Consider the following 144179-nt stretch of genomic DNA (forward strand, 5'->3'; position numbering starts at 1 on the left):
TAGAGTGCAAAGTAGCGCTACAGTCTCTCCTTCGCAGCGAATTTACGCCAGCGTTAGTCCTTTAGTAAATTTGCCCACATGACTATCTGTGCCCAATGATGAACAAGCTTATAAAAAAAAAGCTTCTACTTAGAGTAGGCAATTGCAAATTCCCATACATTTACACCCCTGGCTTAACAAAATTAAATTTAACATTGATGCATAAAGCAGTCACAATTAAAAAAAAAAAAAAAAAAAAAAATCAACTAAAACATAAACTTGTACAGTAAACAATAATGCATTATTAGATAGAAACCATAAGCTATGCAGTAAAAACAGATTGCATCAGAAGGAGCTTTACTCTAGATTTTTAACTTTTATTTAATAAGATTGACATAAACATTAAGCCTTTCCTTGGGGGACCAACATTCACACATCTGACCAAAAGTCAGTTGATCAGTGGACAACATTCTCAGGCTGAAGAAAAAAAAGGGAAAAGTCTGGAAGATGGATGCCTCAGTCTTCTGTATATAGCGATCTCCCAACCTACAGATGAACAAACTGATCTCTAGCCGAGGACTGCAGACTCAAAAGAAATCAGGGCTAAATAGCACCTATTAAATGTACAAAGAAATGCACCACCTGATGGGGAACAAACAGGTAGTATCATTTAAATGCATCACTGTGTATATAGTAAGAGTTTCTTTAATCATCCAAACAATCACACAATATGTTGTAGAGCAGAGAGTTCATAGAGCTAAGCTCTCCGAGGATACCATCATTTCTCTAGAACTCACAAGCATACATAATTAAATTGGTCCAATAAAATATCGATCCATTTACTTTAGGATAAATACAATGGGTTAAGGAGCTATTGGCTTAATTTCTTGGGCACGAGAGAACCTTGCAGTGTGTTGGGTTATTGGTTTGTAATGCAAGGGTAACTTTCCTCTGAAGAATAAACCTACATGTAACTGCTCGTCGGTTGAAAACACAACTATGCCAAACAGAACCATTAACTCCTTGGGGTTTTTTTTTTGTTTTTAAATCCTCTGTGCCTCTAAAAAATAATCTAACTGGTCTGAAAAGGATGAAAACCTGTAGAAGATACTTAAGAGTTTACTCAAGTCTGTTTTGTATCCTTTTTTTCCCAGGAAAAAGATGAAATAGTATAGGAAAAATTCAAAACTAAAACTGAAAAAAAGTGAAGCCAGCACAACTGTATCCCTGGAAGCAGAGTCAAAAAGACACAAGGTGGGTTTTTTTTCCAATTTCCCCACCAAGGCCCATCTCCTGCAACACAAGGCAGGTTTCATCAGGGATACCGATCTTTCAGCCCCATTTATATCTTCTGAATCTTTTCTCCAACCACAACTGGATTTTCTTTCCTGATCTTCTCAGCTGCATCCGCTTTGTAGTCATAAGAGCAACTGTGCACATCAGAATAACGGTGAGTCCCGCAGAATACGTTTCCACATCGACATTCGAACCCTGCAAAAAAACGACAATACGAGAAAAAAAATTAGACACTGGCCATTCTGGATGTATATTTACTCCTAGAAGCCCATTTATCGAAGGTCGAATTTCGAATTCATGTGACTTTTTTTTTTGTTTTAACGCTAATAAACTTGAATACTGTATACACAAAATTTGATTGGGAGGTTATTAAAAAAAATCTAATATTTAAAACTCAAATCAATATTACCTCCCGGAAAACTCGAATATAGTTTTTTCTCCAAAAAAATAAATAAAATAATAAATACTCGAATGTCAGGAAAGCTATTAACATCTTCAAATCGGTCACTGGACCTCTCCTCATTGACTTATACATGAACTCGGCAGGTTTTAGATGGCGAATAGCCAAATTCAAATTGTTCCAAGGGTCAAGGTTTGATAAATCTAAATTTTTTTTAATTAAAATTCGAATCGAGTTAGGATTATTCACAATTTGAATTTAAAAAATTGAAAATTCAAATTTACAATTCGACCCTTAATAAATCTGCCCCCTAGTGTTGAGGTGTATGTGTAAAGGCATGGCACACCACAACAGTAAACGATTATTTCTGGAGCATAAATAATACCTACGGTACTGGCATGGATATTTATACTTCAAGATGATGTATTCCTGTTCAGATAAATAACTCCACATACAGGCTTTGTGTTTGCATCAGATTGTTTAGTAGAGTTGCATTTTTTTTTTTTCTACAGGGCATAAGTCCAGTGCTAAACCTGTGCAGATCTGACAGTGATGTTTGGTATCACTTTTTAAGAAAAAGGTAATGTCAGATTTAATGCTGCACAATACAAACCAGTGAGTCCAATCTTTTTACGGCACATAAAGCAACGGTTCTTTTTCAGCTTGGCTTTTTCAGGAGAGCGTTCAAGCTCCTCGGAGGAGTTCTGTGAACTGTCTGATGTTGCAGCTGAGAAAGGGTATAGAAGGAAAAGAAAATCACTCTTGGGGTGCAATATATCAAAATCAGACACAAATAAGGTTTTTTTTCCTTAAAGGGATACTGTCATAGGAAAAAAAAAAATTCAAAATGAATCAGTTAATAGTGCTGCTCCAGCCGACAAGCCTTGCAACATCTCTGAATCTTGTTTGTGCAACAGAATGGGGGATCTGATGTCCATCCCCATGCACTGGTTACACAAACGGTGAAGAGAACAGGGGAATGTGGGGAGAGCAGTGAAAATCTAGGAAGTGCTGAATAGAAAGTGAAAGTAAGTGTCTGCCCCGCCTCTATGCCTAAGGCACAGAGGAGGGGTAGGCAATATTTGAGGGCAGCTGAGATTTTTAAATGAGTTTACAACAGCTATGAACACTTTAATAAAAAAAAAAGAATTCTGATTTCATGTTTAATTTGAAAAAGACTTATTATACAGATTTTTATGTCTGGATGACAGGTCCACTTTAATGAGCACATGCCAATACATTAGGCCAGCCTCTCTATTCCATTAAAGGGGTTGTTCACCTTCCAAATACTTTTTTCAGTTGAGTTTTTTTTTGTTAAAAAAACTTTTTTCAGTTGCTTTCCATCTTTTATTTTTTACAGTTTCCCCAAAATGTGAGTTTCAAGTTGAATGTTCCTGTCTCTAGTGTCTCATTCTGGCAGCTCAGTGATAGAGGAGTAGATTCTTAATGGTTACAATTTGCTATATTTATTAGTTGATACAATTCTCAACAATATCTGTGGAATATTAGCAACTATTGTGTCAAACCTAACAGCTTTATCTTAACAAAGATAAGAAACGTATCAACTAAATGTATTTAGTTGCGTAACCAGTAACGTAGTTAGAGGGGGACTGGCCCTGGAAGGGACGTGCAGCCAGGCCCCCGCCCCCTCCGTACGTCATTTTCTGTCGCCGGATTCAGTGGCTGGCTTGCTGCCGGGGGACCCTGAGGGGGTGCGGGCCCTGGCCCAATCGCACCCCCTGCTCCCCTGGTAGTTACGCCACTGCCCCTCCCCCAAAACTTCTTTAGAAGGTGAAAAATTAAACTTTACACTTCAATATTACAAAAATACTCACAAATAATAAATAGAAAGTAATCAGAAAAAGTCTTTATTTCTGGCGATCTATCGGAAACCAACTGCACTGTTTAAAGGTGAACAACCCTTTTAAGCAGTCCTATACAGGAAAACGGTAGCTCGTGATCTCTTCTACATGGCTACCAGTTGGATCACCACAATATGGATAGAAATGTAGTCATTTATTAGGCGACCACCACATTAATTCAATCTCATATTTCAGGACGGGTATCAACAGACTAGCAAATCCCATTACTATCTCACCTTGTATTTCTTTTGTATCTGTAGTTCTGCTATCTGCATTTTCAGCTTGTGAAGATGACGACCCAGTTTCCAAAAGTGGCAACGAGCTAAGTAGATGTAAGGATACACCATTAAGATGGGAAATATATCTTTAACAAAGCTGTTACATATAATTGTAAAAGCCGTAGAAGTGCTTACCTGGCCTGTGTAGTCTGTGGAACCACAGGATCTGCTACATCACCTGCCTGTGAGCTCTCTGCATTCTGTGGGGTTGATGCCTCCACTCCACTTCCTACCGACACAACTGCAACAAATACATGTATTTACACAATAATGCAAAGTGTCCCCTATTACAAAATCAGTCTCAAGTCTGTTCCAGTACAACTTCAGGGAATGGATGACATTCTAAAAAAAGGTCCTCAAAAGCATATTGTTGTCAGCGGCAGAGAGGGAGAATTCTCTTGAGGTTTATCAGGTTATTTGGGAGTGTTGGCACAATTACAAAGTATTATAGGTACCCCCCGGATAAAAAAACAACTCTAAGCTTGGGCAGAAAATAGGCATGATGGCTGATCTGTTCAAGTTAAGTTATATGTTTGACTTAAAACGAAAGATATATTACGAATACAGATATTTTTGATACTAAGGCGTGGAGATTGTAATAGTAACCTTGTTTGATGTACAATACTGTCTAACCACTGCTTCTCACTTTGGTATTGAACAAATAAAACAAAACATAAAACAAGCATATTGTTGTAACATAGCAGTAATATTCTCTCCTTTAACTAGTATAGAGCTTTTCATGCAGATTAAAGGGGTTGTTCATCTTTAAATTAACTTTTAGTATGATGTAGTGAATCCAATTTGCAATTGGCTTTCATTTTTTATTATTTGTGTTTTTTGGGTTATTTAGCTTTTAATGCAGCATTTCTCCAGTTTCCAATTTCAGCTATCTGGTTGCTAGGGTCCAATTTATCCTAGCAACTATGCACTGATTTGAATAAGAGACTGGAATATGAATAGGAGAGGGCCTGAATAGAAAAAGAGTAATAAAAGTAATAATAACAATAAATTTGAAGCCTACGGGTCTGGCCACTCGTTCTGCCTTACGCCGGCTAAAGTGAAAATCGCCTGGGGGCAGGCACACAAAGCGATTCGTTTCCCAAAGTCGCCCATAATTGCCTCACGAGGAAACTTCGGGCGACTTCAAAAAAACGAAGCCCTCGTGTGCTTGCCCCCAGGCGATTTTAATTTTAGCCAACGGAAAGCAGATTGGGGAGATTAGTAAAAAGAAGAGGAGATTTGTCGCCTGGTGAATAATCTCCCCGAATCAGGAAAAAGTCAGAAGAAAAAGAATTCAAATTATTCAAAAACTATAAAAAAAATAAATAATGAAGGCCAATTGAAATGGCTAGGAACTAGCCATTCCACAACATACTAAAAGTTAACTTAAGGGTGAACCACCAATTTAATTTGTCTCAGAGCTAATAAAAAATTATGGGTGCCACAGCCCCTAAAATCACCCTGAGATAAAGGCCAGATCTGCCCATTTGGAGTAGTTGCCAAACAAGCAGATTTGGCCCTGATTTGTCCACCCAAAGCAGGTTGATCCAAATGTTAGCCCTGGAGCCCAAAATCAGATTATACAGTGGGATTTATGGTGATAGAGCATGGCATTACCATGTCAAAGCACTCCTTGTCTGATAGGATTTTCAGAGCTGCCCTGTTTGAAAGGACTGTTATAGCAGATTTAATTTTGACTTGTAGAAAAGGTGCCAGTGTCGGCATTCTAACTTATGAAAGGCTGCACTCTCGTAAAGGCTCCCATTACTTATCGGTAATCAAATCTGAATTTCAAAATATCTTATATCAGTAGTGGCTAGTACCAGACAGAGTTTTATGCTTCAAATAGACGTGTCACCGATTTTTTTCGCTGGGGAACAAGACTAACAACAAAATCCTGCAACTTAAAAATGCAGAAAGACAACATTACCTGGAGGACTATTTCTCCCACCACTGTTGTTTTGCCTCTGTAGATGCTCTTTATAGCACACGGAACAGAGACCGTTCGTTCGAGGATTACCGTAGAAGCCACAACCTGTTGAACATAGTAGTGGTGCTTGGCTGTGGTTTGTCTCCTGCGCCATAATCATCCACCATGCAACTGTAAACACAATAACATTCTATAAAAACTGTAGTGGAAAGACAGGTCAAAAGAAGACTGAATGCAGTAGGTATACATTATATTGCATAGAACTTGGTGTATGTGCTAGCTGCATACATGAGGCTCGGTAGATTAAAGGTGGCCATACAATGGCAGATTAAAGATGCTAATATTCTTAAGACTGATTCAGCATCTTATCTGCAAGTATATGGGGTCTCCCTGATCAATATCTGGCAATATTTGGATCAGGAAGCTTTAATTATTTTTGGCAATTGAGGGCTGCATTGGCTAGTTGATGCGGTCCTCATCCTGTCGGCGCCCATTCTCTTCATTGTAATCAGATTGTTTAGCCCTAGGGCCAAACCAATATCACCCTGCTTTTGGTGGGCATATCGGGGAAAGATCCACTCCTTTGGTGACCGCACCAAACAAGCAGCTCTTATCGTGTATGGCCACCTTTAGCAGACTCTTGAAATACAGGGAAGGGATCTGTTATCCCGAAACCCGTTATCCAGAAAACTCTGTAGGAATGGATGTCTCCCATAGACTCCATTATAACGAAATAATCCAAATTTTTAAAAACAATTTTCTTTTTCTCTGTAATAATAAAACATTACCTTGTACTTGATCCCAACTAAGTTATAATAAATCCTTATTGGAAGCAAAACCAGCCTATTGGGTTTATTTAACGGTTACATGATTTTCTAGCAGATCCGTTATCCGGAAAGCCCAGGTCCCGAGCATTCTGGAGAACAGGTCCCATACCTGTATTGCATTTCCCTAATGTTGTTACTCCTCACAAGTGTGAGGTGTAGATTTCACAATTACAAACATTTAAACAGGATGGCAGTGGATTATACGGTTATCTTAAAGGAGAAGGAAAGGTTAAAGCAAAGTAAGCTTTATCAGAAAGGTCTATATAAATTTATAAGTAAACCCTTAAAGTAATGTTGCTCTGAGTCCTTGGTCAAAAGAAGCACTGGATTCCTTTCCTTCTATTGTGTAAACATGGGCTTCTGTATCAGACTTCCTTCTTTCATCTTAAACTCCCAGGGCTTGGGCTTGAGCATGCTCAGTTTGCTCCTCTCTCCTTCTCCCCTCCCTGCTGTAATCTGAGCTCAGAGCTATGAGTGAGAAGGGAGAGACTCAGACAGGAAGTGATGTCACACCAAGGTAATATGGCAGCTGCTATCCTAAACAAACAGAGAGCTTCTAGAGCATTTTACTAATGTATGGTAAAGCATTCTGCAGAAGTATAGTGTTATATATTGCACTATTGTGGCTAAACTATTGTCAATAATCTGCCTCAGTAGCTTTCTTTCTTCTTTAAATGAATTCTAATGTTGATGTGGGTAAGTTTCTCTTTATTTAGATAGGAGCAGAGGTGTCAGCAACTAGGCACACTGGGTGTGCTATTTGTGGAATGCTTAGGCAGACCAGGAGAGTTCACATGACAGTTGTGTCACTACAATGTTCTAGATGCATCATCACTCACTTGCTTAGCAAGTAAACTCATAAACGCAAAAAAAGCAGCAACCAAAGAGTCTAATGTAGCAGTCACATAACACATTCTGCAGCTGTTGTTTTGCTGGCTAAGATGACTTGTTATCGGTAGCATCAAAAACTAGTCCAGAATTATTTGTTTAAAGGGGAACTACCGCGAAAATGCAAACTTAATATAAGCTTCAGCACACTGAAATAATAATTTTTCTAAATATAGTCAATTTCATATTCTGCATCGTTTCTGAAATAATCAAGTTTATCTTCACTACTCCTCTCTCGGCTTCTGTTTCACTTCATTCAGGAGTTGGGTGTCAGATGAATGATCCAATATATCTTATAGGGGGGGGGGCTCCTTTTGCCTAGACGATGTATTAGAGCTCACTCTATTAAAATCACCAGATGTCATGTCTCTCTACAAACTTAATTATTTCATTAACAGTAAAGAATATTTAATTGATTTAGAAAGTTTCTTATTTCAGTGTGATGAAGCCAATTTTAAATTTTAATTTTCGAAACAGTTCCCCTTTAAAATGTAACCCTATGTGAACAGGCATTCCCAAATTATTAATCTTTCTGGATAATAAATCACAAACCTGTAGTAAACTGAACAGCAGTATTGCTGGGAAAGCTTTTTTTTTTAGATCGAGATTTTAAAATTAATCTAAAAAATATAATTATCTGTAGGAATAAAAAGGAGTTGGACTTCCAAGTCAAACTTAAAGCATAATTACCGTGTCATTCTGTGACAAATTAAAAGGTTAACGCTGGCCATGATGCAGCAGATGAACAACATAATTAACTCCTAGTGTACAAAGGGCACAGCAATGGGTTTAAAAATACAGCCGATATGATTCATCCTGTTATTTTGGTAATGCATATTAAGTGCTGGTGTATTCATTTATGACACACAAAGGCTAAGGGTTAAGCATATAGGATGAATTAATCACATATTTCTGTGTACATTTGTAACAGCCCTAACTCACATTAATGGTTTTCATTACACCCCATTCCTCTCTACCACCTTGAATTCTGATAGCAAACTGGTAAAGCGATTATTAAATACACATACGTTGACCCTATACAATTGTATATTCTAATGATGAGATTTATCCACAAAGCAATGCACAAAGTGTGTGTTGCTTTGAAATATTAAACTGTATGGGTATTTCCTTGTGTACTTTTTTTTACCTGTGACTCAGTGTATTGTATTTATAAAGTACTTATTACACATTCACTTAGAAATGCAGTAATCACTCACACAGGATATAACAGGCCCACACTTTTATTAACTACTATTGTGTGCATTGCTTGTAATTATGTGCCGGTCAACTGTTGTTTTTTTTCCTTTTTAGACTTACCGGTATTTGATGTGTCTTCTGTGTTTACTTCACGGTAATTCATGAACAAGCTGATCTCATGTTTCCCAATTGCTTTGGACCCGCAGAAATAAATAAATAAATAAAACACAAAAAACTGATTTTTTTTTTTTAATGTATTTAGGTTTAATCTCGCTTCTATTGATACAGAACCAGTGGGAAACATGAGATCAGTTAAAGGGGTGGTTCACCTTCAGATTAACTTTTAGTATTTTATAGAATGGTCAATTCTAAGCAACTGTTCAAATGGTCTTCATTATTTATTTTTTATAGTTTCTGCATTATTTGCCTTTTTCATCTCTCCAGCTTTCAAATGGGGATCAGTGAGCCCATTTAAACAACAAATGCTCTCTAAAGCTACACACGTATTGTTATTGCTACTTTTTATTACTTAACTTTCTATCCAGACCCTCTCCTATTCATATTCCAGTCTCTCATTGAAATCAAAGCATGGTTGCTAGGATTATTCGGACCCTAGCAACCAGCTAGCTGAAACTGCAGAGCTACTGAATAAAAAGCTAAATAACTCAAAAGCCACAAATATTAAAACATGAAAACCAATTGCAAATTGTCTCAGAATATCACTCTGTACTTCATACTAAAAGTTAATATAAAGGTGAACACCCCCTTTAACTCATTCACTGCTCTGCCAAGAATGCACAGAACCACAACACTACGTGCTTGGTGTATGTACAACAATCAAGTTCGGATTTGCCATCTTAGTAAGTTTACTTGTTAAACACTATCATCTTCTACAAAATCAATCCAACCAACCTGAATACCATATGGGAAAACCAGTAAAAGGGTTATTCCTTTACAGTGAAAAGGGTAACAGAACAGTTAAAATAACATACCAAGAAGTCCTTTACATCCAAGTGAAGTGCTAACTACTTGCTAGTGTTAGATTCCAATGTGCTGAGCAAGCAACTGGTCACCAGAAAACATCAGAGGAAGAGAGCAACTTGCTTCCTCTCATACAACAGCAGCTGGTAATCTGCATTTATCAATCTAACGTCCACAGTAATTGAAGGAGACCTTCCAGGGATACAAACATTGGTAGCAACAAACCTGCAACAGATTTTGATCATAATCATTACTCACACCAGTCTCTGCTCCAATTACGTTTAAAATCAAAGTACCCAACACATTAACACACAAGAACAATTTGTAAGGAAATCCCCCCACCACACACACTGATTAGAATTGCTTATCTCAGATCTGAGGCCAACACCCTTAATCGCTGAAAAACACACCGGCCTAGGCCTAGAGAGTCCCGCACCACCACCTTCTTTCATTCCCTGGGATCATTGCTGCTGCCCAGAAGAGCAAAAATTCAGTATTTCATGTTTAAGTTCAGCTTCCCTCCATTGTGTATGAAAACAGACACAAGAGATCCCTGAAAGAGTTAAAAAGATGGCTGCACATCGCTCACAATTGTAGTACCCTGGACTGGTTGTCAGTGAAAAAAAAAAAAAAGTACCAGCTTGGAGTCTGAGGTTAGCAATAACAATCACTGTGGGGGTGAATAACAATTGGCACCCCAAGTGATTATAATCTTCCTTTTTACCTGCCAGTATGTTTTTTAAGCACAGATATAACATATAAACTCTATGCAGTCAGTGCCCTGGCTAGAATTGAACTCAATGCAACAAAGCAGCAAGGTCAACTATGAAACCAAGGATAGAAGACTTAAGTAAGTGTTTCTGGGTAGGGTTCACTATATATTACGTATCAGTTGTATGTTCAACGTATACAGGTATGGGACCGGTTATCTAGTATGCTTGGGATCTGTTTTACGGATAATGGATCTTTACGTAATTTGGATCTTCATACCTTAAGTTTACTAGAAAATCATGTGAACATTAAAAAACAAAACAAAAAACCAATAGGCTGGTTTTGCTTCCAATAAGGATTAATTATATCTTATTCCGGATTATTTGAAGTCTATGGAAGCCAGCCTTTCTGTAATTGAGTACTGTGTTATATCTACCGCACTCCTGCAATTCACTCCTACTGCAATGGTGGTGCCAGTACTCTGTTGACTCGGCAAGGTCCCTTAGCAACAGCAATTTTGGTTCACAGATCCACAGAGAATTGCGTGTGTGTGCGGATCTGTGAATCAAAATTGCTGTTCCATTATCCAGAATTCTCTGAGTTACAGAAACAGCAATTTTGGTTCGCAGATCTGCACACACAATTCTCTGCAGTCGGGACTACGGCCCTTCTTTTTATTGTTATATCATCAACAGTATCAGATACTGTTGGTGGTATAACAATAAGGGCTTTGACGCAGGCAACTTTTCATTGTAGCCTATGTGAAAACACGCTGAGGCAGTTCTGGGAGATTGTCGCTCAAAAAACGAGGCGATTAGTCGCCAGGCGACAAATTCTCCCCGAATCTCCTCGTGTGGACTAACTCTCCCCGAATCTGCCCCTCTAAAAAGAGGGGCCACGTCCCTGACTGCAGAGAATTGTGTGTGCGGATCTGTGAACCAAAATTGCTGTTTCTGTATTTCAGAGCATTCTGGATAATGGGTTTCCAGATAACGGATCCCATTCACATACTCCCATTTTTTTGCACAATGGAGTATGTTGGAACTTGATAATTATATAATAAAAAAAGTATAATTTATGGTATACAGGTAGGCCAATCTCATGTTTGTATAAAGAAAAACGCCGATATTTTGTGGCCCCTCCAAACTCTGGGAATAAGATGAATTTGTATTTATAGGTGTTGACAGTACTCAGTTTCAATGTGGGCCCCCTACAACTCCTAGTCTGAAGCAAACAGGGTGTCATTATATTTGTATCAGGGTTTGTGGGAGCTGATATACTGATACTGCTCAGTATATAAAAAAAAACAGATTATTATAAAAAAAAACGCTGGTTGTTAAATAATAAAACATTCAGGAGTGGCAGAAGACGACTGTGCCTTTATAGGAGGGCTATCAGATGCACACATGCGTGGTATACATAGTGAATAAAGTGCCCCCTCTTGTAAAATATCAGGATATTATAAGTTACCGAGAAGTTTCATGACCATATAAAAGCAAGAGGCTGAAGGTCATGGAACTCCAAGGGGATTTCTAATATCCTCATATTTTGCAACAGGGGGTACTTTATTTATTATAACACACAAGTTTCGGTGAGACATGTGACAGAAATGACATCAGAACTCACCGTTTATAACTGATGACATCAGAACTCACCGTTTATAAATGATGACATCAGAACTCAGCGTTTATAAGGCTATAATTTACAAGATATTCATGTTTTTTGTGTATTATATGACAATATCCCCACATTAGATCAGAATAAGTGATAGTTGAAGGTATTATAAATAGAAAACACAATGCTCCCCAAACCCACGCCGCATTCAAACGTGTGAAGTCCCCTTGACTAAATCTTAGGGAAGAGACGAGGGGCCTATCTAGTCGACCCCCAGCAAATCGCCTGGCCTTGCTGTTATTGATGCCTTGTTACAAGTCCCAAGCACCCCCACAGCGTGTCGATCAACAACAGCCCGAGAAGGCCCCAGGTTGGATCTCGTAAAGAGCTGCCACCCATCATGGGACCTTCCGCTGCGGCTTTATTGCTGTGAAACTCCATTGGTGTCCGACACTTCCCCAGGCCAAGGGCAGGGAGGGGTTATGGTACCAGCGCCTGTTACTCACCGGGAACCGTAGCGGAGACCTCTCTTTCCGTCCTATGATTTTGCTTTGTATCGCTTTCCTAGGCCGTCTGTTTCGCTTCGGCTGCCCCCGCTCTGTCACTTACGGGCCGATACCTGCCGGTGTCAATCACCACTTCCTTCTTTTTCACTTACTTCCGGTTTCTCGATCTATCTTCCGCCACCGTGAAGTTTTTTTTTGTCTTTTTTTCCCTTCCACTGCTCAAAGCAGCTTCCTGTTCCGCCCACCTAAATAGCTCAGAGTCATTGGCCGCGAACAGACGGCGATATCGAGCCAATTGGTACGATGAAGTGACGTAACGCACGAATGCCCGCCCACTAGTTGTTTTCGTGTGAAGGTTGGGGGAGGTGTCACCGCCTACAGTCCATGGTGGCAGCCCTCTGCAGAGATGGGCACATAACTTCACACATACTCTTAATTGTGGGTGGACTCGGGGCTAGCACGTGACAGATATACTATGATGGCGTCGGTGCTGGCTGCTAAGAAAGCTCTTGAAGCAGCGACGTCTTGCTTTGCATGACTCCGAAAAATTGAGCCAATCATAGGCTGTGACCAGGAAGGTGCGTGCGCAATTTCTAGCGTGTAAAATAAGAGTGTTTAGCAAGTTTGCTTGTCGCGCATCAGCTCCAGTTATTCCTATACAGATGTAAGATCTACGTGCGCTGTGATACATTCCTTACCATCGGGGGGGGCGCTGTTACTACAATACACTGCGGCTCTGCAAGATTAGTATTGGCTTCAAATGGAAAAGGAACACCGATAAATGGAAAAAGGGGAACTATTGCGAAAATAAGAAATAAGAAACTTTCTAAATATAATCAATTAAAAATTCTGTACCCTTTCTGAGGTAATCAATTTCATCTTCTCTATTCCTCTATCAGCATCTGTTTCTCTTCATTCTGTCTTCATACAGCAGTTGGGTGTCAGATAATAATTGACAGTTAAGGTGGCCATACACGGGCCGATAAAAGCTGCCGACAGACTGTGTCGGCAGCTTATTGGCCCGTGTATGGGGGCCCCCCGACGGGCTTCGGCCAGATCTCGATCGGATGGGACAGAAAATCCCGTCGGATCGCGGCCGCATCTGTTCGTTGATGCGGTCCCGCGATCCGACCGCCCGTTTACCAAATGCTATGATCCGATCGTTGGGCCCTAGGGCCCACGATCGGATCTGCCCGATATTGCCCACCTCAAGGTGGGCATATCGGAGGGAGATTCACTCGTTTGGCGACATCGCCAAACGAGCGGATCTATCCATGTATGGCCACCTTTAGATCCAATATATCTTATAGGGGGGCTCCTTTTGCCTAGAAGATGTATTAGAGCTCACTCTATTAAAATCACCAGACATCATGTCTCTCTACATGCAGGATTTGTGCAAAAGGCAGTTATTTTGTTTGTACTGGAATAAGTTATGTTAGATCTAATACATCTGCTAGGAAAGGAAGCCCCCCATATAGGGTTGACACCTTTTCTGGAAAAAAATACCGGCCTTCCTATATATTTATATTTTTTCCTATTAATAACATTGGGATCAACCATTATTTATACCGGCCAGGCCTGTAAAATACCGGCCAGGTGGGAACCCTACCCCCATAAGATATATTGGATCTAACTGTCAATGAATATCTGACACCCAACTGCTGCATGAAGACAGAATGAAGAGAAACAGATGCCGACAGAGGGATATTGAAGATAAACTTGATTATTTCAGAAACGATGCAGAATATTTAATTGTTTGTATTTACAGGGTTTCTTGTTTCAGTATGATGAAGCTTATATTAAATTTTAATTTTCTTGATAGTTGGTTGTTACTTTTTAAACAATATTGCCGAAGCCTTAGTTCCCCAGCAATGATAGATCAGCTGCCTTCTCTTACATTGTATCAACGTCTGAGCCACCAGGGCAGAGAATAGAAAGGGACAAATGCTGCTTTCAATAACATTACATATACAAATAAGGCTATGTACATACAGGTTGTTGGCTCTGGCTGCATATTTTTGCAGGCTGAGAGAAGCAGATCTGCTCAGTGCCCCTGCTCCATTGATTTCTATCTGATCAGCCTGTGTGCGCTCACACACAGGCTGAGATCAGCCCAAATACTCCACTCCACAGAGGCTGATTGGATTCGAATTAATGGAACAGATTCACTGAGCAGATCTGCTTCTCTCAGCCTGCAAAAATACTCAGACTGACAACAGCCTGTGTTCCTATAGCCTAAGTAAACAAAAAAACATTAAAAATTTGTAATGAATGAAGATTGCAAAGTTGCTTAGGGCAAGGCCAGACATGGCGTTTTTGCTGCGTTTTTACGTTGCGTTTTTAAAAAAGAACAGCTAGGCGTAAGTACGCATAAACTGCACTACCACTGAAACTAATGGAAAACGCACTATGGCAATTCACACAGGGCGCTTGCAAGCTGAAATTCGCCACAGGACGCCAGCATTGTCGCCAATACGTCAAGAAACTACCAAATCAATAGACTCTATGGGATCTGCACGTTTGAAACCACACTTTACGTAAATACGCAGTGTATTTTAAATATGGTGTCCAACTTCAATGAGAACAATGAGAAGTGCATGTTGGGGAAAGAATCCTACGTGCTGAAAAAAGCATGAAAAACGCATGTTGACGGTCGCATGTGGTTTCAGTGGCGTATTTACGCCTGGCTGTTCTTTTTTAAAAATGCAACGCAAAAACGACACGTCTGGCCTTGCCCTAAGAATTATGTTTTTTTTATTAGTTGAATTATTTTTGGGTTGACTTTCTCTTTAAAACACTTAATTTTGGGTGTTAATGTTCCTTTCAACAGTAGGAATCTAACCATAGTCCTGACAGCAGCATTCACTTGGGAGGGGTACCAGTTTGTTAGAACCGACCCTGCCCACCTTGCATACATTATGCCACAGTCTGGCACTCCTCTGGCACACTGGGCGATTCGGGGAGATTTATTCACCTGGCGACTAATCGCCTCGACTTTGCGGTGACCAATCTCCCCGAACGCCTTCCCTCACTCTGCGCTGGCTAAAATGAAAAATCGCAGGCGCTAATCACACGCGGCGATTCATTTTCCGAAGTCACTGAAGTTTCCTGGTGAGGTTTTTTAATTCTAGCCAGCGCAGAGTGAGGGAAGGAGTTCGGGGAGATTGTTCGAGGCGATTAGTCGCCAGGCGACTAAATCTCCCCAAATCACCCAGCGTGCCCTTACCTTTAGGTGATTTGCCCGCGAGCTGCTGCCAAACCATCTTCACTGCTTTCCCAGGGATATTCAGCAGCTGTCCAAGACTGTTCGCATGTGCAATATAGTAAAATTATGAGGTCCTGGAAAACCACAAGGGATCCATGGGAAAGCTGGAAATGGGTGTGCTAGTGGTGATAGTGGCCTGTGGAAAAACAAGTAACAAATTGGCAACTGCTGGAGCATAACAGTTTCCCTGCCCATATCCAGCTCAGATTGCAAATAAAGTCATATGAAAAAGTTTGGGAACCCCTCTTAATTCTTTGGAGTTTTGTTTATCATTGGTTGAGCTTTCAAAGTAGCAACTTCCTTTTAATATATAACATGCCTTATGGAAACAGTAGTATTTCAGCAGTGACATAAAGTTTATTGGTTTAACAGAAAATATGCAATATGCATCATAACAAAATTAGACAGGTGCATACATTTGGGCACCCCAACAGAGATATTACATCAATACTTAGTTGAGCCTCCTTTTGCAAATGTAACAGCCTCTAGGTGCCTCCTATAACCTTTGATGGGTGTCTGGATTCTGGATGGCGGTATATTTGACCATTCGTCCATACAAATTCTCTACAATTCAGTTAAATGTGATAGCTATTGAGCATGGACAGCCTGCTTCAAATCATCCCATAGATTTTCGATGATATTCAAGTCGGTGGACTGTGACGGCCATTCCAGAATATTGTACTTTTCCTTCTGCATAAATGCCTTTGTAGATTTCGAAGTGTGTTTAGGGTAATTATCTTGTTGGAATATCCAACCCCTGTCTAACTTCAACTTTGTGACTGATGCTTGAGCATTATCCTGAAGAATTTGTTGATATTGGCTTGAATTCATCCGACCCTCGACTTTAACAAGAGCCCCAGTCCCTGAACTAGCCACACAGCCCCACAGCATGATGGGACCTCCACCAAATTTGCCAGTAGGTAGCAGGTGTTTTTCCTGGAATGTGGTGTTCTTCTTCCGCCATGCAAAGCGCCTTTTGTCATGACCAAATAACTAAATATTTGTCTCATCAGTCCAAAGCACTTTGTTCCAAAATGACTGTGGCTTGTCTAAATGAGCTTTTACATACAACAAGTGACTCTGTTTGTGGCTTAAGTACAGAAAGGGCTTCCTTCTCATCACCCTGGCATACAGATGTTCTATCTGAATTGTAGAACGATGTACAGATACACCATCTGCAGCAAGATTTTCTTGCAGGTCTTTGGAGGTGATCTTTTGGTTGTCTGTAGCCATTCTCACAATCCTCCGCATATGCCGCTCCTGCATTTCTCTTGGCCTGCCAGACCAGGGTTTTACAGCAACTGTGCCTGTGGCCTTCCATTTCCTGATTACATTCCTTACAGTTGAAACTGACAGTTTAAACCTCTGAGATAGCTTTTTGTAGCCTTCCCCTAAACCATGATACTGAACAAAATTTGTTTTCAGATCGTTTGGGAGTTGCTTTGAGGATCTCATGCTGTCACTCTTCAGAGTAGAGTCAAACAGAAGCACAACTTGAAATTAAGACAAAAAGGAACACCAAGAGCCCCAATAGTGTAATATGTTTTTACAAGGAGTACTGGTAGAGTAAACAAGTTAATACTCACAAACCAGGGTTACTGATAGGCAACCACTGTATAGGCAGGTGGGGAGATTATCCTGACCCCATTTAGGAATAAGACGTCGCTCTCTGTAGAAGAAGAAAAAGGGGATGATACCCCTCCACTGGACTCGATATAGTAGTAAGACAAAACAGAGGCGCCAAAAGGATAAAATTAGCTAAAAACACTTAAAAACCCAATGGGTAATTTAGAGGAGGTAGTAGGGGACTTACCTCCTCCAAGCCGACACCAACGAAAGTGGTAATTTTCAGTAATAGTTTATTCACAAAACAGTATTGCAACGCGTTTCGCAGGCATTTCCTGCTTCATCAGGCAATGTGGAACGGGACCAAAAACAACAGTGTCTTTGTATAAACACGCCAGACGCCTCTGTGCTTGAAAATTTAACTTGAAATTGACCACCTTACTGTAAATACTGTACTGTTTCTCATGATCGGTTACAACTGCCTATGAAGTTCAAGGCTTAATGAGCTAATCCAACCAATTTGGTGTTGCCAGTAATCAGTAGTGAACAGTTTTGCACAGCCAGTTTTTTCACATTTGGTTTAATTTTATACAACTGAATACTGCTTCACTAAAAATCTTTGTTCAGAAAACACCCCAGTACTCAGATGTTCCCAAGAAATGAAAGACATACCACTGTTATCTTTTTTTGTTGAAAGCGGAGTAAATTATTATGCAGGCTGAGAGGGGTTCCCAAACTTTTTCATATGACTGTAACTTGTCAATAGTTATTCATTGGTATATTCCTATTCACTGTAAACAGTTGTGTGAAATAAAGGACTGTAAATTCCCAGAATGTATTATCACCCTTACAACATAGGGTTAGTTAATAATATGTACAACAGGTAGAGGGCCTCTGGTTACACAGCCTTTAGCTGTATTGGTTTTATACCTGTGATTTGGCCCCAGATTCCCTGAAGCACCAGAGCTCTCTTGGCCATGGGTCCTAAAACATTGTAACTACAATTTACTGTTTTATTACTACAGAGAAAAAGGAAAACTTTTTACAAATTTGAATTATTTGGATAAAATGGATTCTATGGGAGACAGTCTTTCTGTAATTCTGAGCTTCCTGGATAATGTTTTTTTTTAGATAACAGATCCCATGCCTGTATAACTGTTTTGTAAGCCACATCAAGCGCACTTGTCCTCCTTTTTCTTATTGGCATCTACTTGTTAATGTGCTGCTGATGTTCTCCAGAAGCCAAATAAGCAGGTCTATTCTGATTTTTAACCAGGGAGTTGCAGTAGCTGTAGATGATCTGAGCAGAGCAGCAAATAACCTCAGGCTTTCAAATACTTGTTTTTTTATTAATATGTGGAAAGGCCTGGACTGGCAATCTGTGGGTTCTGGCAAATGGCAGAGGGGCTGCTGTAAGATGCCTTAGACATTATTTATTGGGCTGGTGGGGGATGTTTGGGTCAATGTACCTGAAATACCAGGGGCTATTTTCCAGGGACTAGTCTGATCTAGCCATCTTGGAGTTAAAATAGAGTTAAAAAGTTGAACTTGATGGACCTGTGTCTTTTTTCATTCTAACTTACTATGTTACTATGTATGACCTGGATGCACAGTAACCACTCCTATAAAACATATTTATACAGGAAATGTCTGGAGAGGCAAGAATGTCAATGGAAGTGAAATTTTGAAATACATTTGAAATACATTTGAAATTTAAATTGACTTATTTCATTTGAATCCATTCATGGTAATATCCACATTCTAAGTTCTATCTGAGACAATTGAACGAGTTTCAACAGCAACTTTCCATTGCTTGCAGTCTTCTAGATGGGCCATAGGTGGCAGTAGATACCATCAACTAGCCTCCTCATAGGTCCTTTAGTCTACCCAACTAGTAGTGATGCGCGGGCCGGCCCGATACCCGCGGGTGGGGTACGGTCGACCTCGCACCGCCATTTATGGGTGGCAGGTGGGTCCGGGTCGAGCTCTTCTTCCTGCTCACCAAATTAGACTGCCGGCTTCCGGTTTTATATCCGCGTGCCTGCTTGCCCCGCACCTTTTGTGATGTCATTGTGGGGTCGGTCGGCGCGCGGGTCTTTAAAAGGAACCAGGAAATCAGGCGCGGGTGTAGGGAGGGCGGGTTTGGTTTTACCCACACATCACTACCAGCTAGTTGATGGACATTCTTGCCAGTACAATTCTCCCAGTCAATAATCTAGGTCACTGCATACAGTTGTGGTGCACACCTAGGTTTGACCAGCATTAGATACCCAGTTAGCATTATAGAACCCTGCACAAGTAGTACACTGGGCCCCACTTTTTATACAGGACAGCTTTAAATATTGCCTTTGAATGCCACTGCTTTTATAGAACCCTGTTCAAAAGTACCACTTGTAGCCCTCCTTTGTTGCTTCTTTGCCAAGGCAGAAACTATGGTGACGCTCATAAGAAACTGGGCGAGAAGAGCACAAAAAAGAAACCACGTGGGTTAGAGAAAAAAAGGGAAAAAGAGGCACAAAAGTAGAGACACCAGTGAAATGAATCAATTAAGGGCTATCAATTAAAAATGCATTGAGGCAGTTAGTTCTCCATTAAGCTCCTCACTACAAACATGGATAGAAGCCTGTGACCACCATGAAATTATTGGCTGATTGTCGTATAGGTGGCTTTCTGGGCAATGCAAGTAAGTATGCCAATTCTTTTATTTTTTCAAGAAGATTTTGTTTCTCTTTAAAGTAACAGTAACACCAAAAAATGTAAAGTAATTAAAATATAATGTACTGCTTCCCTGCAATGGTAAAACTGGTGTATTGCTTCAGAAGCTAACATATAGTCTATATAATACACAAAAGCCATGAATATCTTGTAAATTATATATTATAAATGGTGATTAGTGATGTCATCAGTTATAAATGGTGAGCAATGTTTTTTTGTCACTTGACTCACTGAAACTTGTGTATTATAATAAATAAAGTACCCCTTGTTGGAAAATATGAGGATATTAGAAGTAACCTCGGAGTTTCATGACCTGTAAGCAATTAAAATATAATGTACTTTTGTCCTGCATTGGTAAAAGTGATGTGTTTGCTTTAGAAAGACTACTATAGTTTTTATGATTAAGCTGCTTTGTGGCCACAGGGGCAGCCATTTAAACTAAAAAAGGAGAAAAGGCCCAGGTTATTTAGCAGATAACTGATAAGCTCTGTAAAGAAATACAATGGTATTCTGCAGAGTACATCTGTTATGTGCTACATAACTTGAGCCTTGAATGGCTGCCCCCATGGCTACACAGCAACTTGTTTATATAGCGAATAAAGTACCCCCTATTGTAAAATATAAGGATATTATAAGTCACCGAGGCGTTCTATGACCATATAAAATTAATACATTTTATACAGGTCAATGCCATTGGGTATCCTGTGCTGTTCCAGGTATACTCGAGCACAACAGTGTGCAAGAGACTCCCATAATGCAAATACAAAGCAAGAATTTCTAGCTCAAATTGCTATTGCATGCCATAAGGCAACTACCTGGGAGGCTTTATTAAACTGAAAAGTCAGCATCATGATAGGTCTTTCCAGGGTAAACACTGAATTCACTGACATGGGTTTTCCTTTATCTTCTGTTTGTGCTCTAGCTATTGACCTACAATGGCTTTCTTCATTTAACTCATGCATGATCCATTCATTATTAAAAACCCCTTTGCCTGCCAATGGTTATGACATTTCTTTGCCATGATCTGTCTCTTGCAGTTACTTGCACATAAAAGGTATCAGGCAGCTCAGCGGGTTACTGTCTTTCTAAACATGCCCAATGAGATTCACACAAAAGACATTATAAATGATATATTTTGGCAAGGCAAAGCATGTTTTATTCCACGTTACCGACCACAAAGCAATCACATGGATATGGAGAGAGGCTCAGTTCAGTGCATGAAATCAACCAATTGCCACTAACTACATGGAACATCTGCCAGCCAGCTGAAGGAGACCTCAGGGATGATGCTTTATCTACCGGTGAGCTACTTATAAATGTGTACATTTCAGTTCAGCTGATTACTACCCTACATGCAGATGTCCCTGGGGACCTTCAGTAAACAGAAGTTTCCATTTTAAGAAATAGCAGCTGTAGCAATGGCATTACAATTTGAACAGCAAATTTTGGTTAGCCAGTTTGACAAGGCCGCATTATCCCATGGAGTTTTTTTTCCCTGTAGATAGGAATTGTGGGCAACTGATTAGGCCAGGCAGATTTCCCTTTACTTCTTAACCAACTGTTTAAGGAATCGTTCTGTATAAAAAACTGGGTAAAGAGGATGTGAAAAATAAACAATGTTTTCAATGAAGTTAGCCAAAAATGTAATCTATAGAGGCTTGAGTGACTGGATGTGTACCATAACAGAACACTACTTACTGCTACCAGGCAGTAGTGATGTGTGGGTCGGGTTTTTCCCGACCCTAACCCGCCCACGCTTGCGCTTATCTGACTTCCGGGTTAGTTTTATATCCCTGCCCCACTGATGACGTCACATAAGGAGCGGGAAAGCAGGCGCGCGGATATAAAGTCAGAAGCCAGCAGAGGAGTGCGAGGTCGGCCCGACCCGTGGGTAAACTCGCAGGTATCGGGCCGGCCCTCACATCACTACCAGGCAGTAACCAATCAGTGACTTGAGAGGCCACATGGGTCATAACTGTTTGCTTTTGAATCTGAGCTGAATGCTGAGGATCAGGGCCGGAACTAGGGGTAGGCAGAAAAGAGGCACGTGCCTAGGGCGCAATGAAGTGGGGGTGCCAAGCACATACCTCTTCCTTCAGCCTACCCCTGGTCCGGACCCTTTCTCTTCCATCACCACTGGTTCCCTCCTCCACAAATTTAAATATTGACCGCAGATGCGCATTTCGGGAAGCATGCGCACACCGGGACGTGTATCCTCCGTGACGTGCACACTCCCGGACGCGTGCGCTCATGCACACTCGGGAGCTGTGACGTCAAGGGGGTGAATCGGCCAGCCTGGTTGCCTTGGACGCCCAGGTGGCTTGGCTCGGGCCTGTTGAGGATCAATTGCAAACTCACTGACCAGCTATGTCCCATGTGGCCCCCTTAAAGTCGCTGACTAACTCGGAGTTAGAGAGCTGCAAAGCAGGAAAGTGGGTTCTGTTATATTATGTTAGACATCCAGTCACTCCAGCCTTTATACATTACATTTTTGGCTAACTAACTACATTAGAAACATTTTTCATTTTGCACAGCCTATCTATTTACACAGCTTTTATTTTTATACTGAACTATTACTTTAATCACACAGGCAGATTAGTCATACATTTTTTTGTTAATGTGATGTGGTGGCCATAATTGACACCTCTGTATTTTCACATTGTTTGTGGAGGAATAAAAGAAAGCTAGCTACTGAAGCATTTCTGTTGCTATCCATTTGGGCATTTAGCACAGACCACAGGTATTCGAGGAATAGCATTGTACTGAAGTGACAAAAATGCCTCCACTGTAGGAGAGATTTTTTGCAATATAATTCAACAAGGAGCTTGTTGAGGAAAGAGCAGAAGGCTTGTTATTGAGACAGCTCAATTATACAGTTCTCTTTAACAGACCACACCTTTAATGACATCAGACCACACCTGCATTTTACTAGTTAGTATAGGGTGAAGTTATGGTATAACAGCCAGAGACCATAGCAGTTTGAGCAATATTAAAATTTCATGCTGAGCTTGTTTACAGACATTAAAGAAATAAAGGAAAATAATTACATAGTTAAGTTGGGTTGAAAAAAGACCAAAGTCCATCAAATTCAACCCCTCGCAAACAAACACTAGTGCACATATATATATATATATATATATATATATATATATATATATATATATATATATATATATATATATATATATAAAGGGGTGCTTCAAGTTTGTTATAGAATGGCTAAATCTCAGCACCTTTTCAAGTGGCCTTTCTTTCAAATAGTTTTTCTCTTATTTGCCTTCTACTGACCCTTTCCAGCTTTCAAACGGGGGTCACTGACCCCATCTTAAATAATCAAAATGAGAACCAATTGTAACTTATCTCAGAATATCACTCACTACGTCATACTAAATGTTAATTTAAAGGTGAACAACTCATTTAAAGGGCTTCTGTCATGAAAATGTTTTTTCTTTCCAAAACGTGTTAACAGTGCTGCTTCAGCAGAATTCTGCACTGAAATTCATTTATCAAAAGAGCAAACAGATTTTTTTATATTTAATTTTGAAATCTGACATGGGGCTAGACATATTGTCAGTTTCCCAGCTGCCCCTAGTCATGTGACTTGTGCTCTGATAAATTTCAGTATTTCTTTACTGCTGAAGTTGAAGTGATATCACCCCCTCCCTTTCCCCGCCAGCAGCCTAACAACAGAACAGTGGGAAGGTAACAGAATAACAGAATATCACTTAGTATTAAAAATCCAATTCCCACCGCTATTGAGTAGGAGAAACAATAGCTTATCTGAAAGCTGTTCCATTATGAAGTGCTGGCTTTTTCTGAAAGCACAGGATCAGGCACAATGACTTAAGATGGACATTACAGCTACATCTACATTTGTTGGTTCAAGAATAACATTTTATATAGTAAAATGCATGCTATTACTATTAATTTCATTCTTAGCATATATTACTGTCTTGTAAACTGGTCTTGGTTGTTACTGTGGTGAACCACAAACAATGCAGTACAAGAGACGAGTACAAGACACAAATAGCAGATGTAGTTTATTGGTGCAAGTTTGGGTTTGAGACCACATTTTCATGTTCAGCTCTGGTATAAAATGGGATATACTGTACATTATACAGTAAAGTGTATGTGAGTCTCATCTGTACCTGCGTAATGCTGTCATTTTTACAGGAGGGTTGGACCTTGTGCTGGTTCCTGGCCTTGGATTTGACAAGGAAGGTCACCGTTTAGGAAGAGGAAAAGGCTCTTTCTTGGATCGCTACTTGAAGCATATTGGTGCCAAACCATACACCATTGCAGTGGCATTTCAAGAGCTGCTTTGTGAATGCATCCCTGTAAATAACAACGATATCGAAATTGATGAAATCCTCTGTGCTGGAGACCAAGAAGTGCTTAAAAAGTGACTCAATTATTTAATTCATATAACTGACAATAAACCATCCATGTTTTAATTATTTTAAAACTAGGGATGCACCGAATCCACTATTTTTTTAATATCCTTCGCGAAAGATTCGTTTTGTTTTAAATGATCAAAGTTAAAATAATTACAATTATATAGCCTTTTATTAATAATAAAAACATATTTTTCTACTATTGTCTTTTGTATATGTAGCATGAAAAATGGTTGTACTGAGTTTATGAGGCTGGTTCATTCAGTGGCATCTAAGGATACAATGGAACTGATTTCCCTAATTAAAATAGGGGGGGGGGTTGAGTTATCGGCTACCTGTTTTCAATATATAGGAAAATCAAATTTAGTAGACAAATTTGTTCCCTAATATTTAGCCTAATATTTCGCTTTTCCAAACACTTTTACACTGGGAAAAATCATATCTCATGCCATAGAACCTAGAACAGTTGTTGCGAACTGGGAAATTGCTTTAACTGAACATGCGCCGCCACGCCGGTCTCGTTCTCAGATTACCGAAGACCCGGAAGATTGCTGCCGTGAACTGCGATCCCTGAATCTGCACCGAGAGGTAAAGAGTAGAAAACAGTAAAGAGTAAAAAGTTTGGGGCGTTTGCTCAGGGTAGCAGCTAGCCTGGGGGGGAAGAGGCAGGAGGGTCTATGGGGGTAGGGTTTTTTTTAAATAAGGGGTTTGTTTAAGGGGAACTGTAAAATCAAAGCAAGATCAAAGGCAAAATGAAATGGGAGGACTCCTGGAACAAGACAATGATCATAAGCATACCTGAAAAGCCACCATGAGCTACATGAAGAAAAGCTAAAGGTGTTGGAATGGCTCTCACAGTTCCCTGACTTGATCATCATTTATAGTATGTGGGTACGGTATATCTTAAACATACAAGATGCGCAAGAAGATCTTGAAATTTTAATTAATCTGCATGGGGAATGTGGGAATATATGCCTACAATTAAACTAAAAGACTGGGTAGCTGGATACAAAAGTTGTTTACAAGCTGTGATCTGTTCCAAATGGGGTGTTACTAAGTACTGACTTACTAGGGTGTCCAAATTTTTCTTATGCCACAATGACTCTTTGTTCCTATGTTTAGATGTTCATTAAATAAAATGTAACTGTGTATTAGATTTGCTAATATGTTGTTTTTTTAACATACTGGTTCCTGCAGTAGTTGTTGCCTACTTTTCTCTTACAAAGTTAGCTAAATATGTAATGTGGCAAGAGATGCCCAAACTTTTGCATTCAACCACAAAAGGCAAGACGAGAGAATCAGAACTTGTAATTACTGCAGAGAGAGACTCTCCAGCAATTCTTGCATGTTCTTTGAAATCATGTTGACCAAGGAAGTTAGTTCCCCATAAAGTACATGGTTATACCTGACTAGTTTATATCCAACATTGTGATTGACTAAAGGTGGCCATACAAGTTTTTTTGTATGATTTTCAGTATGTGTGTGGGCTCCCCAACAAATTTCCTACCATGGCAATCGGTCGGACGGCTCAGAACATTTCTGTCAGGAAGCAATAATCTATTTGCATGTATTGCCTATATGACGATATCCATGGGTGACCATCACTACAATTTCCGACAACTTTCATGCCATTGTTGTCTTTTAATGAATGTCCAGAACATCACAGGATTTGTTATTTTTCTGACTTTAATCCTACAATCTGAATCTTAGTTTTAGATTGTTGGATTAAAACGTACAATCGATATCAATGTTCGTGGTATGACGACTAAAATCTGAACGTGTATGGCAAGCTTTAAAGTATTGTGAAATATAATGTATTTTGCTACTTGGGCATCTCTATCACAGATGACTATAAAAAATCCACATCTGACCCATTACGACAGCAAATAAGATATAAAACGTATGATCTAGATAATAATAAGCAGAAGAAAAAGTTACTCAGAGTCAATTTCAAATAGATTTAATTATATAATATTTCTCCTATACATTCATCCTGTCTGGAAATAGTACACAGCTTTATCTTTGTATAAACATGTTCCAAGAGCAGTTCCATTCAGTTACATAGATGAATACAAATAGCATTGAAAATCAGCAGGATCATCTTGTGACATCTTGCAGACAGGGTCCATAGAGTCCATGCCTCACCTAACCCTGAAACTTGGTTTAGAGGAGACCTTGGTTCCTGCTACAGTTTCGCTATAACAAAGAATGCATGCTAATAATATAGAGTACAATGCACATTCATAAACATTCATTTTATATATGAAAGCAAAATTGCTCTGGGCTGTGTGTGTGAACTTTCCTGATTATTCACAGATCTGCAACATATTCATATTCAAGGACAGGAAGGTTAATGTCTGCCAACATTTCCTTTGGGTGACCGTGTTGGTGGATTGGTGCGTGAGTAATCAGCTAATATCAGCCAAAATCTACTCTCAACTGAAAACACTTATTTGCTCACATCAGTTTATACATAACAGGCATAGCTAATTCCCACCCTTGGGACCTCTTACAAATCATATTCTTAAGTAGCCCATTTTTAATCAGTAAATCCAATTTAATTGGCACATTGACATTCAGCTTCAGAACTAGGTTTTCATTACAGTCTGGGATATCATGGATCCTGAGTCACAAAAACCTAAGCAAGGAATCCAATTCCTTCATGTTGATGATTCATGTAAGAGCTTGGTATTGGGTGCTAAGCCTTGGAGAAACTTGATAATCTTGTGCAAAAGATTGCACATATATTAAAGGGGCACTATCATTAAAAATGTGCAATGCTTCTTAGAGGAACATTGTTTTGGAAAGAGGAGGTGTGTTTCAAACATTGAAGTCAGAGAGTTGAGTATATTGGGCCAGATTCAATTCAGTGAGAAAAAGGTTTATCATGTGAAAAGTCATGGACGAAATTCAATTTGAGATGCAATTCAATTCAAAAAAAAAAAAAAACGAAGCTCGTGGTTTATCTTGTGAAAACTCTATTGAAGTCTATGGGGAAAAAACTGGAACCCGAATTTGGAGAAAAGCTTTTTCTCCTCGAATCTCGTCTACGAATTTTCACGTGATAGACCGAGATAACTTTTTCTCACTGAATTGAATTTAGCCCATTGTTGGCTAATGATCTAAACTAAAATGATCTAGAACCTTTATCTTTCCAGCTCTGATCTACCTAAAAATATAGAAAATAAATGGCAAGTGAATATTTGGTGATTTGGATGAATTTTTCATTTTATCCTAGAAAATCGAGATGTCTCATGACTCCTTGGAATTGGATATTGGTATACTGATCTTGGCAGTGAGGTAAGTGAGTATTAAGCTATTGCAACAACATGATTTTTAATGAATGTACCCCTATTGGAAACATTATAGCTACCTTTTCTGCTTGCATATGGGAATGTGTTAAAGGAAAACTATACCCCCAAAATGAACACTTAAGCAACAGATAGCTTTCATCATATAAAGTGCCATATTAAAGAATCTTACCAAACTGGAATATATATTTAAGTAAATCTTGCCCTTTTACATCTCTTGCCTTGAGCCACCATTTTGTGACTCTATCTGTGCTGCCTCAGAGATCACCTGACCAGAAATACTACAACTCTAACTGTTACAGGAAGAAGTGTTGAAGCAAAAGCCAGATCTCGGTCTGTTAATTGGCTCATGTGATCTAAGAAGTATAATTTGTTTGATTTGTTGTGTGTACAGTGAATCCTACAATCCCAGGGGGTGGCCCTTATTTTTAAAATGGCAATTTTCTATTTATAATTACCCAATGGCACATACTACTAGAAAAGTATATTATTATGAAAATGGTTTATTTACATGAAGCAGGGTTTTACATATGAGCTGTTTTATGCAATATCTTTTTATAGAGACCTACATTGTTTGGGGGGTATAGTTTTCCTTTAAAGGAGAAGGAAAGCTCCAACAGATTAGCCACAATAGTGCAAGCTAGAACGCTATATTTATTCTGCAAAATGCTTTAACATACTTAGGGGGTTATTAATCAAAGTCCGAATTTATCTCAATATTTTCTGCTACAAACAGATCAAATCTGCTCTGGGTTTTTATGCTTATTTGTTATTATATTTTCCCAAAAAATTAGCTTTGTGGGAAAAAATCAAGTTTTCACGATTTTTCCAGATTTTTTCATCTTATTCTCACGAATTTCAAGATTTTTTTGGAATTTTGACCCAAAAACTCAGAAAACTTTGGGGTATTGCACAAAAACCCAGCGCACATCAAAAAATCATTGGGACTCCTCCCATTGACTTATTTGCAACCTCGACAGCTCTGAGATGCGGGATTTTCAGATTCAGACTTTTCCATCCTCACGGTTTAATAAATTCCGAAAAATTCGTGATTTTTGCATTCTGAGTTTAGTCAATAACCCCCTAAAAGTTAACTTGAAGGTGAACCACCTCTTTAAGTCTACTTGAAAATCATATTAAACATTAAAAAAAAAAAATAGGTTGGTTTTGCCTCCAATAAGGATTCATTATATATTAGTTTGGACAAAGTACAAGGTACTGTTTTATTATTACAGAGAAAAGGGAAATCATTTTTAAAAAATTTTAATATTTGGATAAAATGGAGTCTATGGGAGCCTTTACGTAACTTTCTGGATAACGGGTTTCCGGATAACGGATCCCATACCTGTAGAAGTTTTTTAAGCTCATTTTAGCTAAACTTTACCATGATGATACTGGTTGCTGTATGGTTAGCCTTGAAGGACTCCTGCGCTTAGGGGATCAGACGGGATTGGAACAATTCTGGTATGCTTTTCTGATTGTGTAGTTGTACCTATGCTATAAGCCTAAGGTTCCACATGGTTATCCAAGGGACATATAAGTGTTATACATCTCTCCACCCATAAACTTAATTAGGGCCTCATTTACTGATTTTTCATATAATTTTACGGATATAGTAGGGGGCATATGAAATGTATGTAAAACAATAGCAACCAGTCCTTTTTATGGGTACTAATAATTTGAAGGACCTCAGGTCAGATGTCCTCCCTGAAATTTTCATGACCCATAGAGTTGCTGAGGTTCTATAAACCTTTTTTATGATATCAGCCCACAAATAATTGCTATATTGGATATTTGATTGATTCTGCATTACTCTTCTCATGTCAAAGATATGGGATTCCTTTACCAAAAGGATGTAGGTGAGCAGCAGAAAATATTTCCTTATGCAAGAAGAAGTAGCTGTTTTATAATTGCAGTAAATCATTAATGCATCACTCTACCCAGATTAATTACTGTTCATTCAGGTACACGGGTTGTTCTGATAATAGTGTCCCTACCACCACTGTACAATACACATTTTCTAATTAGAGCCTCTCCAGTGCAAAGTGAGGTATATGAGCTTGACAATGTACAATATGTCTGTAAAGGGACAATCCAGGTAGACATATTGATGACAGCAGAACCACTTTTTATATAATTAGTAAAAAATAAAATCTATGCTTCATTCTCATTAAAACTTTTTTTAGCATGATAAATGAATAGTCTGTATTTATATTAATAAAAACTAAATATATTTAAAGGTTATCGGGAGCACTAGGATGTTATCTCATCTAGAGCTCCAGAAACTCCTTTATTCTGGCAAAACATCATAAATGTAATGAAAAGTAAGAACTATTTAAAAGTATTGCAAAAAAGAAAAGGCACGGAATATGAGATGATATTGCAAGGATAGGAAACTTTCAGCCCTTTAGTTATTGTAAATCTTCAAAGCCCCCTGCATTCTCTTGCCAGATCTGTTCCCTGAAGGTTGCCTATCCTTGTTATATACAGTAGTATTGCTTAGTGAAAGATGTAGCATCATCTCTTTGGCTGAATATCACTTGTTGCGTCTTGTTTTTGGTCCTACCCATAACAGTTTAATTCATAGTATAACATGAAAATGCTTATATGTGTGTTAGCTTTAATTTAATCCCATTGCATACATTCCAGTGACAATCCTTAAAATGCTCAGTAGAACAAAATTATTTTCTCTAACTAAATAAGTCCATTTATGAGTAAAGCAGATGGAAGAAGAGGTTCCCAGTAGTGATTGAACTCCTCTCCTTTAGCTGCAATATGGAGGAACCCGGGAAACCAAAAGCAGACATCACCATTTTCTTTGCAGAACAATCAAAGCTGTTGACCAGATAAGAAGTTCAACGTGTGGTCTCTAAACTTAAGCAGCGTTTTATACATTACCAAATGCTGTCAATATGTTCACAGTATGTCTTGCACAGGTGCTAAAGAATTGCATTAGAATAATTACTTTTTTCATAGTTTTATAATGGCTTTTATTTTCACGTGTCCCTGGCACCATGGACAGAAACACAGATAAATTGATAGCAGAAAATTAGGACTTCATGGTGCAGATGGGAACCACAATCACCAAGATGACAGTACAGGCGGCCGCAGTGATAAGAGCAGCCATCTTACAGACTTTAGCTCGTCGGAACTCTGCCTCCTTCCTCTTTATGAGAGAGTCATATCCTGGGGTGTAGATATCTTCCATCCAGAACTCGAGATTATTGGGATTCAGAGACTCTTGCCCCTGCAAAAAATAGTTAAAATAAAAAACGGTGGCTGTACAACCAAACATTATCGTTGGGTTGACCTCAAGTCTGAACTGAGATTTAAAATAAGCCTTGGCATTTCATATACACAGAGGCTCAAGCAAAGGCCCAATAAAGAGCGACTGTCTACGGCAGTGGTCCCCAACCAGTAGCTTGTGAGCAACATGTTGCTCCCCAACCCCTTGGATGTTGCTCCCAGTGGCCTCAAAGCAGGTTCTTATTTTTGAATTCCTGGCTTAGATGCAAGTTTTGGTTGCACAAAAACCAGGTTCCCTACTAAACAGAAGCTCCTGTAGGTTGCCAGTCCACATATGGGGCTACCAATAGTCAATCACAACCCTTACTTGGTACTAACCAGGAACATTTTTCTTGCTTGTTTTGTTCCCCATCTCTTTTTACATCTGAATGTTGCTCACGGGTGGAAAAAGGTTGGGGACCCCTGGTCTATGGCATCTTACAGCAGCCCCTTCTGGCATTTTAGAATTTACAGGTTGCCAGTCCTGGCCTGGTTGTTTGGGGTTTATCTGGGTCCATGAGTCAGCCTGTGGTGGCATATTTTCTGAATATAGCAAAGTACATATCTCCTCTGGGAGACCTATTAAAATATTCTCCATTGGGCCTAATTGTAAATATATTAATGACTTTTTGATATTAAAGGGTAAATATGAATAATTTAAGTATTGTTGATTTTTAATATATATAGTCACTTCCCTATTAATCACAACATGTATGTTATGTGTATAGCCATCTACAATAGCCCCTTTATTAGAACTCCATATAGATGTTCTTGGGTCCCTGTCCATGCTTCAAATGAGTGGTGGGTGTGCCCTAAGGATTCCTACCAGAAGCACAGCAAGAGGGGGACAGCCAATCACAGCCCTGCAGTCACACAAGACAGACAGGCTTCGGTTCCCTTTCAGGTCCTGCTAGCCGCTGATTGGTTCCTTCCTACAGTGCAGTGAGCTGAGTGCCACCGGCTCTCCTGCAAAGCCTGGGAATTCAGGGAGCAGTAAGGGAGGGATTATTAGGATTTTTGCAGAAATATTCAATAAATCAGCCTGAAACACTACTTTTTTAAGCACAATTCTTCTATATCTAAATGAGTATAGCGCACTGGTACATTCTTAATTTTTACAAAAAATGTCTCCTTTAAATGTTTGTCCTTCAAAGTCCTTCGTTGTCTTTCATTGATAAAGGACCTCAAGTGCAAACCACTGTAAGCACAAGAGCAGCAGGCACTGGTTACCTAACTTTTGTATTCTGCCATATTTGATTTCCCTATCATTAAGTACAAGTTTTGCAGTTTCTAAACATCACCCTACAGCAAGTTTGGCCCATACCGAGTTAACCACAAATATCTCTTTGCTTTAGTCTCTGCTTACTCCAGAATTCAGTCTAACAGTGTGCATACTTGTTTTTCTATCTTTCAGGCTAATCTGAATAGATAACTTAAAGGGGAACTATCGCGAAAATGAAAATGTAATATAAGCTTCAGTATACTGAATAGAAACTTTCTAACTACAATCAATTAATTATTTTGCATCATTTCTGAAATAATCAACTTTATTTTCACTATCCCTCTCTCAGCATCTGTTTCTCTTCATTCTGTCTTCTTGCAGCAGTTGGGTGTCAGACATTCATTGACATTTAGATCCAATATATATATTAGGGGGGTGTTCCTTTCCTAGCAGATGTATTAGAGCTCACTCAAATAACTAATTCCAGTAAAAACAAAATCTAAAAAAATAACGGCCTTTTGCACAAATTCTGCATGTAGAGAGACATCATGTCTGGTGATTTAAATAGAGTGAGCTCTAATACATCTTCCAGGCAAAAGGAGCCCCCCCCCATAAGATATTTTGGATCTAACTGTCAATGATTATCTGACACCCAACTCCTGAAACAGAAACAGATGCTGAGAGAGGAATAGTGAACATAAACATTATTAAACAGTACAGATTTTAATTGATTGTATTTCAGTATTATGAAGCTTATATAAAATTTTCATTTTCGCTATAGTTCCCCTTTATGAAGGGCTATACATGAAATGGTTTAGTGCATTTCAGTACTTGTATAGCAAGCTGCTGATCATAACTGATGCCCAGTTGGTTTGGGTGGTTTTGAAAACCAAATCTACAAATGCATCATGTCTGCCAGTAGGGTTGCCACCTGGCCGGTATTTTACCGGCCTGGCCGGTAAAAATGCTAGTTGAACCCAATGTTATTAATAGGGATAAAAGATAAATATATAGGACGGCCGGTATTTTTTTCCAGAAAAGGTGCCAACCCTATCTGCCGTGTATTGTGCATTGTCAGGTAAACAAGTGAATGTGAGCCATGGGCCCTTGATCAGAGTGTGTACAGGTTTAGCCATGTAGACCTGCCTTTAAGGACAAAAACAATAGTCAGAAGGTGCTCTAAAATCTCAAGAAATAAATAAATCTGAGGTGCTAATCCCGATAAGGCTGCCCATCCAAAGTCTCCAATATAGTCATGCAAAAATAATGAAGAAGGATTGCACACTCTTAAAGAAAAGGAAAAACTTTATTTGCAAGTTACAACATATGGCATGTTGCCCTACGCGTTTTGACCAACACAGGTCTTCATCAGGGGCAAAAAAGGCAGGCCTTTAAGGTCAGCCAATAAAGTAAATTTTACTACGAAGAATTTATTAAAGGAAGAAGAGAAAATTCTTAAAAATACATCTGTATCATATAGTATTATGTTGATATTTGAAGGGGTTATAACAAGGGTCCTGCTATAAACATAGGAATAACATCAATCTCTGGCATGCAGTGTTAAGCACACCAGATATTTATAAGTAAAAAGGAAACAAAATGAAACAGTATAGGAGAAAGATGAAGCAAATATACAGCTAGTGCTATGGGATTCAGCTGACTGGACGAATACACAATGTACTTAGAAGAGGAATATTGTAGGAATGAAAGTACTTAAATATGTAAGCATCAGACTTCTATAGGCCCAGGTCATGCAAATTAGGTTTGTATGCAAAATATATATTTGTATTCACTGAATTGATTAACTCCTAAGCATCGGCTGTGCTGTATATTATTCTGCTTATAGATGGATAAAGCAACAATCCATATAACCCTGGCTTTGCTGCGCCCACCTAGATTTTATTGCAACTGCTTTTGATGATATAATATTGAGAAAATTACATGTTCATTTCTAAATAAGATGGAATAGCAGCTACATCATTCAAATTTGTAAACTGCAACTACCAGCAGCCCTTAACAACCTCCTTCATTGACAGCTTGATGGATATAGGCAGTGTCGGACTGGCCCGGCGGGACACCGGGAAAATACCCGGTGGGCCCCGACCTTCAAGGTGCCCTGCCGGGCCAGACCCCCCAATCGTAATAATTTAAAAAAAAAATGTAGCAGGCGTGATGCGCTGTCTGCGCATTCTCGCCTGCGCAGGTGCCGTCTGCGCATGCGAGCCGGCGTGGGACAACACCAAGGGGGAGCGCGGCGCTGGGGGAGCGCGGCGCTGGGGGAGCGCGGCGCTGGCACCGCAGCAAGGGGAGGCGGAGCCCGGGGGCCCTGGACAGCAGGCCCCCCAGTTTGACCCTGGATATAGGTAGTCAGTCCTGCGATATAACCTTTATATAGAATGACAGAACTGTGTGTAAATGTTTTGTTTCACAAGTACAGAGTCTGTTATCCAGCATTAGTGGTGGGTGAATAAATTCGGCAGACACTAATTCGTGGGAAATTGCCGCATTTCTAAGCAAATTAATTTGCAAAACTGCGGCGACAATTCGCCGGTAAAAAATCCACTGCGTCTAAAAGAAATTTACAAACGCATTAAAATTGCACGGTGCAAAATTATTCAGACACCCATTGTCTTTAATGCATTTGGACAAGTAGCCATGCGTATAAAAATTGTCGATTGTGTTTAAATTGACTTCATTGCGGTTTGCAAATTTTTTGGCGATTCACAAAAACGGCACCGTTTTGCCCATCACTATCCAGCATGCTTGGGACCTGAGGTTTTCCAGATAAGGGCTCTTTCAATAGTGTGGAACACCATACCATAATGCTACTAACAAACATTTAAAGGAACGGTGACACCAAAAAATAGAAATCTTCTAAAATAATAAACCATTAAGTGCTGTTGTGCTGCACTGGTAATTGGTGTATTTGCTTCAGAAACACAACTATAATTTATATAAACAAGCTGCTGTGTAGCTATGCAAGATTCCATTCAAAGCTGAAAAGGAGAAAAGCCACAGGATATACAGCAGATATCAGATAAACTCTGTAGTATAAAATAAGATTCTTCAGAAAGTAAATGTTATCTATTGTGTATCCTGTGCTTAAACAACTATAGTTCAAAGGAAACACATTGGTTTTACCAGTGCAACACAACAGTACATTATTTTGTCATGCCTTTAAAACACTTTAATTTTTTTGGTGTTATTGTTCCTTTAAGTATTAGAAATTCAATAGGAATGTTTGTCCTTTAATGTGGATTTATGCTCTCTTAGCCTAAAGTACAAGGTACTGTCTTTATGGTTTGTTTAAAGGACAAGGAAAGTCAAATTCACCGGAGAGGGCCAATTTCACCCCTCATTGAATTTAATCACTAACCTGGAACTTCTGGCCTGCAATCCTCTTATGTAAAAGAATTTATCATCCGGGGCTACTGTCCATCGTACCACCATGTGTCTTCATTTTCTGAAGGATGCATTGTGTCAGATATACTGGGGGTAATCTAACAAATTGGCACCCCATCCCCAGTGTATTTGACATTGTGTAGGGCAATGTGTATGAAAGATAGTGTTGATCACTGACCTGCAGATCAAGTGCTGTCAATCTTCCTTTCTCTCCTGAGTTGTGTGCGTATTCCTCTATAGTCCATGATGGCTGGGTGCGCTTTACCTCTGTCATTTCTGTCAGGCGCATATCTGTATAGATTGGGTTACTTTTCATGTGAGACTTGAGCGACGCTGGGTATGGATGTGGGCTGAACACCTGCTCCACCATAAATGACTCCTTATGGGACTTGGGCATCCGATGGAGATGAGGTATTTCATGCTGGCGATCCACCTGTACAATGTGACAACAACATTTGTGGAAAATAAAGTCATTCTGTATTACTATGGCTTATGCTAAGATGGCTGTCAATAACTTGAAGCTAAAAATCTGCAATGTAAAAATCTACAAATGCTTTATTACTATTTGTCAATGAAAACTCTTCATCACTAATTTACATTCTCATACAATAATCCTTGCTCACAAATACACCAAGCTCAGCAACAAAACAGGACACAGATATTTATTCCCACAGGCAAAGAAAAGCCTAGGCAAACATTACATATCTCCCAGGCTAAAGAACAAGAGGGAGGACATGGGTGAAATTAGAATTGGAAAATGCATGATAGCGCAAAGTTAAAGGGACAAAGGCAACAAAAAACAGAAAGCAGTCCGCAGGGACAAGGTGAGGAGAGGAAAATGAAAGACATAAGAAAATGGAACATTTCAAAGAAAGGGCAATAACAGAAAAGTTAATGAGTAAACATATAACAACGGCTGGCAATGAAAAAGCAAGAACAGAGAAAGAAAATGCAAAAGTATCAGTGGAGGGGTTAGAGGACAAGGTAATAGCAACAGATAAAGGCAACAATAGACAAAGAGAAATCTATAGAGAAAGCTAAAGAACACAACACATACAATTTACCAAACACACACACAAAACCAAGGTAATATTTTCTAAACATTTAATATGTGCTGACTTCGGGTGACAAATCTCCCTTAAATGTTTCTCCACGACAATAACTGGTTAAACCAACGCAACCCTTCTTTCTTCCGAAACTTTGGGTGACTTCGCAATGTGTAGCTTATACCACCAGCCATTTTCAGGAGATTTGTGGATTTGCAGGAGTGCATTTTTATTGTGGGTGACAATACTTCCTGCTGGCCATCACCTTAAGGGGCAGATTTATCAAAGGTCAAGGTGAATTTTTGAATGAAAAAAGTTTGAATTTTGAGCTATTTTTTGTGTACTTTGACCAGGGAATAGTCCAAATTAGATTAGAATTTGAAAAAAAATTGAAAATTTTAATAACGAAATGTATTATGTACTGTCTCTTGAAAAGTTCGACTTCGACCATTCGCCATCTAAAACCTGCTGAATTGCTGTTATAGTCTATGGGGGACCTCCTAGAACCTATTTGGAGTCAATTGGTGGACTTTTTTGGGAAAAACTTTGAATCAAATTCGATCGAATGCGCTATTCCTTCGATTCGTATGATTCTAATTTGGTTGGTGTGAATTCGAATTTCGAAGTTTTTTCAGTTTGAAATTCGACCCTTAATAAATATGCCCCTTAGAGCAGATTTTCTACCAGTTACTAAAGTAGTATCACGAGCAGGCCATGATAAGTATGGAGCCTACCCACTAGCTACATACAGCAACAAAGGATCAAGCATAAAGCTGCTTCCACTGTGCATACTCTATCTTGGCAATGAATGTCAGGGAGTGACAAACAGGACAAAGCATGGCCAAAGCTTCCACTTTGCTTCATAATCTACTGCTGCAGCAAGCACTGGGTGACATGGTGCAACAGCAGACTGATGGTGTGAATATCTATGTAAAGCACTGCGTAAAATGTGTCAGCACTATATATATAAAATATTAAGACAAACCAGCCCAATCCTGGGACTGATTCTTTTCCATAGTACTTATATATTGGTCAAGATCAGCAGGCCACCATAAACAGTGAGAATTGTAACTTCATGTTGTTGGTACAGCTATGGCCTGCTCTTCCTCAATTCACTTTATGCCATACCATGCCACCCAGCATTCCTCAGAGCAACCACCTTTTCACACCACCATACATCCAATACCATCTTTCTACTTGAACCTTTTTTTTTCCTTGCTGTTCCTTACCCCTGGTATGCCATCCCTGAACTCCTCCATAATAAAATCTTTCCACAGCCTCATGAAAACCAGACTTATATATAGTATAGTATAGTATATAGTATAAATATATACTGTATATATATATATATATATATATATATATATATATATATATATATATATATATATATATATATATATATATTTGAAATAAAGACTATAATTCAAAGTTACTCCATCATCTTTGAAGCAATAGCAGCAGTAAGCTATAATTTCTCAGAACATGATATCTAGTGATGAGCGAAATGCGAAACTCATTGAAGTCATTACCTGCGTGACAATGTTTCTCACTCCAAATGCATTAAAGTCAATGGGCTTTTTTTCTTATGGCGACTTTTTTTGTCCTAATGCTTTAAAGTCAATGGGTGTTTTTTCTTATGGCGGACTTTTGTCATAATGCATTCAAGTCAAGGGGCATTTTTTTTTATGGTGTTTTTTTTGTCCAAATGCATTAACGTCAATAGGAGTTTTTTCTTGGTGAATTTTTATCGCAGTTTTGTGAAAAAATTTGCACATGCCGATACGCAGCATTTCGCCGCAAATCCATGGCTGGCGAATAAATTCACTCATCACTAGTGATATCTTCTAACTCATGTGTTTAAACATTCTTAGATTAAAGAGCCCAATAAAGTGAGCATATTTGGTCCAGAGGGTTAGCTGTGTTGTGTCTGGGGTATAAAAATACCCCCATATATATAATAAAAGGCACTAACTTTGCCTAATATAATAACATGTGTGCTTCTAAACAGGTCACCAGTAAATGCTACCTGCTGATTGGTTGCTATGGGTTACTGCTCCTGGGCAAGCGTTTTTTTATATAATCCCCCCATAGTCTGCTATGTGATCTACATGGCAATGTTTGAAAAATATCTAAACCGTGGGTATTCCTATGGGTTTTCCACTAATAGCATACTGGTAAACCTAGACCAGAGAACATCTTCTCCCAGAAGCATCTTGCAAAGGAATCACATGAGCATATACAGTGCGAGGAAAGCATTGTTTATAGTGCTTGCTATCTAGACCATCAATGAAAAATTCATGTTTTAACATCATATTTTAATGAAATAGATAAAAATAAGCTTCTAGTTTCATGGGTCTTAGACATTTCTGAGGAACATTTTAGGTAGATTTACACATTGATCTCTGTAAACTAATAATTTGCAACTGCTTGGCCTCCAACTCTTGCTAAACTACCCCTTCCAAGCTATGTAAATGTAGAGGAACTTTTACATATGTATTTGTGACATGGCATTTAGTGAACACCTATAGACTCTGTTGACCAGATCTGACAAAGTTTATAATGGCTTGTATATTGCAATGGGACTACAAATGAAAAAGGCTACCTCTTTTGACTTGCGGTGCCAGTCTCTGCTGTTCTGAGCTCCTTTGTCCTTTTTGTCCTCCTCGGAGATGCTAGTTTGTTTAGGGAATGCCCAAGACCTGCAGTCATGTGAAGCACTGCCTATCTTAGGTTCGCTTGAAGAAATTTCTTCGCTTAAGGAACGTACTGTTCTCTGATTATAGAGATTCTTTTTCAGAGCTTTAACTCGAAGGCTTTCGCTGGTATTATTGATATCAGAGCAACAGCACTCAGGTTTGCTCTCCCCATTTGCATTGTGGGTATTTTGATCATGAAATGAACAGGGAGAGGCTCTTGTGCTATTTATTACATCACTGTTGTGAGACAGACTCTCAGATTCCCCTTTTATTTTGTCTGGTGGAGGCTGTATTCTCTCATCCAGTGTATTGAGTTTGGCCAGCACTTGAGATACTTCATCACGCACACCAGAAAGTGATTCCAATTTCTTTTCAATCTCCCCAATCCTTCGAACAAGTTTTCTGACACTGCTCTTAAGCCCCTCTTCCTCCCCCGTCTCTGTCCGAGGGCCCTTAGTTGGTTTACTGGCTCTGTTAGGACCATGTTCAGGAGAGCTCTCAGGTTCTAATCTGGGAATTTGAACCAAGGAGCCACTGCTATTGTAACAGGAAGACTGAGGAATTCCAGAAGAACCACAAAGACTCATATCATCTAGAAAACGGAATATATCACTGATATCATCACTAATGATTTCAGAATCTGCCTCAGATTGGTTACGAGCCCGTCCTTCTGTATACCGACCACAATTAGCAGGAACAGTCTCCTTTCCTTTTTTGACCTCGGACTGTTCTGTCTGGGTTCCAACACTTTCTGTTTTGTCTACGCTGAACTGACAAGCAGGAAGTTTTGTATTCTTTTCTCTAAATCTCCTCATCGACTCCTGTTTTTCCACATCTGGAGGTTCACAAAATTTTTTCCCATTAGCCTTTAATCCTAGTTCAGGTATGAAAGAATGATGTCGTTCTGGACCTGATACAAAGCTACTGCTTTGTACCAAGGCAGTGCTAGGGTAACAAAAATTTGTCTCTTTTCGGTTAAAAAAGGAACGCTCAAAGTCTGGCACCTCTTCATTGTTTAAGCTCCAGCTCTTAACTGGTTTGGTTGTAACTTGTTTTGGTTTGTTTGAAATTTTTTTCAGGTCTTGTGATCCAGGGCCAGAAGATGGTCCAAAGTAAGTGGAGGCCTGAAGGTCATCTAAACTTTCATGCTTTGCTCTACGAAAATCTTCTGTGGAAGAATAAACAGTGTTCAGATAGTGGGAACTGTACGGCATTTCAAAACTGTGATTAAAGAACACAGTCTTAGGGCTTATTTTACCCTCACTCTTTTTCAAGGTAGGAGAAATTCTCATGTTATGGAAATCGTCTTTAAAAATATTTCTCCTCTTTCCACTAGTAGATGAGAGCCTAAATGGTTCCTCATTTGGTGTGGGTGGAAGGGATTCTGGCTCAGACAATGGTTGACTAGGGAAGTAGGTACTTTGCATTTCACACGATTGGGGAGTAACCATGGGGTAAGAGTCTATGGTCTGCAGTCTGTCCAAGGATCCCGCTCTAACATTGGCATCTTTTTTAACACCAAGTAGGAAATTTGGTTCTGGAAGAAATGTGCGGCGCCCTTCTCTCTCTTCTTTATGGCAGCTGGAGGTTCTAGTTATGGAATAACTCCGACTGGTATTCTGAGTTTCCTTGTGAGGGGCTATATCTGTTCCACTGTAGCCATCAGTGTCTGACTCTATAGTTTCTTTTTGATTCGACTGCTGTTGAATAGGAAGTTTGTCTTTGGCGACTCCTTCATTCATCTGTATCAGATTAAATATAGTAACTATATCAGCAGCTGCAATTATTTTCTTGGACTGCTGATTTTCTGCTGCATTTCGCATCTTGTCTCGAAAGAGGCTTGCTGGAAAGCTTGGATCTTGGCATGCTGTGTAGTACAGAAGGCTGCGCAACTTGGCCAGTTCCGGTAAGTCATACCGAGCGCACAAGGATTTACAGAGGTCTTGGTAGGAAACAGAGTTTTGCTTAGAGTCTAAATCTTCCAAAATTTTTACAAGTAGGAAGGAGGAGTCCTGAGCTTCACCCATGATGACAATGGATTTCACCTCCTATGGAGAAAAGAAACGTAGAATAAATACACCTTTGAATATGTACATTTAAACATGATGTATGCAATGTCTTAATTGTTATGAATATGGAATCAATTCTATAATAGTAAAGATCTATGTCCTTGAAGTTCATGTTAAGCATCAAGTTATGCTCCATAGCACACAGAACCCAGGTACTCAGCATGGTTGAGGAGGTTGATCTTTCCTAAAAGATTGTACAGTCCTCCATATCACTAGGCTAACATCACATGTTGCTTTCTCCAACTTTTTTATATTCCAACTAAAAACTGTGCATGTTGATTTCCAGTGACATTAAGGTGACATTGTCACAAAAGAACTACTCTTCAAAATGCACATAAAGAGGCCTATTTACTAAAACGCAACTTTTTCTCACTATAGTAAAAAAATAATTAGACCAAACGCCAAAAAAGTTTAAACAAATTTGTTTGACTTTTTCGATATAACGCTCAAATCATGAAACATTTTGAGTTGTTGCTTGAAACGAACGAAAACCAGCGCAAACAGCTGGAAAATATTGAGAATCCTGAAGGTAAAAAACATGTTCCAATTGTTAAAGGGACCGCCTGCCATTGACTAATACATAATTTGGGCAGGTTTTAGCTGGAGTATTTTTGGATTCTAATTTTTAGAAGTTCAGAGCATAATAAAGCTAGAAAATTTCGAAGGTTTTTTGTTTCCTCTAAAAATTTGAGTTTTTCATTTATAAACTCTACCAGAAAAATTAGAGGTTTAATAAATAGGCACCAAAAAGCTACCTATGGGTAATGTTGATCGTTTTTCGATGATAGGTCTGCTTTTGTAAGTTTTTAAACCTGACTGTTTTGACAACCTTACCATCCCTTCTGGATTAGCCATGGATGGAAATAAGCTTGGGAAATAACCTCGAAGACACAGATCTTCACAAGCAGTGGACGTCTGTACCTCTAAGTTGGTATAGTAGCTCTAAGCTAAATACCAGGTTGCTTAAATCACTCAATTTCAGTTAATAATTCATAACCACAAATCAACAAGCTTAACCAAGCTTCCTGTAATGCTCTAGCCAAGGGACACATACATTTTACTGTTTCCCTCTCACCCTTCCTCTGTCTTGTCTTCAATTAAATAAATCATTAGAGTCTAAGATTAATCAGTCTTCCTACAGGGTTCCATCTTCACAATGCATGGTTAATTACCAAGGCTGTATGCTACATGTAGACTATTAATTAACATTGGATCCTTAAGAGACTGCGCTGTAATAGGGCTATTTATTGGATTGGATGGAAAACAAGCGCATCTATCAGAAAGACAGGTTGCCTTGTGTATTTAGTTGGTAGAGGGGAGGGATGAGTGGGTATCACCACTACCAAGTTAATAAATCTGAACATCTGTGCATGAGACAACACAATAGGTTTACAATAGGTGAATCACATTACACAGGTTCTTTTACCAAAATGTACTATTCCATCATTGTTGTATTAACTATACAAAATTTGTTTCAACAACAGTCCCTCTCCTTCCAAATGCTAATATCCCCACTTCTGAGATATTGACACCATCTCTCATTAATATACCTGCTAGTCCCTTCCCAGAGGCTATTATCCCACTGCTACTATAGGCACCATGTTACCCTACTATACCTGCTATCCCACAGCCACACTCCCTTCCCAGAGGCTATTATCCCACTGCTACTATATACACCATCTCTCCCTACTATACCTGCTATCCCACAGCCACAGTCCCTTCCCAGAGACTATTATCCCACTGCTACTAAAGACACCATCTCTCCCTACTATACCTGCTATACCACAGTCACACTCCCTTCACAGAGACTGTTATCCCGCTGCTACTATAGGCACCAACTCTCGCTACTATACCTGCTACCCGACAACCACAACCCCCTTCCCAGGGACTATTATCCCACTTCTACTATAGGCACCATCTCTCCCTACTATACCTGCTATCCCACAGCCCCTTCCGAGAGACTATTATTTCACTGCTACTATAGGCACCATCTCTCTCTACTATACCTGCTATCCCACAGTCGCAGTCCCTTACCTGAGGCTATTATCCCCACTGCTACTATAGACACCATCTCTCCCTACTATACCTGCTATCCCACAGTCACAGTCCCTTCCCAGAGTCTATTATCCCCACTGCTACTAAAGGCACCATCTCTCCCTACTATACCTGCTATCCCACAGTCCCTTCCCAGAGGCTATTATCCCCACTGTTACTATAGGCACCATCTCTCCCTACTATACCTGCTATCCCACAGCCACACTCCCTTCCCAGAGGCTATTATCCCACTGCACCATCTCTCTCTACTATTTCTGCTATTCCATAGTCACACATCCTTTCCAGGCTCTTCAATACTGGCACAATGTCACCCAACTATACTATAGAGGCTAAGATACCCGTTTCTACTATAATATATAATGGTCTATTTTCTTAATAGTTTTTTTAATTATTTGTGTTTTTCTTCTTTCTGTTGGGGTTCATGCTAATCATACAACTGCACTGTTTTACCTGTAATTAGAGGTGGTTGGGACCAGTGAGTGACATTGATGATTACCAAGGAACATTTTGTTTTTGCCTGTTTTTTTTTTTTGTAGACACACATCGTGCCATTCCTTTAATAGAATAGTTCCCTTAACAATGAATGTGCAGTGTGCTTGAAGGGTTTGTTCACCTTTAAATTAACTTCAAAAAATGAAGACCAGTTGAAAAGTTCCTTAAAATAAGCCATTCTTTAATATACTAAAAGTTAACCTAAAGGTAAACCACCAGACAGTAGTTGTCTATACTGTGATTGTGATTGGATTAGTGGAAGAGTTTAAATGCCGAGAACTTCCCACACCAGTCAGTTGAAGTGAAGAAGCTGCTCGGATGAGTAGTGAAACGTCTTCATTGATTTTAGATTTACCTATACTAGATATACCATGACCTGGATGAATGAAAATCTTCATAGTCGTGTTGTCTATACTGGTTCATAGTTTTTTTTAACAGAATATTTTTATTTGATTTAATAGATATGTGACATTGACACTCAGTGATAAAGTAAACAAGGCCTTCTAAAGTATTTAACTGTAAGTATTGGGTCAGTTGTGGTTAGGAGAAACAAGACCCAATACATGTACAGTATGTAAGTGTACTTCCATAGTAAAAACCTTGGCTGGCGGAAGCTGCTCAATCCCTGCAAAACAAATACTGGACAGCAAAGAAATGCTAATAAAGTGTCCCAAATGTTTCCCCTTATGTACATATACATGAAAACAAGTTGTTTGTCAGAACTCTGACACAAATCAAGTCCTACTTTTATGCATAAGAATCTTTCAAGCATTTGAGTAGTGTCCCCAGGTTTATATACATATAGACAACATATGACTCTTTCCTACCCTATCTGTGACCAGTCTTTGATGATAGATTTTCAGATTTTAAAAAGAAACATTTCTAACATGGTAAAATTTTGCTTAAATCTAAATTGTATCAGTTATTAAAATGATGTTTAAACTATATCATATAAAATATCATATATAAATAGAATAATGTATATTATTGACCTTTGTATACTGACTCATGATTATTTCATCTGACAAGCTTTTTCATCTTTTATTTATTGTAATTCACAAGCCTCATTTAATTCCTTCCTCCACTCCAGAAAGCCAATTATCAATGTCTATCTGAATTTTCTTTGCATTCATGATTCAATTTTATTGCATATACATGTAATGTGACTTGGGGAGAATCACTTATATACAGAGTGTGTGTGTGTACAGTATGTGTATACAGTATGTGTGTGTATATATATATATATATATATATATATATATATATATATATATATATATATAGAAACGTAGTAACGGACAGCACTCGCTTGTAATGCTCAAAGGTATCTTTATATCAAATGTTAAAAAATGACATCACCATATGTATGCACATATAAAAAGCGACGTTTCGAGCCTACATAGGCTCTTTATCAAGCCATGTGTAGCAATGGTATCAAGAACAAACATAAACATGTGAGTATTTAAGGATCATCAAAGGAAGTGACATCGCAACATATTCATTATCTTCTATACAGGGTTGATACAATGTATACTGAACACTGGTTGAATTAGATACATAACACTTGTAGAAACAGATATAGCTACAAAAATAAATACAAATTGTAATCCTTATTAAGGCCTGCTGGATGAAGTGAATGTAACCTTTTAATCCACCATACTGCCCGTTGTTTAAGCCTAAATTCACGGTCTCCTCCCCTAACTAAGGGGGGCACATGCTCTAATACCATGAACCGTAATTGATCCACAGTATGTCCCTTTTCTTTGAAATGACGTGACAATGGTAAAGCAGTGTTTCCCAATTTGGTGGTGGACTTGTGTTGTGATATCCGTGATTTGGCCTTTTGGATAGTTTCCCCGACGTAAATCATGCCACATGGGCAAACTATCGCATACACCACAAATTGTGATAAGCAGGTGTGGTATCCCCTAATTTGAATAGACTCTCCAGTACCTGGATGTAAGAAAAATTTGCCTTTAATCACATGTCGGCACTGTTTGCAGTCAAGGCAAGGATACATACCACTGTTATGTTGCCCCAAAAATGTGCTCGCGACTGGTTTATATGTTGGCACTGAAGTTAATTTAGACCCTATAGTTTTTCCTCTTTTGTATGAGATCAGTGGAGGGGAAATAAATTCCCTCACCGTAGGATAGGCTCTCATGGTTTGGCTTGAAGAACTATTCATATATCGCGATGCTCTCTACCAGGAACATTGTGTGGCCTGGTGGAGATATATAGACGATATTTTTGTTGTATGGCGGGGTGACACTGGTTCCCTATCTCGGTTCCACGATCATCTCAATTGTTTCCATCCCTCCATCAAATTTACGCTAACTCATGATGTTAAAGAAATTTCTTTCTTGGATGTATTAGTTTATAGAGAAGGAGGGCTACAGACTAAACTATACTCTAAACCTACTGACCGAAATCAGATTTTACATTTTGATAGCAACCACCCTAGGCACACCAAACATTCGATACCAATCAGCCAGTTAACACGGGTTCACAGGTTGGTTAGTGACCCAGTGATTAGGGATGTCCAAATCAAACAAATGAGGCATAAATTTAAAAAGAGGGGGTATCCATCACAAGTATTGGACAAAGCCGAAAAGGCTATAGGACAGTCAAAATCTAGAAAAGTGAAGGGCCCTAGAATTACCTTTGTTACACAACACGGTGGACTTTCTAGACAAATAAATGGCATCCTACAGAAACATTGGCCAATTCTATGTAGAGCCTATCCTATGGTGAGGGAATTTATTTCCCCTCCACTGATCTCATACAAAAGAGGAAAAACTATAGGGTCTAAATTAACCAAGACTTCAGTGCCAACATATAAACCAGTCGCGAGCACATTTTTGGGGCAACGTAACAGTGGTATGTATCCTTGCCTTGACTGCAAACAGTGCCGACATGTGATTAAAGGCAAATTTTTCTTACATCCAGGTACTGGAGAGTCTATTCAAATTAGGGGATACCACACCTGCTTATCACAATTTGTGGTGTATGCGATAGTTTGCCCATGTGGCATGATTTACGTCGGGGAAACTATCCAAAAGGCCAAATCACGGATATCACAACACAAGTCCACCACCAAATTGGGAAACACTGCTTTACCATTGTCACGTCATTTCAAAGAAAAGGGACATACTGTGGATCAATTACGGTTCATGGTATTAGAGCATGTGCCCCCCTTAGTTAGGGGAGGAGACCGTGAATTTAGGCTTAAACAACGGGAAGTATGGTGGATTAAAAGGTTACATTCACTTCATCCAGCAGGCCTTAATAAGGATTACAATTTGTATTTATTTTTGTAGCTATATCTGTTTCTACAAGTGTTATGTATCTAATTCAACCAGTGTTCAGTATACATTGTATCAACCCTGTATAGAGGATAATGAATATGTTGCGATGTCACTTCCTTTGATGATCCTTAAATACTCACATGTTTATGTTTGTTCTTGATACCATTGCTACACATGGCTTGATAAAGAGCCTATGTAGGCTCGAAACGTCGCTTTTTATATGTGCATACATATGGTGATGTCATTTTTTAACATTTGATATAAAGATACCTTTGAGCATTACAAGCGAGTGCTGTCCGTTACTACGTTTCTAGATTGTGGAGGACTGACCGGAATCCCCAAGGGACGTGCACCGCTGAACTTGCTGTAAAGCGTGAGTGCTGTTGCAACTTCTTTTTGTATATATATATATATATATATATATATATATATATATATATATATATATATATATATATATATATATATATATATATATATATATATAGCATGCTTCTCTCCAAGAGCTGTTTTAAGGGAAATATAAAACATTGGCATCTTTAAGAATGTAGGTCGTATAGGTTCATTCAGAGTACCAAGAGTTCTACTGCCGATGTAAAAGGACATTAAGCTTTATTATGTAATATAAAATACAGATAAAGTGCTGTGTCAACACAATCACAACATTGTAGCATAATTTTCGTAGCATAAGCAGTTATATCATTCAGTTAGAGTATTTTACTCATTTTATTTGGAATGATACAATGAACTTCTTTAACTAAAGCAAAAAATAGTATCCTTCCTTCTAAATCAAATGTATGATAGTCTTGAATGTCCCTCTCCTTTTCATACAGCTGACCTACCTTATCCTTATCAGTAGTCTCAGGTTATAGCCTCTGGAAAGTGACTGTGGCTGTGAAACTGCAGGTATAGTAGAGAGAGATTGTGCCTATAGTAGCAGTGGGGATAATAGTCTCTAGAAAGTGACTAGGGCTGTGGGATAACAAGCATAGTAGAGAGAGATGGTGCCTATAGTAGCAGTGGGATAATAGTCTCTGGGAAGGGACTGTGACTGTGGGATAGCAGGTATAGTAGGGAGAGATGGTGCCTATAGTAGCAGTGGGGATACTAGTCTCTTGGAAGGGACTATGGCTGTGGGATAGCAGGTATAGTAGGGAGAGATGGTGTCTATAGTAGCAGTGGGGATAATAGTCTCTGGGAAGGGATTGTGGCTGTGGGATAGCAGGTATAGTAGTGAGAGATGGTGCCTATAGTAGCAGTGGGATAATAGTCTCTGGGAAGGGAGTGTGACTGTGGGATAGCAGGTATAGTAGGGAGAGATGGTGCCTATAGTAGCAGTGGGGATAATAGTCTTTTGGAAGGGCTGTGGAGGGATAGCAGCGTTTACTTCATTACCATTTTCCAGAAGATCTAGGACTCATTTAAGAATGCAATATGTAGTGCAAACAGCATCCAAATGTCATTGCATCAATGTATGTCCCTCTCGGAGTAAAACACCAGTTTTGCAGCAAGGTGCTAAGCACAATCATAAGGAAGGTTTTAAGTTAACATTTGCCTCCAGCAGGTGTTCCATCCAGCTTTGTGTTACCCCTGCTCACGCAACTAACTTAGGAATGACATGTCAGAGCCATTTTCAGTGTCTGGCCAAGCACAAGCAAAAACAGGCTTCAGCTCCCTGTCAGCCTGGCTGCTTATTGGTTAGGGTTGCTACCTATCTGGATTTCAGCCGGACAGCCCGGTATTTGGAAGAGCTGTCCTGGTAAAACCTCCCTGTCTGGACTTCCAAATTAGGAAATCCGGACAAGACATTGAAAATAATGACATGGCAATCAGCCAATTGCTGATCACTATATGTAGAAAGGAACCAGCAGCACACTGTGTTCAAGTTGCAAAAGTGCACCAAAATTTATTAAGCCCACATCATACAATTAGGCTAATTGTATGATGTGGGCTTAATAAATTTTGGTGCACTTTTGCAACTTGAACACAGTGTGCTGCTGGTTCCTTTCTACATGTTATTATGACCCAGTGACAGGAGTGGGTCCTCCAGTTACAGCACCTGACACTACAAGAAGTGTGTATCTGTAAGGTGAGCGCTCCACGCTTACAATTGCTGATCACTATGTCATCAGTCTCTCCCCAACATCACCAGCGCTCCCCTGTCAGTTGCCCCGCCCCCAACATTACCGGTACTGCCCTCACCTCCAACGTCATCTACCCCACCCCCTGCCTGTTTTCAGGCCCAGAAAAGGTGGCAACTCTACCCCTCCTGTCAGCATCAGACTGGGGGCCCAGGGCCAACCATGCCTGCAGGCTCAGGGCCTCCGCACCATCCCCCGGGCCGCCTAGCCGAGAAGTCTTCTCTTCCCTTGACCCTCCCTCCCTGCACACACGTGTGCACGCATACCTGTATCTGTCGAGTTAGGCGCGTGACCATGTTCAGGGAGGGAGGTAAAGGAGAAGGAGTCCAGGGACCGGCAGGGCCCAAAAGAGCTGGGGCCCATCAGGTTTTTTCCCGGTGTCCCGCCGGCTCAGTCTGTCCCTGCCTCCTGTGCGCATGCAAGCGCAATTGGCAAACTGGCACCATTTGCAATTTTGCAGAATCTCAACTAGGGGAGTGCAGGCAGAAGAGGTATGGGCACAGCGCCCCCCCCCCCCCACATTATTGCGCCCTAGGCACGTGCCTCTTCTCCCTACCCCTAGTTCCGGCCCTGGCCATTTCCAAAACCACAAGTACTATTACAAATGCGACAATTCTCATCCTCATTAATGGCAGACTCATAAACAAGCCCTTTTTGTGTATGAAGTACTAGGATAGTAAGAATAACATTTTCTATATTTAGATAAGGGCAGATTAAGAATACAGTGATCACAAAATGCCTGTGTTTTGAAATGTGTTAGTATAAACAACATCCCATGCTTGCTCCTGAGGCAGTTTTAGTAAAAAGCTAATTTTATGCATTATGAAAGCCCGCTGATTGGGAAGAAAATCTTCAAAGCGAACACCACAAAAGAGAAAATGGGTTAGAATCAAGATCTTCAGAAATGCGCAGCACTGGGGGGGGGGGGAGTCTGGTAAAACAAGTTACAGCTGATTAGACTGAAAGCAGAAACTGTGATTTAAATCTCTGTTTTAGGTGGAAATGTGAAAGTGCTGTAAAATCTGCAAAAGGCAAGCACACGGTCCTAAAATAGAAAATGTAACACTTGTGTGTGTATGAAACATCTCACACAGAAGTGCGACTCCTTTTCTCTAATTGACCCCCCCTTCCCCTCGCGTGACTGATAGAGTTTTATGAGTTTATACACAAAAATGTTTTTTTTGTAGGGACTCTACAAACAAATGCACCGCAATGCCATTGCCAACTCTTGACAGTCAGCACAGTAGTGTCTAATATAGTAATGATAATAGTTCAAGGGAAAGAACTGGAGGGTACTGGATTAGGATCCAGAACTGGAGGACTTGCCAGTGATGTTCACAGGTGCAACTCAAGATGGACAAGGAAGGAGAGGCAGCTTTGGTGCCCCCTATTGGCTTATTTTAAAGCAATGAAATACAAAAGGATTATGTGGGGGGTAATAAGGAATTTTTTCGCAATGGTAGCTTAGGCTAGAGTCCTGCATCGGGTCGGGTACTTGCGGAATACCCACAAAATGATTGAGAATTGGGAGGATTATTCTTCACTTACCCAGTGTGCTGGTGGCCCACGAGTACCCAATCTGCAGTGGGAAGCTACAGCTGGCCAATCTAGGGGAAACAGATGAAAATTGAGTCCAAATGGTAAAAAAGGCCAGTGTGACATCACTTATGGTCAATGTGACGTCACTTCTGGACAGCGCAGTAAACACACAGGGTCGGACTGGACATGGGGGCGCCCACTGGGTTACTAACCTCTGGCCTCGGGTCTGGGGAAAAGCCATATGATTTCAGGGGTATCTAGGACAGCAAACAACCATTATTGTCAGTTTTCAAACACTCCAAGGGAACCCAGCCCCAGACTCTGGAAACTACTGCCTTAAGGTGGCATAGAAGCGGTGACTAGATGGCTTAGAATGCATCAAAATTTCAATATAAGGATTATCATTGATGTGAGAGTTTTCTCTCACCCACACATCCTATTGACTTGCTTACTGGGCAGCATTTTTATGTTACTATAAGTTTTTGAAAGAGTCATTTTCCCACCTCTGATATTTGCTTCCTCTCATCCTACACCAGGCTCCCACAAACCCAGCAGCAAAACTGCCTCAGAAAACTCTACTTTATATTCTGCCTTTACAGGTATATGATAATATAAATGATTTCTTTGTGCCCATGTAACTTCATCGAGTCTGATTCATACAGTAAGCCCTTTGGGAATTCTCCTTGTGCTTGCTTCAATAATGCACATAACATCTACTTTACTTTCCTAATAAATATCTGTAGAGTGGTATTGATTTGTCACTTGTACAATGTCATCCTGTCATATGTTCATCGAATACTTTTAATATTCTGTGTGCATTGTGAATGCTAAAATAAACATGTATACGTGTGGGATATATGATAATGCTAGTATGACAAAAACCTATGGATTTATAATGAATATATTGAAGTAAAGCTGCTTTTGTGTCTCTGTATGATATAAGCATGTTCCTCTCTTGCAGGTAAATAGTGCCCATGGAACACACTAATTTGTGCACTCATTTTTTATTGTCGGCTTAGGGAAAAATAAATTGAAGATGGGCCGCATGTATTCTTCTGTGTACATGGCATAATGCATCAGTATCAGAAGTAGGGCTTCTACTGGAAATGAAGTACTGGAACTACTTTTGCTAGGGCTGTTTGTTTTTTCAGCATTTTGTTGTGCACCAAGCATTATAGCTCAAAAAAAGGATTTAAGAACTATCTACTCAGTCTTTGGAATTCTAAGATAATTCTCCATGTTTTTGTTCAGCAGATGCACACAAAGCTTTGGCTTACTGCAAAAATGTGTTGCACCGGACAGTGGAAAGGTTAATGAGCTCCAGGAAACTTTATATTCATATTGTGTGCTGGTCAAGAAAAACTCAACCCGAACCCGACCCAACCCGTTGTGCTTCCCCCTTTATATACCTGTGCCCGCCCTGCTGTGACATCATGAAAGAGGCAGGGCTACTGCATGGTTTAGGGCCTGATAGCAGGCACAAGGCAGCCCCATCCTTACTGCCTGCAGTGAGTACATGGTTTTTTAAACACCCTGTGCCAGTTAGAGTTACCTAACCTGTATGTCTGTGTGCCACCCAAACCTGTTCCTTATCAATTAAGTTGAGCTTAATGTTTTTTTGCACTCTGCACCATCTCAGGGGCAGTGCGGCAATAAGGCGAGTTGAGCCCACTGCTTACCAGGGTGGGCAAAAATTAATACTGGAAATTTGGCATGTGTCCCCCTCCCACTCCAAAAAAGGTGAGTGGGGGGAGGGGGTGTCAGCAGAACAGGGGCTAGGATCATCCCTGAGCACTCTTCATGATAAGTTCCCCATTGTTTAAAGTAAATATACCTTAAAAATATGGAATATTTGATGTCAGCTCACAGACTCAGCCCATGTCCCAGAATCATTATAGATTCTGGTTTTTGGCAAGTACAAACCCCTACCGAATCCCTATTCATTTGCCACATCTGCCTTTAAATTTACCACTTGGTTTTTCCCAGTAACGGAACTTGGTGGGGCGGGCCCTGGTGCGGGGCGTGCAGCCGGGCCCGCCCCCATCCTTGTCTATGTGATTTTCCTCTGCGGCTGCAGCCGACTCCAGCCGGCTGCAGCGTGCGCGATCTTCCGGGGGGGGGCCCTGTGGGGGTGCGGGCCCTGGCCCAGTTGCACCCCCTGCTCCCCCGGTAGTTACGCCCCTGGTTTTTCCAATGAATGCACAAAAAAATAAACCAGAGAATGAAATTTAGATAAGGAAACATTGTATGCAAAATAAACCTAGACATATAGACCATAAAACACAACTTAGTCAAATAACAAATGACCATAAGACCCTTCTTCCAGCAATAAAGTCAAACTCCATCATAATCTCCATCTTCACATTAAAAAAAACTTAAAGAAAGACAAAATGATTGCTGGTTGACTCTAGACAACAAAACATCTAATCTCCTTAATCTCACTGTAATATTTGATAGCACAACTCATGCCGGTAGACAAGTGGTTTTCACACTTTGGGGCTTCTGGTACAACTTTCAGTGGAATTATAGCATCCTACTATGATTGAACAGCATCTAGGATAGTAAATAAGCATTCACCCTAAGCATCATCCTAATTGGCCATCAGGCTGTTTTATAGGAATATGAGGGAGAATGGAAATGCATTATGTACAATTCATCCTAATATCAAATAAACACTAATTAGTCTTTAGACTGGAGCCCACATACATTGATTTTTAACCGCCTAGGAGGGCAAACTCTCCTAACCATTATGTTCCATTCTTAGTTCAATGTGGTGTTCATTGTGTCCAGGAGGGGCTACACAACAAACCTACTTTTTCCCAATTTCATAGATCTTCATAGTTCCGTGTTGCAGTTTCAGTATCTGAAGTTATAAGAGAAAAATGAATTCCCTAAAACCCTACTGAATTGCTATCTTCAATTTAAGAAAATATTTTGTATGTATTGATAGCTTATGAAGTGAGAAATATTACCCAATAGATAACTAAAGACTTTATTAATCTAGATCTTATTGTGATGATGTAGACTTGACTGTTTCATACCCTATGAATATGAATAGTTAATGAACTATATTTTGTAAATCGTTTTCTTCCTTATCCATTTACTAGTAAATGACAATTATAATAAATACATTTTGAAAAAAAACCCTGTTACAGTCCCCTTGTAGGTGCACCATTTCACCACTCATCCAAGTAGCTTCTTCAGTTTAACTAAGTGGTAATTAATACTTCAGTAGTTCTAGAAATCATCACTGCCTGCCTTATATTGATGTTCATGTAGGAACCCATAGGGTTAATATGCCTCTATGGCTTTAATTCCATACCCTGCCTCCCTTTCCCTAGTTGCTGGGCAAAAGCCCATGTATCTAGTTTACATTTCACCTATCCAGTTATTGGCCAAGAAGTGTAATGACCACTTCATACCATACTTCAATATAGTGCTTGGAAAGGGGTGGATCTTCCTCTTTGGCTACTGGTGTCCTGAACGACTGGTTGTTCCCATTGAGCCTGGGTACACCAAGGCCCAGTCGGGGACCAGGGAACCCCGTGAACGAAGTTAGCTAGAGACAGGGTTATATTTGTTATAGACTCTATAGGAGAGTAAGATAGAGAGTACAGATAGTAACAGCAGCTTTCTGCTCCATCGAGGATCTGTAGCAGGGAGTAACTTCCCAAGGCTCCTAGATTGCCTTTAATGAAGGGACCACAGTAGATAGGGTGTCAGGCTTAGACTCCTTCTCCTTGACCACTCCGCTGGGTGGGATCCGGACCACTTCAAGGTACATCTGCCTGGGATTCCTATTACTACTTGACTACAATGCCTATGATAGTCACATTCCTCAGCTGTATCATCCTTTGCCTGTCTCAGCACTGCTAATACTACTTGCATATACCTCATCATTGTAAGTAAACCTGTGGGATATTTGTCTAGAACAAATAAACTGTTACTTCTTTTGTTTCACCATAAGAACCTTCTGGCGTCCATTATTCCTTTTTTTATTACACAGTAGCTATACTACACCTTTCCTTAAATCTTCCATTTCTCAAATGTACTAGCCCGAAGTGTTTGAGTCACTCTTATCACTAGCTGGACATTAACTACTTTTTGTCTGCCAAGCCCAAGTAAGCATTACATTCATTTGCTTGACAGTTGTTCTGTTAAAAATTTCTTGGGGCACTGGGGTCCTACCAAAGAAATCTTTGCCCTGCGTCAGTTGGTACCTTTAAGCAAACCTGGTCAGGGTAAGGATGTTTGAACATTTTCAAGGGAACAACACCAAGTCATTGGTTCGGATATGTAGATGACTCCTGGTTCAAAATTAAAACAGAATTGGTCAGTAGGGATGTCGCGGACTGTTCGCCGGCGAACTTGTTCGCGCGAACATCGGCTGTTCGCGTCCGCCGCAAGTTCGCGAACGTCGCGCGACGTTCGCCAATAGGCGTTCGCGTCAAAATCGTTCGACCATTCGATCGCTAAAATCGAACGATTTTCGTTCGATTCGAACGAAAATCGTTCGATCGAACGATTAAAATCCTTCGATCGTTCGAATCGAACGATTTTCGGATGTTCGAAGTTCGCGAACTGTTCGCGAACTGTTTGCAATTTTTGCCGGTGTTCGCGAACAGCGTTCGCGAACACATTATCGGCGGTTCGCTACATCCCTATTGGTCAGTCCACAATGAATGATGGTTTAGCCCTTTTACATAAAAAATTGGCAAGTGTATAAATGTGTTAGATATGCGTTGAAATCACGATATTGAGATTCGGCTGAATTCGAGAAAGATTTGCCCCAATTAATCCTAATTTGCATATTCAAAATAAATGTTTTACAAAGCACAACGATTCGTCCAGATCTGAATCCTGCTGATAAAGGCTGAATACCAAACCGAATCCTGGACTCTGTGCATCCCTAATAAATATCATAATTAATACATTGAAAACATATTTCTGCTGGAATAAAATACTGTACAATGATTTCAGGGAGTTCATCACAATGGTCTTTATAATAATCAGTTATTATTTGTGGAAATGTTTGAAAATGGGTCAATAATACAATTTCAAAGCTATGTCAATATGTGTTAAGAGTTTTTCACTGGAGCAGTCATGTTGAGTCTTGATAAGGAAATGTATCACAACTTATAGTAATTAATGCTACTACTTATTAGCAGCAGTTAATTACAATTAGCAAGGGAGCTTTGAAACTCCTTCTATTTGAAAAGGTTGGCTGTTCCACTTACAGAAAAATATGTTAATTCAACTGACTATAACTCTAGTTAATACAATGAAGTCACTGGATAATGTGAATGCATATTGCAGTATTCTGACCTTTCCATGCTTCAGAATATGATAACATTGCTCTCCAAGATATGTCAATTCTGGAGCCACTGATGAAGCTGAACTCAGCATCTCCCCAAGCCTAAAGAGGAGCCATTAACTCGCCATACTGTATGAGCCATTATACATCGAAGCACTGTATCAATGGGATGAATACAAATGAGTCCTAATTTGAGCATCCTAGGAGTAGAAAAAAATATATTTCCTGCATCCTTTTCTCTGCACTAAAAGTGTAAACTTGATATTTTGTTCCCAGGACATTTTGGGGGCAAATACGCAAATGCATATTATTTCTTTATTCGTTTTATTCGTCCTGCCATAATTTTTGCAGCTCCATTTAGACCCATACATATATTATATATTTTGTACATATCCAAAATAGTTCATAAGACACATTTGTTACCAGCACAATTGTACTATGATTAAAATTGAAAGGGCTTGTACTAATTTGATATGGTTTAGCGTTGTTGCCTCAAACCTATTATTTACAATGGGTCCTAGGCAAACCTGGTGGGAGGGAACCACACCCTTGCCTGGTGACATTTTTAAACCAGCCAATGGATACCTAGTTTATAATAGGCAAGAATATAGACCAGTTATCTATGGGGGCAGCTTTAAAAATGACATGCATTTCGTTTGGCTACATACGGTACATGGTCCAATAAGCTACCGACTAGGTCTGTAGGGGTGAGATGAAATTTAATATCTTTGAATGGTCAGCATAAGTGTCATGGTATACTATACACTATGTCTACAAAATCGGTGGAAAAATGTAAACAAGATATTTGCTATGCTATTAACAGTTTACTGTCCTGAATTCTGGATCCCTAAAAAGCATGGTTATTCTGGGACAAAATAACCCTAGATGCAGAACCGATGGGGTTTCTCCATGGTGCCCCATTTCCTTTCTTGTCAGGCAGATATATAAATCTATCAATAAAGAACATTTACAAGCGGATACAATCTCCTAACCCTAGCAGAGAAATCAGTGGTGCCATTCTGTTACCCATACTGCAGTTGCACTCCATTCTCACTATATCAGTGACCCAACTACTGTGGGGTTCAGCTCTGGTGTCAAATTAAAGTATGCAGAAAAGACTTCCATTCTAAAGGACACGCACCTGCCTTCTTTGATATAGTTCTGCACATACACACACTGCTGAATATGGCAAATACATGAAAGCAGAACATGCAGCTCTCTTAAAACAAATATTTCCATCAAAGCTTATCACGGATGGATTCATAAGCAGTTTTACATCCAAAACAGGCATAATTAAAACCGACACAAACAGAGCTGACTGTGCCTGTAAAGCATTGAGGTTGTTCCCCATAGTTCTGTGGCTCAGAAGATCTAGAAAGGTTATGTTTAAATACCTGATCAGTCACATTTCAGGGAGTGGATATCTCCATTATCTCTCTAGCAAATACAGCAGATAGATATATATCTCTAGCAAATAGAACCAATGTTCAAATCTCCAGATCTCCACTGTAAAGCACCTGTATATAATCCAACCATTAAACAGAATAAAGCAAAATCTAAGATAAGTCATGGTCAAGTGTAAACTGAAAGTAAACATCAGACCGCATAGGGCTACTTTAATAATTCCTGTTTACAGTAATTGGGTCGCAGAGTGTGCTCATAAATATTCGCAATTTGTGAATGGTGACGTATTTAAAAAGCTCTTATAGACATTCGCATTGTGAAAAAAAATCGCAATTCTGTTTGCATCCTCTCATTCAGTTTATAAATAAAACCATGTTCAGGGCAAATATATTCACTTTGCGAACCAATCTGCCCTGCGTGAAGTTTATAAATAACCGCCACTGAGTTCTATCTTATGCTTCCACACTTCTTCCTGTTACAGTTAGAGCTGCAGATCTCTGCAGCACACAGACCATCACAACATGGTGGTGCAAGGCAACATACGTAAAAGTGCGCCCAATGCAGTTTAAAGAAGAGGTGGTCTAACGTTGAGCTTTTATACATCTTGTAAAGCCTATGGCACATAGGGGCATACTTGTCAAGGGTCGAATTTTGAATTATAAAAACTTCACAATTCGAATTCAAAAAGACCAACCAAAATTAAGTTGAAGCTTTTTTTTGCCCGAATAGATCCGTTTTCGATCAAATAGGTCCGTATTCAGCTGAATTCTAATCATTTGAATCTAAGTAATAGCGCATTTGATTGAATTTTATTCTAAGTAGGGATGTAGCGAACGTCGGAAAAAAAGTTCGCGAACATATTCGCGAACTTGCGCAAAAATGCGAGCGGTTCGCGAACGGTTCGCGAACCCCATAGACTTCAATGGGAAGGCGAACTTTAACATCTAGAAAAGACATTTCTGGCCAGAAAAATGATTTTAAAGTTGTTTAAAGGGTGCAACGACCTGGACAGTGGCATGCCAGAGGGGGATCAAGGGCAAAAATGTATCTGAAAAATCTGCCTGTGTGTGCTTGGAAGAGATAGTGTAGGGGGAGAGCTGTTAGTGATTTCAGGGACAGATGATAGTAAGTTTGCTGGCTAGTAATCTGCTTGATACTGCTCTGTATTGGAGGGACAGAAGTCTGCAGGGATTTGAGGGACATTTTAGCTTAGGTAGCTTTGCTGGCTAGTAATCTACTGTTCTCTTTAAACAACTGCCATACGTTGACCTTGTAGGCATTGTTTGCCCAGTTTTTTTGGACGCAGCCACTGAAGCACAGTTGCCAGAAAAAATATGCCATATAAATGCTGAAAATAGTCATTTTTCGCCATACGTTGACCTTGTAGACATTGTTTGCCCAGTTTTTTTGGACGCAGCCACTGAAGCACAGTTGCCAGAAAAAATATGCCATATAAATGCTGAAAATAGTAATTTTTCGCCATACGTTGACCTTGTAGACATTGTTTGCCCAGTTTTTTTGGTTGCAGCCACTGAAGCACAGTTGCCAGAAAAAATATGCCACATAAATGCTGAAAATAGTCATTTTTTGCCATATACGTTGAGTCAACGTATGGCAAAAAATGACTATTTTCAGCATTTATATGGCATATTTTTTCTGGCCTCTGTGCTTCAGTGGCTGTGGCCAAAAAAACTGGGCAAACAATGCCTACAAGGCCAACGTATACACTACTACAGCGGTGGATACGGATTACGTAAAATATATGAATGCTGCTTGAAAAAAGTGACTCCGGTGTTTTTTCTGGAGACGGTAATATTATGGATATTTAGACAGAATGGGAACAAGGTCACACAGCTCGATGGCGGGTTGAAGAAAACAGTGTGCAAATAATGCCTACAAGGCCAACGTATACACTACTACAGCGGTGGATACGGATTACGTAAAATATATGAATGCTGCTTGAAAAAAGTGACTCCGGTGTTTTTTCTGGAGACGGTAATATTATGGATATTTAGACCGAATGGGAACAAGGTCACACAGCTCGATGGCGGGTTGAAGAAAACAGTGTGCAAATAATGCCTACAAGGCCAACGTATACACTACTACAGCGGTGGATACGGATTACGTAAAATATATGAATGCTGCTTGAAAAAAGTGACTCCGGTGTTTTTTCTGGAGACGGTAATATTATGGATATTTAGACAGAATGGGAACAAGGTCACACAGCTCGATGGCGGGTTGAAGAAAACAGTGTGCAAATAATGCCTACAAGGCCAACGTATACACTACTACAGCGGTGGATACGGATTACGTAAAATATATTATGGCTGCTTGAAAAAAGTGACTCCGGTGTTTTTTCTGGAGACGGTAATATTATGGATATTTAGACAGAATGTGAACAAGGTCACACAGCTCGATGGCGGGTTGAAGAAAACAGTGTGCAAATAATGCCTACAGGGCAAATAATGCCTAAAAGGTCAACTTATACACTACTACAGCGGTAGTAAAATAAAAAAAGTAAAATAAAAAAAAATGAATATTAAAAAAAAAAATTAAAGTTGGTGCTGCTGAACTACTAGGAGCAGCAGATTAGCACACCAGTCCCACTCCCCAACACTGCTAGACTAATAGCACTGGGCTCTTATAGTAGTAGTAGTAGTAGTAGTAGTAAAACAACAAAAAAATAAATAAAAGCAGTCCTTACAAGGACTACTGTTATTGCAGCAGTCAGCAGATGAGATCAGAAGCAGGACAGCTGCCCACTGCAGCTACATACAGAGCACTGCAGTAGAAGGTAGATTACTAGCCAGCAAAGCTACCTAAGCTAAAATGTCCCTCAAACCCCTGCAGACTTCTGTCCCTCCAATAACAGAGCAGTATCAAAACGATTACTAGCCAGCAAACTTTCAACTGTCCCTGAAATCACTAACAGGCAGCAGCTCTCTCCCTACACTATCTCTTCAGCACACACAGGCAGAGTGAAAAAACGCTGCAGGGCTTCGGTTTTTATAGGGAAGGGGAGTGGTCCAGGGGAGAGCTTCCTGATTGGCTGCCATGTACCTGCTGGTCTGGGGTGAGAGGGCAAAAAAAAGCGCCAACAATGGCGAACCCAAAATGGCGAACGTCGCGCGACGTTCGCGAACTTCCGGCGAGCGCGAACACCCGATGTTCGCGCGAACAAGTTCGCCGGCGAACAGTTCGCGACATCTCTAATTCTAAGTTTTTCCAAAAAAACTTTGATTTTTCAAAGCCCACCAATTGACTCCAAGTGGGTTCTAGGAGGTCCCCCATAGGCTAAAACAGCAATTCGGCAGGTTTTAGATGGTGAATGGTCAATGGTACATGATAAATTTTGATATTCTAATTTTCAAACTTTTTTCAAATTTGAATCGAATTTGGACTATTCCCTAGTCGAGGTACACAAAAATAGCTTGAAATTCGAATTTTTTTAATTCTAAAATTCACCTCGACCTTTGATAAATCTGCCCCATATTGTATATACCTATAACAATAGGTAGTATAATAGGTCTAATAGGTAAAGTAGGGCAAATTACATTTCAGGACTGAAATGGGAAGAAACCCAATTAGTCTACCACTAGCAATTACTGGTTGGAAGGCATGCCATATATTTGTGCCATAATTTACTGATTTTACTTGTATTTTATCAGTGTCAGTCATTGTGAGATACAGACCTGATAGGAGATCTCAGGCCTTTGTATGAAGACCACTGATTTATACAGCATGCTAAATTGGCTATTTAATATTCTTTGGACATGTTGCCATTGAAAAGATTTAAAATTCTATGAAAGAACCAAGAATCTCTGTCTAAACATGTGTTAATAAAACACAAAGAATGCATATCAGGCAATTACAAATTAGGCATGTATGTTACAGTGCATTGAGCAGTGACATGGTCCAACAGTAAATATTTATTTTAGATAAGCCTTTTTCTTAGGGTAAGGCCAGACGAGGAGATTCGGAGAGGTTTTGTTTCGAGGCAACTTTGGGCTATTGAAAACGCATTGCCGCGTGTGCATTAGCGCAGACGGCTTTGCGCTGTAGCCTATGGGGAAAAACGCTGAGGCAGTTTGGGGAGATAGTCACGCAAAAGACATGGCGATTAGTCGCCAGGAGACAAAACCTCCCCGAATCTCCTCATCTGGCCTTACCCTAAGGGGCAGATGTATTAAGGGTCGAATATCGAGGGTTAATTAACCCTCGATATTCGACTGGGGAATTAAAATAAAATATCGAAGTCGAAGGATTTTGCGCAATTCGTTTGATCGAACGATCCAAGGAATAATCGTTCGATCGAATGATTAAATCCTTTGAATCGAACGATTCGAAGGATTTTAATCCATCGATCGAAGGATTATCCTTCGACCAATAAAAGATAGCCAAGCCTATGGGGACCTTCCCCATAGGCTAACATTGACTTTCCAAACATGTTTTTCAGTTGAGTTGTTTTCAGATTGTTCACCATACATGCATTCTATCTCTTTTTTTCAACTAATGCCGGCTTGTGTGTTATCAGTATCTATGGATTCCAACTTTGTATGATTGACATAGAAATCCCCATTCAAATGAATAAATAAATTATATAGATGTTGGCTCTTTCACTGAATGCATACAGAAAACCAAAGTTAATGTAACCCCTCTTTATTCCAGTCTGATGACTGGTGGGAAATGCTGGTCTTTTACTGGTGCACATTATCGTTTATTCTGAAAACAGATTTTGAGAGCCTCACTAAAGCATCTGTGCAGCTGCAATTCATTGCTGAGCATCAACATTAATTTAGATTTTATCATTTTTATTATTATGTTTTCAGTGCCAGTACGAGGCAGACGCTATTAGACTGAGAGTGCTGCTCTGCTGGGCAGAGTATCGTTAGTTAGGCTTCAATCTGAGCATGTCAGATACAGTACATATACTATATATGTTTTTTTTAGTTAGTAAAAATATAGTCAAAAGGGATCTTTGGAAAGATAATGGGAAAGGGAAGACAACTCTACCTGAGGCTCATTAACAACACTAACATATTAAAAGGCTTATGTTTTATTAGTATTTATGGATTCCAACTTTGTATGATTGACATAGAAATCCCCGTTCAAATGAATAAATAAAAGATAGGGATCTTGGCTCTTTCGCTGAATGCATACAGAAAACCAAAGTTAATGTAACCCCTCTTTATTCCAGTCTGGTGACTGGTGGTAAATGCTGGTCTTTTACTGGTGCACATTATCTTTTATTCTGAAAACAGATTTTGAGAGCATCACTGAAGCATCTCTGCAGCTGCAATTCATTGCTGAGCATCAACATTAATTTAGATTTTATCATTTTTATTATTATGTTTTCAGTGCCAGTACGAGGCAGACGCTATTAGACTGAGAGTGCTGCTCTTCTGGGCAGAGTATAGTTAGTTAGGCTTCAATCTGGGCATGTCAGATATATAGTAAATATGTTTTTTTTAGTTAGTAAAAATAAAGTCAAAAGGGATCTTTGGAAAGATAATGGGAAAGGGAAGAGCCTTGGCAAAAACACTTTGCAGGATCCTCATGTAGGTTCCATTTATCTTTCAATTATTTTTTAGTACCGTATATACTCGAGTATAAGCCGAGTTTTTCAGCTCCCAAAATATGCTGAAAAACTCAACCTCGGCTTATACTCGGGTCAAGCGCAAAAACGGTCACCGGCGTCTAAGAATAGTCGCAGGCTTCTAAGAATAGTCGCAGGCTTCTAAGAATAGTCGCCGGCATCCAAGAATACTCTCCAAGAATATTCGCTGGCATCCAAAAACGAGACGCCGGCACCTCCAATGGGAGCAGAAACCCTCAATTTTTTGATTGAAACTTACCAGAAGCTGCTGCATTTCTCACTCTAGGCTTATACTCGAGTCAATAATCTTTACCAGTTTTTGGAGGTAAAATTAGGTACCTCGGCTTATACTCGGGACGGCTTCTACTCGAGTATATACGGTATGTTATAGAATGGCCAATTCTAAGAAATGTTTCAATTGGCCTTCATTTTTTCTTTTTTATAGTTTTTGAATTATGTGCCTTCTTCTTCTGACTTCTTCTAGCTTTCGAATAGGGGATCACCGACCCCATCTAAAAACAAATGCTCTGTAAGGCTACGAATGTATTGTTATTGCTACTTTTTATTACTCCTCTTTCTATTCAGGCCTTCTCCTATTCATATTCCAGTGTCTTATTAGAATCAGTGCATGGTTGCTAGGGTAATTTGGACCCTAGCAACCAGATTGCTGAAATTGCAAACTGAAGAGCTGGTGAGCAAAAAGCGAAATAACTCAAAAACCACAAATCATAAAAAATTAAAACCAATTGCAAATTGTCTCAGAATATCACTCTCTACTTCATACTCAAAGTCAATTTAAAGGTGAACAACCCCTTTAACAGAATAATTACATAGCTACAAAGTACCTGACTCTACTTGAGGCTTATGTCACAGTAGACAAGAGTTTTTCAGACTTTTTGCAGTGTACTCTTTTGTATTGCAAAATATGGTAAAGCCCTCCCTTATAAAGTTAAAGATTTATGGGAACACAGCCCAGCAATATTCAACCCAAAATCCACTCTATGTTTCCTCCATCTTTGTCAGCAAAATCTAGAAAGTAAACATTCACCCCAAATATAATCCTAATTTGCCTTGTTACTGGCCATTACCCAAAGCTTGAGTTTTGCCCAGAGATAATGAAGTTAGCATTCATGCTCTTACGCACTGTCCTATAACCCATATGTTGAGGACATTAAGGCATTTTATGCAATAAGCTACCCCTTTAAACAAACCAGGATTGTTTATCTGTATATTGCAATTTATTTGAGAGGGCCAACTACATCAAGTGTTTTTAGTTTAGTGTTGAGCACAACTTCTTTGAGTTTCTTTAAGAGATAAACTTATATAGAGCATATTTTAAACATACTATTCTGAGGTCTAAAGCATTAAGATTTAAGTTAATGATTAGGTTAAAGCTATCCACATTGTATTGTGTTTACACAGTCAAAATCCTTGCCACGCTCAATAAACATAAGTAAATGCTTTTTTGAAACTCGCTTGTTTTTTTCCATTATCTATTGAATGTCAATGATTTCATCCCTAGTGCCGTTGTCTTGTCTTAATTCAACTTTCACGCCTGCCTATTCCCATCTCTCTTGTAGTCTGGCTTGAAGAATATTGACCATTATGTGGCTAACATGGGAAATGAGTGCAGTTGTTCTATAACGTGAACATTTATTTGTCCTTTTTTCATTCTGTATTGAAATGAAGATTGATCTTTTCCAAACCACTGGCATCTTCTGAATTTCCTTAGACTTTAAAATCATCTCGCAGGAGTTTAAAATCTCCATCTGGTCCTTCACCAGTCCCCACACCTTTATACTAGCATAAACGACCCGGCCCTTGATTATTTCATTTTATATATCAATGATTTCAAAGACTGTTAGTTCAGTTATTTTACACATTCCCATCATTGTCTTTTCTTATGTTCTTTTTCCATTATGCCCCCACCTTACTTTCTCTATGTCCATCTCTGAATAGAAGGTTCTCTTTATTTCTGCAAAGAGATCTCTCTACCCTTTTAGTTTTTGCTATGATGTATTTGAATTATAAATATGTGCCTACTCTTGCTTTCCATTTTCCTTTCCCTGTCATCCCTTCTTTATCTACAGCATTTCTACTATACTTTCTTGTAGAGCTGCTTGAGCTTCTATGTGTACTGTTGGTTGAACATACTTTTATTCATTGATGTTATCAGCTACTAAGTCCAAGCTAAATTCACAAGATTATTATAGGGTTATTCATTTACAACAATCAAGTGGAATTCTGCTGAGATTGATTCTAATTTGTATTATTTTTTGTCTGTATTTCTTTAGAGATACAACCTATTATTATCACGAGTTTGTGGAAATTGAAAACAACCACTATATAAAAAGTGATGGACCATTCACTGCTATGCATTGTGGAAATGATACCCCCTATACAAGCAATACAATACAGAGCATACTATCCAATATAAATAAATGTATTGAACTTGTTTTAAAAAGTGGCTGGGCAGCCTCCTATGAATACAAACATTTATGGACCACTTCTACATTAGGTTGCCAGTTTTTAGATTCTTAATTTTTACTTTAAATTTTTTAGAGGTTTTTTTTACTCTTTCTAAATCTCAAACTACATTTGTAGTAGTAACAACTGGGTTTTGTAAAATATTCTCAAATTATTGCCAGCTTTTAGATTCTGAATTTTTACTTTCAATTTTTTAGAATTTTCTTTGCTCTTACTAAATCTCTAACTACATTTGTAGTAGTAGACACTGGGTTTTGTAAAATATCCTTAAATTATTGTGATCTACTCTTTCCTAATTTGAAAATAAGATGATTTTTAAGCATATCTGGCTGCCATTTATCAGGGTTCCAAGACTATGGAGTTATAAGGTGGATATCTTGGTAACAAGCTCCCAGTTGATCCGGCATATCATAGCCATAAAATTATGCATAGCAAACAAATGAAGATCGTTGCAATTATCTCTTTCCACAGGTCGTAAGACAGGTTTCATTCATCATGATCAATGGGAAACAGAAACATGTGGGGATTAACAAAACATCTGGGATCTACAGCCATGTTCCGCATTTGGAGGCCATATACAAGAGAAAATGCAGAACTGAGCAAAATGGACACAGGGGATTATTTATGAAAATCCGAAAATTTCTGATAATTTTCAAAAAAATACCATATCATCAGATATGCTGGAAAAGCTTCTATACAATCGTGAAAAAATTCTAATCGTACAAATTTTATACTGGAAAACTCAGATTTTTTCATATTATTGCCCAAAAACTACGAAATCTTCGGATTATTACACAAAACCCAGCGTAGATTAGGATATCTTCTGGGCTGCTTCCCATTGACTTCTACATGAACTTGGCAGGTCTGAGTTACAATAGTTTTAACACCCTCCGGGTTTAATAAATTCCAAAACATTTTAGGCTGTTTTTCCACTAAAATTTCGAAATTATATGAAAAAAAAATAGAATCTTTTGAGTTTTTGTATTGTGACGATTGTGATTCACATTACACTTTGCTCGCTGTACTTTCAGACATACTTGTGCCCTATCATCTCCTGAACAATGCAGAACATTATTTTTAGTGGATTCCTTTCGGGATAACCTTGAATATTTGTGCCAAATTCTGATTGGGCACTGCTGAGGTATAGAAAGGAATTTCACAATAGTGTTGATAAAAATGTGAAATCACTGATTAATGCAATACGATGGAAATAACTACAAAAACGTGTTTGGCCTTATAGTTGCCCCAAAAAGAGACCAATATGCCTTTCACTTTCCTGCCATATCTACTTCAACAAGCAGAAATTCTCTGGACAAATTCTGTTCACAAATCCCAATCCTGGGCCCTTAATAAACATATAGGTATAAGCAAACCCTATAACACACCAGTATGAGAATGAGTTATTGATACTTTATAAACAAAGGTCTGTTTGTTCTTGTGAATACCATAAATACATGGATAGCAAATAGGAATTGTGTGTAGTGAGTATTCACATAAAGGGGATGAAAACTCAAAAATGGCACTAAATGGCAAAACATGAGATGACAAACTCATAGAGATCAGTGCTGACCAGTTAGCTTTGGTCTTGGTCAGTGTTTACAATGTATAGTATTTTTCCTATTGGTACTGAGACCAATGAACTCATATAATCTAGCATAGCATTCTTATGTTTACCTTCCTAAGTGCTCCAAATGTATATTGTCTCCTCACTCCCATCATCACTTTTCCCTTCCACAGAGCCCCTGTTTAAAGGGGTCGCTTCACCTTTAAATTAACCTTTAGTATGATGTAGCGAGTTCTTGAAATTTAGCTTTTTATTCAGAAGCTCTCAATTTCAGCAATCCGGTTGCTAGGGTCCAAATTATCATCATTATATATCATCCATGCACTGATGCGAATAAGAGGCTGAGATATGAATAGGAGAGAAATAGAAATATATAGCAAGAAATAGTAGCAATACCTACACATTTGCAGTCTTATAGAGTATTTGTTTTAGATGGGGTCAGTAACCCCTATTTGAAAGCTGGACAAAGAAGGCAAATAATTCAAAAACTATGTAAAATCAATAATGAAGACCAATTGAAAAGTTGCTTAGAATTAGACATTCTATAACATACTAAGGGGCTTATTTATCAAAGTCCGAATTTATCTTTATATTTTCTGCTACAAACTCCAATCAAATCCGCTCTGGTTTTTTACACTTATTTATTATTACATTTTCCCGAAAATTTGCTTTGCAGGAAAAAATCCAATTTTCACAAATTTTTCATTATTTTCACCCGAAAACTCAGAAAAAGTCGGGGTATTCCCCGAAACCCAGCACACAACAAAGAATCATTGGGACTTCTCCCATAGACTTATATGCAACCTCGACCGGTCTGAGATGCTGGATTTTCAGATTCGGACTTTTCCTTCTTTGGGGTTTAATAAATTCCAAAACAGTAGTGATTCTTTAAAAGTCAGATTTTATAAAAAAATTAGCGATGCACCGAATCCACTTTTTTGGATTCGGCTGAACCCCCGAATCCTTGGTGAAAGATTGGCCGGATAGAGAACCGAATCCTAATTTGCATATGCAATTAGAGGTGGGAAGGGGAAAACATTTTTTACTTCCTTCTTTTGTGACAAAAAGTCATGCGATTTACCTCCCTGCCCCTAATTTGCATATGCAAATTAGGATTCGGTTTCAGTTTGGCCTGCTGAAAAAGGCAGAATCCTGGCCGAATTCCGAACCAAATCTTGGATTCGGTGCATCCCTAAAAAAAATCACAATTTTTTTTGTAATTTTTGCATTCAGAGTTTAGTAAATAAGCACAGGTCTCAAGATCTCATTACCCTCCTTCCAGCACCATTTCCTCCATTTTCTCAAGATCCTATTCTGTGGCATTTACTTGAAGATTAGAATCTATAAAAAATACTACGTTGGACGTCATGCCTTGAAGTTATTCCATCACAATCAGCAAACAAAAGTGCTGCTTAACTTTGGTGTACACTGTATGTATGTACAGTCCAAACACCGAGATTCCCTTGCAGCAATCTTGCCGTCCCGCAGTGCAGTGAGCAAGTCGCTGCATTTGGCTGGGTACCCACAGATATTTCAGGGCACATGGAATGCGCTGCAGTTGATAGCTCTGCATGCCCTTTTGATATAATGGGGGTGCAAACCAATAAGAGGGGCCTGCATCTAACTGACCTGAATATAATTCAGGTCCAACAGCTGCAGGCCCCCTGTACAACATGCAACCAAAATTTTACACTCTGCTAAAACCTGTTGTACTTATGTTCATACATTCTCTATATAAGCCCCCCCCCCCCGAGTGGCCTCATTCGAAGTCTGACTCAGAAAATGACCCCAATCTGCTCAGCGTTGATTCAGTTAATGAATGGAGGACAAGTGTAGATCTACAGCAGGGGTCCCCAACCTTTTTTACCCGTGAGCCACATTCAAATGTAAAAAGAGTTGGGGAGCAACATAAGCATGAAAAAGTTCCTTGGGTGCCAAATAAGGTCTGTGATTGGATATTTGGTAGCCCCTATGTGGACTGACAGTCTACAGAAGGCTCTACTTGGCACTATACTTCGTTTTTATGCAATTAAAACTTGCTTCCAAGCCTGGAATGCAAAAAAAAAGCACCTGCTTTGAGGTCACTGGGAGCAACATCCAAGGGATTGGAGTGCAACATGTTGCTAACAAGCTACTGGTTGGGGATCACTGATCTACACTATATAGTGAGTTGTGAATTAGTAATTTGGGGGTGTAGCCAAGGCTGCATACTAATCACTATGTCTAATTCACTGTGAAGCAGAGCAGATTTTTTTTGATGGGTGACAGTATTATTTTGAGTCTGACACCATATTCTCTAAATTATGTTTACTTACTACTGTATGTCTTTGGTATCACATTATAGCAAGGCTGTTAAGTCATTACTAACTCCATAACTCAAACTTTCGTACGACTGAGCTGATTTTTAATAGCTCCGTCAATATTAGCTGATCCCAATATTAAATTCATCTTCATAATGTGCATTCATAAATCCATTTGTCAGTACAACAGGTGACATAAAATGTAGCCCATTACTTCTACTCTGTTTTCCCATAATCCTTTATGGCATTGTTGTAGACAACGTGGATACATTCCGACTTTAAACATGATGGTGAAAGGGACAATTTTCTGCATTTTTGGAACATGACTAGGATAATGCTCAGCAAATGGGGTACAACATGACGGTATAACAGGTTCGAACATGCATTTATACAGAGTCAATATATACCGAGTATCTTCCTCTCTGTAGCAGTTAATACAAGGAATAGGCAACCTGTGGCTCTCCAGGTGTTGTGAAACTACAAATCTCACATCTCACTGACAGACAAAGGCTACAGGTTGCCTATAATATGGTAAATGCAATTTGATATCATATCTATAACCAGTTCACATAGGAGCCAAAGTGAACACATCACACTGTGCCAACCAACTGATATTTAAACCAATTCCCTGTATACACATCCCCATAAATACAAACAATATCCCATGTTCTCAGATTTTGCTGATATCAGTGTTTTTCAGTGGGATCCTCCCTCTGTCTATTCTTCTGGCATTGCCATTCTTTCATTCACTCTGACTTGCCAATCACTTACCTGTACTACACAACCGGCAGGGTTTCAAGGTGCACAAGGAAATAGTTGATAGGGGGGGCGACCTGTAATTTGGAGGGTCTTCCTTTGTTCAGCCTGTGTTTATGCAAAATTGTGGGTCTGCTACATGTAACCCTGTGAGCTGTGGTCTCTGCAGGGTAAGAGAAGATGAGACATAGGTATCTTTATAATTTAAGTGTCAGGTTTGCAGGTAGCAATTCAGATGCAGAACCTCCTCTTGTGGTTATATTTAGTGGCAAAGGTGCTTGTTCTACTTATCCAGCAAAGTGAGTGTAATTCAGTGCTGGGTTTCTGTGCTAGCATGGATCTATGCCCACTGTGTGCTGGAATGTATTGATACATACACACAACCCAATGTGTGCTGGTATTTGTTTATACTTACAATGACCTCACAGTGTGAGGATATGTATGTGCACATATGTGGAGCCCACTGGGTGCCCTGTGCAAGTGTGTTAATGTTCTGTACATGTACTGTATGTTGATTGCAGTGGATGCATTGTATATTTACATGCAAGGTGTGTGCAGGGATCTAGCCATGCTATGGAGTGGGACCCACTGTATACATTCCAAGCGTCTGTGTGTTTCTGTGCGTGTATCAGTAAGCCTTTGCTCTACTTCTGCATGGTGTCCTGTCAATGAAATATCCTTGCTGTGTCTGGCAGTGAAGTGTGTTTATGCTGTGCTGCTACTGCTGCTGCTCCTCCAGCCCCCACTCTCCTCTCTGCTCCTTTTGTCAGTCAGAGGCATCCTCAGGTCTGGGTGCAATGTCTTCCTCTTGTGTCTCTGGGTGCTGCAGAAGGGAAGAGCCCAACAGTCCCCAGCAGGCGCAGATAGCAAGCTCAGCTCAGGCAGATTGTGCACAAGTCACCTCTGCAGCACTGCTTCATTCTCCCTCTCACAGGCACTCTGCTCTTCCAGGCTCTACCACTCTTCTCTGTAATATCCCCCCACCCTTCCCTACTGCTCCAGCTTTGCATTACTTTGATCTGTATCCTGATTTGTTACTGTATTGTTTTCACACCTTCCCCTGCCTTCTGCTCCAAAGCCGCCTGCCCCGATCTTTCTCCCTCCTCTTATTTATTGGCCTGGAATGGATTAGCAAATAAGTCCATATTGCATCCAGGGGCACAGGGCCAGAAGCTGCCTGCCTGTCCCTCCAGCGGGGGGAGTTCTGCTTAGCCCTTGTGAGATGGATTGCTGGTGCCATGCTCCTGTGCCATGTGTCTGGCTGGAGCACACAGTGTGACAGTTATTGCAACCTGCCGGTATATGCCATAAATAATCTGAATGGGAAAGGAGGGGAGAGCAGGCAATTTCCACCCTGCTGTCGGTGTGTGTGTGTGTGTGTATATATATATATATATATATATATATATATACATTTACATATATATATATATATATATATATATATATATATATATATATATATATATATATATATATAGCGATTTGTAAGTAAGGATCCGCACACCAAAGTTTTCATTTAACCAAAGTGTTTTATTTCGTACAGGAGCTATGTACGAAATAAAACACTTTGGTTAAATGAAAACTTTGGTGTGCGGATCCTTACTTACAAATCGCTATATGAATCCTTTTTTGGACCCTGCACCCACCAAGAGAGAACTAAGTCCGGTCTTCAGAGTGCGGTCGTTTATCACAGACTATATATATATATATATATATATATATATATATATATATATATATATATATATATATATATATATATATATATATATATATATATATATATATATATATATATATACAGGTATGGGACCTATTATCCAGAGTGTTGGGGACCTGGGACTTTCCGGATAATGGATCTTTCCATAATTCGGATCTTCGTACCTTCGTGAGCCCTAGGTCATTATGGAGGACTACAGGCGGTCGGAGTGTGGGACCGAATCAACCAACAGATGTGGTCCTTGCTTCGACAGGATTTTTAGCCCTGCCCAATCTACATCTGGCCAACTTTCAGCCAGATATCGATCATGGAAGCCTGTCAGAGGGCCCCTTACACAAGCCAATAAACTGCCGACTAGGTCTGTCGCCAGCTTTTATCGGCCAATGTATGGCCACCTTAAGCCCTACAGTTATTGCAACCTGGGCTATGCCATAAATAATCTGAATTGAAAAGGAGAGGAGAGCAGGCAATTTCCACCCTGCAGTCAATGTGTGTGTGTATATAGTGAATAAAGTACCCCTTATTGTAAAATATAAGGATATTATAAGTCACAGAGGAGTTCAATGACTATTCGGCCACGTACATTTATACAGGTCATGGAACTCAGGGTTATAGCCTCATATTTTCCAACAAGGGGTACTTTTTTTATTATAATACACAAGTTTAAGTGAGTCATGCAGGGCCGGAACTAGGGGTAGGCAAAGTAGGCACATGCCTAGGGCACAAAGCTGGGGGGCAACAGGCACTTACCTCCTCTGTCGTTTACCCCAAGTCCAGTTCTATTCTCTGCCCGACTCTCAGTGCTTTCTACCCTGCCTGCGTTTCTGCGCATGCGTGCGCACTCCAAGGCGTGCATGTGAGCGCCAATTCATGAATACGCGAGTGCCAATTGGCGCATGTGCACGCTAAGCCGGCGCTGCGACTGGCCAGCTTGCCTAGGGCGCCTGCCTGGCTCTGGAGTCATGTGACAAAAATGACATCCCTACTCACTGTTTATAACTGATTACATCATTAGTTACCATTTATAAGGATATAATTTACAAAATATTCAAGGTTTTTGTGTATTATATATAAAAATATATATATATATATATATTACAGTGGCATTCTAACCTACAGCACTTTAATACCCCTCCGAATTGTGTCTGTAAGTTACCCTCCCATTTAGACTGTTAGCCCTACAAGGAAGGGGTCCTCCATCCTTTTGTCTCCTTGACACCGAGCATTTAATCTGTAGTGTAATTATATTTTATATTTATGGAAAATGTATTTCTAATAATGAATTTATTGTTACTTATTATTGTAGTGACCCCTTGTTGGTTACTACTAATTTATTGTTTTGCTGTACAGTACTTTGCCCTCAAGGAGCGCAAAGTATACAGATATAAATATACATACATAAACATATATACAAGAAATAATTTCTTTTTGGGTTCACAAATAAAAAGATCATCAGCCTCCTACTAATTATTAAACTACTATTCCCGTCATCCCCTGACACATAGCCAGGTTGGAGATGCCTAAGCAGATACAAGAATTCAGATGGAGATGAACCATAAACTCTTCTGTGAGTTCCAATCAATTATTAAGTACAAGACCAGGGAAAGTAGGTCAGATAGTATATGCCTTCATGATCTAATACAGACTGTTAATTGTGGACTTTAAAACCCCACTGGTGGAATAACAGTTTCTAAAACACTGCCTCCAGTTGTGGGATTGTGAGAGTATATTTGGGTTTTTTTTCCATTTGATCCCATTGGACTCTTTAGATGTGACTTGACTTGTATATTACATTAAGCCTAATGTGCAACAGGCCAGCTGCCAGCCATACCAATGTAGAACAAGGAGTAAATTAATCAAATTTAGCCTACAAGCTTGCACTGTTTCATTGGGACTGCAGCAGAAACCGAGCTGGACTGGTCTACAAAGCCCAGTTTATAAGGGCTGAAATAATAAAAGAGAATCTGCCATTTGCTTTATATTTCTGCATGTTGAAACATACTGTAGGCTAGGATGAGAGGTAACTATGAACAAATAAATATATATATATATATATACGTTTCGATATACGTTTCGATCTCACACAGAGACCTTCATCATAAAATATATATATTGAATGTGTATACAGCAGGGATCCCCAACCTTTGTCACCCATGAGCAACATTCAGATTTAAAAAGAGTTGAGGAGCAACACAAGCAGGGAAACCGTTCCTGGGCGGTGCCAAATAAGGGCTGTGATTGGCTATTGGTAGCCCCTATGTGGACTCTTTATCTACAGGAGGCTCTATTTGACAGTACACCTGTTTTTTATGCAACCAAAACTTGCCTCCAAGTCTGGAATTAAAAAATAATCACCTGCTTTGAGGCCACTGAGAGCAACATCCAAGGGGTTGGTGTCAAGACCGCCGGGAGCGCGAGGAGTCGCGTCCGCTCCCGGCGGCGAAGAATCCAAGATGGCGGCGCCCAGTCAACCCACGTGGGTTCCGACGCCGGCGCAGTGACGTCAGCGCGGCGCGACGGTCGCAGGCGCGCTGACGCTGGCGCAAGGGCGACAAATTCAAACATAAAAGGACGCCTGAGACGCCAAGATGGCGCCCGAAAATAGGATTCTGTTCCCTGAGAGTTTCCTGGGTTCCCTTGCTGTTTTCCCTGCTTATATCTGCCTGATTCCTTGTTGTGACCCCTTGCCTGGACCTGGACTTCGCTGATACTCTGCCTGCCATTGACCCCCAGCCTGGACTTTGGACTTTGATTATATTCTGCCTGCCTTGTGACCTGTTGTCTGAACTCGATTACCCTTTCTGTTTTATCCCTGGATACCACGATCCTGATCCCTCCTGAGGGGCTTCCTCCTAGATCCGGCAAGCACTCGATGTCCTGCTAGCTCAAGTGCCTTCTGAGCCTTCCACTGCTCCACCTACGGGAGATCCCCCCATGGCGGCAGCCCCTACGAATGCAAGCTACCCGACAGGTGAGCCTCGCATTCCACCTCCCCCTCGCTTCAGTGGGGACCCACAAGCCTGCAGGGGGTTTGCCACGCAATGCCAAATTCAATTTGAGTTCCAACCCACACAGTTTCCAAGTGAGCGTTCCAAGGTGGGGTATGTGATGTCTCGATTGGAAGGCAAGCCACTGGAGTGGGCAACATCTCTTTGGGAGAAGAATTCCCCGCTGACTTTTGATGTTAAAGACTTTCTCCAAGCTTTTCGTATAGTCTTTGATGCTCCAGGTCGGGTTACGAACGCCCCTGCCCGTCTCCTGCAGCTCCGGCAGGGAAGCCGCAGTGTCAATGAGTATGCTATAGACTTCCGAACACTGATGGCGGAGACTTCCTGGTGTGATGACGCTTACAAGGCTGTATACTACCAAGGCCTATCCATCCGCATCAAAGATGATCTCGTCTCCAGAGAGACTCCTGACACCCTGGAAGGGCTGATCGCTCTATCCATTAAAGTGGACACTCGTCTCAGAGAGCACCAGGTGGAGAGAGAGCGCAGCAGACGATTTTCTCCCTTGTTGGCCCCTCGTTTTCAAAGGCCGATTCTGCAAACACCCGCTGTTCCTGTGACTCATGTGTCGACGTCTCCCTTGGAGGAACTTATGCAAGTAGGAAAGACTCGCCTCTCCGAGCAGGAAAGACTCCGAAGACGTATGGCAGGTCTCTGTTTATACTGTGGTGGGCATTCCCATTTTGCCAACACCTGTCCTGCCAAAGCCAAGAGTTTTGTACCCCGAGGTATGTCTCAGGTTTCTCATGTAGGGGGCATCACTCGAGGTCCTCAGGAGAAGTATCAAGAAAATTCACGCAGACTTCTCCTTCCTTTGCAGATTCACCTGGCAAGTAAGTCTATCTTCGAAAGGGCCTTCCTCGACTCCGGAGCGGATGGCAATTTCATGGATGCCTTTTTTGCCGAACGCATGAAGATTCCCCTGCTTCCATTGTCTTCACCCCTGCGAATTACCGCCATAGATGACAAACCCCTGGAGTTTGAATTCGTCACAAAGTTCACGGCGGAACTATCTGTACAAGTTGGGGCGCTGCATCAAGAAAAACTTTCATTCTTCATCATCCCCTGTCCTTCTACTCCAGTAATATTGGGTCTTCCGTGGTTACGTCTGCATAACCCCACCATAGACTGGTCCACTGGGCAGATCTCTCGTTGGAGTTTATATTGCCTGCAACATTGCCTTCCGCCAAAACCCCTCGAGAAGGTGAATGTCTCCTCTGCGGAATTAAAGACTTTGCCCTCCACTTACAAGGGATTTTCCGATGTGTTTTGTAAAAAGTCGGCAGAGTTCCTTCCCCCACATCGCTCCTACGATTGTCCGGTTGAACTCCTGCCAGGAGCTATGCCCCCCAGAGGGCGCACCTACCCTCTCTCTCCTGCAGAGACTACCGCTATGAAGGAGTACATCCAAGAAAATCTCCAGCGGGGGTTTATCCGCCCTTCTACCTCTCCTGCAGGGGCTGGGTTCTTCTTTGTGGAGAAGAAGGACGGAGGCCTTCGGCCTTGTATAGACTATCGGGGTCTGAATAAGATCACCGTGAAGAACAGGTACCCCCTGCCCCTGATTGCCGAGCTCTTTGACCAGCTGAAAGGGGCAAAGATTTTCTCCAAGTTGGATCTCCGAGGGGCCTACAACCTCATTCGCATCCGGGAGGGTGACGAATGGAAGACGGCATTCAACACTCGGGATGGGCACTATGAATATCTCGTTATGCCCTTCGGCCTATGCAATGCCCCTGCCGTCTTCCAGGAGTTTGTTAATGATGTGTTCCGAGATCTCCTAGGAAGGTTCGTAGTCGTATACTTGGACGACATCCTGATCTTTTCCAAGGACCTTGAAAGTCATCGCTCCCAGGTGAAGGAGGTACTCTCTCGTCTGAGGAAGAACTCTCTCTTCGCCAAGTTGGAGAAGTGTGTCTTCGAGGTATCCAAGATCCCCTTCCTAGGATACATTATCTCTCCAGAGGGATTTGAGATGGACCCCGTGAAAGTGTCGGCCATCCAGGAGTGGCCTCTCCCACTGAGTACCAAGGCAATCCAGAGGTTCATCGGATTTGCTAATTATTATCGACAGTTCATCCGGGGGTTCTCTTCCCGCATTGCACCTATCCTGGCCCTCATCCGGAAAGGGGGTAAACCCAGCCTGTGGCCTCAATCCGCCATAGAAGCCTTTCAGTCCTTGAAAGAGGCCTTCACGTCCGCTCCTGTTCTCCGACATCCCAATCCTGCACTACCCTTCTGCATCGAAGTTGATGCTTCTGAAGTCGGAGCCGGAGCTATCCTGTCTCAGAGACACTCCACTGATGGAAAATTGCACCCCTGTGCGTTTTTCTCCAAGAAGTTCTCATCCGCAGAGCAGAACTATGATGTCGGAAATCGAGAACTCTTAGCAGTCAAGCTTGCCCTTGAAGAATGGCGTCACCTCCTGGAGGGCTCTGAAATTCCTGTCCAGATTTTCACAGATCACAAGAATCTGGAGTTTATACAGTCCCTCAAGAGGCTAAATCCCAGACAAGCCAGGTGGGCCCTTTTCTTTTCCCGTTTTAACTTTGTTTTGACTTATCGCCCAGGTTCCAAGAATCTGAAAGCCGATGCCTTGTCTCGTAGCTTCACTCCGGTGGACCGTGACCCTGAGAGGCAGGAACCAATCATTCCACCAGTCAAGATCATTGCCTCTCTGTATCCCCAATTTGCCGACCAGATTCTGGCTGGGCAGTCCTCGGCTCCTCAAGATACTCCGATTGGCATGGCCTTCGTCCCTCCAGAACTTCGCCTGGCCATCCTGCAACAAACCCACTGCTCCAGACAAGCTGGACATCCTGGTCCGGCCAAGACCCTTGAACTCTTGAGGCGCCTAGTCTGGTGGCCTGATATCCGCAAGGATGTAAAGGACTTTGTGGCTGCTTGTAATGTCTGTGCCACTTCTAAGCCTAGCCATTCCCGCCCCAGCGGGTTGTTACAGCCTTTGCCGGTTCCCTCTCGTCCGTGGACGCACCTCTCTATGGACTTTATTGTCGAACTTCCTCCCTCCGGTGGGAATACTGTGATCTGGGTTGTCATTGACCGCTTCAGCAAAATGGCCCATTTCATCCCTTTGAAGAAGTTACCCTCTGCGGTGGAATTATCCCAACTCTTTATTAAGTACATCTTCCGCCTGCATGGTTTCCCGGTGGAGATCGTCTCCGACAGAGGCACCCAGTTTACCGCCAAGTTCTGGCGTTCTCTATGTAAAGACTTGGGAATAACACTTAAATTTTCATCTGCCTACCACCCGCAGACGAATGGGGCAGCTGAACGTGTGAACCAAGCCTTAGAACAGTTCCTGAGGAACCACGTGTCTCTTTGCCAGGACGATTGGTCTGACCTCCTCCCGTGGGCGGAGTTTGCTCATAATAATGCATGTCATTCTTCCACAGGAAGGTCTCCATTTATGGTGGTGTATGGACAGCACCCTCAAGCCTTTCCTCAGGACTTCGTGTTGTCGGACGTCCCGGCTGCAGATGATCTGACAGCCCATATGCTTGCTATTTGGGCTGCAACCAAGTCTAATCTGGAGAAGTGTGCTCTAGTCCACAAGACTTTCGCGGATCGCCGTAGAAGGCCCTCTCCTCCCTACAAGGTGGGTGATAATGTCTGGCTCTCTTCCAGGAATATTCGCTTGAAGGTGCCATCTCCCAAGTTGGGTCCGAAGTTCCTGGGTCCGTTCCCCATCTTGGAGATAATTAACCCTGTAGCCATCAGACTTCAACTCCCACCAGAGATGAGAATCCCCAACGTGTTCCACGTCTCCCTGGTGAAGCCCACCGTCTCCAACCGTTTCTCTGGTGTCCAATCTCCTCCTCCTGCTGTCTCTGTGAAGGGTCAACAAGAATTCGAGGTGGAGAGAATCCTTGATTCCAGAATCTCCAGAGGGTCCCTTCAGTACCTCATCCATTGGAAGGGCTTTGGCCCCGAAGAATGCTCTTGGGAGGGACATCGTGATGTGCATGCTCCTCGTTTGGTAAGAGACTTCCACTCCAAGTTTCCCCAGAAACCAAGTCCCGGTGGTCCTGGGGCCCCCCGTGAGGGGGGGGGTACTGTCAAGACCGCCGGGAGCGCGAGGAGTCGCGTCCGCTCCCGGCGGCGAAGAATCCAAGATGGCGGCGCCCAGTCAACCCACGTGGGTTCCGACGCCGGCGCCGTGACGTCAGCGCGGCGCGACGGTCGCAGGCGCGCTGGCGCAAGGGCGCCAAATTCAAACATAAAAGGACGCCTGAGACGCCAAGATTGCGCCCGAAAATAGGATTCTGTTCCCTGAGAGTTTCCTGGGTTCCCTTGCTGTTTTCCCTGCTTATATCTGCCTGATTCCTTGTTGTGACCCCTTGCCTGGACCTGGACTTCGCTGATACTCTGCCTGCCATTGACCCCCAGCCTGGACTTTGGACTTTGATTATATTCTGCCTGCCTTGTGACCTGTTGCCTGAACTCGATTACCCTTTCTGTTTTATCCCTGGATACCACGATCCTGATCCCTCCTGAGGGGCTTCCTCCTAGATCCGGACTACTCCCCAGAGGGGGCTCCCGGCTCCCTGACAGTTGGAGAGCAACATGTTGCTCACGAGCTACTGGTTGGGGATCACTGGTATACAGTATATTCAATTTATTGTTTCAGCACACCAGCATACCTGAACCAGTGAACAATCTCACGCCAGGTTCAATAGCCTGCCATCTTGGACCTTTATGAAAGATCCCTGACCCTAATTATCTCATTAACCCATAACAGGCATTGGGAGTTTTCACCTGTTGACGATTGTATAGCTTCATAAAATCTCTCAGACCCAATGTCCTGCTTCCCTGTATCTCCTCCCTCCTAGAAACAACATAAGAAGAGACATAGCCCAAAGCACAGAATGTAGGGTCTTTTGTCATAGAGAGAGAGAGAAGGATTAGGATGCAAACAGCTGAGATATTTATGACACAACATAAATACTATTTTTCACCCAAAAGGCAAATATCAGCATACTAAGCAGCACCATCTTTATTATGACTGCATTACTGTCAGCAAATATCCTGATTCATAGAAAATACAAAAGCTCACACTGTTAAATGGTAAAATAACATTTTTGTCCTTCTGTATGGTGATATGTATAGGATTTACAGAATTGAATCAAGCTGGCAGAGAAGGGCATCTGCCAGAAGAACATCTGTAGTACTTGGCAACAAAATCTTTCAACCAGGAACCATTAGAAAGGGGCATTTCTTGAGGTTCAATATCCTGCCCCAAGCATCCAACAAACATTCACTTGTAGAACTGGAGCATACAGTATATCCTGTTGAGGGCTGGTAGGGTGGCATAGCTGTGAAACTGGTGCTTTACTGCTACATGAGGCTGACAACTTTCAGAGCAGAGATCCACATACCTATAAAATGTTGGACCCAGCCATTCTAAATGCAGAGTTACTATTCCTAAGCTGCCTTTTTTAGATTGCAAAAGTCAAAAGAAGTAAGATCATGATAACAATAGCCCTAAGACCCCAACCCTTTTCACCCATGAGCAACATTCAGATGTAAAAAGAATTGGGGAGCAACACAAGCATGAAAAATGTTCCTGGGGTACCAAATGAGGGTTGTGATTGGCTATTGGTAGCCCCTATGTGGACTGACAGACTACAGGAGGCTCTGTTTGGCAGTACATGTGGTTTTTATACAACCAAAACTTGCCTACAAGCCTGGAATTCAAAAATAAGCACCTTCTTTGAGGCTGTTGAGAGCAACATCCAAGAGGTTGGAGAGCAACATGTTGTTCAAGAGCTACTGGTTAGGGATCACTGGTCTAAGGGATACCAGGAGGTTTCCCACTATGCCCAGGCTCCAGTAGCCCTTTAGTTTACTCATTTGAACTGAATTTCCTTGGCTAACTCTAGTCTACAGTAGTAGTTTCAGAGCTGGAGCTCTATTTAACCCAGGTAACCCAGGACCTGAACAAGTAGGAAATCTGGTGGCCCCATGACATATTAGTCAGCTCTAAATCTTGCTTTAAAGGACCTTAACAATCATTGGACCTCTTTAACCCTGTTCTGTACACAAGCATACTGGGGGGGAGACAAGTGAGTGCAGACAGAGAGAAAGAAAAGGCAAGCAAAAGGAAGGAAAATGAAGAAGGTGTAGTTAAAGACAGAATGAAAAGGGGTGTGGGGAAGTAGAGCAACTAACGGGGAGGAGAAATATAGAAGCAGTGAGAATAACACTAGCTGGAGAGATAAGCAAAGGGAGACAAGGAAAAGGGGCATTAAAAAAGTTAAAGCTGGCCACCAGAAAGAAATACAGAAGAAAGCTTCCCATTATAGAGAAGAATAAAAATGAGAAGGTGGCAGATTAGTATAAAATGGGTAGAAGGAGATAAATTCAACAAGCATGATCAAACAAGAAGCTAAAACAAAAGGAGAAACGAACAAAGTAGTCTGAATGTGGGTAAAAGCTGGAAGGGGAAGAGAAAGCAAGATGAATGAAAAATGTACATTGGGTACAGGGAGACACTGACAAAAAAGAGGAAAATAGAGTAAAAAGAGCAAAGTAGGAATTAGAATGGTAGAGAGAAGGAGAATAAAGGGAGTGGGCAGTATCACTGAGAATTGCTGGGAAACATTAGCTGCAAAGCCAAAGGCTGTAGATTTTCTATACTTCATACAAATCTTGTTACCGGTATTAATAGATATGGGAGCAAACACAAATAAACACACATAAAGCTCTGTTTCTTTTGATGAGTGTTGAGACGCATAGCAATGCTGAAATACAGGGCACATTCCTCCCTGGGGAGCAATACACAGATCCTTGTTTGTCAAGGAGCTCAGGAAAATAGAACAAGCAGCGTTAACCTGTATTTTAAGACTTATGAGCTTGTTTGTGCCTTCAAAGGGAAAAGGAGTCCCTTTTATTGAGCACTAAGGTAGAACTGAAAGCAGTAAAGCCTGATGTAAGGATACACTCTTATGTGTGCAACCTTTACACTTAAAGGGAAATTATAGATCCCATTTACACTGTTCACTTGTATTCTTTCTGGCTAATGCCATTGTAAATGCTCAGTAAAGATATTGACGTAAGTTATTGATCTGAATATTTATTCTTATTGATCTGAATATTTATGCTTATAAGCTGCCGTTATAGAGAAGGTTCTTCTGGTTGTACTGGTTTATAGGCAGCACACTCCTGCCACTCTGTATGCTTGTATAGGTATGGGATCTGTTATATGGAAACCCATTATCCAGAAAGCTCCAAATTAAGGAAAGGCCATCTCCCATAGACTAGATTTTATCCAAATAATATGAATTTTAAAAAAAACGATTTTCCTTTTGTCTGTAATATCAGGAGAAAACTACTCCAGCACTGGGTTATTCCAGCGAGCACCACAAAGCGATCTTCTTCTGTTTTCTTCTTTTTTCTCGCTGCGATTGTGCAGAAACACGAAAACTTTTTAGTTCTACTGCGCATGTGTCTGCCTTGGGAAATTTGAAGACAGAAGAAGCCTGAATGAAGATGATAGCTCCGTGGTGCACGCTGGAATAACCCCTGACGGAGCAGTTTTCTTCTGGTAGGAGCACCGGCCCAAGTAAAAAAAAACCTTTCCTTCTCCTTTAACATACTATTAAAGCTTAATAATATTTAACTTTAATCAAAAAGATGGTTGTTATTACTGTAAATGCAGGTTACAACTATGTGAGCCACATTTTTTTAATAAGCCAGGAGGAGCACAGTGCAATGTCAAGAGGCACAGGCAAACACTGTCCTTACCACCTACCGTAGGGCACTGTTTCAGTCTGTGCCCCCTGCTGCTTAGGCTCCTTCATTTTTTACTGCTTTAGAATTATTTGCCTTCCTTTTTTGGCTCCTTTCAGCTTTCAAATTGGGTCAATGACACGGTAGCCAAAAACTAGAGCTCTGTGTAATTTTTTTTGTTACTTTTTATTATTTATCTTTTTATTCAGACCCTCTCCTATTCATAGTCCAGTCTCACATTGAAACCCCTGCCTGGTTGCTAGGGTAAACATTCATAGTCACAAGGAGATTGTAAAAGGCAGAATAAAAATTCCATGCTTTGAATGCAAATGTATGAAAAGGCAGGCCCTGTATTGCGTCAATGCTCTATGTGTTAAGTGTATTGCAAGTGTCAGTGTATTGCAAGTTAGCAAATCCTGCCAAAATGGTTGAGATTTGAGAAGCTTAATACAGTTGTGACCTGGGGGATGGGGGTCACATCCCAGTATAGTATAGGTGACACTCCAGTGTAGATTTGTATTCTGTGTGTTTTTGAAGATGTCACAATTCTCATCTCTCCCTGACACCTTACAACTCCTAATTAATTAAAATATCCCCTTGTGTCACAACTTGATTCTGCAAAGTCTGCATCACATCTGCTGTTTTAGCATTAACCCCTCCACTCATCCTCCCTGACCTCATTCCTCTCCCTTTTCTTCTTCCTATTGCAGTCTGGAGCTGATATGTGGTCTGGATATGGTCTGGATGTGGTCTGTTCTTCCTGCTTTATTCATAAATCATCTACCTTAGTGTCCTGAATGATAAAATTGTCAGTTAGAAATTCCCTTTAAAGCTTGTGATTCGTTTTGCTCTACTCTTGCTCTTGTTGTCATATTTTTCATGTGTAAGAACAAAAGGGAGCCACAGGGAGGGGAGCCACCAAGCTTTGCCGAAAATTCTCCAGTGTCAAAAATTTTTTGGACGTGCATTTCATATCTTAAAAAGGGATTGTATTTAAAAGTTATAACTGTTAGAAAATGTTGTTCTAACATTTTTTTAACCATTTGAGGGGCATGCCACATTTGTTTTACAGTGGGCTCATGTCTAGGGCATTAGAGGATTTCTTTTGTCTTTATTTTGCTTCCATGAACATTTTTAATAAGTGGCCACTTTAAGAAATTTCCCCAACATCACTAATAAAGACTTATAGATGACCTATATGTACTCGCCCTATTCAAATTGACCCTAAGTGTACTAACAAAGTTTCGCTAGGCAGAAATGACCGAAAGCAAAAGTCTGATATGAAATGCTCGCACTGACGAATTTACTCTGGCGAAACTTCACCAGCATTCGGTTGCCGAGACATATCTTCACATTTTAGTGAATTAGCGTAGTGGTGTCGAATTAGGGCCTGACGGAGTGGCGCGAAATGTGGCAAAGTCTTCGTAGGCGAAAATTCGCCCTTTATTGAATTTGCCCCCTTGTGTCTCAACTTCTCTCCCTTTTAAATGATAAGCTCTTATGCACTGGGCCTTCTTCACCTTTTGTATCAATAATTGGTGATCACTGTAATGCATGTAATACTGTAAGTTCTTATTATAAACACAGTTATTTTACAGCGCTTCTAAATATTTTGCCTCTCTAAAAATACATGTTAATAATAAAACACTGCTCCAGGGAAGAAGGCATTGGGGAGGAATTGCTTCTCAGCAACCACTGGAGGGATTTGATTAACCCACTTAGATAAGCAGGAACACATTTAAAAAGCTTCAAAAAAAGGAGGGGGCAACAATTAAACATGCTTTAAACACTTCCTTTCCCTTTATATTTCAAATGTTTTATTTTATTGCAGAGGCCAAGTTTGCAATCTTCCACGCTCTAATGGAACCAAAATTTCAGCAAAGCTACTGATTAATCACTGTCACTGTGGGTGCTATGTGCTTTTGCATGAAGCTTTGCAAGATAATATCCCATAAATTACAACAGCACATGATATAACAGACAGGGATTAATACAATAATATACATCTGCTGATATAAGCTGCGTTTTCCATTGTATGGAGGCAAAACTGTCATGAGATGTTCTTTGGTTCGTGCCACCATAATATTGGGAGACGTGATTACGAGCATTGCAGAGTGCAGGTCCAAGGTGAGAACCTTGCTTCAGGTGGCAATGAGAGGTTAGTTACCAGGGTCCTGTAACTTTAAGAGCCAAATTTCTGTTTTCTAAAATGGAAATTCACCTCCGCTAGTGCAAAGAGCATTAAATCACTCATTGCACTAGCAATGCGCGGCTGCGCCCCCCTTTGACCTGCTCCGATGCGGAAGTTTTAAGCACAGAGTGGGAGCGGCTGCTGTCCCAGGCAGCCAATAATTTGCCAGTTCTGTCTGGTTGGGACAAGCTTCACAAGACATAACCAAATATGGGCCAATAATTTGCCAGTTCTGTCTGGTTGGGACAAGCTTTACAAGACATAACCAAATAATCTTGAGAAGATTAGTTATGAGCTAGAGGTTAGTATACAGTACATACAGTTAGTACACAGTACTGATAGCTAAAAAGCTTAAAAGCAGCCCAAGATCACTTTAATCCCACAAACCATTTATGTTTATTAAAGTGTGGGTGAAGGGAGTAGGGAGCAATTGTCTTCAGGCTACCATGTTAATGATGTCCATTTGATACTGGATCCTAGACTTGATGCATCCCTAAAATGCACACAGTTACTTTGGACAGTGGCGGAACTACCAGGGGTTTGAAGGGTGCGACTGCACCACGGTCCGCACCCCCTCGGGGCCCACCGGCAGTTCACGCAATTGGGAATTACAGAGCATTCGTTTTTTAGATGGGGTCAGTGACGACAATTTGAAAGCTGAAAAGAGTCAGAAGAAAAAAGGCAAATAATTTTAAAAAAAACTATAAAAAAAAATGTATGGCCAATTGAAAATTTGCTTAGAATTAGCCTTTCTATAACTTAAAGTGAACTTAAAGGTGAACCGCCCCTTTAAACAAAAACTTCAATCACTTGCATTTTTAATATCAGGTGTTTCCTTGTGATACCAATCATATACCTTGTCGCTGTTCTGTTGCAGGTTGTTAAACAATCTTGTCTCCCAGTGAAGCTGGCAACAAGTAGTAGTACATCATGTAAGCGCAAGTGACAAAGGCATTCATACAATATTGTACCTGCTACAACTTCTAAATATGGATGGGCGAATTTTTTTGCCTTGTTTCCCCATGGAAATGACGCCCATAGACTTGCATGGCAGCGTGCGTCAGAAAAAAAAGACGCTTATCGCTGGCGGCAAATTTATGGTGAAACTAAATGGCTCAAATTTGCCCATTCCAGCTTCTAAAAGCATCCCAGAAATAGCATAGCCCTTATTTTAATCAGCTGAAAGAGGCTTACAACATATTCACTTGAAGATATATGTGATAAGAATCAATACCTCACCTTTTTATAACTGTATAGAGGTGAAAGTTCAGAGCCATAATTCTGCTCAGTCAATACAAGCAATGGAGTTGACCTCAGGAGTATCGCTGAAGATTCTGCAATTTAGAAACACAAATGGGGTTATTTATTAAAGACCGAATGGCAAAAACTTGAAAGATGCAAGTTTTTTTCGCATTTTTCAGGATTTATTAAATTCGAAAGTCCGACATCTCAAACCTGGAGAGGTTGTATATAAGGCATTGGGAGAGGTCCTTATCCTATTTGGAAGTCTCTGTGGTCTGCATGGTCAGACTGGGCCGGCGGGATACTGGGAAAAACCCGGTGGGCCTGGCTCTTTTCAGCTCCGCCAGCCCAGACCTGCTCCTGCACTCAATAGTTTGCGGCTGGAGGCCCCGGACCCACTCCAGCTTCTGCCGACTTCAGAAAAAACTCACCAGCATGAATATATGCCTCTCTAGCTGGCACGGGGTATAGGAGGCATTGGCGACGCTCAATAATTTGCGGCTGGGGCCCCGGACCCGCTCCTGCACTCCCGCTTCTGCTTACCAGGGCGCAAGAGGAGATACCAGTGGCAAAGAATAGTTTGTGGCTGGGGGGCCGGGGGGACTGTGTGGGGGGCCCCTGAAGATGCACTGGTGGTCCATGCTGGAATTAGCCCAAAAATCCGGCTATTTAGGGCTAGGGATGTCGCGGACTGTTCGCGCGAACATCGGCTGTTCGCGCTCGCCGAATGTTCGCGAACGTCGCGCGACGTTCGCCATTTTGGGTTCGCCTTACCTGGCGCTTTTTTTTGACCTCTCACCCCAGACCAGCAGATACATGGCAGCCAATCAGGAAGCTCTCCCTCCTGGACCACCCCCACACCCCCTGGACCACTCCCCTTCCATATATAAACTGAAGCCCTGCAGCGTTTTTTCATTCTGCCTGTGTGTGCTTGCAAGAGCTAGTGTAGGGAGAGAGCTGCTACTGATTTCACTGATTTCTTTGAGGGACAGTTGATAGTAAGTTTGCTGGCTAGTAATCTACTTGATACTGCTCTGTATTGGAGGGACAGAAGTCTGCAGGGATTTGAGGGACATTTTAGGGTAGCTTTGCTGGCTAGTAATCTACCTTCTACTGCAGTGCTCTGTATGTAGCTGCTGTGGGCACTGATCTCTTCTGATCTCATCTGCTGACTGCTGTAATAACCCAATAGTCCTTGTAAGGACTGCTTTTATTTTCTTTTTTGTTGTTTTACTTTGCTACTTTAACAGCCAAGTGCTATTAGTCTAGCAGTGTTGGGGAGTGGGACTGGTGTGCTACTGTGCTGCTCCTAGTAGTTCAGCAGCACCAACCCGAGAATATTTTTTTTTTTAATATACATATAATTTTTTTTTTATTTTACTTATCTTACTGTTCTTTAAGGTGTCCAGTGCTGTTTGCTGTTCTTCATAGTAGTGCACCAATAGTAGTGCACTTGCAGGCATTATTTGCCCAGTGGCCATCTAGCTGTGTGAGCTTTTTCACATTCTGTCTAAATATCAATAATAATACCGTCTCCAGAAACACCACCTGAGTGACGTTTTTCAAGCAGCAATAATATATTCCGTATCCACCACTGCTGTAGTGTATACGTTGACCTTGTAGGCATTATTTGCCCAGTGTGTTCTTCATTTTCAAACCACTGCCATCTAGCTGTGTGAGCTTGTTCACATTCTGTCTAAATATCAATAATAATACCGTCTCCAGAAACACCACCTGAGTGACGTTTTTCAAGCAGCAATAATATATTCCGTATCCACCACTGCTGTAGTGTATACGTTGACCTTGCAGGCATTATTTGCCCAGTGTGTTCTTCATTTTCAAACCACTGCCACTTAGCTGTGTGAGCTTTTTCACATTCTGTCTAAATATCAATAATAATACCGTCTCCAGAAACACCACCTGAGTGACGTAGTGTGATTTATGCCCTTTACAGCACAAAACGCAGCGCTGTGTCAACAATGGATTTTTTAGAAACATTTTTGCCCTTGATCCCCCTCTGGCATGGCACTGTCCAGGTCGTTGCACCCTTTAAACAACTTTAAAATCATTTTTCTGGCCAGAAATGTCTTTTCTAGCTTTTAAAATTCGCCTTCCCATTGAAGGTTCGCGAACCGTTCGAATTTTTGACGCAAGTTCGCGAATATGTTCGCGAACTTTTTTTCCGACGTTCGCTACATCCCTATTTAGGGCTTTTCAGGCAAAAATCCGAAACATTTTGACTTTTTGGGAAAAAGCCCAAACAAATTGAGTGACTCAGGAAAAAAATCTGAAAAAAATCATATGATTCAGATTTTCCCTCTATTTTATCAAGTTTTCCCCCGATTTGATTAAATAGTGCTTTTTTAATAATACATAAAGTCAAATCATGGATACTTTTTTTAATAGAATAATCGGATTTTGATAAAAAAGGCCCCCCATATACTGTACCTGTCTCAGACAAAAAGCCTCTTCTGTGGTGCTTGTAGAACCTGGTGGCTGCTCCCACTTGTTCGGATTTCACCCAGAGAGCCTGGTAGTTGGAAGGGCTGTCCGGGTGAAACCTTCCTGTTGGGATTTCCAAATTATGAAACCTGGACAGATTGAAAATAATGGCATGGCGATGAGCCAATCGCTAATTGTGACATCATCAGTCCGGCCCCTGAAGTCACCAGTCACAATCCTCTACATCACCACCCCCCCTCGATATCACCGGTCCTGCCCTGCCTCCGACGTCATCCGCTCAGATCCCCTGCCCGTTTTCTGGCCCCAGAAAAGGTGGCAAAACCCTATTATTGGTTCATATCCTACAACGCAGTTTGTGCTGCCGGCTCCCCTGCACGGCCTGTGAAAGGAGGCAGAAGGAAGTGGAACAGATGTACTGGACTAGTAAAGCTTTTGCTAAAATTAATTAATAATAAAACCTGAGTAATTTATTTCTCTAAAATGTTTTAGAGAAAACATTTGATTCGTCAAATGAAAATTTGAGTAAATAGGCCCCTCCGTTAGGCATTCTACCACCCAACAAATAGGGGGTTATTTATCAAGGTCTGAATATCCGAACGTCAAATAATTTGTCGTTTTCTGAGAAAAAAAACGAAGAATTTTCGAGATTTAATATAGTCCGATGGTCTAAAAACTCCGAATCTGAAACCCCAGCATCTAAAAGTTCTTGAGGTCCTGTAGAAGTCAATGGGGAAGGTCCCAGTGTCTGCGCTGATGTCCGTACCGATATCCGATGAGTTTGTGGTTTATGTGCAAAAAACTCAGAAAACTATGATTTTTTTGCAGATTTCAGAGTTTTTCGTGCAGAAACCACGGACAGGTTTGATTTTGTCCCGATCAATCCTGCCAGAGCCCATTGTGCTCTCATCATAATCCGAACGTTCGGCCATAGGGCCGAACGTTCAGATTACCCCCAATATAGCCATGCCCATTAGTGGCACATCGGGGAAAGATCGTCTCGTTTGGCGATGTCGCCAAACGAGCGGATCTTTTCATCTATGGCCACCTTAAGTTTTGCTTCCATTGCTTCTGAATGAGATAAAGAGCAGGCATTTTTATGGGATGTATGCGACAAACAATACAAACAAGCGCAATATTTGAAAGCAGAGCAGACTTGTGGCCACTGTATCTATCATCATGAAAGTGCAGCTACAGCATTAGGCTTTAAAGGATATTGCATGGGAATAACTAATGGTCTCTGGAAGACCGTTGTAGTCTCTGGTCTCTGATCCCTTGAGCCAAATATACACACGTTTAGTGGAAAACTCATACAGTTTTTATTGTCAAATTATGTCATTCCCTCAGTACACTGTCACAGGCATGCCTTATCTTTTATTGCTAGATGTGCATTTCTTATGATTATACAGTTATTCTTGGCTCTTTCACAGGATATATAATCCCTTCAAGGGCAGCATGTTATAAGAATATTAAATAGCCAATTTAACACACTAAACTAATCAGTGGTGTCCACACAGAGGTTTATATGCTCCCAGGCCTATGTGTTTGAATGAATGAAGGGCAAGCTGCAATCCCTAAAGCCTTCTACTGTATATTATATCTGGTATTCTGGGAGCTGTACAATCAAAGAGGTGCGTTTTTAAGGATGTTTATATTCTGTGTATATTTTCTTTATGTCTAAGTAAAAAGAAATAAAACAGATGCCCTGAATAGTAATAAATACATGGCTATGTTAAATGCCTGTTGTTCCAGATCTCCAAGAAGGTTCTTAAATTTTAAAACAAACCTTTTTCAAGCAAAGAGAAAATCCCAACTCTCCTCTTTCTCATCCAGCTTTTCAAAAAGCCCGTAATGGCAAAGACTATGGGAATGCTCCTACATTATGCCTGCATTTAATGGCGCTATTTATCTTAAGTAACTAAGAGTGATTATTCATGCTAAAAGCATTATAGTAACAGGAGTCATAAGACACCCATCTTCATTTCTTTGATTTATTATAATCAGCTTAAATGGTGTATGTTAATCATTGTAACTAAACATATGGGGGAATTCTAAATTTTCCTACAGTGCAGTAAATAAAGGTGAAAATGCTCACCTACCTGTGCAGGTATGGAACCTGTTATTCAGAATTTCCAGGACCTGGGTTTTCCAGATAAGGAATTTTTCCTTAATTTGGATCTGTATATCTTATTAAATGAGAGTCCATAGACTCCATTTTAATCAAATAATCCACAATTTTTAAAATGATTTTAAAATGTAATACAAGTATGGGATCCATTATCATGAAACCCTGTTATCCAGAAAGCTCTGAATTATCGTAGATCCCATACCTGTATTACATTTTTTGCTTATCTCAGCAAAAATGTTAGGGTAAGACTTAGTAGGCTGTTTACATACAAATGTATTTAGCATGTAAATGCTGCAGAGAAGGGGCCCAATCAAACTTCCATTAGGTGAGACTTTAGGGTGATTTGAATCAACTGCATTTCAAGCTCTCCATAGAGACAATGATCATATTGGCCCTTTAGATCTTGTCATTTGCCCTAGTTCGTAAGTAGTGAAGTTCTGTACTGTACTGTAGATCTGCAGCCAAAACAATTGATTTTATCTCATTACACCTTCTCATTTTGGGTTTACATGTGATCAATGCAAGTTGGGTATAGAGGTAAAAGGAAAAAATGACCAGCAATATAATTCTGAGAGCATCTAGATTTTGACTTGCTTGGTTACATCCAATATCCATATATTTCAAGTGCTATATATATATATATATATATATATATATATATATATATATATATATCGAATGAAACGGCACTCACCAATCCCAATCTTCCAGTTGTTCGCCAGGTGCTAACCAAAATTAGTCCACAAAAGTCCACTTTTGTGCACTCACGGCCATGACCATCAGCTGTGTATCAAAATATATTTATTCGTGCATGGTGTATCAACGCGTTTCGGCTCACATGGAGCCGTCGTCGTATATATATATGTCACATACTTACACACATACTTTCATATATGGCAGCAGTGTCCTTTTAATATGTAATACATGCTGCAGTGTGCGATTAAAGGAGTTCTGAGTTAATTATGTTCAGCCAGTATTTTATTTTAGGAGCTTCAGGGGAACTTTATTAACTGTAATTAGTTTTCTAGCACAGAGAGAGGGTAAAGGCTAAAAGTCTGGATCTAGCGCTTGCTAATGCCTGATCTTTATTTTCTAACATTCTGATTGAAGAATATCTTTGCTTCTGGAAATTCTTTCACCCGAAAACACAATTTAAGAGTGGCCATCTCAGATCTGATTCATAAGACTAGATCCATACAATAATGTTGGGAATCAAAAGCAGCATTAAAACCATTTATTTTCTAGTTATGTTTCTAAGTACACATTTTAGTTAATGAATGTTTTTTCTGTGTCCCAAAGGGTGCGTCCAAAATGGCATCCTTAATTCCAGTCTGTAATCAGTGGGAATGCTTTATGAATGGTTTAGTATGGATAAAGCAAGTTAAGTAGTATTGTTCAGGATTCTTATTCAGAATGCTTGGGACTTGGGGTTTTTCAGATTAGTGGTCTTTCCATAATTTGGATCAATGAATATGGTAGGTCCTATTTATCAAAATTCTAATATTTGAAGATTGGAATAAATAAGCTGGAATTTTTACCTAACTCATGCCTATGTAGTATAAAAATGCAAATGTAAAAAACTTGATAGAATACAACCACGGGGGGACTCAAATGCACTGAATTGGCATGTTAGTCATAATTTTCAAAGGATCTACATGCTCTCAATAAAATTTGAAAAACTTAGAAAAACCTGATAAAATTGCTTAAATTCTTCCTAGGACAACCCCCTGCTAATGTTTTGATGATTTCCAATGTCCCCTAATGCTTTGCTTCTTAAAGGGATACTGACATCAGAAAATAACCTTTTTTATTATCCATCAAAACATTGTCTTTGAATGTGATTTATAATTTTGACATAAAAGTATTCGCCTGGTGCTTTTACATTAACTTTCTTACTACCCTGTTCCTCTATGAGGGGGCTGCCATATTTGTGCAGGGGTCCGTTAGCATTAGAAACTCTAACTGACAAGTTAAGAAGGGACAGTCAGGTTGGCAAAACATTCAGGTTTTTGTAATTACTTACAAAAGCAGAACAATCAGCGAAAACCATCAACATGACCTATAAGTAAATTTTAATGTAGATTAATTACAGCATTTCTAGCCATATTCTTTTATAGGCTTTTCTGTTGATATAATTAACACCATAATATATGTATATTCTGAGATGAGTCACTTATTGTATTTTATTTTGCATATTGTAAACTGCAAGATTTAACCCTCCCAGGGGTGCAGGCACAGGTGCGATTGCACCCCCTGTAGCTACGTTACTGTTACCCAAAAAAAAGAAAGTGGCTTCCACATGCAACTCCTTCTTATCCACTTGCTACACAGTCTCTTAAAAACCCCTTGGACATCCAGCCCATACAGCCTGATAACCCTGCAGTTGCTCTTAAAGAGCTCATAACCCAAAAAAGGGAATATATGCCTGCCATCCAGGATATATCTTCACCCTGTACATTATTGTGCTGTATATTGTCAGCCCTTAAGCTCAGGTAACTGATACATGCGCTGAGCATGTGCATGGGGAGCTAAAGGGGCATCTTTATTAGTTTGTTACTGCTAAGGGGCAGTGGTTGTCTTGGGATGGTAAAAAAATCCAAAATATAATATGCCGCATTTCTACCCTACTTTTTTGTTAAGCTTTAGTTCTCCATTATCCCCCATCCTATATATTTCCTTTAGGGCGACCATAGTGTCCAACTATTTGGGTAATAAGCAAACAACCAGCCCCAGTTCTTTATTTCATGTCATCCGCAAATATGGGGAGATCATTTTCTGCAATATCTGCAACATCATTTAGTGTGGATACTCAACAACAAGCATAGGGGGGAAAAGTCCCCAAATAAAGTTAATTATAATAATAAAGATTCTCACCAGTAGACCTGTGTGGTCTGGGTGCCATGGGGTCTGGGTGCATGAGAATCTTCCACTAAAGGTTGGCTCATCATGTATAGCAACTTTAGTAGGCACTCCCATGAAATACTCACTGATAGGAAAACCATGCAAAGTATAGATTTGTGTCTTTCATGACTATGCCTATGAGCTCAAAAAATCACAATTCATTCAGGAAAAAAATATATAGCTTTACATGTCCCATTGGCACTAAATCTTTGCATCTTATTCAACTAAGTCCAATATAGACTTAACGTGTTTTGTATCCAAAAGTAAGAAAAGAATTGGATCTTATTAAGGAAAACATTTAGTAGATTATTTATCAAAATCCAATTTTTTCTGGTGTTTTAATTAAAAAAAGTCCAGCCAAACTAGAACCCATGATTTACCCATATTTATCATAAAAAAACAACCAAAAAATCAAGAAAACCATGATTTTTCGGATTATCACACAAAAAATACAACTTTTCCGAATTGTCACACAAAAAATACCCCCTAATTTTTCGTGAAAACTGCGGAAAAGCCTGAAATGTACAGATTATCATACGAAACCCAGTGTAGACCATAATAGCTTCAAATTGTAAATAGGACCTCTGGCATTGACTTCTACAGGACCTCAACAGTTTGAAGATGGAGTATTTTCAGATTCTGACTGTTTGTATCCTCTGGGTATAATAAACCACTAAAAATTCTGATTTTATACAAAAAAAACTCCAAATTTTTAACATTCACACTTTAATTAATAACCCCCTTAATATAGCTTTACTCGTTTCGTGCCCATAGGCATGAAATAATCACAGTTTGTTCAGGAAAACATACCCAGTATAGACTTATGTGTTTCATAACTATGCCTATAGGCACAAAAAAAATCTCAGTTCATTCAGGAAAACATGCCCGATATAACTTAAAATGGTTGCTGCCTTTGGCACTAAATATTTGCAGCTTATTCAGGAAAGTTCAATATATCCTTAACATGTTTTGTACCCATGGGCAGAAAAGAATTGGAGTTTATTAAGGAAAACCTCTAATATAGCGTTACACGTTTCCTGCTCATGGGCATAAAATAATCACAGTTTATGCAGGAAAACATCCAGTACAGACTTTACGGGTTTTGTGCCCATCACTTATCCAGTTTTCTATCCGAAGTCAGTCCCTTTCCTTTAGTTACAATGCCCTACTTTCATGCAGCAGTGAGGTTTTACTAATATCTAAATATGTTCCATCAGCTGCAGTGCCCCTATCCAGCTGACAACTTGTATCTTCAAAATAATGACTGCTCCCTCATAAAAATATACTGTAAAGAATTCCTCGTCAAAATAATGTGATGGTAGCATTGCTGGATTACTCTGCTGATTTAACAAAAGGCAGTGTAGAGATCATTATATACATACACTGTGCCATATTTATCCTAATGATGAAAAACCTGTTCTGCTCACTCGGTCTGAATGCTGTTATAGCTACCATATCTCCTTATTAGCCCAGGGCAGGATACTAGCTCAGGTAAAGCTCATGCTGTCATAGTATATCTAAATTGGGAGCACACTAAATCCCTTAGATTTACTCAGCTCAAATGCACTGCGTTAGCTAGATTTATATAAGCTAATTATTAATAATCTATGCTATATACTGTATGTTTTATATACACTGTATACAGGTATGTAACCTGTTATCCAGAATGCCTAAGACCTGGAGTTTACCGGAGAAGGGGTCTTTCCGTAATTTGGATCTGTACACCTCAAGTCAACTAAAAATCATTTAAACATTAAAAACCCGGTTGGATTCTTGCCGCAAATAAGGATTAAATATATCTTGGTTGGGATCAAGTACAAGGTACGGTTTTATTATTACAGAGAAAAAGGACATTTAAAAAAAAAAAGAAAACATGAATTATTTGATTAAAGTAGAGTCTATGGAAGATAGCCTTTCTGTAATTCTGAGCTTTTTAGGTAACAGATTTCTGGATAATAATGAAAAGGAAAAAGGAAATCTTGATAATGGACCCCATTGAGGAAAAAGGAAATATTTTTTTAAATCTACAGAAGATAGCCTTCCTGTAATTTTGAGCATTCTGAATAACAGGTTTCTGGATAATAAATCCCATAGCGTATATACAGAGTACAGATAGATAGATGATAGATAGATAGATAGATAGATACATCCTTTATCCAAAGGGGATTATTAATTACTAGAGTACAATGGCCCTGCAGTTTTCACATACAAGTTATCACATACATTATTCATTCAGATGGGGAATCCAACAACCAACAGGAGGTCAACAATTACTTTTTGTAGATGAATGTTTGGTCACCCATCTCTAAAGAGTAAGTTCAAATGAAACAAATGTTTCAGGGTCTATTGCCTTATCCAGAAATAGGACATTTACTGTTATTCTTCAAAAAAGTAGATCACCCTCCTGTAATAGACCTGTCTGGCTATCTGACCAATGATATTGTGCCATTCCATTTATATGTGAGAACAGCTCAGCATTGCATTCTGGTAGAGGACAAAACATGTACCTAAGGATTTTTAAGGGAGCTGAACTTGCTTATGCATTTTGCATTTTTGTATGCATTAATGCATATTTGTATTTGCCCAGTGATGCAGGGTACCGGCATGCCTATGTATCTGACCAACATCATTGTAACATTCCTCAGTACTGGAGAACTACTCAATTATTTATTGTGGGCAAATATAAACCATGGTTTATACAATTGGGGTTGAAAATAAAAAAATAAGGTGACCAGGTTGTAAGTGGTGAGCCTTTTAATTTAGTTAAAAACCCAATCATGGTAAAAAAAATTGTAAGGAAAAAAAAGGAATTGATACAAGAAACCACGATCAAGATTAATCTATCTCATTAAAACACCAGCCCCTTAGTGTGTCTGGAATAATAGAGCACACCTTCATTATAAATACAATTATATAGCATTCTATAGTGCAGCCAGGCCTCTTGTTATTGAAGCAACAATCTTGACAGGAGGCTAAGCCAACGTAGAAGATGTTGTCATACTGAGGATATAGATGATTCCTACAGATATGTCTTTCTGCTCAAACATTTCCAGCTTCTAGTATATCTTGCTCTTGTAAAGTCCATGTACAAAGCTTAAGGGCACTTTCATAAGGTCACTGCCATTAACTTAGAGACTGACTTTTCCCATGGTCAATGGCAGTTTCAAGAATTGAAACTAGATATAAATTGAATATGGGAGGGAGATAGATGATGGATAGATAGATAGATACATCCTTTCATCCAAAGGGGATTATTAATTACTAGAGTACAATGGCCCTGCAGTTTTCACATACAAGTTATCACATACATTATTCATTCAGATGGGGAATCCAACAACCAACAGGAGGTCAAAGATTACTTTTTGTAGATGAATGTTTGGTCACCCATCTCTAAAGGGTAAGTTCAAATGCAACAAATGTTTCAGGGTCTATTTAAAGGTGTAACAGCTCTATTTAAAGGTTGATAGCGAATAGTCTGGGAAGGCGACCACTTGCATGGATGCTGATACACTAACACCCCAGGATCTGGATAAATCTACAGCTCCATTTGTAATGAATATCCCTTTCCCCCATGATAATGGAGACTTTGGGGATGTGAACGTTGTTTGGGAGCAAAGTTTTGTGCTGGGTTCCTATGGGAGGAAAACGAATAAGACTAAGAATAGCGATGTGGTAATGACGGAGCTCATCCCATGCACGCCATCTCCTGCTCGACCGCAGCTCTCGCGATGTGTCGGTCACTTCTAACCGGCTACTACATCAATCACATTTACCGCTGCAGAGCGCTGTTCATGGCATTCAGGAGTCTGGTATATTTAATAGCAATTTTTTGACTTTATTCTTGCGCATTAAAAGTTACAGAGGAGGGGGTTTATATCTAACGCGTTTCGTGTCAAAAGACTTGACACTCTGTCACTCTGATGAAGTTTCAAATCTTTTGACACAAAACTCGTTAGATGTAAACCCCCTCCTCTGCAGTGGCGGAACTACCGGGGGTGCAGGGGGTGCGGCGGTACCAGGGCTCTGGCCTCTGCACCCCCGATGGGGCCCGCAACCCAACAGAGGGATAAAATTGTTTCCAGATTTTCAAATGCACGCTCCTCCAGTGGCGCACTATGTGTGACGTCACCGGCGGCGCAGGGTTGCGGCGCCAATATTCATCTTGGTTTTGGCAGCCCCTGCCCTTCCCCCTCGGCTCTCTGGCAGCTCTGGCCTGGCTCTTATCGCAGAGCTTTTGAACTGCATCGTAGAGAGGAAGGGGGGGCCAGGGGCCGGGCCTTAAATAGTATCTAATAATCTAACTGCCCCAACACGATGCGGCTTTGCGTGCGTGCATGCGTCAATGACGTCATTTACATGGCTGCAAGGCAGAGAGAGGCAGAGTTCTGGCGCGTTAGTGTGCCTCGCACCAAAGACATTTGAACAGGGCTTGTTCTATAATGCTTCCTGCTGGCACAGGTACAGATCTGGCTGGGGGATACTGTATATTTTATGCTGCTACTGAAGGCAAATGTACATATTGGGGGCAATATGATCTGATGTATTTTGGGCTGCTGCTGGCACAGGTAAAGATTAGGGTCAATATGGGCTTGTTGGCACAAGTACAGGGGGCAATATTATAGCTGTTGGGCTTGCTGGCACAGGTACATTGGGGCAATATAATGGCTGCTGGCACAGGTACATTGGGGCAATATGGTGGCTGCTGGCACAGGTACATTGGGGTAATATGGTGGCTGCTGGCACAGGTATATTGGGGCAATATAATGACTGCTGGCACAGGTATATTGGGGCAATATGGTGGCTGCTGGCACAGGCACATTGGGGCAATATGGTGGCTGCTGGCACAGGTACATTGGGGCAATATAATGACTGCTGGCACAGGCACATTGGGGCAATATGGTGGCTGCTGGCACAGGTATATTGGGGCAATATGGTGGCTGCAGGCACAGGTACATTGGGGCAATATAATGGCTGCTGGCACAGGCGCATTGGGGCAATATGGTGGCTGCTGGCACAGGTACATTGGGGCAATATAATGGCTGCTGGCACAGGTACATTGGGGCAATATGGTGGCTGCTGGCACAGGTATATTGGGGCAATATGGTGGCTGCTGGCACAGGCACATTGGGGCAATATGGTGGCTGCTGGCACAGGTACATTGGGGCAATATAATGGCTGCTGGCACAGGCACATTCGGCCAATATGGTGGCTGCTGGCACAGGTATATTGGGTCAATATGGTGGCTGCTGGCACAGGCACTTTGGGACAATATGGTGGCTGCTGGCACAGGTATATTGGGTCAATATGGTGGCTGCTGGCACAGGCACTTTGGGACAATATGGTGGCTGCTGGCACAGGCACATTGGGGCAATATGGTGGCTGCTGGCACAGGCACATTGGGGCAATATGGTGGCTGCTGGCACAGGTACAGATTTGGGGCAATATGGATTGGTTGTTGCTGGTGCAGGTACAGATTTTGGGGCAATACCTTGGCTGCTGCTGCTGGCACAGGTACACAGATTACTGGGGCCAATATGAGGGATTTTTGACCCCATCTGAACAACAATGACTTGTAAGACTATACATTTATTGTTATTGGTACTTGTTTTTTTTTTTTATTCTGGCTCTCTGCAATTCATATTGTAATATTTCATTCAAATCAATTCATAGTTGCTAGGGTAATTTGGTCCCTAGCAACCAGACTGCTGAAATTGCAAACTGGACAGCTGCTGAATAAAAAGCTAGATAATGCAAACCGAAAATAAAAAACATTAAAAAACCAATTGCAAACAGAAAAAAATGTATTTCAGACTCCTTTGCTTATATCCTTTGAGTACAGGTATGGGACCTGCTATCCAGAATACTCAGGACCTGGGGGTTTCCAGATAATGGATTTCCGTAATTTCAATCTTCATACCTTAAGTCTACTAGAAAATCACATATACATTAAATAAATTCAATAGGCTGGTTTTGCTTCCAATAAGGATTAATTATATCTTAGTTGGGATCAAGTACAATCTACTGTTTTATTATTACACAGAAAAAGGAAATTGTTTTTAAAAAGCTGAATTATTTGATTATAATGGAGTCTATGGGAGACTGTGTTCCAATCCAATGCACGGGGGGGCGGGTCGTGCGGGGTCGCGCAGGGGGGCCTAGTTGTACATTTACATACCAGGGCCCTTAGGAGTCTAGTTACGCCACTGCTCCTCTGTAACTTTTAATGCTCAAGAATACAGCCGAAAAATTGATATTAAATATACCAGACTCCTGAATGCCTTGATCAGCGCTCCGCAGCGGTAAATGTGATTGAAAACTAATGACTGCCTGTGCAATATAGGGTGTCTTACCCATCTACCAGAAAAAGAGACTAATTTGAAAGACCATCACAGGGATCCTCATAATGTTATAGAATCAATCGGTGGCCACTGCACACGCAGATATACCGTTTTCAAGTGTGTCTTGGGGAACGCTATTTTAAACTGCAGTAATAAATATATGCTTTATTAATATTTTGGGAGGGCGGGTTTGTACATTGTCTTGTATCCTGGGCTAGGGGCAGTGGCGTAACTAGACTCCTAAGGGCCCTGGTATGTAAATGTACAACTAGGCCCCCCTGCGCGACCCCGCGCGACCCCGCCCCCCCCCGTGCATTGGATTGGAACACAGTCTCCCATAGACTCCATTATAATCAAATAATTCAGCTTTTTAAAAACAATTTCCTTTTTCTGTGTAATAATAAAACAGTAGATTGTACTTGATCCCAACTAAGATATAATTAATCCTTATTGGAAGCAAAACCAGCCTATTGAATTTATTTAATGTATATGTGATTTTCTAGTAGACTTAAGGTATGAAGATTGAAATTACGGAAATCCATTATCTGGAAACCCCCAGGTCCTGAGTATTCTGGATAGCAGGTCCCATACCTGTACTCAAAGGATATAAGCAAAGGAGTCTGAAATACATTTTTTTCTGTGTTAATGACAAGGGTTAATCAGTGCAGCATTAAAGGGGTTGTTCACCTTTACATTAACTTTAATATGGTGCACAGAGGGATTTTCTTAGAAAATTTGCAATTGGTTTTTTAATGTTTTTTATTTGCGGTTTGCATTATCTAGCTTTTTATTCAGCAGCTGTCCAGTTTGCAATTTCAGCAGTCTGGTTGCTAGGGACCAAATTACCCTAGCAACTATGAATTGATTTGAATGAAATATTACAATATGAATTGCAGAGAGCCAGAATAAAAAAAAAAAACAAGTACCAATAACAATAAATGTATAGCCTTACAAGTCATTGTTGTTCAGATGGGGTCAAAAATCCCTCATATTGGCCCCAGTAATCTGTGTACCTGTGCCAGCAGCAGCAGCCAAGGTATTGCCCCAAAATCTGTACCTGCACCAGCAACAACCAATCCATATTGCCCCAAATCTGTACCTGTGCCAGCAGCCACCATATTGCCCCAATGTGCCTGTGCCAGCAGCCACCATATTGCCCCAATGTGCCTGTGCCAGCAGCCACCATATTGTCCCAAAGTGCCTGTGCCAGCAGCCACCATATTGACCCAATATACCTGTGCCAGCAGCCACCATATTGTCCCAAAGTGCCTGTGCCAGCAGCCACCATATTGACCCAATATACCTGTGCCAGCAGCCACCATATTGCCCCAATGTGCCTGTGCCAGCAGCCATTATATTGCCCCAATGTACCTGTGCCAGCAGCCACCATATTGCCCCAATGTGCCTGTGCCAGCAGCCACCATATTGCCCCAATATACCTGTGCCAGCAGCCACCATATTGCCCCAATGTACCTGTGCCAGCAGCCATTATATTGCCCCAATGTACCTGTGCCAGCAGCCACCATATTGCCCCAATGCGCCTGTGCCAGCAGCCATTATATTGCCCCAATGTACCTGTGCCTGCAGCCACCATATTGCCCCAATATACCTGTGCCAGCAGCCACCATATTGCCCCAATGTGCCTGTGCCAGCAGTCATTATATTGCCCCAATGTACCTGTGCCAGCAGCCACCATATTGCCCCAATGTGCCTGTGCCAGCAGCCACCATATTGCCCCAATATACCTGTGCCAGCAGTCATTATATTGCCCCAATATACCTGTGCCAGCAGCCACCATATTACCCCAATGTACCTGTGCCAGCAGCCACCATATTGCCCCAATGTACCTGTGCCAGCAGCCATTATATTGCCCCAATGTACCTGTGCCAGCAAGCCCAACAGCTATAATATTGCCCCCTGTACTTGTGCCAACAAGCCCATATTGACCCTAATCTTTACCTGTGCCAGCAGCAGCCCAAAATACATCAGATCATATTGCCCCCAATATGTACATTTGCCTTCAGTAGCAGCATAAAATATACAGTATCCCCCAGCCAGATCTGTACCTGTGCCAGCAGGAAGCATCATAGAACAAGCCCTGTTCAAATGTCTTTGGTGCGAGGCACACTAACGCGCCAGAACTCTGCCTCTCTCTGCCTTGCAGCCATGTAAATGACGTCATTGACGCATGCACGCACGCAAAGCCGCATCGTGTTGGGGCAGTTAGATTATTAGATACTATTTAAGGCCCGGCCCCTGGCCCCCCCTTCCTCTCTACGATGCAGTTCAAAAGCTCTGCGATAAGAGCCAGGCCAGAGCTGCCAGAGAGCCGAGGGGGAAGGGCAGGGGCTGCCAAAACCAAGATGAATATTGGCGCCGCAACCCTGCGCCGCCGGTGACGTCACACATAGTGCGCCACTGGAGGAGCGTGCATTTGAAAATCTGGAAACAATTTTATCCCTGTTGGGTTGCGGGCCCCATCGGGGGTGCAGGGGCCAGGGCCCTGGTACCGCCGCACCCCCTGCACCCCCGGTAGTTCCGCCACTGGCTAGGGGCTATCAATTTTTTTTATTTCCTATTGAGAGGTCCTATTATTGACCTGAGTGCCGGTAGTTGGACTGAACTTTTTCTTTCTTTCGTTTTTTTTTGTATTGATTGTATTGATTGATTGAAAAATTCGCTCATCCCTAGTTTAGATATCTGGTAGGCGACTTGGGGCGACTTCGGAAAACGAATCACCGCGTGTATTTTTGCGCAGGCGGCTTTTCATTATAGCAGATGGGAAGAAACGTGGAAGGCAGTTCAGGGAGATTGTCACCCAGAAGAAGAGGCGATTAGTCACCAGGCGACTAAATCTCCCGAATCTCCTCGTATGGACTAACCCTGAGAACCAAACATCTGCCAGATATGCTTGATATATAGACAATGCATGGGGCCATGTGCTTCATATTATCCCCCTAAGCCTCCAAACTAGTTCAAAGAGAATGAAATCTAAATTGTCAATTTTGTTCTAATTACCAAAAGGTTTTAGTGCAGTGACTCACCAGACTGAAATAAATCACTTTACCCTTCTCTATGCCTAGTAAATAATTTACAAGAAAACCACTGGGAAAGAACAAACGGTGGATATAATTTTTTCGCTTTAGGTTCTTGAATTATGGATGAATTTGCAAATCTTCATGGACAGGTGATCTCATAAATGGTATCTTCTATATTTCTCCCCAGTAATCCTTGCACTGATATATGTGCCAACAAGTGAATTTTCTTTCTATTATACTCATACTAGATCATCAAGGGCTACTCTAACCTTCAGTTCAAGATAATGCAGCAGTTGAGGAACAAGCTTTTTTGCCCTTATCTGAATTCCTCTTTGTAGCTTCTTCATTTTCTTAAAATGCAACCACTTCTTCACCTAAAGGGCACTCATGATGGGACTTCCTTTGATGAATTATACTGCTATTGTAAAATCCCATCTAGTAGTGGGCAACATACATATCATATCAGCTTCTGGTGCCATTTTGATATGAAAGAGGGGTCGTAGAAGCTATGGGGGCAAATTCACTAAGATTCGTAGTTGCGCCAGGCGTAACTTTGCCGCACTTCGCCAGGCATAGTTTCGCCAGCGCTCCGCAAATTCACTAAAATCCGAAGTTGCACTCAGGGGTAGCGTAAGGTTGCGAAGTTGCGCTAGCTTTGATTCGCTAAGCGAAGCTAAGTTACGCTAGCGATGGTTAATTTGCATACGACGCCAAATTCAAATTTCAATGGAGGAATACGTATCAGCACTACAAATGCCTGGGAAACCTTCAAAACATCAAATAAAATTTTTATTTTGCCCTACACATGTGCCCACTGTATAGGTAAGTTGCCATGAGTCAGGAAATGTAGGGGGGAGGAAGGGGAGCCCCAAAAAAAATTTCGATCTTTTTCAGCCTATCACCCATAATGTAGAAAACACGCCAGCGTTTTTTGGGACTTAGAAAAAATTTTAACTTTTTTTTGAAGCAATCCCTATCTACTCTATTGCTCTTCGCCTGGTCTGAGATGGCGAAGGAAGTCTAGCGTAAAAGGTAGCGTTCAGTACACTGCGCGCGTTAGTGAATTTGCGTAGTTATGTCCGTTGCGAAAATTCGTCAGGCGTAAGGGTGCGAAGTAACACTAGCGAAACTACGCCAGCGTTCGTTAGTGAATTTGCAAAGTAACGAAAATGCCCAATGCTAGCGAATTGACGCTAGCGTTAGGCGCTTCAGCGCTTAGTGAATTTGCCCCTATGTATCAAAGCATTAATGATTTCCTCTGATTTTAATTACGCATTTTGTTCTTTGCTCTAATCCCCTCATCATGATTCCACCATGTGATGCACTCTGGGCAATTTCAGAGACTTGTAACCCACATAACATAATCAGGTTATTCTTTTTACTGGGCACCTAAATATTTATATGACACCAGTATGGTGCTCCTCTTCTTCCTATCATTAACTCTTGGTGTATGTCTTCCTTTTGCTAGACATACAAAACAGATAAAATAATTAAGGTTACTTTATAGTATTGATACTCAACCAGCCGCTCGTGAGCTACAGTCAAAGTCACATAACCAGGGGCAGCTGGGAAATTGACAATATGTCTAGCCCCATGTCAGATTTCAAAATTGAATATAAAAAAATCTGTTTGCTCTTTTGAGATATGGATTTCAGTGCAGAATTCTGCTGGAGCAGCACTATTAACTGATTCATTTTGGAAGAAAACATTTTCCCATGAGAGTATCCCTTAAGCTCCAGTGAAGGATTCGAAAGATAAAGAATTCGAATTTCAAAGTATTTTTTTGGGTACTTCGACCATCGAATGGGTCAAATTCGATCGAATCGAATTATTCGAACGATTCAAAGTAAAAATCGTTTGACTATTCGAACATTCGATAGTCAAAGTACTGTCTCTTTAAAAAATACTTAGACTACATACTTCGACACTTTAAACCTACCGAGGTGTAATGTTAGCCTACGGGAACCTTCCCCAGCACTCTTCTAAAACATTTTTGATCGAATAAAAATCCTTTGACTGATCAATTAAAATTGTTCGAATCGCTCTTTTTTTTCTTATTTTTACTTCGAAGCATTTTACTTTGAAGCATTTGTGCTAAATCCTTCGAATTCGATATTCGAATTTGAAGGATTTAACTTTGAGGGTCAAATTCAAGGGTTTATTAACCCTCGAAATTCAACCCTTGATAAATGTGCCTCTAACAGTTAAGCTATTCTCAGGGCAGGATTTTTATAGCGGGTGCCCCTAGGCCCACTGCCGTTTGTCGCCCCTGTCCCCTCCCTATCATCGGGACCGGAGCAATCGGGATTGGTGGACAGGAAATTTAAAAAATGATTGTATCTCCAGCATATCCCCAGTGATTTTGAACCAATGTGGGTGTGGGTGGGCAGCATGCCGTCCCCTGAAATTCTGCCGCCCTAGGCCTGGGCCAAGGTGGCCTTTCCAAAAATCCAGGCCTGGCTATTCTGATGTCCACACAAGATGCTTAATTGTGAATGCCTTGTTGCTGGAGATTGAAGGACTATTACTTCTCTGCAACTAACAATCCTTTGAGGTCAGTAGGGCAACTCTAGTGTCCCAGAAGTACTAATATATCTGTTAATCTTCTTTCTAGCTAAGACAGCAGCAGTGAATCACTGAGGATGACAATGGACTTTAATGGGCTAATATGACACTAGGAAAATATTTAACTGATATTTTGAAAAATGTGCAGGTTGGGATGGTTGTGCCTCCAGGTGAATTGGGAAAACACAAGGAAGGACTGGTGGCAGGTACCATGTAGTGAGACAGGCTGATGGGAACCAGGACACACTAGGATTGGGGACCACCAGGATTTTCAGACCAGTAAACAATAGAGGGCATTCACTAACGATGATCGGTATATTACAGGTTATAGAAAGGCAACGATCTGATTGATTGTTTTGGGTAAGAGCCTGGTGCAATTTAGCACCCATGATAGTAAATTAGCTCCAATGTGTTTCAATCAATAAAACAGTAAAGTGTTCATAAAGAAAAGCAATGGATCCTAATGACATGTCTCAATTGCTAAAAGTAGTTATAGTTAATGGAGTATGTTAAAGTAAAGAAAACATTTGCTCCACATGGAAGAACTGTAGGGTTATGCATTAGGCAGATGGTAGATAAGGCATCTATGGCACAGTTTAATTTGTAAGTCATTTCCCTGCTGATCATTGTTTACACATTAGTAACAAGGGTTGAAAAAATACACTTTTTCCATCAAGTTCAACCTTTTATATCTAAATGAAACCTGCCTAACTGCTAGTTAATTTAGAGCCGGGGTCCCCAGCCTTTTTTGTTTAGTCATGAGCAACATTCAGATCAGATGTAAAAAGAGTTGGGGAATTCATGCATGAAAAAATGTTCCTGGCTCCTGGGTGGCTCAAAATAAGGGCTGTAATTGGCCATTTGGACTGGCAGCTTGCAGGAGGCTCCGTTTGACAGTACACCTGATTTGATTAAACCAAAACCTGCTTCCAAGCCAGTATTTTAAAAAAAAAAGCACCCACCTTGAGGCCACTGGGAGCAACATGCAAGGAGCTGGCGAGCCTCTGGTTGGGGATAACTGATTTAGAGGAAGGCAAAAAAAACCCTTCTGAAGCCTCTGCAATTTGCCTCAAAGGGGAAAAATGACTTCTTTACTCCAAGTTGGCAATTGGACCAGTCCCTGTATCAATTTTGTACTAAGAGCTATTTTCAGTTGCCCTGTATTTACTCGGTTAACAAAGTAGCGTCTAACCCACATATCACAGTTATGTGCCACACCTATGTGGTACCTTCAAAAGTCCTCTGTTTTGCCAATTCTGTTAACAGACCTACGGTGTTGTCTATAACACCAATGCATGTGATAAAACAGACCTAGCTACTGTGCTTAGAATTCTGCTAAAATTTTAATAAATCAAAGTAGCTCTGCCTTTTCTGCAATCTGGGCCTTACCCATTATGTACACAATAGTCTTTTACAGTATAATGTATGAATACCTGTGTGAGTCCTGCGGCCTTATTTAACTTTGTTTTTAACAGAATAGAAGCCAAATCACTGCTTTGTCTGAGATCCAATTATTTAGTCAGGCCAGCCACCTCCCTGGTATTTTGGGCACTGGTGTTTTCTTTACAACATAACCTTTGAGGACTTTTCCTTTGTGAAACAAAAAGACTATATCTTTTGTGCATAGACATAATATCGAACACTTTAGTTCTATTTTAAAAAGAAGCTGTTCCAGCTTGTGTGTGATCTTTATTGCACAAAATGAAATTAATGGCTACCCCCTCAGGAGTTTGCCTTGCTAACATTACCCCTGAAGCCATTGAAAGCTTTGATAAAAGACTTTGCAAAAAGTGATGATGTCAACAGATTTTTCAGTTAAATTACAGTATCTTGCTTCAGTCCAGCTAAATTGTGTGGAATCTTTTATACCAATTATTAGAGTTTGTGCGGTTTTCTGTTGTTTATTTTTCAGTCATTTGGTGCACAAAGCTTAAATGTTTTATAGCACAAATTAAAAAAGCACAATAAGGATGTTTTTGGCCATTGGATTTATTATCATTATTGGGTTAGGTAACATCCATTTGAATTCATGGTCTTATTGCAGAGGTAATCCAGTCAAGAATTATATTTTTAAATAGATTCCAGTTTTCAGAACATTTGGGATAGCAGGTTTGTGTTTTTATAGATTCTGTATATGTATCATCTGTCTGTTTGCTGACCCTAGAATTAGTCCCATTCACTCTACATACACTTCGAGGCCCATTTATCAAAGGTCGAATTTCAAATCCATGTGAATTTTTTTTAATTCGAATATATTCACAATTCGACCGGGAGGTTATTTAAGAAAAAATGTGAATGTCTAATTTTCGATCAAATGGTTCCAACCCAAAAGTTTGAATCATATTCGATTGTATTTGATTCGTATTCGATTAGATTCTCCCGAAAAAACCTAGAGTGCCAGAAATGCTATTAACATCTCCAAATGGCTCAACAGACCTCTGACATTGATTTGTAAATTAAGTCGGCAGGTTTTAAGTGGTAAATATTCGAATTAGGACTGTTTCCATTGTTGAGGAGTGATACATCTCACATCCTAATTTACATTTGAATAGGGGGATTAAAATTAGAATGTGTGAATTTTGACACTCGAAATTTTGAATTTGAATTTACTATTTGACCCTTGTTAAATCTGCCCCTTTATCTTTGTGAGTTGGATGCCACTGTCATTCTGTTATGATGAATATCTATTCCAGCATGGTTTGGCAACTGGTCACTCTGGTACATAGAGACACCAATGCTTTGCTATGCCACCAGTTTCTACAGATTATCTCTATTTACCTTCTTATACACATCTTACAAGTTTCCCATGATGCAGAAGTACCCATCTCTTCTCCCACCATAACATCATGTAGAAGAGACTTGATCTTAAGTTTGACCATATGTGAACAGATCTACTAATGTGTTGGGGTCACCGAATGAGGAAAACTCTGGTCTACTTGTTTACTTCTGTTGGGGGCCCATATCTTGCTGACTTGATATTATTGCCCTGAAGCCAATGATTAGAGTACTCTGCAGGCCTGTATATTTTAGATACCTGGTAACCCTTGACAAAGTCAAAAGCTGGTCCCAATTGTCATGATTATCTGCCTTGCCTGGACAACTACTGAGCTAAAATCATTTTGGAAATGTGACGGATTTGGTCCTATACATCGTCCTATGGTCTGCCAGTTCAATCAACAAATACAAAAATAACAGCTTTCATAAATCAGACATACATGGGTCTATGGTCTACCAGTCCAGCCAATGGCAATTAATTGGGTAATACATTGAATTGGGTATTTGCCCTGTGCCTACAAGGGACAAAGGGAACCATCACCAGATCCTTCAACTACAATAATTTTTGAATTACTTCCCTAAAATAGTCTGCCACGGGCATATAGAGCTCCTTTAATCGCACTGCAGAGCATTTCATCCTTACACGGGCACAGCTGTCTGAATACCAGACTGGATTTACTAGAAGAAAAGCTTGATTTTTACAACTTTTCACAGTAAAATTACCAAGGAGAGTACTTTAAATTAAAGCAGGGGCAGATCTAAAATTCATTATCTGAAGGTCCACCAATGGGATCTTTGAACTGTGCCCAACAATGTGTAAAACTGGCTTTTTTTTCACCCGGGAATTTTCCTGTCTACAGGCACCTTTAATAACCTTCCCTTCACAGACTGATCCATGGCTCCTCAGGGGCTGCTGACCTTCACAATATTCCCAACCAACCATTAAACTCAGCTTCAGCTTTGCATAAATAGTAATAGAACATTCATAATCCATTTATAAGTAAGGCATTTTAAAACATTGATGTATGAAGCTTATTAGTCTGTGGACCAGACAGAAGACATATCTGTTGAGAGACTGCAAAAAGGTCATGGGTAATTTTCTCATCTTTAACAGTCTGATTATTAAACTGAAGCTCTAGATGCAGCATGGTTGCCATTTATAAATCAGATACAGAAGACATTTCTTTCTTAGCAGGGCAGGAAGAATACCTGCCTGTGCGAGGAACTCCCAGAGTGGCTGGGGTTGCTGCCTGCAACTGCAAGGAGCAATGGATGCCATGACCAAGTGACTGTCTAAGTGAGATATTAAAGGGATACTATCATGAGAAAATATGTTGTTTTTTTTTAAATGCATCAGTTAATAGTGGTCCTCCAGCAGACTTCTGCACTGAAATATGTTTTTCAAAAGAGCAAATTAATTTTCTTATATTTATTTTTAAAATCTGACGTGGGGCTAGACATATTGTCAGTTTCCCAGGTGCCCCCAGTCATGTGACTTGTGCTCGGATAAACTTCAGTCACTCTTTACTGCTGCACTTCAAGTTGGAGTGATATCACCCTCCCCCCAGCAGCCCATCAGCAGAACAATGGAAAGGTAACCAGATAACATCTCCATGGTAGATATAAGAACAGCACTCAGTAGTAAAAAGCCAGGTCTCACTGCAACACTTTCAGTTACATTGAGTAGAAAAAACAACAGCCTGCCAGAAAACAGTTCCATAGTGCAGCACTGGCTTTTTCTGAAAGCACATGACCAGACAAAATGATCAGAGATGACTGCATACACACCAATATTACAACTAAAAAAAATAAACTTGTTGGAATTACATTTTACATGGTAAAGTGAATTATTTGCAATGCAAACAGTGTAATTTAGAAATAAAAACTACATCATAAAATTCATGTCAGAATTGCTTTAAGGAAAGCCAGTAGTATAAGCAATCCCCCCAAAGGAGTATTGTAAGTACAGGGGTGACCCCAAAACTTGTTTTCTTACTGGTAGTCCACAAGGGGTCCAGTTTAGTAAGGGAACTCATCAAATGTGTGAAGGTAGAGCCCAGTGGACAGGATTTATCTCCCTTGTGTGTAAATAAACCACCTAAAAGTGAAGAAAGTGTCTGTTGTGGATCCTGAGAAGCAATGATTAGGGTTGCCACCCGGCAGGTATTTTACCGGCCTAGCTGGTAAAATACCTGCCAAGGCCGGGGCCGGTATTACAAATTTACTGGCAATGTAGCTGCCGGTAAATTTGTAATACAATTAAAAGGAGCCCTCGGCCTGCCCCCAATCCCCTGGAAATCCCCTGGAACTTACCTTTTCTTTATTTCTTCAAGCGTCTGTGGCGTGGCCCCGCCCCTTTGACATCACAGCCCGCCCCTTTTGAAGTCACGGCCCGCTCCTTTGTGTCCCCGCCCCCCAGCAGCCGGTAAAAAAAATTAAAAAAGGTGGCAACCCTAGCAATGATGCACTCCGTAGACTCAGATACTACCTGGGTGCCAGTATAATCTGTATACTGCTCCTGACGAAGATCCCTGTGGGGGATCGAAACGTTGAGGCTAAATAAACCTTTTTTGTTTTTTGCAACATAATATGTATATGTGTATAATTGTCCATGTTTAATGAAATAAGGTCTATGTAATAATGAACTATTGTTTTTTGCAAATACTTTGTAGCTAAGGAATACCACTAGCAACTGAGAGGTGGGGGATGTGTCCGCTGACCTGCAGACCTGTCTCCAATATGAGGACACGTCATCAATGTGATCGGCCACGTCACTTCCGCCCTGCATGGAGACGAATTGTATGCAACTATGGAGTCCTAGACGCTACTGCACTCTGCAAACGCTTGAGAAAGGGAAGGAGGTTTTCTCGAAACGTTGCGTGGGTGCATAATTATGTGGCGTTATCGCTGGACTATGTACTGCTGGACTATGTACAGATAAGTTTAAACAATGTTGCAAATGAAAGTACGCTTTGGAATGTTTTAACTTAACCAAATAAATGCTACGTTTTATCAAGGTGTTGCAATCTGGTTGGACACTATATATTTATTGAGAGCGGAATTACTCACCGTTATTCAGATCAGCACCCTATTAATGTTGCAATACGTTCTACTTGATTGGTGCATCATAATTGTTGGAATATATATATATATATATATATATATATTGTGAGAGAAATGCTGGATTAGAGGTGGAAGGTGTTTATATTTCTCCCAGATTTCTCTCTTATATATACTAAGCTCCAGGGAAAGTATGTCAGCAGTGAAAGAGTGTTCTTTCACTGCATTTGGCTTTTGGAAAAGCCGGTAAAAAGGGCCCTGGAGTGAATGGAAGTGAGCGGGTGGGACTTCCATTCACCAGGCTATCCAGGTTTTGGTGAAGCCTGGCTAATTAGTGGCCTCGTTAGACTTCAGGGGAAACCCCTTTAAACAGTGTGTCTCAGAGTTACTCTCTCTCTCTCTTCCTGGGGAACTGCCTGCATGCAGTAAGGGGAGAGCCGGACACAGTGAGTAACCAAACAAACAACTGTTTTTTGTAGAGTTGGATGCTAGATCCTCTCTATTGTATAGAGAGGGAGCGACTGTATGTTACTTAGAGCCGGACAGCCTAGGATTTCTTTTTATGTTTTGTTTTCCAATATGCTCCTGTGTGCCGGTTATATGTGAATAAAGCTGATTGCGGTCAGCCTAAAACTCAATGCTGAGTGTGAACTGTGGTTTTCTGAGACCAATCCGATCCCTGCAATCTACCTAAACCCCCGAGACGGCACTGTTTGGACGAGTGACGTTACAATATATATATATATATATATATATATATATATATATATATATATATATATTCAAAAGGGACCCGTACTCTGGTTTCTTCAAAAATATCAAGTTGTTTATTTAAACATCACAGTTCTTCCAACATTTCGACCCCCCTCGGGGTCTTTATCAAGGATAAAGTGCTGTGTGACAATTTTCAATTTAAATACCCATACAACCCTTCAAAAAAGGCTCCAAAATGACGTCATTGCCATGAGAATTGTGCAATCAATCAAAGTAATTAAAAACCATTATAAAAAACCATTATAAAAACTTGTATACATAAAAAATGTGTTTGTATATTACACCTCTGGGTGTCACCAATATCAGTGTACAATTATTATTTATGTTAAATCCATTCAGAATAAAAGATTTTTTAAAAGTTCAATTGTTGCTTACTAAATCTCCAGGGACAGCAGTTAAAAAGTAACATCACCTGTAAATAAACAAAGATTTCCTCATATAAATGCAACAATATTTCAACAACTGCTACAGATAAAATTACAATGTATCATAAATCTTGAAGTACTGTCCCCTGGAGCTAAGAAAATCACTTTTTAGTTAGGAAACAGCTAAGAACTTGTTGTCCATTTAGTCCCTTAGGTGCTACGCAATCTAACTCATGGATCCAGAAAGCTTCCCTTCTTAAAAGTATATTATCATAATCACTCCCTCTCACTCTTTTGGGGATATGCTCAATTGGCATGCATCTAAATGATGCAGGGCTGTGCTTAGCATCAGCCCAATGTTTCGCTACCAATTGTTGGGAGATGTCCTGTTTCCTATTTTTAACTTTTTCTTTTCTTTCTGGATCCAATGACGCCCGTATGCTTGACCAGTGCATTGCCATCCTCTCTTTTAGTTGACTAGTAGTCTTTCCACAATAAATAAATCCACAAGGGCACTTAATGATGTACACCACCATCATGGTGTCACATGTCATCCTTTGTTTAATTGGATACCTTTTCCCTGTATGTGGATGTGTGAAGTAAGGACCCAATATCAGGGCACTACATAATATACAGCCTGTACATTTAAATACTCCTGGACGCTGTACTAAGAAGAGGGTTTCTGATATTTATCCACCGGGTCCGAAGGGCTCAAGATTTCCTTTAAGTTGCTTCCCCTTCTGAAAGCTAAACTTAGGTTTTTCTGGCAATTTTTTAGAAATGGATTCATCAGAGGTTAAAATTGGCCAATGCTTCAGCACACTGTCTGGCTTTCGTACTGCCTACTCCTTATTGGCTAACATAGTAGAGATCACTCCCGATGGATTTCTTCTCATGCCCATCTACCATATCTTGTTCCCTCATTACTTCCTCACGATTAAGTGAAAGGGCCCATTCTTTGGTGTCCTTTAGCAATTTTTGTGGATTACCCCTATTCAGAAATGTGAAGCATATTTCAATCAAATCTTTTTCCCTTTTATTTATATCACTGTCTATACGTACCACCCTCAGCATCTGTGACTTCGGCAATGAATTCAACAGGTGCTTTGGGTGGTTACTGTGATAATGCACCAATGTATTTCTATCTGTTGGTTTTATATATATGCACGTCTGTAGACCCTCATTCTCTTTATACACTTTAACGTCCAAGAAGTCGATGCTTTGCCCATCATGTTTAACCGTGAACTTTATAGGACTGTCCAAATCATTCAAGTATCCCACAAATTTATCCAGGTCACTAACAGGGCCCAACCACAAAAAGAAGACATCATCGATATATCTTCTATAAAATGCTCCATTCTGCCTGAATAATAGATTGCTTAATATATAGTCATTTTCAGATTTATTCATATAAGCATTGGCATAAGCTGGGGCTACCTTAGAGCCCATGGCAGTCCCTGTGCGCTGTATATAATACGATGTCTCAAACTTGAAATTATTTTTATCCAAAATGAAAGTTAGCAAGCTCAACATAAATTCAATCGGGGGCCCCACATACAATGCATTGCCTGTCACTAATCCGCGCACTGCCTCCACACCGGCCCCATGCGGAATGCAGGTGTAGAGGCTCTGCACGTCCATCGTAACAAGAATCATATTTGTTGTGGGCAAGTCAATACTGGCAATAATTTTTAAAAAATCATTAGTGTCCTTCAAGTAACTGTACATGTTTTGTATACATGGTTGTAGCAAAGAGTCCACAAACTCAGCAATGCCATCAATAAGCAAGCCATTTGAAGAAATAATAGGGCGTCCTGGTGGCCTTTGTAAATTTTTGTTAACTTTGGGCAATGTATAGATCACTGGCCTCACGGGATGTAGTGGCAAAAAATAATCATACAAATCCTTAGTGATCCAATTATTTGTCACAGCAGTTTTTAGTATAATATCAAGCTCAGTATAGAACTGCTCTGTGGGATTAGTTAACAATTTTTCATACTTAGTTACATCAGATAATTGGGACAGAATCTCCTGTTTGTAGTAAGTATAATCCAAAATCACAATGCCTCCTCCTTTATCCGCAGTTTTTACAATGATTTCCTTGTTTTGTTTCAAGGATTTCATTGCATTGCATCCGCTTGCGTAAGATTGCCTCTCCATTTATATTTATTATAATGGCAAGCGGACATATCAAAATTCAACATGCGGTTGAAAGTTCTAATTGATGCATTCGTGCTAACCGGATCATAAGTGCTTTTGGATTTAAATTTGCTTACATCAGAAACTGTTCCTCCAACCTCTGTTTGTAAAGTAGACGGACCCATGTCTGTCTCCATATTAACATTTGTATCCTCATTAGTCCCATCTGTTAGCATATCAGTGTCAATTATGCCTGATTTATGTCCAAAGCGTTCCTTTAATCGTATTTGCCTAGTGAACCTATAATTGTCTATCACATGTAAAAAAAGAATTATCACTCACCACTGGAACATATCCCATGCCTTTTTCCAGTAGCGATGCTTCTGCTGTGGTTAGTTGATGCGGGGATATGTTGAATATCAGGTCTTCCTTCTGATCGTCCCCTGTTGCCTCTGTGATCTTGTGCTTACCGGCATTACACCAGTAGCCTTCCGGGATCGTGGTTGTTGTCCTGACACTCCCCTAAAAAAGGAACCTGAGGGCGCGATGATTCTGAGGCACTGGTTTCCCCTCACTCTCCGATGCGCCACTGGTTGCCGGTCTCTAGTAATGAAGTGAAACGTCCCAAATTTGCCCATCACTACAAAGCAGCTGTTTTAAGACCAATAAAAAGTCCATAATATTTATGATTATAAATGATGTATTAGCCATGGGAGGGCACAGTATATTAACATGTTGCTTTCAACATGACTAGTACTCTGTAAATTATACATACGTAATCAACAAGTTACAAATACAAAATATTCCACTTTGGGGTTCACTTAAATCAAATCACTTAAATCAAGTCAAGACCGAAAAGCACAAATCGAACAGATGCAACAAATAGGAATGGGTCTTATTAATTATAAGAAGAAACTAGAGAGGTACATTTCCTGAAGAAAATGTGAGTGGTGCTTGCCGTGGCAAAACTCAGGCCCCCTATATATGTTGGGTGTCTTGCCCAGTCGCCCCTGGTGCCTAGAGAGTACACAAAGTCGGTAGAATCCGGATTAAACCGGTGAAATTTAAAGCCAACCAAATTTTACCATTGAAATCAATCCAAACAAACTGGCTATTTTTGGCTCCGCCCACTTTTAAAAATTTGCAACCCAGTCACCAAATGGACCAAGTTTGAGCACTCTTACATTAACAGTGTAAGAATGACAGGAATTTAAATATTCCCATTGAATAGCGTTAGGTAAAATTTGATTGGCTGTCTTAAGCTCCGCCCATTTTTCTGAATTTTAACCCCAGTTACCTAGTCATGGTCAGTGCCAAGTTTGGGGCCTCCGGTTTTAAAACTGTGAAAACGGCGGTAATCAAAAATTTTACATTGAAGTCAAAAGGTGAAAACGGATTGGCTGTTTATGGCTCCACCCACTTTTCCTAAATTTTGACCGCAGTCACCCAGTGAGTAATTGAGCCAAGTTTGGTACACCTAGCATTTAAACCGTGATAATAGCAGCAGTTTATCATTTTTCATTAAGGTCAAAGGCTGAAATCTGATTGGCTGTTGTTGCCCCGCCCCTTTTTTTCCTAATTGTGAACCACAGTCACTCAGTGACTAACATACCAAAGTTTGGGAATGCTGTCATTTAATGTGTAAAAATGGCAGCATTTCTATTTTTTTCTATTGAAAATCAATGAATGAAATTTGATTGGTTGTTGGTGGCTCCGCCCACTTTTTCTAAACTTGAAGTGGAAACCCCCAGCGACCACATTGTGATATTCAAGGTCCCTGACATCAATACTGAGAGAATGGCAGCCTTCTTAATTTTTCCCATTAAAACCAATCAAAGAAATCTGATTGGTTGGTTTTGGCTCCACCCACTTTTCTTAATTTTAATCCCAGTCCCCCAGTGACCAACTGTGCCAACTTTGAGGACCCTGCCATTAACGTCTAAGAGCGGCAGCAGTTAAAAAAAATCCTATTTAATTGAATGGCTGAAATTTGATTGGCTGTTGTAGACTCCACCCACTTTTTGTAAATTTTAGCCGCAGTCACCCAGTGACCCACGGTGCCAAGTTTGGGAGCTCTGGCTTTGATACTGTGAGAACAGCAGTAATCAAAAATTTTACATAAACTGATTGGCTGTTTATGGCTCCACCCACTTTTCCTAAATTTTGACCGTAGTCACCCAGTGAGTAATTGAGCCAAGTTTGGTACACCTAGCATTTAAACCGTGATAATAGCAGCAGTTTATCATTTTTCATTAAGGTCAAAGGCTGAAATCTGATTGGCTGTTGTTGCCCCGCCCCTTTTTTTCCTAATTGTGAACCACAGTCACTCAGTGACTAACATACCAAAGTTTGGGAATGCTGTCATTTAATGTGTAAAAATGGCAGCATTTCTATTTTTTTCTATTGGAAATCAATGAATGAAATTTGATTGGTTGTTGGTGGCTCCGCCCACTTTTTCTAAACTTGAAGTGGAAACCCCAGCGACCACATTTGTGATATTCAAGGTCCCTGACATCAATACTGAGAGAATGGCAGCCTTCTTAATTTTTCCCATTAAAACCAATCAAAGAAATCTGATTGGTTGGTTTTGGCTCCACCCACTTTTCTTAATTTTAAACCCAGTCCCCCAGTGACCAACTGTGCCAACTTTGAGGACCCTGCCATTAACCGTCTAAGAGCGGCAGCAGTTTAAAATTTTCCTATTTAATTGAATGGCTGAAATTTGATTGGCTGTTGTAGACTCCGCCCACTTTTTGTAAATTTTGGCTGCAGTCACCCAGTGACCCACGGTGCCAAGTTTGGGAGCTCTGGCTTTATTACTGTGAGAATTACAGCTGTTTACATTTTCTCATTGAAGTCAATAGGGAAAATCTGATTGGTTGTTTGCGGCTCCGCTCACTTTTTTGGGTCCCCAAAATAGGACAGAAAAGTCACAACACCCCATTCCCGAATAAGCTGAACGGTTTGACACCTCATTCATGGGTCTGCGACAAACTAATTATTCGATAAATTCCCCATTATAAGTCAATGGGGCAAATTTGGGGACCTCTCCTGCCCCGGGGGTAAAACTTATACCCTCGTGTGGGGTATCATCTGACACAGGTCGCAAACCTCTTCAAATGTGGTAAATTTAACGTTTCTACAAGATTCCCTCTCTGCGCTAGAATCCGTCAAAAGTTGGCCTCAATGTTAATCTATGGGACTTTTCGGGGTGGTTAATTGCCCCCGCAAGGGGCAATTAACCACCCACCCCTTAGAAAAGTCATACCACCCCATTCCCGATTAAGCCGCACGATTTGACACCTCATTCATGGGTCTAGGACAAACGGTGCGGGACTAGTTACGCGCCAAACTTTCATACGGAAGAAGAATAAAAATAAGTTTGCAAGATAACAGTAGTGATGCTTTGCTTCGCAAGCACCACTAACTATAACTAAAGTATAAAAGAATACATTTAAATGAATGAACTTTTGTGCAAGCTGCAATTCTCTGAACTTGAGAACATTACCATTATTCCGTACAATTTCCATTACAGTATGAATATACAAAGAACTCAATCTTCCCTTTTATCTTGGCAAAAAAACAATTGAATGAATTCTTAAATCTGAAGGTACTGAGCGGTGAATATTATCATTATTCTATACAAGTTGGAATGCTTTGTGTTCTTCTGGAATTTCACTGTGTATTAAAGCGGCTCATTTTATTGTTTAGGAATCATAAAAATAAAGGTCTGTAGAAAAAAACACGAATCTTGCAAGTGAAATATTGATTTCCACTGAAACCACTGACATGTCTGGATTTCTTAGCAGTCTAAACCATAGACATGTTTAACCACAGTCCAGACTGATATGGAGACTGAATGGGGTCAGGCCAAGGGAGATTCCACTACTTAGAATTTAGATAAAAATATAGACTTTAGGAAATTCATACCATAACTTCATGGAACTATATTCTTTTCTCTGTGAAAATCCTCCTTGTATTGAACAACAATAATTGTAAAATGTGGGACATATATCAACTGATATATTAACCTTTGGGATTACATTTTTGCCATGAATCACATAAATTGCGCAAAATTTCATGTTTAAAATTTTACAATTGCAGGAATTTTTGTGTAAGTTTTAAGCAAGGAAGGATTTTTATGGTTTTCTTTTGAAAAATATAATTTTGCAGTTATTTTCAACATTTTACGTGAATCATAGAAAAAAGTGATCCCAAACATTAATAAATTTGTCCCTTAATTTCAAGTATTTCCCATTCCCCCAGATTTTTAATTTGTGTGCCCCTAGGCCAGCCACTTTATGTCACACTGCTCTCATTCCCAGCACTCCCTCACTTGCCCTGTTGCTTGTGCAAACCTCCTATTCACTCGCTCTTCTCCTCAGGTCCTGAATTGGCGTGCAGAAGAGTTAAAAAAAGGCATCCCTCCCCTAAAATGGTACTGCCCTGGACCTTTATGGCCTCCCCACAAATCCTGGCCTGTCTCCTCCCACCGCTCCCTGCCACAGAATGGCAGCAGTGTGACCATATATTTATTATTTTCAGGAGTGACCATGACTCCAATACATTTGACATCATTCTACAAATTCTTCCAGGGTTTTGCCATTTTTTTTCAGCAAAAAAGGGCTAATTTCATTCGTCACAAGTCAAATTCTTAAACCTGTAATCTGTAAACCAGTTTGTGCAATAAAGTTGTGACCTTATTTACATCCATTGTTGATTTAGAATGTTTCTTCTTGGGTATACTGATGGGTCAAGTTAAAGGGAAGCTGGATGAGATTCGTTGGTGAGGCATGATTGGCCATCTTGGTGTTGCCCTAGTCAAGAGTTAGAAAAAAACAGAAAGAAAAGATATCATAATGTAAAGTTCTTCCTGTTGAATAAAATGAGGGATCCAGCATTTCTGGGGCTTTAGTCAAGTATAGCTAATAAAGGATGGTGACAGTCCTCTGTCTTGTATAGCTCTTGACCCTTTTGCCCATTTAGTAAAAAGACTAGGGATGCACCGAATCCACTGTTTTGGATTCGGCCAAATCATTTACGAAAGATTCGGCCGAATTCGAATCCCTATTTGCATATGCAAATTCGGGATGGGAAAGGCAAAAAAAATCATTTTTGTGACAAAAAGTCACACGATTTCCCTCCCCGCCCCTAATTTGCATATAAAAAGGCCGAATCCTGGCCGAATCCCGAACCAAATCCTGGATTCAGTGCATCCCTAAAAAAGACTCTGTAATAAAGGTTATTTTATTAATAATACTTTTAGCCCAAATTAAAAGCAGGAGCCATAAATTCAGTGGCAGATTTATATAAAATCAATTCAGGCTCTTAATTCAAAGGGAGGGCAATGCTGTGGGATTGGGGTGAATTTTAGGGGGTTAGGGTGAAGATTACGGTTCAATACATTTTTGTGATGGAGGTAGCAAACAGGGTTAACTTACCAATATTTTTGGGGGGTCCAGGTGCTCATGCCCCAGACCTTCAGCTTTGGGAGGTAATAGACAGACTTTTCATTAGATTTCAGGCTGGCACAAACTGGATTTCACTCCAATAGCTGATGCCGTTAAAAAAGTGATTTATTTTTCTCTTAAATAAATCACTTATTTAATTGCATCAACTGTTGGAGTGAAGTCCAGTTTGTGCCAGCCTGCAATCTAATGAAAACGTGTAAACCTTACTGATGCCACCTTTACTGAGACTTTGTACTGGCCCTTAGGGTTGGTGAGATGGGGTGATTTCACAGGTTGGGGGTTATGAGGTTGCAGGGAAAAGAATGAACATGATCCAGTGGGCAACTGTGTGGATCAAGATATTTAAATTTCAGTTGGAGACAAAGGGCTAGATTCAATTCAGTAAGAAAAAGGTTTATCACATGAAAACTTATGGATAAGATTCAATTCGAGATGCATCTCATTTCAGAAAAACTCATTTAACGTTTTATGGGGAAAAACTAGAACTGAATTTGGAGAAAATCTTTTTCTCCTCAAATTGAATTTGTCCGTAAATCTTCAAGTGATAAACCGTGAGATAACTTTTTTCTCACTGAACTGAATCTGGCCCAATGTGAGAAAAAGCTGTTGTTCAATGTAGGGTAAATCAAGGAGAATTTAAGGAAATTACAAATTGGCAAAAATAGAGGATACCAGGATACAGCCCAATGTCAAAGGGAAAATGTAATCTGCAGACAATATTATTTCTTACACAATGAGTATTTTTTTAAGATGTATATGCCCCCTACAACTATTTAAATTTTTTTCTTCATTCGCCATAAACAAAACATATATTTGTATATTTGTAAAAATGTTGTCACATTCTGCTTTGGACTGGACCTTAAGAAGACAATATTTAGAATGCAGAGAGCTGTGCTTTCATGGTTGTCATTTCGATTCCTCAATCTTAAACCAACAATTCAAATTTAAATTGTAGATTTAAAGTAGGATAAATAACAAATTCGATGTTGTGGCCATTAATTGACAGACAGCAATCGTACGAATGTCATGTCCTGGATATAGTAGTGACAGTCACCCATTGATATTGACAGATGGGCAATACATGCATTAGCCAACAGAAATTTTCTAAGTCGTCCGATTGACTAAACAAATGATCACCATGGTACAAAAAATGTCCGTGGCGTAAATCCTCACTACAGTTGTATGACGGAAAATACACTGTAAATTCACTCAAAGAGAAATTGTCTCTCACAATGGCGATTTTTGTAAATTAGAGATGTCTTGTGAAAATACAGCTGATGTTTTAATCTCAATTTGAAGCACAAACCAATAAGTAGAAAGTGCTTTTATGTTTTGAAAATTTACTATTTGTCAAACTGAAGAGACAAATTCAATATCCAACCTATACACATCATTTTGATTTGGTTAAGAAATCAGCTTGCCAGTACTGGTTGGAACAGCAGTGATTAGAACTGGTAATCACATTTGGGGGCAGATGGTAAATTTTGAATGGTAAATTTGAATTTTTGATATTTTTTTTTGGTCAAAACTCACAATTTCGAATTTAAAAGCACCAACTCCAATTTAAATTCGAATGTGAGATTGATCACACCTGGAACCCTGGATACAGTTCTAATTCGAATATTCGCCACCTAAAACCTGCCGAGTACATGTAGAAGTCGATGGCAGAGGTCCCTTGAACTATTTGAAGATGTTAAAAGTAGGGATGAGCCAAATTTTTGCCAAGTTTTGCTGCGAAAATTACACCCCATAGACTCTAAGAAGAGAAAAAAAATTTGACCAGCAAAAGTTGCGTATTTTTTTCGATTCGAATTCGAGTTTTCGTGTTGGGTCAAATTTTTTCATAAATAACATACCATTCGAATTGTGAATAAAATCGAATTTATTAGAGTTTCAAAAAATTCACAATAATCTAAAATTCGTCCTATGATAAATAACCCGGTAGATATATATATTTTATTTAAACTAGTACCCAATCCATTTGACATTACCTATTCCTTCCAAAAATATTAGCCAGACATTAAGCCAAATCCCAACCTTAATCTGCATATTCAAATTTGTGCCAAGCCATCAATCTGTAGCCAGGGCCGCCATCAGGGGGGCACGGGGGGTACAAGTTTACTGGCCCCGGGCCTAAAGGGAGGCCCAGCTGTGCTGCAGTTTTTGAAATAGCTGGTCACCCCTTGGCAGTGCCGAAAATGTGCTGCCTCTACGAAAGTCCTGAACCATCTAAAAGCCAAAGTCCTAAACTGCAGAAGTCACGAAAAGAGCTGAACTGCTTAAGTCCCGAGGCTGCAAAAAGACCAGAAAGAGCAAACTTGAAGTCCTCAAGCCGCGAAAAGACCCAAAGTCACGAAAAGACCCAAACTTGAAGTCCTGAATCCACGAGTTCAGTTCTACTGAACACCAATGTGTGTTTTTTTTTTATTTTTTTAAAGCCCTAGCTTTATTTTAATACTCAACAGGCCCCTGCCACCCATGTTTTTTTTAAAAAATATTCTCTGGGGCCCCAAATTGTTTTTAACTTGTAAGAGGGGCCCTAGGGCCAACATTTTTTTTAATTTATAGTGGGCCCTGACCACCAATGATTTTTTAAAAAAAAACTTTTATCGGGGTCCCTGGCGGCCCCCGTGATTTCTAATGGCCACTTATAGTGCAAATTACTGCTGCACACTGACAAATTGGATTTTATTGGCTCAAACAAAGTAGACAAAGGCAACATTTCAGACCTCACAGGGCCCTTTATCAAGCCATTATCAATGTTTGTTAAAGGGCCTTTTGAGGTCCGAAAAAATGGTACTGATGAATGACTGGACTGGTAAGTACCTTAAAGGAAACTGCTGTCTGCTTATAGGCCACAGAATGTCCTGAAAGTTCTTTAAAAACTGGAAGTGCAGGCGGATGGATGGAGACAGTTCCTGGATGATGAGACCTCTGCTATCCTACAGTTCATCTGTGCCTATTTTTTACTGTGGCTTTTCATGGTTTGGATATATTTTCAACAGTGGAGTGCTGACATTCTCACTTTTACTCTTGCTTTTTATTGTAAAAATGGGAGGAGTCCTACTACCATGCTGGACTTTACATGCAGAATAACCGCAGGCTCTAATTAAAGGGGTGGTTAGCCTTTAAGTTAACTGTTAGGGGCACATTTACAAAGCTCGAGTGAAGGATTCGAATTAAAAAAACTTCGAATTTCGAAGTGTTTTTTGGGCTACTTCGACCATCGAATGGGCTACTTCGACCTTCGACTTCGACTACGAATCGAACGATTCGAACTAAAAATCGTTCGACTATTCGACCATTCGATAGTCGAAGTACTGTCTCTTTAAGAAAAACTTTGACCCCCTACTTCGGCAGCTAAAAGCTACCGAAGTCAATGTTAGCCTATGGGGAAGGTCCCCATAGGCTTGCCTGAGATTTTTTGATCGAAGGATATTCGATCGTTGTATTAAAATCCTTCGAATCGTTCGATTCGAAGGATTTAATCGTTCGATCGAACGAATAATCCTTCGATCGTTCGATCGCAGGATTTGCGCTAAATCGCTCGACTTCGATATTCGAAGTCAAACGATTTTAGTTCCTAGTCAAATATCGAGGGTTAGTTAACCCTCGATATTCGACCCTTCATACATCTGCCCCTTAGTATGTTATAGAATGGCTAATTCTAAGCACATTTCAATTGGCCTTCTTTTTTTATATTTTATTTTATTTGTTTGCCTTCTCCCTCTTCTGACACTTTCCAACTGGGGGTCACTTACCCATTTAAAAACAAATGCTATTCAAGGCTACACATCTAGGGGCACATTTACTAAGGGTCGAATATCGAGGGTTAATTAACCTTCAATATTTGACCATCGAAGTAAAATCCTTCGACTTCGAATATCGAAGTCAAAGGATTTACCGCAAATACTTTGATTGAACGATCGAAGAAAAAATCGTTAGATCGAACTATTAAATCCTTCGAAACGAACGATTCGAAGGATTTTAATCCATCGATCGAAGGATTTTCCTTTGATCAAATAAAGCTTAGAAAACCTATGGGGAAGGTCCTCATAGGCTAACATTGATGCTCTGTAGGTTTAAAGTGCCGAAGTAGGTAGTCAAAGTTTTTTTTAAAGAGACAGTACTTCGACTATCGAATGGTCGAACAGTTGAACGATTTTTAGTTCGAATCATTTGAGTCATAGTCGAAGGTCGAAGTAGCCTATTCGATGGTCGAAGTACCCAAAAATTAAATAAAGTAAATGTGCCGCCTACTGTTATTGCTATTGCTATTACCCACTTTTTCCGGGCCCTCTCCTATTCATATTCCAGTCTCTTATTCAGATCAATGCTTGGTTGCTAGGGCAGTGGTCCTAGGGGTGCCTGCTATGTAAATCTGGCCCTGCTTGTATCTGTGTGGGTCTGTTAGGGCGCGCGCGCGTCTCTTCCTTGGTTTTATGCGCATGCGCGCTGACGTGATGACGTCAGCGCGCAGTGGCGCGAAATTCAAATACTATTTAAAGGGATCCCTGGTTTTGTTCAGTGCCCGTGATAGGATTCCCTGTGCTTTGAGCTATATTCTGAATCTGTTTGATCCCTGTTTTGACCCCTGCCTGGCTATTTTGACTATTCTGAATTCTGGATCCTGACTTGCCTGCTTACGACTACTCTACTGTTTAACCCTTCGATTGATCACCCGGTTTTGACCCTTTTGCCTGTTTGACGATTCTTGTTATCTGCCTGCCTCGACCCAGCCTGTTTGACGATTCTTGTTATCTGCCTGCCTCGACCCAGCCTGTCTGACGATTCTGTTGCCTGTTCCATTTGTACCTTGACCTTCGGCCCAAAAGACTCTGCTACCTGCCGTGCCCCTCTGCTAGCCAGAACATCTTGCCTTGTACCCCTCGTTAAGTCCAGGTGGCACCCAAGTAAGCTGAGGGCTCCTCCCGAAGCCCAACGGTGGTCACACTACTGGTGAAGCTGAGACCAGGGTACTTGGCACCTGTTCTGGTATTGGGTGCCGGCCGTGACATTATCACGGGCCATGGAGGACGAAAGTCACGACGAAGCTGCTGCCGCTGCTGCTCCTCCAACTACCACCGAAGTGCTTCTTACTACACTGTTACAGCGCTTGGAGGATCATGAACAGAAGCAAAATTACCTCCTACAGGGTTTTCACAACCTAACCCGACAGCTGGAGGGTACGCAAGCTTCGCAGCAGCAATCTGTTCCTGTTCCAACACCTTCTGAGGGTTCCTCTGCCAATTGGGGTAACTCATCAAAACCCCATGAACCAAAAATTGTGTTCCCCGAAAGGTTCAGTGGGGATCGCACCAAATTTTTTGTTTTCAAAGAGGCATGTAAGCTGTACCTTAGTTTTTTCCCTCATTCTTTCCAATCGGATGAGGAGAAAGTAAGGTTCATAATGACCCTGCTTTTAGGTGACCCTCAAATTTGGGCCCTCAGGCTGCCTTCCTCCGACCCTGCTCGTTTTTCCCTAGATACTTTCTTTAACAGCATGGCCATTCTCTACGATGACCCGGATCGTGCATCGTCTGCCGATACCGCGATTCGTAAGTTGCACCAAGGGAAAAGGGATGCGGAGGTGTATTGCACCGAATTCCGCCGGTGGGCAGTGGAGACTGGGTGGAATGATTTGGCTCTAAGGAGTCAATTCCGGTTGGGGTTATCTGATTCTGTAAAAGATAGTTTGGTTAATTTTCCCCTACCTTCTAATCTGGACGACCTCATGTCCTTCGCCATCCAGGTAGATAGAAGGCAAAGGGAGAGAAGGGGTGAGAGGAGTACAAGCTTCTCGGCGGTATATGGCCCCCTGAGGCCGTTCAAGCGTTTGAATTCCTCAAAAAGGAATTCAGCTCTGCCCCAATTCTCGTCACCCCGACACTGCGCTTCCTTTTATTGTGGAGGTTGACGCCTCTGAGGTGGGAGCTGGGGCAGTCCTTTCTCAAAGGCACCCGACTACCAACAAGTTACATCCCTGTGCTTTCTTCTCCAGGAAGTTTTCACCCGCACAGGTGAATTATGATATAGGTAACAGGGAATTGCTGGCAGTCAAATGGGCCTTTGAGGAATGGTGGCACCTCCTGGAGGGTGCAAAACATCTGGTGACGGTCTATACTGACCACAAAAATCTGTTGTATATAGAGTCTGCTAAACGCCTTAATCCAAGGCAGGCTAGGTGGGCTCTATTTTTCACAAGGTTTAATTTTTCTTTGACTTTCAGGCCCGGGACTAAAAATACCAAGGCGGATGCACTCTCTAGGAGTTTTGAAGCAATTTCCCCTGATTCTAGTGAGTGTACTCCCATCATTCCCAGGGAAATAATTGTTGCGACCTTGGAGTCTGACCTCTCTTCCTTGTTGTCCCCTTTACAATCATCTGCTCCTGCTGGAACCCCATCTGGGAGATGGTTCGTTCCTGAGGAGCTTAGGGAACAAGTGTTAAGAGAGGTTCATGATTCTAAAGTGGCAGGTCATCCGGGTATTACAAAGACCATTTCTCTTTTATCCCGTCATGTCTGGTGGCCTTCCTTCAAACAGGATACTAAAACATATGTCATTTCCTGTCCAGTCTGTCAGAGGTCTAAGTCATCTCATCTTCTGTCCCAGGGTCTATTAAACCCCTTACCCGTTCCAGAGAAACCATGGTCTCACATTTCCATGGATTTTATTGTGGAGTTGCCTCCTTCTCAGGGTAAGACAGTGATTTGGGTGGTGGTCGATAGGTTCAGTAAAATGGCTCATTTTATTCCTCTTTCACATCTCCCTTCTGCTAAAACCCTGGCTGACTTATTCATTACTCATATTTTTAAGTTTCATGGTTTTCCTGAGAATATTGTTTCTGACAGGGGGGTTCAGTTTGTTTCAATATTTTGGCGTGCTTTCTGTTCCTTGGTGGGTACTGAATTGTCTTTTTCCTCTGCCTATCACCCTCAAACTAACGGTCAAACCGAAAGAGTGAACCAGTCCCTTGAGCAGTATCTCAGATGCTATGTGTCCGATAACCAGTCCACATGGTCTGAACTGCTACCCTGGGCAGAATTTGCATACAATAATGCTACCCATTCCTCCTCAGGAGAGTCTCCTTTTTTTGTTGTCTATGGTTTGCACCCCAAAGCGTTTTCTTTTTCTGACTTTAATTCCCCTGTACCCTCTGCCAATTCATCTGTCCTGAAATTTTCCGAAATTTGGTCTCAAGTTCATAATTCTTTATCCGCAGCTTCCCTAGCTCAGAAAAGGGCTGCTGACAAATCCCGTAGGGAAGCACCCCAGTACAAGGTGGGAGATTTAGTATGGTTGTCAACAAAGAATATCAAGTTGAAGGTTCCCTCTCCTAAACTGGGTCCTAGATTCATTGGTCCATACCCCATCATTGCAATAATTAATCCATCCTCTGTCCGTCTTCAATTACCTCCTAATTTCAGAATTTCTAATTCCTTCCATGTCTCTCTTTTGAAGCCTGCCAATAATTCTCGTCATCTGTCTGTTCCTCCCCCAGTGCTGGTTGAAGGTCAGCCTGAGTATGAAATCCAGGAGTTCCTCGACTCCCGCCTCGTGAGGGGTAAGTTACAATATCTTACCAGGTGGAAGGGCTTCGGTCCTGAGGAGAACTCTTGGGTCTCAGTTGATGACATCAGGGCTGATCGCCTCAGGAGACAATACCATGCTAGGTTTCCCGGTAAGCCTGGGGGTCCAGTGGCCCCCCCTAGAGAGGGGGGTAATGTAACGAACTTACCTGGTGGTCTAGTGGGGGGACGGCAGGGACGCCTGCCGCCCCCTCGGCGAGGACGCTCGCCGCACTGAGCCGCGCCGGTCTGTTAGGGCCTCTTCCTTGGTTTTATGCGCATGAGCGCTGACATGATGATGTCAGCGCGCAGTGGCGCAAAATTCAAATACTATTTAAAGGGATCCCTGGTTTTGTTCAGTGCCCGTGATAGGATTTCGTTTCCTGGTGCTTTGAGCTATATTCTGAATCTGTTTGATCCCTGTTTTGACCCCTGCCTGGCTATTTTGAATATTCTGAATTCTGGATCCTGACCTTGCCTGCTTACGACTACTCTACTGTTTAACCCTTCGATTGATCACCCGGTTTTGACCCTTTTGCCTGTTTGACGATTCTTTTTATCTGCCTGCCTCAACCCAGCCTGTTTGACGATTCTTGTTATCTGCCTGCCTCGACCCAGCCTGTCTGACGATTCTGTTGCCTGTTCCATTTGTACCGTGACCTTCGGCCCAAAAGACTCTGCTACCTGCCGTGCCCCTCTGCTAGCCAGAACATCTTGCCTTGTACCCCTCGTTAAGTCCAGGTGGCACCCAAGTAAGCTGAGGGCTCCTCCCGAAGCCCAACGGTGGTCACACTACTGGTGAAGCCGAGCCGAGACCAGGGTACTTGGCACCTGTTCTGGTATTGGGTGCCGGCCGTGACACCACCATATGGGTTGTATTTTCTTTGGGACCCATACATGCAATGGTACAAGCCAACAAAAAGTCAAAGTAAGTCAATAGAAAGAAAGTTGTCAAAAACACACAAGTGTCATCATTCAATCAGAACCACATCCCACAGTCACCCTGGAGCCAAGAGATTCTGTTCAAGAGATTGTGGAGCCAATAAAGACTGTTGAGGAGATTATGGAGCCAGAAGACTCTGCCCATGAGAAAATGGCCCCATCGTATCCTGCAGTCATGAACTAAAATCCTGCACCCTAGGCCCTGGCATTGGTAGCCTTTCCACAAATCTGGGCCTGGTCATAGATGTTAAGGAAGATGTTGCTTATAGATAATTAAAATCAAGTGAATGGTGAAGTTGGCCATGAACATATTCTCAGGGCAAAAACTTGTATGCGTAATGGTTGTATCTATAATAAGAATTTAGATATCACTGTTCTGACTACATGACCCACTGAGGTGTCCCTTATTAAGAGAAGAAAAAGAAAATAAGCCCCTTCTTCCAATTCATTGAAACTCTCAAGGACAAAAGAAAGAAGAAGCCGAGTGGGAAAACTCAGAAACCAAAAATTTTTACAAACCTAACATCATGTTTCCGGATTCTTATGATCCCAAGGCCGGAGGTGCCAGACATTACAGCTGTGGGATCTACTTAAGCCAAAGTTATTCAAGTCTCCCAGTGCTGTACAAGGACACTGTTAAAGTCCATTACTAGATAAATTATATTGAGCAGAGAGCTATGTATGAAGCTCTACAAGACTGCTACTGGTGACCAAAAAAAGACCAGTGGATACATAACCAGCTTCCATTTTGTTAAACCCTACCCTGTTCCTTAATATTCCTTCCCCCCAACAATCTCTTTCAATATATTTGTTTATGTTTGTTTATTAGTTGTCAATAAAGTTGCTATGAAAATGAATGAGATGGAATCAGAAACATTGAAATTATGGGAATGAATAACAGTGTCCTCTGCTAGTGACTGGGTTTCTCCTAATAGAGAATAGATCAGTTCTAGTCAACATGAAACTTTTTGTGGGGTTCACATATGGCCCCTAAATATTTATAAAGGGGCTGTCATGTAAGTGCTTTATCAGCAGATTAGAGGGACTAATAGCTATTGTAATTTAATTCTATTGGACTGCTTTAAACAATAAAAAATAATTTGTTACATTTGGTCTCCCAAACCCAGAGTAAACCCCAAGATCCCGGTTACGGCTCACTGTTCTGTCTATAACAGCCGCCTTTCACTTCGGGAGGAGCCCTCCACTACTCAGATGCTGCCAGGTGATGTGAGAGGACCAAGGAAAGAAATCTGGGCTAGCACGTGAACTGTATGTACTACTGGAACGGAGAATAGGAGGGTGGTCAAAGGACAAGCCGAGTCAATACCAAGCTGGGCAATGCAGTACACAATAGTGAGGTAGAAGCACAGTCGGGTCACAGGCTGAGTCAGAATATAAAAGCAGTGGTACAAATCAGGATCCAGTGGAATAGTTTAAATACAGGCAGGAGTCGGGACAGGCAGCAATCTGGACAAGAATCAGGGTCAGGAAAGGTCAAACACGGAACAACTAGAAATAGCACCCAGGAACTATCAAAATAGAACTACGTTGGGCAATGACACATAGTGCATCGGAGTTTTAAATATTTGAATTTTCGTGCCATGCGCAATGACGTCAGACGCACACAGCATCATAACCCGAAAGCAGCAGAAGCGCCTAGAGAAGACGCGCATTGGTGCATGAAGACTGCGGCAGGCGTCCCTGAAATCCCCCCCCCCCACTAGACCACCAGGGGTGAGTTTACTTACATAATTATTACAAAAAATTAGGTGTTAGTACCACACTTTGGCCAAAATATGTAAGCTTAAGTGCCATGTCAAGGCCCCTCATTGTACGTGAGTCCTACACTATTTGTGAGCATATACATAAAGTACATATAGGTAATTTAGGTAATATATATGTCTTTATAAGGGAGTATTGGTGAAATTGCTGGAAGTGGCCACTTGTTTCTAAAAATGTCCATGGAATGAAAATAAATACAAAAGAGATCCTCTATTGTCTTAGACATGAGCCCACGTTTAAATAAATGTGGAATGAGGTTCAAATGGTAAAAAAAACAATTTACCAAAAAATATATTAAACAGTTACAACTTTTAAATATAATCCCACATTAAAATTTGAAAAACGCCACTGTTTTATCTTTTTTTTTATGACTTTTCAGGCATACAGGCCAGGATATAATGTCACTGACATAAGATTGTTGAGGATGTAACTTCATCTTATCAATATATTTCACAGCATTGTGGGACATGTTGGCGCTCTAAAAATACCTGTTATTATTAATAATAATGATATTATAAGTGCATTCCTAAAGTGCCCACGAGGGGGCAGGATTTCCCTTTTGATCAACCTTGAATGTTATAAAAATATAACGCTGACAAGATGTCGTCTATGACACTATCCACATGATGAAAACAAAAAGGCATAATTCTCATTGTAAAAAACATTCCGTTATACCCTCACCCATTCGTATTGTTATGACAGCCAGACACCACTGTGTCCATCCCGTCTCCTCTGATTAATCTTATGAAAGTTAATGAAGGACCCCAAAATACTGAAACTTGTTTCTACTACAATGTATTAAAATTGCTCATTAATTAGAGCCTCACTTGGTCATTTACACTCGTGTGCTTCCCCTGCAGCCCCAGGGTCTGCTTTCTCTGTAGTTATGCCCCTAAATGCTGAGTCACCCTGGAACTACTGCTGCTCCGAACATAACGCTATTTCCACTGCAGATTGTATATATACAGCCCCGTCTGGTGCCTCATCTGGTATCAGATATATTGATGATGCCAGTTAGTAATTCTAATGTAAGTTTGTGGGTGCACATGTTCTTTCTTCAGTGTTATGCAACTCCTACCGTAATAAATGCTACATCTTCTATATGCAACTTACTGTATATAGTTGCTTTCACTAACTAACTGTAACCAGTTTCATCTGAAAAACATAAATCTTAATTTTTTTAATTGGAGTTGCACAGATATTATAGCCAGGCCCCCTGGTGGGGAATCATAGTAAAAATCTGAAAGAGTCACAAGCTTGGGTGTTGCTGTGGCATGGGTCTTCTGCCAGTAATGATCTGGAATAGACTGCTGGTCAAGGGGCTGAAGAAGATTAAATGGCAGGTCAAAGATCAGGGCAGAGCTTGGCATAGGTCGGGGGCAGGGGGGAGTCATCCAGGAAAATCACTAATAAGCAGGGCTCAAAACAACAACTGACATAAAATAACACTCTTTTAAACTAGTGTAAAACATAAAGGCAACAGCATTGTGGGCGCAGCAATAAGTAAAATATGCAAGCTTATTAAGATCCAAAACAGCAGCAAGCCCATGAAAATACAGTGTTGGCATAAGTTGGGCCATTGTGTAGGTATTATCTAATTCATAGGTAAATGTGACATATCCTGCTTATAGTACATACAGTATGTCTCAGTAGCAGTGGATTAAAGGAGCCTTGTACCAGCCCTAAGCAACAATTGCCCTTTAGCAGTTAAGATCTGTGCCTCTGAATGTACCCCCAGTAGCCCCCCATCTTCTTTTCTACTGATTCACTGCACATGCTCCGGCTGCTGCCAGTTTCCTGATCTTAGATGCCAACTGACAATAGACAGTAGGGGTCATTTATAAAGTTCACGCAGCGCATATATTTCGCAAATGGTTGTATTGCGCATGTTTTTTCCTGAACGCTAATATATTGCACTGCTCTGCCCGTCTTTCCAGTTTTTGCGAATTCACAGTGTGAATAAATTTTCACAAATGGCTCGAAAATGAGACGGGAGTTTGCGCGAGCACACCCAATGTGCGAGATTGTTGTGCGCAAAAATAGTGTTGACAGTAACAAATTCACAGTTTGCGAAACTGTTTTGCGAATATTTTATCTGCCACCAAAGTTGTGGCGTAATTGAGTGTGCACATAAATATTCGCAATAGACATTTGCATTGTGAAAAAAATTTGCAATTCTGTTTGCACCGTCTTATTCAGCTTTATAAATATAACCATGTGCAGGACAAATATATTCACTTTGCGAACCAAACTGCCCTGCGCGAAGTTTATAAATGACCCCCACTGTGAGTTAAAGATATGAAAGTCACAATGCAAGAGATATTAGTTGTCAGGTGAGTTCTGCTCTGTGCTGTCTGGTCCCCTGTCCTCCTCAGCACCGCAGAGCTGCAGCACATCTAGCACACGCATACAGTATATTTTCAAACATATTTTCCTTTAAAAGATGCCAGAAACACTGCTGATTTTAACCAGCCCTGTGGAATAGACCGATCAGACCCCCCTGAAAAAAAATCTTCGGAGGGGCCCAGAGCACAGTTCAACCATTACTGGCCACCAACATGGAACAAATTGCTTTTTTGTCTGGCTTCTTTATCTTTCCCTATAGATGACTACAATTACAGCAAAGCTATCAAGGATGTCAGACAGTTGTGTGAACATTTGCTCAAAGGTAAAGGAAAGGTGAAATCACTAGGGGGCACCTCCAGTAATTTAAAGGACAAGGATAGTCCCAAATAGAATAAGGCTAGAAATGCTGTATTTTGTATACTAAACATAAGCATGAACTTACTGCACCAGAAAGCCTAATCAAACAAATGATTTATGCTTTCAAAGTTGGCCACAGGGGGCTGTCATCTTGTAACTTTGTTAAACATCTTTGCCTGACCCTGCACATGCTCAGTGTGGTCTGGGCTGCTTAGGGATCGTCATAAACAAAGCTGCTTGAGTTCTGCATGGCTGGGAAGTAAGGCGGGGGCTCCCCCTGCTGTTCATAAGTATGATTGTTTCCCTGCTCAGCAGTTAGGGACCATCTGACAATTCCTATCCACAGCAGTAAATGAAGGGAGAATTTCACTGCATACAGTCAGGTTTCTTATAAAAATGGTACATATTTTTTAATTAAAGTATATTGGAGATAGGTTTCTTTTTCATTAAAGAAAGTAAAAATGGGATTTTATTTGTTTGCCTTTCCTTGTCCTTTAACCGTTCCTTCTCCTCTAAGTTGTGCATAAGGCATTCCTCCACCCAACCCCTCTGGCCACCCACTTCCCAACTAACATCCTTGTTTTCTATCTGCTGAAATGTCGATTCCCCCTGAATTTTGGCAGTGACTATTCTAAATAAACCAAAATAAATAAACCAAAACCTTCACATGGTCACCCACAGTAATAACTGTGTGTGTCAGCAATTTACACCTTTGCTCACCCCCACCATTGGAAAAGAAGCTACATCTAACATCTTTCAACGAAGCTTGAACATGGAGTGTGATTGGTGGATTGGGGGGATTCATATCTGGATCCTTTTAAATACAGGTTGGCACCTCTTCATGTGCAGGATAGTTTTAAGTACTCATTTCCAGTGTTCAGCATGAGAGTCATATTTGAACGATCCTTATCTGTCGCTGACAGAACCCTGGAGCTGCCACCCTGTAGCACCAGGGTTCCTCTGCATCAGTAGGTACAAAATTCACAACGGGAGACAAGAAGGACTGCGAGACGCTGAGCACAACTTTTGAGCAGTGCAAAGAAATTTTGATGCAATTTGCCTTTAATGCATGGGGTTTATTGTGCACTGAATGAGTGGCAACTTGCGCCGGATTTGCTGGGAAGGCGCCCCTAGGCCATGTGCTCCTCGCAGTCCTAGCACCCGCCTGCACTACCACACGCTGGCGCAAAAGCGCCAACGTGCGAGCGCCGAAGCACTGGGGAGCACAGGCGGCTGGGCGGCATGCCGCCCCCAAAAATGTGCCGCCCTAGGCCCGGGCCTATGTGGCCTCGCCACAAATCCGGGCCTGGCAATTTGTGCAAATACAACTGCCATTGCAGACAAAACTCACAGGGTTTCTGGTGGCACCTAGGGGCTATAAAATACAGTTTCAATCAGATTAGGGGCTTTGCTTTAAGACAGATGTTTACTGTAGATATGCAAGTATTAAGGAGTTTAAATGACAAAACATAGCATCTCTGTTTTATTGAGACAATGCACAGATTTATGCCAATGGGATCCAGGATACAATGTAGGAAAAATCACCTAAAACTAAATCATTATATTAGGAACTAAAATGAAATCATTTGTTCCACCAGAATATGACCAACTGAAAGCATCATTTGACCATAATACTTATACGGTGCTATGACTATTCCCATATGATATGTACTTCTCCCCAATTGTTTGTTTGAGTGTCTGGTGCATTTTAACAACCGTCTGTCCTTTCAGTGATAAATTGTAATTATTTTTTTACCAGCAAGTGGTCACATGAAAATTAATTTGTTCAATGGTCTTTTAATGATGGGAAAAGATCAGACATTCTGCATTAAAGCCCAAATTTTGCACACTATAGTTGCCAAGCAACAACACAGAAGCCAGAGAAAAAAAGGGAAGAATGCGACTGGGCACGGTAATAAAAGAGATATCACATAACAGTTTTTTTAAAGGGTTAAATGTACCTGGCAATAATATTTAAATGCAGGCATTCAAATGATGTTGGTGCTCTTTAGCAAAATGCATTTCAATAAAAAAATGGAATTAGACCTTCCTACAGAGAGCCAAACGCACAAGAGCTCATTTACGAAAACAGACACAACTGGGGGTCATTTATCAACACTGGGCAAATTTGCCCGAGGGCAGTTACCTACAGCAATCAATCAGTGATTAGCTTTTTAAAGCCAGCTGCAAGTAGAACTATGAATGCAGCAATTTGATTGGTTGCCATGGGTTACTGCCCATGGGATAAATGACCCCCATTGTGTAAAGTTTGGACACAGTTTTCCAAGTTCTGTACCCATATTATAGCATTTTTTATTTTAAGTGTGTCATTTCCAGTGCTTGGGGTCAAAATCATGGCTGCACATGACTCTTTAGGCTCAAGTCTGCTGCACCAATTGAGGGGCCTGCAGTGGAATCCCGGAAATTGACAGTAACTCCAAGGTTTCCTGCACTAATAAGATTCATAATACACACTGAGCATGTGCAATGGTGATAGGTACAAATATGCACAAAATGATCATCCATTGCTTGTGATCTCCCACCAGGGCTAAAACTTATACCTTATACTGAGAGCACTTCCCCTATCTAAAAATGAGTCAAAACACATTTTTATTGGTTCTATGCTTTGACCAGTATTAAAAAGTTAATATTGGACACATCATAATAGTTATATCTCTTGCTGGAAGAACACTTTAAGGCAACATTTGGAGGCAGTTCATACAGTATATCTCAGCTTTCATCTGAAAATAAATTCTTTATAGGGTGGTTCACCTTTAAAGGATAACTAAAACTTAACTACAGAGGTAGCTAGAAATGTTGTACATTATGTTTTGTCCTTCTGTACCAGCCCAAATCAACCATGGACCTTTAGCAGGGAAGATCTGTGCCTCCAAAGATGCCCCAGTAGCTCCCCATCTTCTTTTCTGCTGATTCACTTCACATGCTCTGTGCTGCTGTCACTTACTGAGCTTAGGGACCTACTCACAATGTACAGTACACATAGAATATAAATGTCACAATATAAGACTGATTAGTAATTAATACAGATAATTACTACATGGCAGCTCAGAAACTAGTGCAACTAGCATCAGAATTTAATAATCAGTCTTGTAGCATCAGTTTATATTACAGACAAACCTCGTTTTCTGCTTGATAATTTGTGACGACCCCTAAGCTTAGCTTCTCAACAGCTGCTCAGAGCCCACTGAGCATGTGAGTGTCACAGACACTTTCCAAGATGGTGACCCCCTGTGACAAGTTTGAAGTCCTGGATCATTGCTGCTATTGACAAGCTGAAACTTTTGACTGGTGCAATATGTTCAGTATTTATAATATGGCATTTTTTAAGCAATATTTTTGTTCTCCTTTAAGTTAACTTTTATTATTCTATAGGTAAGTTAATGCTAAGCAACCTTTTAATTGGCCTTCATTTTTAATTTTTTATTGTTTTCTGACTTAATGTAATATTCAGTCTTTGTAGATCACAGTTAAAAACAAAGCAGGGGGATACAATGATGGCTCACTTTTGTTATTTCAAGTAAAGTTTATGGTAACTAGCATGCTGATATCTACCTATTCTTGATATTTTAATGGCCTCAAAATGAATTACAGGGCTCTAGCTGAAATGTTTATGTGGTCCTTCAGTTTCTGTGGCAACAGTGTTCATTGGTCTCTCATAACCAGGTCATAGGGGCTGATTTATTTTCCATACCTTTAATATAACTACATGGCTGTAGTGTACAATGCCAATAATCATTCCTTTGCTTCTTTTCCTAAAATTTCTTTTCTGTTTGGAGTTTTCGATAAAAATAAGAATTCTATGGTACTGGTTATTATACCATAAACTTTGCATATACCAATAAAGCAAAATGTAGGAACAAAAGGAAGACAAAAACAATAAAATAAGATAACTGGACATAAATAGATGCTAGGGGTCCTTTAAAATACCCCATGTCATGCTCCTAAGACATGTCCCTTGTGCTGCACACTCATCTAATGGGTAGAGGTGGCTTCTAAGCCCCCAGCCCATTTATCATCTCCATTCCCATTCGTTATCTCCCCCATCTCCCCCATCCAACCTTCCTCACTGTTCATTGTGTTGATGGACGTACAGACCTAAAGGTAGTCAGACAGAAGAGGTATGTGCCAAGCACCCCTCTGCTGCTAACCCCTAGTCCCAGCCTTGGGATAGGGCCCAGTGCAGGCTGTACCTCCACATGCATCTCTTGTATGATGTGCAGGGAACTGGTGGGTGGAATGCCTACGTGCCTTCCCCAACTTGCCCCTCTTTGATCAAGCACTGCCTGCATCGAGCACACTCCATTCAAGGGGCATGCTATATACATAAAGCACCACACTGTTCAAAGTACAAAAAAAATGGCCGATTGCAGCCCATTTTTGCTTTGCAAATGAGGCCTATTATTTCACAATTATTATTCCCTCTGGTTCCCTAGTATAATTAGATTGTAGACTAATGGCCAGATTTATCAGCATCTCCCAGGACAGCAACAAGACCACCACATACAGCAAGGGGACTGGTTGAGTCTGTGTAAGGGGCCCGAAGGCTCAGCTAGGAATAGCGGACCAAGGAGGAAACACCAATCCAACACAGTTCAAGGTAACCGACAAGGATTAGGCAGAAGAATAGTCAAGTCCAGGCAGATGGGTCAATGCAGGCAGAGAAGGTTCAAAGATGATTAAACAGGCAGAGGTCAAACACAGGAATCAGTAGTAATAATCAGTAAAGATCACCCAGGAACACACAAGGTAGATATAAGAGCAATGACTGTAGTGTTCTGGCGCCTAAACTAGGCCTCATTTGTCACGAAGCTGTGTCCATTCTGACGCTGGTGTTCGATCAAGCCGCGTGGACTCCCTGGGCGCCGCCATATTGGAAAGGCAGGAGGAAGTGGCAGTAGCAGGGATGGAGCAGCGATGGAGGTAAGTATTCCTTACAGTCTGGGACAACAGAACTTGTGTTACAGATGTTAAATTTCAAATTTATGTGAATTTTACTCTAATTAATTTGAATATACTCACAACTCGAATGGGTGGTTATTTAAGAACAAATTTAAGCGTCTAATATTCGATCGAATAGTCCCAATTTAAATCCAATTTGAATCGAATTCAAATCATGCTTTCCCTCTGAAAAAAACTCAAATGTCAGGAAGGCAATTGACATATTTAAATAGTTCAACTGACCTCTGCAATTAACTTATAAATTAACTCGGCGGGTTTTAGGTGGCGAATATTCGAATTAGAACTTTTTAACATGCGAATTGGGGTATTAAAATCTGAATGTGTAAATTTTGACACCAAAAAAAAATTTACTATTAGACCCTTAATAAATCTGACCCTAATAGTACCTCTATAAGTGTCCATTTATAGGGCTTGCGAATTTCACCCATTTCGATTCGCCAAAAAATAAAATTCGCTGAAATGCATTAAAGTCTATGGGCGACAATTTTTTTTTGATGCATGGCAACAGTTTTTTCTCCCTTTGGAGTCTATGAGCATCATTTCCACTGCAAAACCCGCCAAAGAAATTTGCTCATCCCTATCCATTTATAACCAAGAAGATTGTATTTGTTTGAGTACATGATACTGCAAGTAACCCTTGGTTTATGGTGGGCTTGCTTTGCTTCTGGAGTCACTTCCCAAAAATGTAAATGATCAATACTGCTTTAAAAATGAGACGCAGGCTTTGGGTTTATATGTAAATGGTTTTAAATAACAAGGCATTGGGTTGGATTATTCTGAGATACATACTATTTAGTTCTTACAAAAAATACAATATAATAGGCGCTTTATCCTTTTACATGTCATCACCCAACAGAGCCCTTCCGAATCTGGGGCCCAAGCTCCATAGAAACCTCCAGTAAATTCAATTGATCAGCTAAAATACTAGAAGTGTAAGTTTGCATAGAGAAAAATCTGTTTGCCATTGATGTACTGATAATTTCCAGCAACCCTCTTTTAGGCCTTATACAATTCTAATATCACTCTGATTCACTGTGCTACAGCTCATACCAAATTCAGTGACTTTAGTTTAGTCTCCAGTATACAAGTATTACAGTCCCTAAAAGTAACATTTTAACAGAATTGTCAGGAAAGAACATTCCAACCTATTAAAGGGGATGTTAACCTTCCAAACTCTTTTTTTCAATTCAGTTGGTTTCAGATTGTTCATCAGAAATAAAGACTTTTTTTCATTTGCTTTCCATTTTTTATCTTGTCACCATTTTTCCAAAACTGAAGTTTAAAGTTTATTAATTAATGTTCCTGTCTCTTTTGTTAGAGTCCTGTGCGGTTCCAGTTAGGTAGACCATTTGCCTTATCCGGACCGGCTGCAACTCACACCCGCCACCCACTATGTTCCCCTACTTAGACCAGTTACCCAACCCGACATCTCATCAGAGCCTTTCCAGATAGGTAGTGTGGTAGAAATGTAACGCAGACTCGGGGGAGGATGAAAGGATGGAAGGGATCAGTTCTGTAACTGTGTACCCAGCAGTAATGGAACTAAGGAGGGGTGGGCCTCTCTGGACAAAGTTTTCTGTGTGTCTCCACATCGGTGCCAGTGTCCGGAGGGCCCCAATGGGGTACTGGCCCCAGTGCGAATGCACCCTTTGCACCCCTGGTAATTATGCCCCTGGTAACCAGATGGGTTACTTACGGACTACCCGTACAAACAGACAATCCAAAACCTGACTACCTTTAGGGTACTCTGCGGCTACCCGACCCGATGTAGCTCAGTAATCCAGGAACAAATTCTGAATGGTTACAATTTGTAACATTAGTTGATTCATTTCTCAGCAGCATGTGAACAAAAGTGAAAACATCAAAAGTGACAAAGTGAAAAAAAATCTAATTTTAAACTACAATATAAGAGAAACGGTCGCAAATAGAAAATAGAAAGTAATTGGGAAAAGTGTTGTTCAACTGAAACCAACTGAACTGAAAAAGTATTGATAAACAGCCCCTTATAATTTAAATTCACCTCTTCAGAATGCCTATTTTTCAGACCATTCCTGAAAACATGTTGTCTTTTTCTATCATAAAGCTCTGCAGAATAGTTGGAACTCTAGTATACGGGGCGTAGTATCAAAATAATCAGTATATTGATTTTTTTTATACATTTTATATAATCTTGCTGTAGCAAAACTTTTTTTTATTTTTAGTGGAAACTCAAGTCCTTGAGAAAAGTCACACTGTAGTGACGGGAACATTGGACTGCACTTATGATTAAATACATTTTAAATACATCTGTTTGCCAAAGACACGTGAGTGCAGAACTTTTTTTGCTTATTTTTTATTTATCTTACATCTTGGCAGTTGTTTTCTAGATCGTTTGGTCTATACCAGTCTGTGTATATAAATGTATATATGAGGAAATACTGCAGCTATGCTGAGGCAGAAATTATAACCCAAATGACCACTTTTGCCATTTTGTGGCCCCAATTTGCCTTAGTGGGAAAGCAATTTTTGCAAAACCTTCACATCAGCCACAGCATCATGGCAGCCAAGAAATCCAGTAATAGCATGCGATGAAAGCAAGATGTCACCTCATGTTCTTCCACTAGAGGGAAAGCTAAGTAAACGGATGAATGATAAAGTTTATGTGTTACAGAGCAAAGATACATTCACCATCACATGAAAGTTATTAAAATATGTATTAAAGACTTTACTAAATCTAGTTGGAATTCATAGTTTTGCAATAAACTGAAGTTGTTATATATAGAGATATATATTTCAGAGCTGACTCTGAATGCAGCACCTTCCTTCCATAAGAAGTACCACCAGTTTTGGAAGAGTATTTAGTAAAGTTAAAATCTAGATACCTCACATAGGGCCTAGCAAATCACAGCACTAATTTGGTTTCCCCAGGAACTTTTTTTCATGTTTGTGTTGCTCCCCAACTCTTTATACATTATGGGGCAGATTTACATATGGTCGAATATCGAGGGTTAATTAACCCTCGATATTCGACTGCCGAATGTAAATCCTTCGACTTTGAATATCGAAGTCGAAGGATTTACCGCAAATAGTTTGATCGAACCATTGAACGAAAAATCGTGAAGCGTGAATTGCCACTGGCATGCAGGAATTGCCGCTCACGTGCACATGCACAAATCGATGTGCGCATGCACATAAGCGCAAATAGACCAGCACAATAAAAGTCCGGGAGAGAGAGGACTGGACATGGGATAGGCGACTGATCAGGTACGTGTCTTGGCCTCCCCCAGCTTTGCACCCTAGGTACATGCCTACTCTGCCTACTCCTAGGTCCAGCCCTGCTTGGGAACCCCTGTTCTAGACAAAAACCTAGCCCTGTGCATTTAGCAGTGATGATGCAGAGGACCACATAACCAAGACTTTCAAGCTCAGCAGTGGCTTGAGTCAATATGTTACGAGGACCTTGCTACTATACAGGTTTCTTTGATTCCTTCTGGTTCTTTCTATGCTCCAGCATGATATAGCAGTTACACCACAGAGATATGCCTGACCTCCTGGAGACGTCAAAGGGTTGATCTTAAAAAGGCTGCTGTTATAGAAAACAAGTAGTCAGCACGACAATCCTCACTCCTTCTTTAAGGTGGTGCACGTTCTTCAATGGCCATTTTCCATTGACATCACAAGCAGGAACGTTAGAACAGCACCAGATGTTATTCTTATTTAAAAAGCCTTTATTAGTGCTTATGGCATTACAGCAATAATGTAATGCCGTAAGCACTAATAAAGGCTTTTTAAATAAGAATAACGTCTGGTACTGTTCTAACGTTCCTGCTTAAGGCTGCTGTTATAATCAGAAAAAAAACTTAAATGTAGGAAGGTGCAATTCCTGTTAGGATAGAACCACAGCAATGCATAACAGTACATGACATCCATGACTTGTTTTGGGTATAGAGACCCACCATCACAATGTCATCAAAAAATCAGGCACGAAATGCTTACATATGTCCTAATAAAGTAGGAAAGTACTTTCGGCTACTGCTTTACTAGCAGAGGGTCTCTTCCTATATTTTCTACATATTGCAAAAATGATTGGCAAACCTTTGGATTAGGGGTAACCTTGGTAAGAGACCACTCTATAAGTTATATTATTTCTTTCTAGAAACAGCCTAAAATCCCGGCAAAACCATTCAGTATGTAACTTGGCTTCTGGAACTAAAAATAGAAGCTGTCAGTTCAGAGCCTCAAGACTCCCAATCTGATAGAGATGTGTCACATGGAATGGTATATACCAGCAACTAGCATCTAGAAAGGCCTATGATAATGTAATACCATTAGCTTGATAAGAATGCATTTTAGAACAGCCCCGTACATTTTAAAATGCTGTAAAACAAGTTTATGGGCAATGAAAATCAGGCTGGATGATAGAACAGATTTTTGGGTAAAAGAAATAATAATATTTGTATAGACACAGGGTAGGTGGCACTGCTGGATCACACTCCCTTACCTTTTTACTTCTGGTGCCTTTCTCAGTAATAATCTTACTAGCAAATTCATGTTAACCGATGAACTTTTATGTTTGAAGAATTTCACGTCTTTGCCCAAGGTGGTCACTATGTCACTTACTTCAGAACGACAGTGTCACTATGACTGCCATCTCTCCTAGTCTCTTATACTGCCTGTGTTACCTTTTGCTGTGCTGAGTGTGCCACCCTCTCTTGGCCCATTCTTCCTTTAATCTCCAGCAGTTGAATGAAACTGCAGACCGTTGTCTCTTACCTGATCTAGTCTCTGATCTAGTCTTTAGACTTTGATTTAGGCCAGTGATTCACTAACCAGTGATTTAGGAGCCACATATTGTTCAACTTTTGGATGTTGATCCCAGTGGCCTCAGAGCAGGTGCTTATTATTGGATTATAGCCTTATTTTTGCATTTTACTCAGGTGCAGTGGCATAACTTGGGTTGCCACCTGGCCGGTATTTATTAAGATAAATATATAGGAAGGCCGGTATTTTTTTCCAGAAATGGTGGCAACCCTAGACGTAACTAGAGTGCACTGGCGGCCACCCTGCAAAAAAATCTTCAGAGGGGCCTAGTGCCCCATCCTCCCGCCCACTTCCCATCCAGCCTCTGCCCGCCCCTGTCCCACCTCCACCCCGCCCACTCCCTGCCCTCCTCTGCCTACTCCAGCCTGACTTGCGTCCTCCTTCCTCCCCACAGGTAAGAGAGCGACTCGGGGAAAGAGAGTTTTTTTATTAGCTATATAAGAAGCAGACCCCACATTCAGGGCCCCTCCCTGATTCCCCTATAGTTACGTCACAGAACAGGTGCTTTTTTTTGGATTTGAGCCTTGGAGGCAAGGCATTAAAACCAAACAGAGCCTCCTGAAGGCTGCCAGTTCACATAGGACCTAGCAAATAGCCAATCACAGCACTAATTTGGTATCCCCATGAACTTTTTTCATGTGTTGTGTTGCTCCCCAACTCTTTTTACCTTTGAATGTGGCTCATTGGTATAAAAGGTTGGGGACCCCTGATCTAGACCAAAAACCTAGCCCTGTGCATTTAGCAGTGATCGTGCAGAGGACCACATACCCCAGATTTCCAAGCTCAGCAGTGGCTTGAACAGTCAATATGTAACGCTCTTAGAAAAAGAAAGACCTTGCTACTATACAGGCAGTGTCAGACTGGCCCACCAGGATACCAGGAAAAGTCCCAGTAGGCCCAGGTGTCAGTGGCCCTCATGCTGCAAAAGATTTGGCCTATTTGATGGCCATTCCCTATTTCTATGAGAACAAAGAGGCTAAATAGATGGAAAAATAGAGTATAGTACGTAAAGAAAAGAGACTAGAAGAATAGAGGTTGATTGAGGAGAGGAAAAAAAATAGTACTAAGAGTGG

General features: G+C 40.6%; 2 protein-coding genes and 1 pseudogene across 3 annotated transcripts; 1 reads left to right on the plus strand and 2 right to left on the minus strand.

The window, feature by feature from the left end:
- Positions 1-335: 335 nt before the first annotated feature.
- zfand6.S (zinc finger AN1-type containing 6 S homeolog) lies at positions 336-12682 on the minus strand. Of its 2 annotated transcripts, XM_018254067.1 has the most exons (7): positions 12470-12673; positions 9650-9863; positions 5746-5916; positions 3951-4056; positions 3774-3859; positions 2289-2402; positions 336-1470 (listed from the first exon to the last, which is right to left on the minus strand). In XM_018254067.1, the coding sequence occupies exons 3-7, from the start codon at positions 5903-5905 to the stop codon at positions 1322-1324; spliced, it is 615 nt and encodes a 204-aa protein (XP_018109556.1). In that variant the 5' UTR covers positions 5906-5916; positions 9650-9863; positions 12470-12673; the 3' UTR covers positions 336-1321.
- Positions 12683-12848: 166 nt separating this feature from the next.
- LOC108712788 lies at positions 12849-25748 on the plus strand (annotated as a pseudogene).
- A 3728-nt stretch (positions 25749-29476) lies between these two features.
- kiaa1024.S (membrane integral NOTCH2 associated receptor 1 S homeolog) lies at positions 29477-71547 on the minus strand. Its single transcript, XM_018255210.2, has 4 exons — positions 70415-71547; positions 39281-41422; positions 35808-36062; positions 29477-30967 (listed from the first exon to the last, which is right to left on the minus strand). The coding sequence occupies exons 2-4, from the start codon at positions 41399-41401 to the stop codon at positions 30770-30772; spliced, it is 2574 nt and encodes an 857-aa protein (XP_018110699.1). The 5' UTR covers positions 41402-41422; positions 70415-71547; the 3' UTR covers positions 29477-30769.
- Between the last annotated feature and the right edge of the window lie 72632 nt (positions 71548-144179).

This window comes from Xenopus laevis, chromosome 3S (genome assembly GCF_017654675.1).
Source record: "Xenopus laevis strain J_2021 chromosome 3S, Xenopus_laevis_v10.1, whole genome shotgun sequence".
Lineage (NCBI taxonomy): Eukaryota > Metazoa > Chordata > Amphibia > Anura > Pipidae > Xenopus > Xenopus laevis.

Coding starts and splice junctions, on each gene's coding strand:
- zfand6.S (XM_018254067.1), bottom strand. CDS start 5,905: ATGATTATGGCGCAGGAGACAAACCACAGCCAAGCACCACTACTATGT. Junction 4,057..5,745: donor TGGGAGAAATAGTCCTCCAG/GTAATGTTGTCT, acceptor TATTTGTTGCAG/TTGTGTCGGTAGGAAGTGGA. Junction 1,471..2,288: donor TAAAAAGATTGGACTCACTG/GTTTGTATTGTG, acceptor GTTTTTTTGCAG/GGTTCGAATGTCGATGTGGA.
- kiaa1024.S (XM_018255210.2), bottom strand. CDS start 41,401: ATGGGTGAAGCTCAGGACTCCTCCTTCCTACTTGTAAAAATTTTGGAA. Junction 36,063..39,280: donor GGCACCGCAAGTCAAAAGAG/GTAGCCTTTTTC, acceptor CACATTGTACAG/GTGGATCGCCAGCATGAAAT. Junction 30,968..35,807: donor TGACAGCACTTGATCTGCAG/GTCAGTGATCAA, acceptor TATTTTTTGCAG/GGGCAAGAGTCTCTGAATCC.